This window comes from Gorilla gorilla, chromosome 5 (genome assembly GCF_029281585.2).
Source record: "Gorilla gorilla gorilla isolate KB3781 chromosome 5, NHGRI_mGorGor1-v2.1_pri, whole genome shotgun sequence".
Classification (NCBI taxonomy): domain Eukaryota; kingdom Metazoa; phylum Chordata; class Mammalia; order Primates; family Hominidae; genus Gorilla; species Gorilla gorilla.
Window position 1 is genome coordinate 111,064,035 of NC_073229.2, and position 144,179 is coordinate 111,208,213.

The window sequence follows — 144,179 nt, forward strand, 5'->3', positions numbered from 1 at the left end:
ATGTGGTACAGTCTCAGGTGGTTTAGCAAACAACCTTCCACATCAGTGCAGTTATCTCAGCCTTTAAACCATCAGCTCTGGATTATAAATTTGATCTGCCAGTTTATGAACTTGAGTCAAAGACAAGGAACATTATGCCTTGCTTTGAAAGGGGATTAGAAGCAAAAATGAACTCAAGTGTTAAAAAAAGTACTAAAAAATAATGAAACAAAAAATATATTATCAGTACCTCTCTAAGCAACAGAATATACTAACATGAATACAACAGCAATATTACTATTTGCTAGGATTTCTCTCTCTCTCTCTCTCTCTCTCTCATTCTCTCTGTTTATCTCTTACCTTTCTTTTCTTTGGTACACTATATCCTTTTAAACTATGTTTGCCCAAAGGCAAAGATAGTTTTTGCTGGTATTTTTCTACCTCTGAAGAGAAAACAAGGGTGAGTGTCATTTGAAGATGGACAGTATCTTATTTGTTCTGTTGGAACTCCTGCACACTGCAGAGACTTGGTAAAAGCTTAAAAATAAGGAGGAAACCTTTCAGTGGTACCATCAAGATCAATGTCCAAGGTTATACTAAGAACAAGAATTTTAACTCCACAATTCCTGCATTTGTATTCTCAAAGATATAGAAAAACCCTTCTGAACTCAGGCACTTAACCAACCTGGTCCTAGCTTATAAAGAAGATGATAATTCTGATTATCGTTTTTCCTCCTTTTTCCTACTCCTAAAAAAAAAAGCATAGCCCTCAAGCAGAAATTAACTGGACATTTTCTTTTTTAGTTTAAAGATTTATTTGACTAATAATGTTGTCTAAATTATGGGACCGTTTTCTTAGCAGGTTACCATGCTGTGTTAACAAGGAGACAAAGACGATTGTCTGGTGCAGAACCCTAGGAGCTCTTCCTGGGTTGCCAAGTGTTATTGATTGAATTGTGTCCCCTACAAAGATATGTTAAAGTCACAGTGTCTAGCGCCTGTGAGTGTGATCTCATTCAGAAATAAGTTATTTGCTCAAATTAAGATGAGGTCATTAGAGTGGTCCCTAATCCAATATGACTAGTGATCCTACAAGATGAGAAAAATGCCGTGTGAAGACAGAGATACATAGGGAGAATGTCATGTGACAACAGAGGCAGAGATTGGAATGACACAGCTGCAAATCAAAGAATGTCAAGGATTGTTGGCCACCCTACAAGCTAGGAAAAGGCAAGGAAGCTTCTGCCCACAGTCTCGGAGGAAGCATCATATGAAAATGCCTTGATTTGAACTTCTGGGCTTCAGAACTGTGAGAGAATGAATTTCTGTTGTTTTAAGCCACCCATTGTGTTGCTTTGTTATAGCACCCTGGGAAACTAATACAGTCAGCAATGAGCTAGTTGAAACCAATAGCTTTCCCTTTTTCCAGTCAGAGGAACTGCACCAGAACTTGACTTGTCATGGGACAGATACCCCTCAATAGTCTCTAGGTTCTGGACCGCTGACAATTCCCAACATGCCTTGAACAGCCATTTTTCTCCTATTTTACCAGGCATCTCATACTCTGTCCCCATTAAAATGTAGAGCAATGGGAAGTGGAGATCCCCTGCAGAAGCACAGGCCAAGCACAGAATACTAGAAAAATAAGAGGAGTGTCAAAACTGCTGACTTGCCACTCATTAGTGCCACCTGCCCCGAGTGACACACTGGAACTTGCCCCATGCCCTTTGCAGCACATATAATGCACTCGATAAAATCTGACATTCCATTTACATATTAAATGACATTTGGAGTATGCATAGAGCTCGTATGCTAGAGTCATGATGCCTGGCTTTGAAAGCTGTCTCCTGCACTTACTAGCAATATGACCTTGAGCAATGTATTACCCTTTTTGGCCTTGGTTTCCTTATCATAAAATGAAGTTAATAAAAGATAACAAGAATTTCCTCTGGGTGTCCTTGGAAAAGTTAAATGAAAAAAAAAAATCCATGTGAAGTGGTGCACACGCTTAGAATACAAGTTCTATATAAGTTGCTTTGGTTGGTACTTCTTTTGCCTGCTGTAAGCCTAAAGTAACAGAAAATTTATTTCTCATGACTGATGAGGCATTACCAGTCTCCTAGAGTGCCAGGCCTCTATCTTCTTACAACTATCACACTGACAAATTTCACTGGCTCATCATTTTCTCTTTCATGAAGTCATTCTTGGGTTTCACGTCCTTAAAGACAGCTATGATTCCTGTTTCGATTATTACTTTCCCTAAATCAATAAGCAAAACAACTACTTAAATTTTTGTACTTAAGAACAGAACTGTCTGAAGGCCTCCAGGCCCTATCAGATGCATACAAATGGTGATTGATGAACGTCAGGTATGACCATCACAGTCATTCTGTTGCTTTCTTACTGAACTGAGAACAACTAGCCACCATACCCCAAGAGAATTTTAAATTGTCTTTAAGTTTTTTCAGATGCATAATTTGCACTCATCTAGCCATCAAAATGTCTATAATGTAGCAAAAGCTAATGTTTGAACAAGAAAATATTGTGATATTAAATTCATTTTGATCCCTCACTTATTGAGAATAACCACTCTAACAGCATTGAGTTATTTGCAGAGAAAAGGGTTGCACATAACAGCCTAAACCTTTCTTTCTATCTCATTATTAAGATGCAAAACGCCCCCCTCCACACACACACACACACACACACACACACACGCACACACGCACGCACAAAAATATAAGGGAGTTTTTTTTTAATACAAATGCAAGAATTCCAACATCAATCATGAAAGCCTTTGGGATCCATTTTTAGGTCACAACATATAGTTAAATTTTAGTCAATATTTTAAACCAAGCATAACATAATATGTCATTATAAAATCCATTTCAACAAATCATGCTTTCTTTACATAATTAACTTAAAGAATTAAGTGGTGACTCACTAGCTAAAAGAAAACAAATCACAACTTGTCCTTATAATGTAAACCTATGTTACGCATTTAATAGCGAAAGAGAGTGGAGGTCTCATTCAATAACCTAAATAAATACATACATGCTAATAAACAGTAAATAAATAAAGCAAAAGAAGTCCAGAAGAACAGTCCTTTACTTTTGTGTTCCCACTCGAGGCCCCAGGGAGTATTTGGGAGGCATGCCTCCAAATTACTCAACTTCTCCATTGGAAGCTTCTCCATAGACCTGGTAGGAAGAGGGAGCTTTCAGTTTAGAGCCTCTAAGCCACTTCAAATAGCCAACTTCTTCTCCTCAGTAAGACAACCCATCTGTTTTTGAACTTCTCATTCTTTTCCTCTCCTTTAAATCTCAAAGTCCATTTACCCCCTTTTGCTTACCAACTGTACCAGGTCAAGCCTATTTATACTCTTCTTAGTTTTCAAAGCAGTTTTGCCCATCTCTTTTCTCTTCTGCATCTCCAGATATGAGAGAGGTGGGGTGGGATAGGGTGGGAAGAGCTCCATTTAGGGTCTGGCCCAGACTGGGTTATCTATGAGATAAGATGAACCTTCAAACTGCTCAAGCAGACCTTCTCTTGACATATCCCGTTTATAATTATGCTTCAAAACAAAAGGAAGCCTCTGTCTCTTTTTTTAGCACCTTTTAAATTGCTTTTAAAAGGCCTCATTAGTTACCCATAATTTGGTATATTTTAAGCTCCTGAAATTGGGTGAGGCACGAGAAGGAGGAACCCAACCCTATGACATGTATATTATGGATATTATTAAAAAGAAATTCATAAAATAATTTTTAATTATATGCTAATTTTAAAACATTTTACTTGAATTACAAAATGACAACTTTAATTACTAAACAAATTATAAAAGTATATAGGTCTGTGAAACTGTCCAAGAGTCTAAAGGCAGTCGATCTACTCCATTATTCTAGACTACTAGGACTTCTCTGATATGTCCTGCTCAACAATTGATTGTATCACTTTGACACTTTTAAAAGACCACTGATTCTTGATGTCATTGATTTTTAAATTTTCCCTTTGAAAACTTTAAAACAATACTAAGAAAAGAACAAAGTAATGAAGAAAACAGTAACGAAAAAAAGCTAGAAAACACTCTATGTGTATGTGTATGTGTGTGTCTTATTGTTATTGTTGTCGACAATCTCATTTGTTGACAGCAAGATTGGCTTTGGAGACCACCATTATAGACTGAATTGTGCACGCCCCCCACCCCAAAATTCATGTGGTGAAGCCCTAAGCTCCATGTGACTATATTGGAGATAAGGCCTTTAAGGAGGTGACTAAGGTTAAATGAGGCCATAAAAGTGGATCCCTGTTCCAATAAAACTAGCATCCTTATAACAGAGGAAGAGATACCAGTGAGCTCACTCTCTGCCATGTGAGGACACAGTGAAATGGCAGCTATCTAAAAGCTAGGAAGAGAAGCCCTCACCAGAAACTAAAGCCTGCTGGAACCTTAATCTTGGACTTCCCAGCCTCCAGAATTGTGAGAAAATAAATTTCTTTTGTTGAAGCCACTCATTCAATGATATTTTGCTATTGCAGCCCGAGCACATTAACACAACCACTGAATGTTTGACAGAGTAAAGGAAGGGCTGCATAATATGAACGGTTTGAGAAAACCTGTCCTAAGACAAAATCACCATTTTGAAAACACATTGCATGTGAGTCTTCAGCAATCTCTTGATTTTCTTTTTAACAGATTAAGGAATTATTTGGGCGAGCTTCAAAAAATACAAATTCCTGGGCCACAGTCTCAGGAATTTTGATTCAGTAAGTTTAGGGTGGGCTCTGATTCTGTTTTGTCTCATTTCATTGTTTCATATTCCCCAGATGATTCTGATGCCTAGCCAGGTTTAGAAACCACTGCTCCAGGGTATCCAGAAATAATAGAGGGTAGTGAATGAAATCCCCTCCTCAAGTGTTTTCTCCTCCTCCTCCCAAAGCTGCCTGTTCCCTATCCACCCTTTTTCTTACCAGTAAAATAAATTTAAAGTAGTCAGGCTGTTGAATTGAAATCAGTGTGTGGAAATTTTCTGTTGAAGAACAAGAAACTCCCCCCCACCACCCTCCAGTCAATCAGGTGATATGCACGAGAGCAAGACAAAACCCTTGGTAAGTCACTGCATCCATTCAGTTATAGATCTTCAGGTATTTGTATTCAAACTTTCTTTCTGGATTAATCTATTTACTTTTTTTTCACCTTCACATTTGAAACCCATAGTTTTCATGAGTAACCCAAGTCTCTGAATAGGCCTTTCCTTCATAACAAAAGAATATGGGAAGGTCACAGCAATCCCATTACTGGGTATATACCCAAAGGATTATAAATCATTCTACTATAAAGACACATGTACGTGTATGTTTATTGCAGCACTATTTACAATAGCAAAGACTTGGAACCAACCCAAATGCCCATCAATGATAGACTGGATAAAGAAAATGTGGCCATAGAATACTACGTAGCCATAAAAAAGAATAAGATCATGTCCTTTGCAGGGACGTGGATGAAGCTGTAAGCCATCATCCTCAGCAAACTAACACAGGAACAGAAAACCAAACACTGCACGTTCTCACTCATAATTGAGAGTTGAACAATGAGAACACATGGACACAGGCAAGGGAACATCACACACTGGGGCCTGTCGGGGGTGGGGGCAAGGAGGGGAGAGCATTAGGACAAATACCTAATCCATGCAGGGCTTAAAACCTAGATGATGGGTTGATGGGTGCAGCAAACCACCATGGCACATGTATACCTACGTAACAAACCTGTGCATTCTGCATATGTATCCTGGAACTTAAAGTATAATTTTTTAAAAATATTTTTAAAATGGAATATGGGAAGGTCAAAACCAAACCTTGAATTTATGTCTCTGGAGCCTGGGATGTCAAGCAATCGGCTGAAGCTGGGGTGTATGTGGAGCCCGGAGTTTGGGGAGAGGCAGCTCTGCAGCCTTTGTTCCCTACCAGCAGTCTCTCCCAATCCTGGGTGGTGTCCACACCTCCCTCCATATGCAACACAGCCCTGAGGCTTAAACCATATCCCAAGGCTGGGACCATTTCAGCTATAACACCAGGGACCCTTCTTCACAAGGTGAGGAGAGAGGAAGGAGTCATTAATTCAAAGAGAAAGGTAAAATACTGCAGGATTCCACAAACAGCACTGCAATTATGATCACTGAAGTTCATAGAGCTAAAATTTTGAGAGAAGCTCTCATGGGAAACTCACTTGATCCATTTTCCTTCCAGAGACTCACTTGAGGAAGTACTTGTTGATAATAGTTTTCAAAAGCTGAAACAGCTAAATTTAAAAACCTCTTTTTTTTTTTTTTCCAATGCCAAGCCTTTTTGGAAAGATTGTGGCCAATTCCCTCTGTACGGACACAGAATCTATGTGGAATTCTCATACTGGCCCAGTCACCTGTGAATCCAAGGATTTCTTGCAACAGAAGAAAGTTTGGGCCCTGTCACACATGCATTTTTTGCACACCAAGCTCAGAAAAAGCAAGTATATGTCTTTCATGCTTCTTCCCATTTCAGTGCCCTCCCCTCAATACAGGCTCATCCCTTTTCTCTCTCCCAGGATCCTACATATTCCCATTATATCTGGTATAAATCTTTGTACAAGGTTTTGCATAAATCTTTAAGAAGCAAGCTAATGACAAAAGTACTAACTTTGGAGACAACAGAACTGGATTCTAATCCAGGCCCTATTAATGACCAGGCATGTGACTCTGGACCATGCTTTTCTCAGTCCATATCTGTTCATAAAGAAGTACACTGTACATTAACCCTCATCTGTACATAAAAAAGCTCTCATCCTTCATCTATACATAAAGAAGTACATTGTACACTAATGTCTATGGTGTCTAATTTCTCTAAAATTTTCTGGGATCTGATGAATAAATTTAGAAATTTCATTTAGGGAGGGAGCCAAGATGGCCGAATAGGAAGAGCTCCGGTCTACAGCTCCCAGCGGGAGCGACACAGAAGACGGGTGATTTCTGCATTTCCATCTGAGGTACCAGGTTCATCTCACTAGGGAGTGCCAGACAGTGGGCGCAGAACAGTGGGTGCAGTGCACCATACACAAGCCAAAGCAGGGCAAGGCATTGCCTCACGCGGGAACTGCAAGGGGTCAGGGAGTTCCCTTTCCTAGTCAAAGAAAGGGGTGACAGACGGCACCTGGAAAATTGGGTCACTCCCACCCCAATACTGTGCTTTTCCGACGGGCTTAAAAAATGGTGCACCACGAGATTATATCCCGCACCTGGCTTGGAGGGTCCTACGCCCATGGAGTCTCACTGATTGCTAGCACAGCAGTCTGAGATCAAACTGCAAGGTGGCAGTGAGGCTGGGGGAGGGGCGCCCGCCATTGCCCAGGCTTGCTTAGGTTAACAACCCAGCCGGGAAGCTCTAACTGGGTGGAGCCCACCACAGCTCAAGGAGGCCTGCCTGCCTCTGTAGGGTCCACCTCCGGGGGCAGGGCGCAGACAAACAAAAAGACAGCAGTAACCTCTGCAGACTTAAATGTCCCTGTCTGACAGCTTTGAAGAGAGCAGTGCTTCTCCCAGCACACAGCTGGAGATCTGAGAACGGGCAGACTGCATCCTCAAGTGGGTCCCTGACCCCTGACCCCCGAGCAGCCTAACTGGGAGGCACCCCCCAGTAGGGGCAGACTGATACCTCACACGGCCGGGTACTCCTCTGAGACAAAACTTCCAGAGGAACGATCAGACAGCAGCATTCGTGGTTCACAAAAATCCACTGTTCTGCAGCCACCGCTGCTGGTACCCAGGCAAGCAGGGCCTGGAGTGGACCTCTAGCAATCTCCAACAGACCTGCAGCTGAGGGTCCTGTCTGTTAGAAGGAAAGCTAACAAACAGAAACGACATCCACACCAAGAACCCATCTGTACATCACCATCATCAAAGACCAAAAGTAGATAAAACCACAAAGATGGGGAAAAAACAGAACAGAAAAACTGGAAACTCTAAAAAGCAGAGCGCCTCTCCTCCTCCAAAAGAACGCAGCACCTCACCAGCAACGGAACAAAGCTGGACAGAGAATGACTCTGACGAGTTGAGAGAAGAAGTCTTCAGAAGATGAAACTACTCCGAGCTACAGGAGGAAATTCAAACCAAAGGCAAAGAAGTTGAAAACTTTGAAAAAAATTTAGACGAAGGTATAACTAGAATAACCAATACAGAGAAGTGCTTAAAGGAGCAGATGGAGCTGAAAGCCAAGGCTCGAAAGCTACGTGAAGAATGCAGAAGACTCAGGAGCTGATGCGATCAACTGGAAGAAAGGGTATCAGTGATGAAAGATGAAATGAATGAAATGAAGCAAGAAGGGAAGTTTAGAGAAAAAAGAATAAAAAGAAACGAACAAAGCCTCCAAGAAATATGGGACTATGTGAAAAGACCAAATCTAAGTCTGATTGGCGTACCTGAAAGTGACGGGGAGAATGGAACCAAGTTGGAAAACACTCTGCAGGATATTATCCAGGAGAACTACACCAATCTAGCAAGGCAGGCCAACACTCAGATTCAGGAAATACAGAGAACATCACAAAGATACTCCTCAAGAAGAGCAACTCCAAGACACATAATTGTCAGATTCACCAAAGTTGAAATGAAGGAAAAAATGTTAAGGGCAGCCAGAGAGAAAGGTCGGGTTACCCACAAAGGGAAGCGCATCAGACTAACAGTGGATCTCTTGGCAGAAACTCTACAAGCCAGAAGAGAGTGGGGGCCAATATTCAACGTTCTTAAAGAAAAGAATTCTCAACCCAGAATTTCGTATCCAGCCAAACTAAGCTTCATAAGTGAAGGACAAATAAAATATTTTACAGACAAGCAAATGCTGAGAGATTTTGTCACCACCAGGACTGCCCTAAAAGAGCTCCTGAAGGAAGCACTAAACATGGAAAGGAACAACTGGTACCAGCCACTGCAAAATCATGTCAAATTGTAAAGACCATCAAGGCTAGGAAGAAACTGCATCAACTAATGAGCAAAATCACCAGCTAACATCATAATGACAGGATCAAATTCACACATAACAATATTAACTTTAAATGTAAATGGACTAAATTCTCCAATTAAAAGACACAGACTGGCAAATTGGATAAAGAGTCAAGACCCATCAGTGTGCTGTATTCAGGAAACCCATCTTACCTGCAGAGACAAACATAGGCTCAAAATAAAAGGATGGAGGAACATCTACCAAGCAAATGGAAAACAAAAAAGGGAGGGGTTGCAATCCTAGTCTCAGATAAAACAGACTTTAAACCAACAAAGATCAAAAGAGACAAAGAAGGCCATTACATAATGGTAAAGGGATCAATTCTACAACAAGAGCTAACTATCCTAAATATATATGCACCCAATACAGGAGCACCCAGATTCATTAACCAAGTCCTGAGTGACCTACAAAGAGACTTAGATTCCCACACCATAATAATGGGAGACTTTAACACCCCACTGTCAACATTAGACAGATCAATGAGACAGAAAGTTAACAAGGATACCCAAGAATTGAACTCAGCTCTGCACCAAGCGGACCTAATAGACATCTACAGAACTCTCCATCCCAAATCAACAGAATATACATTTTTTTCAGCACCATACCACACCTATTCCAAAATTGACCACATAGTTGGAAGTAAAGCTCTCCTCAGCAAATGTAAAAGATCAGAAATTATAACAAACTGTCTCTCAGACCACAGTGCAATCAAACTAGAACTCAGGATTAAGAAACTCACTCAAGGCCGGGCGCGGTGGCTCACGCCTGTAATCCCAGCACTTTGGGAGGCCGAGGCGGGTGGATCACGAGGTCAGGAGATCGAGACCATCCTGGCTAACACGGTGAAACCCCGTCTCTACTAAAAATACTAAAAATTAGCCGGGCGTGGTGGCGGGCGCCTGTAGTCCCAGCTACTCGGGGGGCTGAGGCAGGAGAATGGCGTGAACCCAGGAGGCGGAGCTTGCAGTGAGCCGAGATCGCACCACTGCACTCCAGCCTGGGCGACAGAGCGAGACTCCGTCTCAAAAAAAAAAAAAAAGAAACTCACTCAAAACCACTCAACTACGTGGAAACTGAACAACCTGCTCCTGAATAACTACTGGGTACATAACGAAATGAAGGCAGAAATAAAGATGTTCTTTGAAACCAACGAGAACAAAGACACAACATACCAGAATCTCTGGGACACATTCAAAGCAGTGTGTAGAGGGAAATTTATAGCACTAAATGCCCACAAGAGAAAGCAGGAGACATCCAAAATTGACACCCTAACATCACAATTAAAAGAACTAGAAAAGCAAGAGCAAACACATTCAAAAGCTAGCAGAAGGCAAGAAATAACTAAAATCAGAGCAGAACTGAAGGAAATAGAGACACAAAAAACCCTTCAAAACATTAATGAATCCAGGAGCTGGCTTTTTGAAAGGATCAACAAAATTGACAGACCGCTAGCAAGACTAATAAAGAAGAAAACAGAAAAGAAGCAAATAGACACAATAAAAAATGATAAAGGGGATATCACCACCAATCCCACAGAAATACAAACTACCATCAGAGAATACCACAAACACCTCTACTCAAATAAACTAGAAAATCTAGAGGAAATGGATAAATTCCTCGACACATACACCCTCCCAAGACTAAACCAGGAAGAAGTTGAATCCCTGAATACCAATAACAGGCTCTGAAATTGTGGCAATAATCAATAGCTTACTAACCAAAAAGAGTCCAGGACCAGATGGATTCACAGCCAAATTCTACCAGAGGTACAAGGAGGAACTGGTACCATTCCTTCTGAAACTATTCCAATCAACAGAAAAAGAGTAAATCCTCCCTAACTCATTTTATGAGGCCACCATCATCCTGATACCAAAGCCGGGCAGAGACACAACCAAAAAAGAGAATTTTAGACCAATATCCTTGATGAACATTGATGCAAAAATCCTCAATAAAATACTGGCAAACCAAATCCAGCAGCACATCAAAAAGTTTATCCACCATGATCACGTGGGCTTCAGCCCTGGGATGCAAGGCTGGTTCAATATACACAAATCAATAAATGTAATCCAGCATATAAACAGAACCAAAGACAAAACCACATGATTATCTCAATAGATGCAGAGAAGGCCTTTGACAAAATTCAACAACGCTTCATGCTAAAAACTCTCAATAAATTAGGTATTCATGGGACGTATTTCAAAATAATAAGAGCTATCTATGACAAACCCACAGCCAATATCATACTGAATGGGCAAAAACTGGAAGCATTCCCTTTGAAGACTGGCACAAGACAGGGATGCCCTCTCTCACCACTCCTATTCAACATAGTGTTGGAAGTTCTGGTCAGGGCAATTAGGCAGGAGAAAGAAATAAAGGGTATTCAATTAGGAAAAGAGGAAGTCAAATTGTCCCTCTTTACAGATGACATGATTGTATATCTAGAAAACCCCATTGTCTCAGCCCAAAATCTCAAGCTGATAAGCAACTTCAGCAAAGTCTCAGGATACAAAATCAATGTACAAAAATCACAAGCATTCTTATACACCAATAACAGACAAACAGAGAGCCAAATCATGAGTGAACTCCCATTCACAATTGCTTCAAAGAGAATAAAATACCTAGGAATCCAACTTACAAGGGACGGGAAGGACCTCTTCAAGGAGAACTACAAACCACTGCTCAAGGAAATAAAAGAGGATACAAACAAATGGAAGAACATTCCATGCTCATGGGTAGGAAGAATCAATATCATGAAAATGGCCATACTGCCCAAGGTAATTTATAGATTCAATGCCATCCCCATCAAGCTACCAATGACTTTCTTCACAGAATTGGAAAAGACTACTTTAAAGTTCATATGGAACCAAAAAAGAGCCCACATCGCCAAGTCTATCCTAAGCCAAAAGAACAAAGCTGGAGGCATCACGCTACCTGACTTCAAACTATACTACAAGGCTACAGTAACCAAATCAGCATGGTACTGGTACCAAAACAGAGATATAGATCAATGGAACAGAACAGAGCCCTCAGAAATAACGCCGCATACCTACAACTATCTGATCTTTGACAAACCTGAGAAAAACAACCAATGGGGAAAAGATTCCCTATTTAATAAATGGTGCTGGGAAAACTGGCTAGCCATATGTAGAAAGCTGAAACTGGATCCCTTCCTTACACCTTATAAAAAATTAATTCAAGATGGATTAAAGACTTAAACGTTAGACCTAAAACCATAAAAACCCTAGAAGAAAACCTAGGCATTACCATTCAGGACACAGGCATGGGCAAGGACTTCACATCTAAAACACCAAAAGCAATGGCAACAAAAGACAAAATTGACAAATGGGATCTAATTAAACTAAAGAGCTTCTGTACAGCAAAAGAAACTACCATCAGAGTGAACAGGCAACCTACAACATGGGAGAAAATTTTTGCAACCTACTCATCTGACAAAGGGCTAATATCCAGAATCTACAATCAATTCAAACAAATTTACAAGAAAAAAACAAACAACCCCATCAAAAAGTGGGCGAAGGACATGAACAGACACTTCTCAAAAGAAGACATTTATGCAGCCAAAAAACACATGAAAAAATGCTCATCATCACTGGCCATCAGAGAAATGCAAATCAAAACCACAATGAGATACCATCTCACACCAGTTAGAATGGCAATCATTAAAATGTCAGGAAACAACAGGTGCTGGAGAGGATGTGGAGAAATAGGAACACTTTGACACTGTTGGTGGGACTGTAAACTAGTTCAAACTTTGTGGAAGTCAGTGTGGCGATTCCTCAGGGATCTAGAACTAGAAATACCATTTGACCCAGCCATCCCATTACTGGGTATATACCCAAAGGACTATGAATCATGCTGCTATAAAGACACATGCACACGTATGTTTATTGCAGCACTATTCACAATAGCAAAGACTTGGAACCAACCCAAATGTCCAACAATGGTAGACTGGATTAAGAAAATGTGGCACATATACACCATGGAATACTATGCAGCCATAAAAAATGATGAGTTCATGTCCTTTGTAGGGACATGGATGAAATTGGAAAGCATCATTCTCAGTAAACTATCACAAGAACAAAAAACCAAACACCGCATATTCTCACTCATAGGTGGGAATTGAACAATGAGAACACATGGACACAGGAGGGGGAACATCACACTCTGGGGACTGTTGTAGGGTAGAGGGAGTGGGGAAGGATAGCTTTAGGAGATATACCTAATGCTACATGACGAGTTAATGGGTGCAGCATACCAGCATGGCACATGTATACATATGTAACTAACCTGCACATTGTGCACATGTACCCTAAAACTTAAAGTATAATAATAAAATAAAAATAAAAATAAATAAAATAAAAATAAAAAAATAAAATAAAATAAATTAAAAATAAATAAATTTCATTTACTTATGTATGAAGAGAAAAAGAAAATAAAACCACTTAAAAGGGCTTGAACATGTCATCTTCTAACTTCTCTAGGCCTCGATGCTGGTTCCAGATTGCCTGGTTTCAAACCCCAGTTTGCCACATACTGGCTGCAGATTTGGGAAAGTTACTTAACCTCTTCATAACAGCCTACCAATATAAAAGATGATGACAATAATAGCCTTTTCCCCACAAGGATGATGCAGGGACTAAATGAGCCAATACATAAAACATGTTTATAGCAGTGCTGCAAATAGAAAGAGTTCAATAAATGCCAGCCTCTATTATCATCCTATTGTCATAACGTGAGAATAACAACCTGTCTTCACTTCTTCCCATGGTTCCTGAGGATCAACTAATATAATGAATGTCAAAGTGATATGTAAATTACAAAGTACTATTTAAAGGTAAAGAATTATACAAATGTTCACAAGCAGATGAATGATTTTAAAAAGTAAGGCATATCCATAAATGGAAAACATTTTGGCAATTGAAAAAAAGGAACTACTGATACATGGTTCATATGGATGAATCCAAAGACATTTCACTGAGTAGAAGAAGCTAGACGCAAAGACTGAATATTTATATGAAATGCCTAGGAAAGGCAAATTTATAAAACAGAAAACAGGTGGGGCGCGGTGGCTCACACCTATAATCCCAGCACTATGGGAAGCCAAGACGGGCGGATCACCTGAGGTCGGGAGTCTGAGACCAGCCTGACCAACACAGAGAAACCCCATCTCTACTAAAAACACAAAATTAGCCGAGCGTGGTGGTACATGCCTGTAATCCCAGCTACTCGGGAGGCTGAGACAGGAGAATCGCTTGAACCCGGGAGGCAGAGGTTGTGGTGAGTTGAGATCGCGCCATTACACTCCAGCCTGGGCAACAAGAGCAAAACTCTGTCTCAAAATAAACAGACAAACAAACAAATAAATAAATAAATAAAACATGCCAGTGGTTGCCTAGGATGGTTTTGGGAGTAGAGATTCACCAAAAATGGGCATGAGGAAAGAGAGTGATAGAGACATTCTACAACTAGACTGCGGTGATGGCTGCACAATTCTAGAAATGTACTAAAATCATTGAATTGTACACGCACAGTGAGTGAATTTTATGTTATATAAATTATCCCTCAATAAGTTATTAAAATAAGCAAATAACTATAAAGTAACAGTGTTATCATCACCTGATATGTTATTTCATAAACAGTATTTTTTTTAGAAAATGATTTGGAATTGCCAGATTTTATGAAGATAGGGAAAGTGCTTTGAAAATTCTAAGTTTCTATACAAACTAACAATATTATTAATAAAAACAAATAATAAACCCATTTTAAAGAACTCTGTGATTTGTCTACCCCACATGTACTCACCCTGCCAAATACTCCCAGGTCAGGAAGCTGCTCCTTTAGTGACCCTGAGTTCTTCCTTCCTCCCACACGCAGTCCACTCACTCCCATAACCCAGCTTTCCCTGGAGCTCTATTAGCCCATCCTGGAACACACTGCAATGGGATGGAAAAGAACAGGCCTTAGTACAGACACAGGTTCAAGCCTCAGCTAAGCCACATTCTACCTGTGTGACATCAGGCGAAGTATTTACACCTGCACTCCTCCTTTCCTCTGTCTGTAAAATGGAAATGATAATGTCCATCTCCTAAACTTGTTTTGATTGTGATGATTAAATATAACATATGTAAAGTACCTAGTATTTGCTCAACATGTTTTTTTCTCCTGTAGGAAAAAAAAACTCTACCATGTTTTGTTAATTCTTCAATATTTATTGTGTACCAAATGTGTTGGGGAAGTTTAAAAGAAACTAAGGTTTAAATAATTCTCCAGCAGAAGCCAAGTCTGACAGATAGCAGATGTTTTTCTGGGGCTTTGGTAAGAAAGTGCACTGCACATGGTCATTACAGCTGCTAAATGACAAAGCCTAAAGAGCCAGGCCAGTGGGAGCAGTGTCTTGGCAATACCGAAGTCTCCTTTTTCGTACAAGAGGGAAAACTTCCAAGGCCAAGAAAAAGAGTGGAGCATCTTTTTCCCTCATACAGGTCAGTTAGAAAAAGCCACAAGGGATTAAAGATCAAAGGAACATTTTTCTTTCTCTGAGTTGTGAATAGCTTTGGGTGAGTAATAAATTGAAAAGATTTAAGGGCAAACAAGGTCCAAAAAGAAAAATTAAAAATATGTTAAAGAACAACAAAACTCAGAGAGATGAATAAAAGAATATCCTGGGGATAAGCATGCTGATATGCAGCTTGAGGAGCTAGACCACAAAATGCACATAAAGGCCAATTCCTAGGGACCCCCCCGCCAAAAAAAGTTATCTCTAGCTCCAGCTGCTGACCAGATACCATGCTGGGTGGCCTGCAGCATCCTCAAATTTAACAGGTTCAAAATTTAACTCTAGTACTTCTTCTATCTAGTTGTCTAAATCAGAAATTATACTTAACCTTTTTCATGATCTCTGCTACCATTACTTTAATGCAGCTCTCCATTACTTCATGAATAAAAGAATGAACAAAAGAATAGCTAAAGAATAATACTTGAAAGCCCATTTTTTGGCAGGTGGTTAATTTTATTTTTTAATCAACAAATAATACTTGTACATATTTATGGGGTACATAATGATGTTTTGATACAAACAATGCATAGTGGTCATATCAGGGTAATTAGTATATCCATCATCTCAAACATTTATCATTTCTTTGTGGTTGGAAATATTCAGTATCCTCTTTCTAGCTATTTAAAATGATATAATATATTATTGTTACCTCTACTCAAAGGCCAATTTTTTAAAAAATGATTTTAAAATATGGTTGGAAAATTCTCATTCAATAAGTATTTATTGAGCACCTCCTGTATACCAAGCACACTGCCAAACAGTAAAGTGTATAATATAGTGCAGCCTATTGTAGCATATGAATGGAGGGAAAAGTTAGAGGTGACAATGAATAGGTATTTTAGGGCTGAAAGTAATCAGAGAAGAGAAATCTCCAGAATAAGAATCAAGAAAAGGGAAGTGATGTGGCTAGCAGAAGAGAAACAGCATTTTCTACTTTGCCATCCTAGAGAGACAAGGGAAACAAATACAAGCTACACTGGAGCTTTGGAGGAAGAACTTGAGACTAGTATAAAATAACAAAGTATTCTTGTGTGTTTTGCCTTGAGATTATGATGAATGTGATTAAAATTCTATAATTCTGGATGCTAAAGGAGAAAGAATTACTGATCCAAATGTCCTTAAATACCAAGCCTAGTGCTTAAAAGTTCTTCCTTATCAAAATATTGGAGAATATACACCCAAATGTTTCTCTATTGTTGTCCTGAATTATTTACATTTAACTATTTCACCCTTTGGATTTTGTTGTAATTTACATATGATGTGAGGATTTTGAATTGTTTTCTTTTTTGTTAATTTCTTTTCTTTATTATTAAAGTTCTAGGGTACATGTGTACAACGTGCAGGTTTGTTACATAGGTATACATGTGCCATGGTGGTTTGCTGCACCCATCAACCCGTCATCTACATTAGGTATTTCTCCTAATGCTATCCCTCCCCTAGCCCCCCATCCCCCAACAAACCCCAGTGTGTGATGTTCCCCTCCCTGTGTCCATGTGTTCTCGTTGTTCAACTCCCACTCATGAGTGAGAACATGCAGTGTTTGGTCTTCTCTTCCTGTGTGTGTTTGCTGAGAATGATGGTTTCCAGCTTAATCCATGTCCCTGCAAAGGACATGAACTCATCCTTTTTTATGGCTGCATAGTATTCCATGGTGTATATGTGCCACATTTTCTTTATCCAGTCTATCATTGATGAGCATTTGGGTTGGTTCCAAGTCTTTGCTATTGTGAACAGTGCCACACAATTTACTATTCTTTTCACTGCTTTGTGTTACCTTACTATCCTGGGTTAAGTTTGTTTATATTCAAGACCTCTCTTTGTGCCATCTTTTCTATTCTTTTTAGACGTCTTTTTATGGTAATTTTTTTTTTTTTGAGATGGAGTCCCTCTCTGTCGCCCAGGCTGGGGTGCAGTGGTGCGATCTCGGCTCACCACAACCTCTGCCTTCCAGGTTCAAGTGATTCTCATGCCTCAGCCTCCCAAGTGGCTGAGACTATAGGTGCACACCACCATGCCTGGCTCATTTTTGTATTTTTTTTTTCTTTTAATAGAGATGGGGTTTCACCATGTTGGCCAGGCTGCTCTCAAACTCCTGACCTCAAGTGATCTGCCTACCTCAGCCTCCCAAAGTGCTGGGATTGCAGGTGTGAGCCACCAAATTCAGCCAGTATTCCCTTTTAAAAATTACTTTATTCTTATAATAGATTATACTACTTCACCTAAGATAATTGTCCTCCAGTTAATTCCTTTTTCAAAGTTTTCTTTACATTTCTACTACATTTATAATGTCAGATAAACATTAGAACCTTCTGTCCAATTCTCTCCATTAAAAAAAAAAAGGAAGAAGAATGCTTCAGTCTTCTTATCCAGGCACTTACCTCCATTTACTCAAGTTTGCTTTTTACTCATTATTAGTATTGGCTGGGTCTGCTGAATTTTTGACATTAGAGGTTCTAGGTATAAGCAGCAATACCTAAATTAAACTCAAAGAAAGAAAAGTCAGGAAAGGCAATTGAAACATAATGGTACAAGAGATAGAAATACCAGCAGAGGTGCATTCTAGAAGCCAAAGGTAGAGAAAGTTTAAGAAAGACTTGCGGTAAGCAATGCTAAAACTGATGAAGGGGACAATAACTGAAAATCAACCTCTGAATTTGGGAGTTATTATACAAAGTCACTGATGATTTTCCCAAGAAAAATTTGGTAGCATGACTAAGTCAGAAGCTATATTCAGTTTATTGAGGAATGAGTGAGAGGTGAGGAAGAAGAAATGCTGACCAAGAATTCTTTTTCTTTTCATGACATTAAATGGTAATGGTAAATAGAGGCAAAGATAATATAGATGAGAGAGAGATTCAAGGAAAAGCGGGGAGTAGAGAGGGGTACAGGGAATATTTAGGCTAGAAAAGCTCTATATGCAGGCTGGAAGAAAAGAGCCAGAAACCAGAGGCACAGACTTTAAAAATAATCTGAGAAATGAATCTACTTCTTACACAGTAAATAAAAAGGAAAAGATCATAGTAATAGCTAACACCCATTACTTACTGTGTGCCAGCCACTGTGCCATGAACTTTAATGCCCTGTCTCATGTGAGAAACCCTCGTACAAGACTTATCATCCCCATTCTAGAGATGTTGCAAACTGAGACAAATGTACAATAAGTTGGCCTAAGGTCACTCTGCTGTAAGTAGTGGAGCTGGTATCTGAACCCTGAAGTTTCACTCTAGAGTCAGAATGCTTGATGAACAGCCTACATATTGTCAAGCAGAACAGTGAAAGCAGGGCGCTGCCCTAACATCGACGAATCACCTCCCAAATCACCAAAGGCCACCTATGAACACATAACAAGGACTGCCAGCTTTGACTAGGACTCAAGAGTGGCAGAAAGAAAGGAGTTCTCCATTACGAGAATGCCTATGCATGAATAGATGTGTCACTTTCAAAAGCAGCCACCCTGTCCTTCACACCAGTTACCAAACCTTGATCTGCACACTGCTTGTTTTTTGTGTCTTCATGGTTTCCACTTGTAAGTTATTTATTTAATAATACATGAACTTGGGTACAAAAAAACAGAAAGAGTGAATAAGACCTACTATTTGATAGAACAACAGGGTTACTATAGTCAATAATACTTAATTGTACATTTTTAAATAAAGAGTATAATTTAATTGTTTGTAATTCAAAGGATAAATGCTTGAGGGGATGGATACCCCATTCTCCATGATTTGCTTATTTCATATGGCATGCTTGTAGTACTCATGTACTCCAAAAATATATATACCTCCTATATACCCACAAAAATGAAAAATTCGTAAAAATGAAAAATAAAAAAGAACACAGGGGCAAAGAGACATAACTGTTTAGCCCACATGGTCATAACACAGGGCTTCTGGCCTGTCCATTTGAGAAAAGGGTTAGGCTGGTGAGTCCTCAGATGCACATGCATGGCACATAGTGATAGCTCCCTGGAGCAAAGAGAAGCATGCACTGGAGGGCAGGAAGACAGAAAAATTAGCCCTACACCAAGAGGGCCTACTCAGACTCTACACATCTTTCCAAAGCCCCAATTCCTCCATAGAGGCTTCTCTGCTCCTTCAGCTCTTTCATGTAGTCATTCATGTAAATGCCTTCTCCTACCTTGGGTTTTTAGTTCCTTTAGAGAAGGGACCAAGTCCTATATCTCTTTCAAACTTCCAGGTTGGAGGTGTTCAAGAAATAGTTATTGAAAATGTATCAACTATTTCTACTCATGAGTAAATGAGCTGCTTCTCATGATTACTTTTGATGAAAAAAATTGTGTTGATCATGAACCACTGTCAAGACCACTAGAGCTTGAGGTTTTATTCTACCAAGTCTGCCTTAATTATTTCCTCCTGGGAACAAATATTAGCACATGCCAACAGGGAGTACGAGCCAGTTTTCAGCCAGAGAGTAGAGCTTTTTCTCAGTGCAAGGCCACCTTGCCAACTGTTCCCTGAACAGTTTAGATCTAGATGATGTATTCTAATCAATTAAGCTATATTCTAGTTGATTAAGCTAATCAACCTAAATTCATTATTTTGCTCCCTGTATCGTGAGGTTGGTGAACACAGTTAGCCAATAGTATCAACAAATAAAACATTTTATAGTGAAAATGCCTTCATTCAAAAGCATTGCTGGAGATCGTTGTCAATTTAATAATTTATTCACAAAATATTGTGACTCCCAGGCCCATCTTTACAGAAGCCCTCCCTGGAATCCTTCCCAGTGGAGGAAACCTGCTTTTTATTCAGTTGACATCAGGCTTAGCCATATGATTTGGGTTAGCCAATGGAATGTAAGCATAAGTGATATATCTTATAATTCAGCTGAAGCTTTAAGAACCATTGTGATGTTCCCCCGTTACTCTTCCCTCTACCATAAAAATGGCCTGGCTTCATCAGTCTGGATCCCCAAATGGAGCTGCAGACAATCCACAGCTAATACTTTTATTAGCAAGCCACTAACTTCTATCATAGAAAGCCACTGAGATTTGGGGGTTATGCTTGGTTACTATAGCATAACTTCCTGAAAGCTGACAAATGTTGAAACCTACCTATAAACATTTCATTCTCTCCCTCTAGCCTCTGTCACACCACAGACATAAAATGCAATTTGAAGCTCAGTCTTTGAAATCAACAGTAAAATGAGAGAACCATGTCACAGGGTTGTTGAAATTGTTTAGTGGAATAGTGTATGGAGAGCACCTAGGATGGTGTGAGCTCAGAAATGTGAGCTCCCTCGCCACCATAATGCCTTCCCTTCATGTTTCATTCCCACTTCCGTGGTGGAGGTAGGAAATGACAGACAATGTCAACCAGAATCTTGATTCTTCTCTGTAATCGTGTGATGAACAAGTTATAAACAGCTCCTGCCTCACAAAACTTGTAGTCTTACTTCTAGCAGAAAAATGTACCATGTGCATGCTTGCTTCCTCATCTATTAATGTGAAGTTCCAGCATCCAAGTGAAAAATTAACAAATGTAATTAGGATTGTCTTGGAGATAGAGGGAATCCATTGTTCATGCTTTTTCCCTCTCCCAACCACTATCAACCACCCCACCGTCTATACACATCACCACTGCCAGTACCACTTCCAGAAATTACTCCCTGGTCCTAAAACCTGGATTAGATTGCCCTCCTCTGTGCTCCCATAACATCCTGTACTTACCCCTTCTCCAAACTGTTACTCTGGAATGGATTTACTAGTTTGGGAATTAGTCTTCCCACTGAAAGAATAAACTGTTTCTTCGTTATTTTAGTCCTAGAAGTTGCCTCATGCCTCAAACATGGTAGATATTTACCAACATTTTTTGAATTAATGAATGAGTGGATTTGATAAGTTAATTTCTTCATAATGACTTTTGAGTTCCCGCTGCAAGTTGATGACTTTTTTATGCCAGATGCCCAGGGCTCCAGGCAATCCTTATAGTTTTTTTTAACTGACAAGGAATTCTCTATTATGAAATGGGGATGTGATTTACATATACCTGCAATCTTAAAGCACTCATAGAGGCCACTGGAAACTCAAATGGGTAATACAAATTGAATTAGCAGCTCTTGATTAAGAGAGCATTGATTTTATTAAAACTGGTGGAATATATGCTAGAAATTAATTAATAGCTTGAAAATAATCAGACACTTCATAAAGCTGAACATCTGCCAAAAAGCGGGTATTCTGAGGTATGTTCAGGATAGTTTCCAAGTGTATAATATTTGTTTCCATAGTTCCTTATGTTGTAATAACCAAAAAATAGGTAAATCAATTTTAAATAAAGCAATTTAACAAACTCATATTTCCTTTATATTTTGGAGGAACTCCAAACTTGCAAGAGTAGAACAATGTCCTTACTTACTCTCTTGGGATATCTAAAATATCTTCAGTCCTATAAGATTCTTTTTTAAAATGAGGAATGATTCTTGTTCTGCTTATTTTTACATAACACCTTTATCATCAAACAAACTTCAAGATGTGTCATCTTTAGTAGGAAAACATATTTCCACCTCATCCTCCTGTTAGACTTCAGTCTACTTTAAGCCTATTCTCAGTTTAATGGGATTAACAGAAGCAAATCACAATTTAAGACTATAGTTTACCAACCTTCCTTTCTCTTATTCAGTGAAATTCCCCTGATAATCCATCGGTCAACCCCTGCTGGCCTTGAGAGGCGCTCCAGAAGGCAGGAGAAGGGCACACAGGCTCGCTTTTTGAACTGAAGAAGGGTTTCATTTGGTTTAGAATTGTCAAACTTCAAAAAATAAATAAATAACTTAAAGTGTTTTTCAAATCAGCCATAAGGCTACAAACCAGAAAGAAAAGTGTGAGGCAGGTGTTTAGGGAAGCTACCCAAGTTGCCTACATGGTTTCCAAGGTCCTTTCAACTCTAAGGTTTGTGTATCAGGCTGTCTACAGATCATACTGTCTCCATAAGATTGTCTAGTTCATTTTATGGCTAGTTTGAACAATCTGATTTTCTTTTTTACAATGGCAGGGGCTCAATCCATGTTAGGCTTCAATGTTGAGTCACCCAAGTTCTCCACAGAGAATAACCAACCAGCCGTAAGGAAGCTTCTTTTAGCAATGCCAGGATTCTGCAAAGTCCCTCCCAGCTTAACTTTTCTGACCTTGCGGCAGCAGAACAACAAAAAGAACAGCCCCTGGCACCCTCAGAACAGCACAAAGCCCTCTGACAACCTGAGATGGCGCCCAGGTAGACTTCCCTCAAAAAAAAAAAAAAAAAAATGGCAAGGCTGCTTCAGCAGGTCTTTCAGCCCCAACCACTCCACCCTCCGTCTCCTTTTCTTCACTGCTTTCCCCACCTCTCTTCCCCCCTTCCACTTTGACCCACCCCAATTTTCGTCCACTTCTCCCTCACCCCTTCCTTGTAATCTCTCTCCTTGAGGCATCCTGTGGATGTTGACTGTAATCTCCCCTGGAGGAGGGCTAAGAAATGCACCTCCAGAGGGTCTGTTTGCCGTTGGAACCGCGTAGAGAAAGCGTGCAAACCCGTCAACTGCTCCCGCCGTTCCTCTCCCTCCTCAACCCAGGCTCGCTACAGAAGGGGGGAGTAGGGTCTGCCCCCTTGTTGTATCTATTTTCCCCTTCTCCGCCAGGGCTGTGGCCGGCAAGGGGCTCAGGAGGTGAGTCCCTTGCCCACACCTCCAACCCCGCTGGCCCGGTTTATAACATGGACAGCCCTGCCCTCTAGTGTCTGCAACCGGGAGCCCTAAGACGCCATCAGCTCCAGAATTTCTCTTTTATAACCTAAGCAAGACCTGGAGTACCTCGGAGCTGCGACCTCCAGTTCACAATACCACCTGCCTCACACCCGGGCTCATCTTTTCATCCCACACCCACCACCCCCCTCTCCGTTCACGGTGTCCCGGGAGGCTGCGACCTGCGTAGATGATTTAGCAGACTGCCCCTGCCCATGCTCCTGCTCCTGCTCCTCCTCCTCCTCCTCCTCTTCCCCGCTCTCTCCCTCTCGCCTCCTCTTACAGTCCAGGCGCCCAGACTCGGCGAAGCTCAGCGCCTGCCACCAGCGGTGCCTCGGGCTGCCCGGCGCGCCGCGCTCCCAGGTTCTGTCTCGCCGCACCCCGGCGGGCACTGGCGCGGGCAAGGACGCTGGCGGGGAGAACGCCCTGGGCTCAACGTACTCCAGAATCGAATGTTGAGAGAAGCAGTGCTCTGATCCAGCTCAGGAGAAAAAGGAGCGGGTTCCGAGACTTCTGGAGCCAGCTGGACGTGCCGGTTTGCCCAGTGCGGCGCGGCTGCACGCACCGTCCGCAAGGTGAGGGGCGCACACCTTCCGGGACGACCTTGGCTTCCCTTCTTACCCCCACCCACTCCAGGTATTCCAGCTCTGGCTTGGGGATGTTTGCCAGCTTTGAGGCGCAAAGGCGGCGGGAGTTGGGATGCGGGGTGTCGGAGGGAGACTGAGGGTCGCCCGGGCACCGTGCCTGCACCCTGGATTATAGTACAGAGAGCATTTCTTGTTCAAACAATTCCTCAAATGTGTGAACCTGAGAATCAACATTGTGTATAACTGTGGTTTGAGCATTTCATCCTGCTTCTTTGCAAAAGGATTAGAGACAGCTTAAAGATTAAATAGGGATGGAACGGGTGCTGGGGGGGGCCGGGGAAAACTTGAGTAGAAATCACAGGGAGGTGGTATGTTCCAGGGACCCCGGAAGAACTGTGTGATTTCAAAGCCAGCTGATTAAAAAACCTTTGATTAGAAAGGACTGCACTGTTGCTCCAGCCCTCAGAAAATAATACTGTGCTCAGTCCTGATAAACAAAATACCCAGGTGTGGAGGTAATGAGGCAGGCTCATTTTTTTAAAAATACAAAATAAATCTTGGAAGTAAGAGTTAAGATGAGAAGTTTGGTCTTAAGCCATCTCCACCCAATACTGCAAGGTGAGAGGCTGACCCCCTACCTAACGAAAAGGAAAGGAAATTGAGTCTAAAGGGAAGTGATTCCAGCTCCTATCACAGGATCATAGTGGTTTTGCATCTATATGTATATTTCTGCCTGTGCCCAGTTTTGGAAGAAAGGACCTTGTATTCAACCCAACGCTGCTTGTCCTTGAGTTAGAAGGATAAGGCAGATGGTGTCAGCATCCCAAGGTGTTTCTTCCTAACCTTTCTTATCATCCTTCCTTGCCTCCTGCACCAAATCTCTTGGGGAGGGAGCAGCCCAGGAGGAAATAATAGATCGTCAAATGGGTTGGGGGAGCAGTGTTTTTTCCAAAATAATTTAGGCTCATTTCATCATTCTTATGTTTTCCCTCAAAGCTCTAAGCAGTACATCGTCCTAAGCTGAATTTAACATTGCTCCAGAATATATATTTATCATAGTTGTACATTCAGACACAATATGCATAACCTTAAACAGCCAGGATGCACTTGTGAATCAGGGGCTTCCCTTACTTAATCTTGCGCAAGAGAGGCAAAGCAGGCACGTGGGTCTGATTCCCTGTGCGGTCTCCTTCATGAGGAGCATATGTGAAATACCTTTGAAATACAGAGAAGATTGAGACAGCTTTTCTCTTTCTGGTACAGTTGCTTTCCTGCTGGATTAAATGAGATGACCCTGTCTTCAACAAATAAATGAATGGAGGCATTTGAGGCCCATTTAACAAATGCACAAAATATGCCTGCCTCTGTTTTTCCTCCCTTCAGAGCTTTAGCCTCCAGTCCACGGAGTTGTGATGATGAAGCCGACCTCCTAAGTGGGACTCAGCTCAGTTTCTGTATCATATTTAAAACAGAGTATGTTGCTTATTTCTAAAATTGCATAGCACCTCACCACTAGCTATTCTGCTGCATAGAGGTATTTCATCACTAAGAGAGCTATATAGAGAAACTCACTCAAATCCTGATTCATCATTGTTGATAGAACTTAACTATTGTGTCATCATCACCTGACATGGGCTGCAGAAGCTCCAAGGATTGCCATAGATCTCAATTGAGACTTCTAGTAACAGAGCTAGAAAGGAGCCTTTTAAAGTGTAGCCATGTCTCTGGTCATTAGGTATATGCATGTTCAAATATTCCTTTAGGTGCTTGTTTTCGCTTTCATAACAATTTCCAGGGATGAAAACTTAGCAGATTATTTTTATAATGAAGAGTATTCAAATTAACAATGTGTATCCACCAGCTAACAAGTTTTAAATTCCACAGAAATCAACATCACAAACATAGTAAGATCAAGTTTTCTTTCTTTCCTCTTCTGCCATAATGACTTCATTCAAGGCCTAGTCCCAGACCAAGTGCATGGAAACGATGGCTCATGTCTCTCAACATTTGCCCAAGGGAATGGTGCCTACCTTGCAACTCAGCGTGATGTCACCTTTATTAGCCATTCTGGTATCTATACAAAATATTTGCTCCCCATTTCTTCTTATCGATGGCTGGTCAGCAACAATCATGTAAATAAGTTTCCATTCTTTTGAGGAAGATAACAAAGTCAGGGTTTCTCAGAAGTGGTGCCTAGGAAGAGACAAAATCCAGGACACACCTCTAGTTCAGGTAACACTGCAATACATTTCAATTTCCTGCTGCGTGATGGGGTTATTATTGAAGAGGGAAGTAAGGTATATCATTCACAGCACATTGTCCCCACCTGGCTCAAGCACCACCCATTCCCCAGGTGGGCTCAATATGCTACCCCCCACCACCACCAAGATACCAAGGCTGCAAATGAAAAGTAGATCTCAGCCAGGCATGATGGCTCACACCTGTAATTCCAACACTTTAGGAGGCCAAGGCAGGGGGATCACATGAGCCCATGAGTTCGAGACCAGCCTGAGCAAAATAATGAGAACTCATCTCTACAAAAAAATTTAAAATGAGCCAAGTATAGTGGTGTGTACCTGTAGTCCCAGGCTACTTGGGAGGTTGAAGTGAGAGGATCGCTTGAGCCCAGAAAGCCAAAGTTGCAGTGAGCCAAGTTCGTGCCACTGCACTACAGCCTAGGTGACAGAGCAAGGCCTTGTCTCAAAAAAAGAAAAGAAAGAAAAAGAAAGTAGGTCTCTTTGCAGAAAGCCTCAGGCCCTGAACTTTTGTGTCATCTTCTCATTACTCAAGTCTAATTCCCTACATCTCACTTTTACACACAGATCATTTTTTTCATGTTTGTTTTGATTGCCCACCCTGGAATTCTATTTCTACACTACCCTTTAAAAGTGAAAGATCAAATCTAACACTCTAATGTGGGAAAGCATTCCCTCTATTTCTACAAGCTTATTTACACAAAAAAATAAGCTTGAGACTGATCAAAAGCTGAATTTCTACCAAATAGGAACTTACTTTTTATGCCATAAATTATCAAGGCCATCTCAAGGCAGAGGTGAGTTTAGCATCTCATGCTTTATGCTCCTTTCTTCTGCACCTACCAGATTTTTATTATGTGTGAAATTATATGAACATAAACCCCAGGGAAACATTGAAGATGAGTGTGCCGTCATAAGTGACGAGGGGACAGATGAACAGGGAAGAGAAATGGGGCAGCAGCACTTTAGAGTGACTTACTTCTCTCTTGTTTTCTCCTCCCTGAATCATTTTCTAGAACCAGTATTGCGGCCCCTAAAATTTGGGGCTTAGGTCAGTCAACTTACCAAAGTTCATCTTCCTGGTGATGAAAGGACTTTCATCAAAATCCCAGCTACTTTTTATTCGTTCCCACATTTTGTGGATTAAGAAACTGAGAACCAGAATTTATAGAGATCACTCAATCAACTGGCATATTCCCGGATCACAACAAATTGATAAAATTCTTGAGAACCCTCTTTCTAATACAGATTGACTATAATTTTGTCTTTCATTTTTAGTTCTCTTATTTTGTCTCATCCACTGTGGATTATCTGGTTTACTGCAGTCCTTACCTGAATAGATGTCAGTGTTTTGATCCCATTGTTGTATTCCCCTAAAACACGTCAAATGAAAAACTGGACACTTTAATAGGTTTATTGTTAGCACTCTCTCATGCTGATCAATTCTCAACACATGCAGTTGTAGGATTAGGAAGACAAAATCCTTTAGAAGAAGCTATGAAACCTAATCCTTCTGCATCTGGATCATTTTAAACTACAAGTTGTAAGAGGAATGAGCATCTCTGGATTCTAGTTATCAGTGCAGACCAGATGGAAGGTCTTTATGAAATCTGGTATGAGAAGGAAAGCATTTTATAGCAAGAAGAAAATATTTTGAGAAATAGCTACCAGCAGCAGCAGCTAGCAGTTCTAAAACTCTCAGATCCTCCTAATGACCCCATTAGGGAGGGAGGAAGGGAGCAAGGAAGGAAGGAATGAAGGAAGGAAAGAAGAAAGGAAGGAAGGAAGGAAGGAAGGGAAGGAGGGAGGGAGGGAAGTGTTATAAATATTGGTCAGGGAAAAGTTTTATTATTAATGACAGATTAAATAATTAGCTACTAGGAAAATTCAAGGGGATACATAAAAATGCCATTAGAAAGAATGAGAGAACTCAGTAAGGCAGCTAGCTACAATAGCTTGCCTGGTTAGCGACAATATAATCATAGGGATTTATATTACGCTTGTACACTGTTGGGCAGAAAACATGCCTGAGAGGTATAAAAGATGCTGTTAGCATCCAAGAAAAATGGGAAAGGAAAGCCCACCTCATCTGAGGAAGATGGAGGAAGAACCTACAGAAAAGGATTCCACATTCCAAACTCATCCCTCTGAATTCAGTAATATTTATCCTTATATGATTTCTGACAGTGTAGCTTGTCATTGTAATTAATTCTTTCCTGTAAGTAAACAAGAATTGTATACTTACGTAAGTACCTTACATTTTAAACTTTATTACATTGTCCTAATTTTAATGTTGAACTCTGCCCTAGTCAAGGAAGTATTTGTTACCTAACACAAGAATTTGATATACAGTAATCCATAAACACTATCCTACCATATAGTTCATCATAATTTAACATTCAAAGAAAGAAGCATGATTTCCTCTTTTATTATGCTTTCATTTGAGCCATTTTAACTTTCTTACCATTCTTTCCTTCTGAACCTAATTCAATTCCTTACACAATGCTCTAAAAAATCAAGGATTAAATATGTAACTTAATTTATAATTAGCAAATACATCATTTACAAGATACATTCATATTGGCAAGCATATTTTATTTCATAGATTGTAAACTGGTAAAACAATGTAATCTCCTCACCCTCTCTGCAATACAGTAAGCCTGTTTCTAAGACCATCAAGGTTTTACTTTATGTCCGAGGCATTGGAGAACCAGACTGTACTGACCCCAGGGTTTGGTGACTTATATATAAATGAAGCATCTTACCAAGAAGGGATGAAAAATGACTTTAGAGGAAGCAAAACTCTCAAAGCTCACAAGACTTGATTACTTTCAGCTTGGTGACAGAGGCAATGCTCTTGTGATGCAGATGGAGTAATTTCTCCAGCACAAAAGATGTCCAGCCTGGTCCCATTGGCTTTGAGATAATCTCTCACATTGCATTAAGTGTACTGAGTACCCTTTCTCAGACTTATGTACCATTAGCATGCATTTCATTAACAGTTAATGATTACATAGTATTGTTACTATTACCACATACTCCTGTTATATTAAAATACGTGAAATTTGTAGCTGTGTTTTGCCTGTTTAGTAAAATGAGTCTGAATCTAAGGGTGAGAGGGTCTACACACAGCCAAGAGGATGGGGTATTAACCCAGGCCTGTGTGAAGATATTTGCATCTCATGGAATGCTCTCCAGAGAACAAATTGACCTACCCTGTGGATGTCAGCTAAGCTCCCGCCAGCTTCCTCAGGGCTTGCTGAATGTACAGTGAGTGCCACAGTGCCAGTGTGGCGGTGAAGCACAGGCCCAACTCTACGGACCTGGGGTCAGAAGGCCTGGGTTAATACCCCATTCTCTTGGCTGTATGAGCTGCATGGTCTGTCATCATTACAATGGGGACAATAATACATGCCCTGTCTACCTCAGCCTCCTTTCAGGGAAGTTTCTCAAAACAGAGTATGCTATTGTGATTCATTGTCACCTGTGATGTCAAACTGCACTTTGTGTTATACTCCTAGGGGGTAACACAGCATGGGGCTCAAGCCCAAGCTCTCGAGTCCAGAAAGCCAGGTTCATATCCCAGCTCTGCCATTCATTAACTGCTTTCACATCTCTAAACCTCAGTTTCCTCATTTGTTGGGGCTCACATAACAGTACTATGTCATAGGGCTATTATGAGGATTAAATATGTGTATTCATTATTGCTAAATAATAAATTACCCCAAAACCTAATGGCTTAAAGCAACAGATTTTTATTATCTCTATTATCATAGCTCTATGGGTTGGGAATCTGGGTATGGCTTAGCTAGGTCCTCTGGCTCAGGTCTGTCACTCACAGGCTGCAAAGTTTCAGCCGAGACTGCAGACATCTCAAGGCTCAACTGGGGAAAGATACGCTTCCAGGCTCACTCATGTGGCTGTTGACAAGCCTCAGGTCCCAGCTGGCTGCTGGCTGGAGACGTTCTTTTGCTACCACATGGACCTCTCTATAGGGCTGCTAACAAAACAGAGTGCTTCATGCAGATGTTGCAGCTTGCTGTCCTTGGAGCAAGGGCTAAGATTGAAAGATAGCAAAATAGAAGCCAAGGTCTTTTTGTAACCTGGTATCAGAAGTGATATCCCATGGCTTCTGCTGTGTTCCTCATTAGAGACAAGTCACTAGTTTCAGCCTAATTCAAGGGGAAGGGATTACACAGTGGGAGGAATACCTACAGGAACCAAATCATTGAGAGCCACCTGAGATACTGCCTGCCACAATATAAGACATCAGAAGCTGTTTGATAAAGACTCAATTCAGTATCACCTCATAGTTTTATCTCATAGTAATGTTCTCAGACTGAAATTAGATAATCTGTCAAAGAATTTGTAAAATATAAAGCTCTATACAATATCAAGATTTTATTAGTTTTATTAATGCTGAGAATCCAGTTCCACTTTATAGATGGTGATATAAGAACAGCAAATCAATGATTAAGAGATGCGAATTTTACACCTTGCTGTGTGTGTGACCTTGGAAAAGCCATTTATTTGTTTCATACCTTAGTTCTCTCATAAAAGTGATGATAATAACAGACTTACCAGGATAAAATAAGATAATAGACAGCCATGCAGCACATTGACAATATTTTGGTCACCCACAAACCACATATATGACAGTGGTCCCACAAATTATAGTGGAGCTGAAAAATTCCTACAGCCTAGTGACATCATCGCTATTGCAATGTTGTTGTAGCACAATGTATCGCTCATGTGCTTGTGATGAGGCTGGTGTAAACAAACCTGTGCTGCCAGTTGTATAAAAGTATAGCACATACAATTATGTATAGTATATAATACTTGCTAATGATAATAAACAACTGTTACTGGTTTATACATTTACTGTACTATACTTTTTATCATTATTTTGGGGTGTGTTCCTACTTAATTAAAAAAAAAAGTAAAAAGAAGTTTAACTGTAAAACAGCCTCAGGCAGGTCCTTCAGAAGGTATCCCAGAAAGCAGCATTGTTATTACAGGAGATGACAGCTCCATGCATGTTATTGCCCCGAAGGACCTTCCAATGGGACAGGATGTGTAAATAGATACAGTGATATTGATAATCCTGAGCCTGTGTAGGCTGAGGCTAATGTGTCTGTATCTTAGTTTTGTTCGTTTGTTTGTTTGTTTGTTTGTTTGTTTGAGACGGAGTCTCAGTCGCCCAGGCTGGAGTGCAGCAGCACAATCTCGCCTCATTGCAACATCCGCCTCCCAGGTTCAAGCGATTCTCCCACCTCAGCTTCCTAGTAGCTGGGATTACAGGCACTCGCCACCATGCCCAGCTAATTTTTTGAATTTTTAGTAGAGACGGGATTTCACCATATTGGCCATGCTGGTCTTGAACCCCTGACCTCAAATGATTCGCCCGCCTCAGCCTCCCAAAGTGCTGGGATTACAGGCGTGAGTATCTTAGTTTTTAACAAAAAAGTTTGAAAAGGAAAGAAAAAATTTAAAGTTTTAAAAATAGAAAAAAGTTTATAAAATAATGTTATAAATAATGAGAATATTTTTGTATAGCTATACAATGTGTTTTAAGCTAAGTGCTATTACAAAAAGAGTCAAAAAGGTTTTTTTAATTTAAAAGTTTGGGGGTTTTTTTGTTTTGTTTTTGTTTTTGTTTTTGTTTTTTTGAGATGATGTTTCTTTCTTGCCTCGCAGACTGGAGTGCAGTGGCGTGGTGATCCCAGTTCACTGCAACGTCCGCCTCCCCAGTTTCAAGCAATTCTCCTGCCTCAGCCTCCCAAGTAACTGGGATCACAGGCATATGCCACCATGCCCAGCTAAATTTTGTATTTTTAGTAGAGATGGAGATTCACTATGTTGGCCAGGCTGGTCTCAATCTCCTGACCTCAGGTGGTTTACCTGCCTCGGCCTCCCAAAGTGCTGGAATTACAGGCATGAGCCACCACACCCGGCCTAATTAAAAAGTTTATAAAGTAAAAAAGTTATAGTAAGATAAGGTTAACTTATTATTGGAGAGAGAAAAAATGGTTTTTACAAATTAGGTATAGCTTAAGTGTACAGTGTTTTTAAAGTCTACAGTAGTGTACAGTAATGTACTAGGCCTTCGTATTCGCTCAACACTGACTCACTGACTCACCCAGAGCAGCTTCTAATCCTGCAAACTCCATTCATGATAAGTTCCCTACACAAGTATCCCATTTTTTATCTTTATACCATATTTTCACTGTACCCTTTCTACGTTTAGATACACAAATACTATTGTGTTACATTTGCCTACAGTATTCAATACAGTAACATGCTGTCTGGCTTTGTAGCCTAGAAGCAATAGGCTATGCCACATAGCCTAGGTGTGCAGTAGGCTACACCATCTAGGTTTGTGGAAGTACACATCTTGATGTTCACACAATGATGAAATGGCCTAACAATGCATTTCTCAGAATGTATGATGCATGGCTATATACAAAATTATGCTGAAATCTAAAAAAATGAGATGATGGTCATAATGACAATGACGAAGATGACTATATGTTTCAGCTTCTACTCCATGGTCCTTTGAGGACAACTGAAGTAACTAGATATGATTTTTATCAGTTATGTTTTAAGTGTATGTATCAAATCCAGCTACCCCAAGTTTTACAATAACTTTATATGGTTTAATCTTATCTTGCTGAACACATTAGATATGCTGCCCTGAAAAGTGGCTTGCAAACAGAATTTTTAGAAACTGAACCATAATTAAAATGCACAGAGGCCGGGCACGGTGGCTCACACCTGTAATCCCAGTACTTTGGGAAGCCGAGACAGGCGGATCACCTGAGGTCAGGAGTTTGAGATCAGCCTGACCAACATGAAGAAACCCTGTCTCTACTAAAAATACAAAATTAGCCATGCGTGGTGGCACATGCCTGTAATCCCAGCTACTCAGGAGGCTGAGGCAGGAGAATCTCTTGAACCCAGGAGGCGGAGGTTGTGGTGAGCCGAGATCGCGCCATTGCACTCCAGCCTGGGCAACAGGAGTGAAACTCTGTCTCAAAAAAAAAATGCACAGAGAAGGTTTCCATGTATCTAGTGGAATTGTACAATGCTTATGTGATCTTGTGATATCATTAATATTTTGTAATATAAATAATTATCCTCATCTTATTATTTTAATTTTCTGGCATTGTAGCAAGTGCCCTTGAATTGGGCACACCTGTATAAATATTTATAGTTACTTAAGAACTCACAAAACAACCTTTTGAAGTAGGCAAATAAAACCAACTCTTGGTTATCTCAAAGAGTTCTTTTTGTTTGATTCTTGTGTTATCTACATTTCTTCTCTCACTGTAAATTGGCATAAATTTGGCAGATACAAAACAAGTAAAGTTCAAACTCCTCCACTCAACCACTTTAAGGGATTTTTTTCCTGCTTATAAGTATATCACATGTTCATTGTCGAAAATTTGGAAATGCAGAAAAGCATAAAAAATGTAGTTAAAGTTACTCTTATTGCCACCACCAAGAGGCAGCCACTATTGATACTTTGATGAATTTCTGCCTTAGTGCTTTCCCTCTCTATAGGGAGAAAAGAGTGGTTTCTTTTTCAATGAAATCAGGAGTATGTTATATACTTTTCTTGTGTTCTGCTTTTTCTAATTAACATTATTTTTAAATGATATTTCCATTTATTGATTCAACAACATAAATTAGTAAATATTGACTATATCCAAAGTGGAATTTGGATGAACTGTAAGAAATATAGTTAATAATTGAATTCAGATTTTTTAAATCAATTCCAACAATTGTGAAGTAGTTTCTTTTCCTTTTTTTTTAAATTTTACTTTAAGTTTGGTGATACATGTGCAGAACGTGCAGGTTTGTTACATAGGTGTACATGTGCCACAGTGGTTCGCTGCACCTATCAACCTGTCATCTAGGTTTTAAGCCCTGCATGCGTTAGGTGTTTGTCCTAATGCTCACCCTCCCTTTACCCTCCACCCCGCGACAGGCCCCAGTGTGTGATGTTCCCCTCCTTGTGTTCATGTGTTCTCATTGTTCAACTCCCACTTATGAGTGAGAACACGTGGTGTTTGGTTTTCTGTTCCTGTGTTAGTTTGCCGAGAATGATGGCTTCCAGCTTCATCCATGTCCCTGCAAAGGACATGAACTCATTCTTTTTTTATGGCTGCAAACATTATCTACTTAATAAGTTTCACATATAATTATTATTTGAAAACATCATTTCTAATAAGTATATAATATTGTTGTATGGATATACTATATCTTATTTAACCAGTCATTACTATTGGACTTCTAGGTGGTTGTCAGTTTTTATACTGTAAAATTATAGCATGAAAAGAAAATTTTTACATAAGTCTTTGTCATTCATTATTCTAGTTATCTTAGTAAAAGTAGCAAAGGAGTCCTTGAAGTCACTAGGGGGAAATGAGGTTTGGTAATCCAAGTATAAATATATACACCACAGTCTTCTCTTCCCTCTTCCCTACCACTTCCTCTCACCTCCCGCTGGCAGAAATTTGCAGGCTTTTAATGCTGGAAATTGCTGAAGTAACAATCTAATTGGGGTGGCCATCTGTCGTTTTTGGCCCATATGGTTCAGGTCACACTGAATGCACCCTTGGCTCCAAGAGTGACATGGGACCCAGGCCCATCCAAACATCTTGTTCTCCAGGGCACTGTGATTGGTTCAGGGATAGGCCGTGATCCAAGCAGACCAATTGGAATCAATGAGGCTCAGTTGAGAGGTGTTCAGGTGCCATCACCTACATTGGATTTGGAGATTTAAGGATACATGCCAGGAACTGCAGGGACCCAACATAAGGGGAGTGCCTCCTGAGGATAAAACTTTACATGGAGGAAGGAAGAGCCAAGAGATGGAGAAAGATTCTTGGGTATATTATTTAAGTTTCTGGATCCACCTGTGCCTGATCTACACTTGACACTGAAGTTTCATGAGCAAGTAAAGTCTCCTTCTCACTTATGCCAATTTAAGAAGATTTCTGTCATTTGTCTTTTAAAAAGTCTTTAATAATCCAGAGATTTTTACCCTCTCAATTGATGAAAATGAGTTGTAGTTAAGACAGATTCTGGAACTGAATCCTAGTTCCATCACTGACAGTGTAACGAGGGAAGGTTACATGACCTTTCCCCAGTCAGCTTCCCTACCTATAAAATGAAAATAATGCTAATACTTATCACCTCAGAGAGGTTTTTGTAGGGTTAAGTAAGTTAATATGTGAAAAAGTGCTTAAAACAGTACCTGGTATATTTTAATTACTACGTAAGTGTGTCCCTGCTGCTGCTGCTGTTGTTATTTTGAAGGCAGAAAGAAAATGCAGGAGAGTAAATGACCTATTTCACTCATGCAGAGATTTAGCAGCCAAGCTAAAATTCAAATTTAGGTCTTCTCTTTTCTCTACTTGTTTTTCTTTCTCAAGAGCTAAGCCTATCGTCATCTTTATGATGTATTTGAGTATTAAGCTTTCAGAAGTTTCCATCCACATATTTGAACATTTCTATCAAAAGTTTTTGAGGTAGACCAGGAGGCCAGAAAATAGATTTAAGTTACTAGCAATAACCAGATGCTACTGTAGGATTATAGGTTATCATAACTTGTAACTAAAAATTATGATTTTTATTATAATAAGTTTAATTACATTTATTTAATTTTAATTAAAATTAAAATACATTTTATTATTATAATTTCTACTTTAACAAGTAACTATACCTTTCACTGTGTTTTATTTAGCACCTTTCACAGTGTTGTTGTCTTTTTTAATATACCTTCCTATTAAACCAGTTGCTCTTTGCAGAATGCTTGAATCATTTGGCTCTTGGTTAGTAGGCTCCTGTTACCTAACCAAGCACTGAGTGAACGTATTTACTGGGGAGGCAGCTGGTCTCTCCAAAATGTAAATCAGATTTCATCATGTCTGGCTTGGAGAGAACGTGGCATATGGCAAATGAAGACACAGCTGCATAGTGAAATTTTCCATCACAAATTAGTCTAATACCTGAATGCAGAGTGAATAAAACATTTTCTAAACAAGAATATTATGTTCAAATTCATAATCATTGTTAAATATTAAGAGTCAGGTTATTTCCCTTGAATTATACAAAATTTCACTATTCTTGAAAAAGTACATGTTATCTTATATTTAATGTCATACTATTCACATCCAGGCTGCCTTTCAACTTCTATTATTTAAAAATATTTTCAGATATCTACATTGCCTGTTATTAAAATGCAAACTGTTCTTTGAGTAGAGAACTTTTGTGTAAGGCCTCACAAAGTTCTGATAGAGATGAAGTGCACGGAAGGAATGACAGTGTGGTGGGAAGGTCCATGGCCTTAGGGGAATGGGTGGGAACCTAAGCTTTGGAGCAGTTAGGTTGGAATTCAGACAAAGCCCTGCCACTTCTAGGCTGCAAAAGTATTGAACAAGGTACTTAACTACCCTCTGCCTCAGTTTCCTTATCTGTGATAAGAATAATATCATGTAATGATAATACAAACATCATAGGATTGTCAGAATCAAGATGAGAAAATGTATGCAATATTCTTAGCATAGTACCTGCCACATAATAAGCACTGAAAAATAATGACCTGCTTCATCACTGGCTCTAAAGTTGTGTCCAATTGGTTTCATAACCCTAAAAAGGCTATCAAATCTTCCTGGGCCTCAGTTTTGTCATTAGATGAGTAAATTGGACCAAATTCTATAAAAAATGCCTTTGGGGGTTAAAATGCTACGACAATGCCCATACACATTGGGGTAAACCAAAAATCTATAACAGGGGCAAACTTGGGAAGATTTTTTCAAATCTGTTTTTCTACACTGAAATTGAGCTGCATCCATTCTCCAAAGGTGATCATCTTCTCTAATAATAAAGCAAGGTTTGTCTATTTTTAACTTTTTATTGATCCAGTGCTCAGATTTTTCAGCACCATTTGGGGAGGAGTGTTCAATGGCTCATTGCAGAACCTTCCTTGTCATGATGATTTTGATAATATTATTGACATTCTTTCAGATTCCATAGTGAGTCTTTGTCATGATCAAAGGGCTCATGATGCTGATAACACAAACAAAAGTAACCAGTTCAAGAATTAATTTGGTTAATGAGGATCACTAATACGGATAATTTCTTCCTAACTGTTTTGGCGGGATGCATTATTTGGTTGAGTGTATTATCTTGTCTACACTGATCAAGCTAGCTTGAAACTCTTCTTATCAGCCTTTAACTACGTACTTTACCAACACAGCCTTTGCAATACTTGTTTTCTTTTCATGAAGAGCTTTTAAATTTTTTGCCTAGATTCCAAAGTAAGAAATCAATTTAAATGGCATAACTTTCAAACTAGACTTCTGAAAGACTTTATGCATCATCAGTAAATCTAAATTGATATTTTTCTTTAAAAGATGCAACTTTTCTATTTCCTATGTAAATAACTGTGACTCTATTGATTTATAAACTCCAAGAACAATTACCACTAGGGAAAAAGACAGGATAAAGGAGCATTTGTTGTCAAGCAGATATAATATTTTGAACTGATGATAATGTTTCCCTTACAAAACATGCTTGTATTAACTGATATTTATACTCATTTTTGAAAACTGAATTACAGATTTATGAAGGATATATTCAAAACTTAATTCACTAAAAGAAAAAAAAGATATGTCTATTGAAATATCCCCTAAGAAGCAGAAAAATATTTTTGTTCTAGTAGTATAAATAGAATAATGCAAATAAGAATGTCACCTGAATTTTAAGTAACACACAGTATATTTGGACCCCAGATTGACAATTGGCAACAGTACCAGAAAATAAACTAGAAGCTAGATGCAGCCAGGCCTTGGCAAATATCTTTTTATACTGTTGTTAAGAAACTCATAATAACTGCTTCCTCACTGATGTGAACTTTCCTTAGTTGACACTCTCTTGATTACAAGTACACGATGCCTACTTTAAATTATCCTTAATCATGAAGGGAATTTGTTAGAAGATGCCAGGATATTTGGTGAAACTCAAGAGCTAGAGTTAGCTACTAGGAAATTATCAGGAATCTAGAACCTTATTTTTCTCTTCCCTTTTTTCTCTCCAAGACTGGCTTTGAATATTTCTACATACATGTAGCTAAATGTGGGTGTCCCATAGCTCCTTAGTTTAGATTTCGAGATTCAAACAACTCACAGAGAAAACCAACAAGCATCTCTCACTCACAGTTCAAATTCCTAGAAAAAAAGGGAGTTTGGCCCAGCTATAGTTAGCTGTCTATCCCTAGCCCATCAACAATGGTGCAAACATAGGTGCTGGGAATCTAGTCTTAGCAGGAGGGGAACAGTATGCAGAAAAAGGGGGATCTGCGTTGTACAGACACCCCAAAAAAGTTGTCTTTTCTTCCTTTTGGCTTACACATACACACACACAGACACACAGACACACACACACATACACACACCCCTACCATTCTTCCCATTTATTAAAAGGTCTCCCTGCCATATATGACTTAACCATCTTACACTGAACTACACTCTCATTCACCCCCTTCCTAAAGGGGATAATCCAATCAATCATATCTAGCAACTGAATCCTAAAATGTCATCAATGGGCCCCTCTTCTCAAAGTGAATGATCCCCAGAATAGTCCATGTTTTCTGTAGATTAGGCTTCATTTTGTTCAGAAAAATAGCTTTCTCTTTTTATTCTGCAACATAATGATTGAATGGTAAAATTAGAAAGTTATCAGTAAAACCACAAACATTCCCACTCAAAAAATGATTACAAGAAGCAAAAATCTTCACAGCAACATCATACATTGGTTAGCAGACCAGAGAATATATTGCATCCTGCAAGACAAGGATTGCAAGAAAGGTGAAGAGTAGGATAAATAGGTTTTATGGGCTTCCATTATTGTTGGGATGGGTTCCTTCCTAAATCAAGTACTTCACTACAATATAATGCAAATAAAGTGAACCTCTCTGCATGCTGCCTTGACTGACTCAGCCAACCAGTTTCATATTCTTTACATAGCTTTGTTAACTGTAGCTCTCTCTATTGATGCAATTTCTCTCTTAGTCAAGATCCTTTTGGTTGTGAGTAAAAACATACACAGATACAAAACCACAGACTTAAAGGAAAAAATATGTTGGGAGGAGTTTACTGGAAGGGTTCCAGGATACATTAATTCATAACAAATGACCCCAAAACTTAATGGCATAAAATGGCACTCTTTATTTAAGTCAATTTTGGAGATTATCTGGGTAGTTTTCTCCTTATTTAAGTCAATTTTGGAGATTGTCTGGGTAGTTTTCTCTGCTGAGATTTTTCCTGCCTCTGCATGAGCTGGCAGGTCAGTTACAAGCCAGATGATCTACTGTGTTCTCACATTTCTAAGGGTCGGCAGGCTGTCAGCTAGTGCAAAGGAATCAGTGGTTAGAAGGGACTAGGCCATGTGGCTCTCAACATCCGGGATGCTACACTAGGCATCTTCACAGGGTTCCTAAAAGTACAGTGAAGAAAGCAGCAAAGTCCTTGAGACTCAAACTCAAAACTCACATGATTCCATTTCTGTCACATTCTATTAGTCAAAATAATTCATAAGGTCAGCCCAGACTCAAGGAACAGGAAACAGATTGTATTAGTCCGTTCTCACATTGCTATAAAGAACTACCTGAGACTGGGTAATATATAAAGAAAAGATGCTTGATTGACTCACAGTTCCATAGTCTGTACAGAAAGATTGGCTGGGGAGTCCTCAGGAAACTTACAATTATAGCAGAAGCAAAGGGGAAACAGGCACATCTTACATGGCTGGAGAAAAAGCAAGAAAGTGAAGGGGGAGGTGCTGCACACTTAAACAATCAGATCTCGTGAGAACTCACTCACTACCATGAGAACAGCAGAGGGAAATCCACCCCCATGATTCAATTACCTCCAACAAAGCCCCTCCTCCAACACTGGGAATTACAATTCAATATGAGATTTGGGTGGGGACACAAATACAAACCATATCATAGATTCACCTCTTGATGGCAGGAGCTGTAGTAGGGACATTTTTGCAGTCTACAACAAGGGATATTATGAAGAAGTCAAAGATAATTTGTATAGCCAGACACCACAAGGGGCTAGAACTGTGAACTGTAAAGCTGGCAGAGCCTGAGATATTTCCATTTTTATTCAGGCTGTCTGTCTGCCTCTCATCATATGGCCTCTTACTCTGCTTCTCTCACTAAGACATCTTACTTTATTCAATTACTTTATTCAACTTACTTTATTCAAGGTATGTATATAAGACCCTAGAGGCCTGCCCCACAAATCCCCAGTGTGCATGTCTTCAGTTCAAGTGATCTGCTCAGACAGCTGAATAGTATCTCTTAGCACCAATTTCAATTCCCAAAACAGAGGATTTGATTGTCCCGGATTTGGGGCAGTGATTCATCCCAATTCATCCACTATTTCTGGATGGGGAGCCACAGAATAGATACGTGGTTACTGTGAGGCCCCTCTGCAGAAGTGAGTGGTGTGGGACCCTTCTCAGAGGATGAGAGACTCAGGAGATGCTTTCTATCACAGTATGTAATGGCAAAGCCCGTATGCCCTGAAAAATTCAACTCTCCAAATGAAGTCAGTATTCTGTTACCAAGTCAGTGCCAGGAAAATGCAAGAAAAATTGAAAACAAGCTTGTCATTTTCTTCTATTTTTTTCTGAGTCTGAAGTGCCCGTAGATACTCTTAATTCTTCTAGAAAGCTTGAAAGCAATATTTAATGGAAGTCAAATTTGGTCTGCAGCAGATTTCTTTCTCATTTGATTTTCTCCCTCTTATCTTGGAAACAACCTCTAATGAGAGAAATATTCCAGAGCACCATCTCAAGATGTATCTGGGAAAGGAACCCATTGTACACCAGAGCAAATCGACCCTCTGCTCCCTGACAATATGCTTGGTTTTCAACAGCTTCCCTGATCCCAGTTCTTATGACTTTACCACGCTTTTCTACACTTCCCAGAGGTTCAGCAAGGCTTCCATCTCCCTGCCAGTCTTGTCAGGGCAATCTCTTCACTGGCACCATGGCTTATTTTCTACAGAACCACTGAAAGCAGACATGGTTCCCGTGCAGATTATCTTCCCATTTGCACTTACCAATCATGTGAACTCAGGCAGGTCCACCTCCCTGTCAGCTTGTCTCCTGCAAAATTTAGACTTCATGTATTTTCTCTCACTGCTATTCTGTATGTTTGTTATCAGATCAAATGAGACGTCTGCATGCGGTAGCACCTTAAAAACGTTAGAATGCTCTGTACGTGTAGAGAAATGGAACTTCTCTCACAGATACTTGATAGTGAGATAAAGTGGCATGGGTCATTTCATGTCCAGTGTCATCATACAGGTGTAAAATCCCACCTTGGAAATGTAGGTGACCACATGTAGAATTTTACCTCTGCCTGCTCATGAGACCCTGTGCAGAGGACTCAGCTAAGTCATGCTCAGTCTTCTGATCCACAGAAGCTGTGAGATAATAAATTTATGTTGTTTAAAGCTGCTAAATTTGTGGTAATTTGTTACACAGCAATAGACAACTAATACAGTGTTCAATCTCAAATGTAAAATAACATTTTACATAACAGAATGCTATGTGTAGGCTTGAGTGAGTGAGAGAGAGAGAGTGTGTGTGTGTGTGTATGTATGTGTGTTCCAAAGGAAACATATTTTAAAATGAAATACACTTTAACATATGGTTTTCAAAAAGCTGAGAAACTGATGATAAATTTACACTTGTTGCTGCAACATCTCAATATTGTAAACCAAAAATAAAATTCTAAGACCCCCCCAACCAATTGACTGAAACCCCCTCTCAGTCAAGGGCATTCCAAAGTAAACCTGAAAAACTAGTTCAGGCCATGATGGGAATGGGGGATTAGACACACCTCATTATACCCTTCTCTCTTTGGAATCGGGGCACAATGGACGAGCATTAACACTACAACAGAGATCTCAAGACTGACCGAAGAGATTCTTTGTGGCAATAAGGTATATCACAAAATCATAGATAGCAGGCCCTAAAAGAAATAGAAAGTATTTTACCCTGAAATATATTTCTTGGATGTATTTTAAAATGGCCCTGCAAAGCTGTCTCTTGTGGGAGAAATCTACATTCTATAAAGAATCCTCTTCCCTTTCCAGGTCTTTTTCTGATCCCAGAAAGACTAACTAAAAGTCTGGAACCTTTAAAAGTCTGATAAGAAATATTTACCATCTAATCTCTCTGAAGCCTGCTACTTGGAGGATTCATCTGCATAATAAGAACCCTGGTCTCCACAACCCCTTATCTTCATTCAGACATTCCTTTCTATATTGATTCCAGTTCTTTAGATAATAACTTAACACTTTCAACCAATTGCCAATCAGAAAATCTTTAAATCCACCTATAACTGGAAGCTGCCCTGCCACCATCACTGCTTTGAGTTGTTCTGCCTTTCTGGACCAAACCAATGTACACCTTATATGTATCAGTTGATGTCTGCTTGTAACTTCTGACCCCCTAAAATGTATAAGACCAAGCTGTAACCCAACCGTCTGGGTACATGTTCTCAGACCCTCCTGAAGCTGTGTCATTTGCATGCCCTTATTCTTGACAAAATAAACTTCTAAATTGATTGAGAAAAAAAATTTAAAAAAATAAAAACATGATTTTCTTGGTCAGAGCTGGGATACTACTTGCTTGCCATATGATCTTGCACACATTATTTATGGAGTTTTTTATGTTTCACTTTCTGTTTTTTAAATAAGAACAACTCCACCAACTTCAGAGTCTTATGAGAATAAAATGATAAAAGGTATGTGAATATGCTTAGCATACTATTTGGTGATGCTAGAAGACTATAAGGTTAGGTTTTGTTTATTTGTTTGTTTGCTCCTTTCTTGGTGTTCACTGGGTTCAATGGCTAAGTTCTATTACATGTTAACCTTGTCGTTTAGTATAGAAAACAATGTGAGATTTAGCATGATTATTGAAACAGCAAATCTTCAGAAATCCAACAAGCCTACGGCACTCAAACAGCTTAGTAAAACCTACCCAACAAAATTTAAGAAGTCTTGGAAGCAGATGGTTTGGGGCATCTAGGCTCCAGCCCAGGGGCATTTTTGCTGGCATTTGTGAGACTTTTCAAAAACAATAAGCAGTCAACATTGTTCAAGGCTCATTTTTTCCCTGCCTTCTGAGGTGACTACTTGAGCAACATCTTTCAGATAATTCTAATCTAAGAAGAATTTTTTATTTTAACCTTTTAAAAAGGCAATAAAATAAGACATCTATTTTTTCTCCAAATAGCTATGTATGATAACCTCTATTTATTAGGACATTTGAAAGTTTCTTACCATATATTCTGGCCAAGGCCATCTTTTTTTTATGAAACATTGTTAGAATTAAATCCCAGAATTTCAGATGAGCTTTCCCTTACACTGTCATATTTCACCTTTCCTCTTAAGGGACTGTCCATGAATACCTGAGCCCCAACATCTCAGTCACTTGGCACTGGAGAAAAATCATAGTGCCACCCACCTATCTTCTGAATCAATGTAACTGAATGTTTAATATTTTCCATTTGTTTTACAATTTCTTACAAAATAAATTATTTTCCTGTTGAGGAAAAGAAAGATTTTTATGCATTTGCATGAAAAGGTTTCAAAGATATTGTTAAATGGAAAAAAAGGGCACAGTAAAGTAAAAAATAGCTTGCATATCGAGATCTCATGTGCATGGAAATGCATGGGCAAAAGCCTACAGGAGCACAATGGTGGATGCTGGTGACCTATGGAAGGTGAGTGGAGTGTGAGCAGAGAGGGGGCCTGTCACCTTTAGTCATATATACTTCCATAATAGTACAATTTTTTAAACTCAGGCTATATCCCCACACTATTTAATTTTTAAAGTTGTTTTTAACTGGGAGTGGGCAGGAGGCATGCATTCCTTGACCAATAGAGGCATTTTTTTTTTTTTTTGAGACAGAGTCTCGCTCTGTCGCCCAGGCTGGAGTGCAGTGGCATGATCTCGGCTCACTGCCAGCTCCGCCTCCTGGGTTGACACCATTCTCCTGCCTCAGCCTCCCAAGTAACTGGGACTACAGGTGCCCGCCACCATGCCCAGCTAATTTTTTGTATTTTTAGTAGAGACGAGGTTTCACTGTGTTAGCCAGGATGGTCTCGATATCCTGACCTCGTGATCTGCCCACCTTGGCCTCAATAGAGGCATTTTTAATTTACGAGCCCATGGGAGAAGCCCATGTGCCTATACTCAAATGCCAGCTCCTCACAATGACCCCAAACATTCTGTCTAAAGTGCCCTCTCATCTTCCAGTCTGTTCCTGTTTCTGTTTTTTCCCTCATGATACTTGCTACAATCCAAAATTAATAAGTATCTGTTGGCCTCTGTTTTCTCCCAGCTAGAATACAGGCATTATGAGGGCAGGAGTCTCATCAATCTTGTTCAGTTTTCATCTCCAGCGTCTAGAGGAGAATCGAGCATTGAGTAGATGCTCAACAAATATTTGAATAAATATAAGAATGAATGAGACAAATGCCCTTGTGCCATTATTGTCTGCTATAAAACTCTGAAGGAGCAGGGGCTGCAAGCAAAAATGGCAGTGGGCCCAAGTTTTACATCTGCTTCCAAAGTACTCTTTCTTATTTGTTAGAGAAGACATTTGTTTCAAGAGATCTAAGAGAAAATTTGCCTGGTGGAAGATCCTAGCAGCCCCAGACTCTGAACAGGAAGTGTCTACCAACCAGATATTGGCCCAGCTCCCACACAGCATAAGACAATGTATTAATCAGGGCTCTCCAGAGAAACAGAACCAATTGCACGTGTGTGTGTGTGTGTGTGTGTACAGAAAGAGAGAGATTGATGTTAAGAAATTGGCTCACACAGTTGTGGAGCCTGGCAAGTTCAAAATCTGCAGAGTAGGCAGGTAGGCTGGAGACCCAGGGAAGAGCTGATTTTGCAACTCAAGTCTGAAGACAGTCTAGAGGCAGAATTCCCTCTTCCTTGGGGAAACTCAGTCTTTTTTCTCTTGAGGCCTTCAACTGATTGGATGAGGCCTACCACATTGTGGAGGATAATCTGCTTTACCCGAAGTCTACTTTGAATTTAAATGTTAATCTCATCTTAAAAAAAGAAAAAAAGAAGAAGAAAAAACACTCAGCTGAGCACTGTGACTCACACCTGTAGTTGCAGCACTCTGGGAGGCCAAGGCAGGTGGATCACCTGAGCTCAGAGTTCGAGACCAGCCTGGGCAACATGATGAAACCCTGTCTCTACAAAAAAAAAAGCAAACGTTAGCCAGGCGCCATGGCACCTGTATGTAATCCCCAGCTATTCAGGAGGCAGAGGCATGAGAAATGCTTGAACCCAGATGGTCAAGGCTACAGTGAGTGGAGATCCTGCCACTGCACTCCAGCAACTAGTGTTTTGACTAATCTGGGTACCATTGCCTAGCCAGGTTGAAACACAAAATTCATCATCATGGGCAGGATGACGGAATCTCAGCTGGAGCCTTAGCTCTGTAGGTAACACGGAGAGTATCCTGTGGTGAAAAAATTAGAAACAGACATTGTGTGAGAAAGAAGGGGCAAGTTTTGTGTAACATCCTGACAAATTTTGAATCTCTGTTAATCCTCTTTTATGCAAGTATCAGAAGATCACTTCATGTTCAGCCATAGGAGCCCTTTCCTCACAGCCCCATATCAGCCAAGCGCATATAGATAAAGCTGCAGGCAAAGATAAGGCATCTCTGAATCCCCAGCTGTGTCTGTATGGACACTCTTCCTTAGTGCCACTATATTCCTCATACTAGTAAGGAAGTCAGCCAATTCTACTCAATGTACAAGTACGTACATTGAAATGCAGACTATCTAAATAAGCAAACTGAAGAGGCACACTGGGAAAGTTATCCAGATCATTCAGGATAAAATTCAGCAGGTGTCTTGGTCTGTTTTGTGCTGCTTTAACAGAATAGTGAAGACTGGATGATTTATAAAGAATAGAAATGTATGTCTCACAGTTCTAGAAGCTGGGTAACCAAGATCAAGGTGCCAGCATGTAGTGACTAGTGAGGGCCTTCTTGCTGCACCATCCCAAGGCAAAAAGTGGAAGGACAGAAGGGGGATGAATGCTGTGTCCTCACTTGGCGGAAGTGCAGAAAAGAGCAAACCCACCCCCATAAACCTTTTTATACTGACATTAATCCATTCATAAAAGCAGACCCCTCCTGACCTAAACACCTCTCCAAGGCCCTACCACCCAACACTGTTGCATTGGGGATTAAATTTCCAACATATGAATTTTGGGGACACATTCAAACTAGGCAAGTTTGAAAAGCTTATATTTGGGGTTTACATTATTCCAGCTGGTGAACTTCACCAGTTAGACTCCATTTATGACACAACTCAGGTGAATGTTCTGTTATCCCGGTTGTTCAATCAAAATCCATTGAGCTGTAGTGGGTGGCGGAAGTGAATCAGGAGCAACCACTTCAGGAAAGTAAGGTTAAATGAAAGAAAGGCTGAGCTAGGCACGGAGAACCTGAATTCTAGATTTTAACACCTCTCTTGATCGTTTGGGACAAGTCACTTAACCCTAAGCCTCAGTTTCCTCTCTGATTCTCCTTTAGCCCTATAGTTTCATGGGATATCTAATCTCAGACACTCTGCTGGCCATGTGGCCTCAGATCCCTCTCCTAATGCCTAATATGTGTTAGCACCCTTGTGCTTTCAAATATCTGCCACTACTGCTGGTTTTATTTCTACCACTTAAAGAATGGAAAATCCATATTTAAAAAAAATAAATTTCCCCCACAATAGTGTGTCTGAATACAGATTCTGAATTGCTTTACACATATACTGTATGTTTATCTAATTATAAGTAGAAAATAATATTGTGCCAGTGATAAAAATGAAGCTAGGAACTATCAAGAGAGCCTGGTCCTATTTCCAAATACAATTATATGCTTTAGTATTTTGGTTTCAAATCAGCTTCCAATATTTGGGGAGTCAGTTTTTCTTTTTTGATATTTTTTCTGCTCAACTGATTCAGAAAATCTCTTGTTGCTATGGAAGTCAAATGGGATTTTTCATCTGTTTTAAAATCATCTCCTCATGCCTTTACAATTAAAAGTCATAGCTAATTATAATGCTTACCTACAGAATGTGGATCCCATATTAAACAAAAGAAAATATATGTTCATAATGTCAGGTTCGTAAGAAAAAGAATTTTTTTAATTTAATTATTTTACCAGACTTTAAGTCTTTCCCATTCTTACACATCCCATTTGAATGACACTAAAATGTATAAAATCAATTATATGAGTTTAATTTGCCCAAGCTTGGTATAAAATTTTATTATTCCCTTCCTGAGTATCCGGTTATTCTAATTAATTTTCTCCTCCTTATCAGCGGATTTAATGATTCACTTCCATGCCCCTCTTTTGCCAAGTGCGTCAGCATGTATTGTTAGCCAGAGGTGTCTCCACGGCTATTAAGAAGCTCTGACTCGGTGAAGAAACAGAAGCAGTGTGCTGAGCAGGAGAAGAGGGATGAGGTCGTGCCTTTGAGCACCGACTATAACCTTTATGTTGCTCTTGGTTTTTGTAATGCACACATATGCACATGCAAATATACGTGTGCACACAAAAATGCATGCCTAGCTATATGAATTCTCATGTCAGAAATGAGTGGCGAGTGAAGATCAGAACAGATTTCACATTTTTAACCTAGTCTAAATTCAGCTCCTTTGCAGAACTTCATCTGAGTAATCCCTTTTAAATCTGAGCCCTCCAGTTACTCCAGATTTTCTTAGCACTTAGTTACTTACGTGCATGCCTCTGCTGTCATAGCAAAGTCACAGGCTGACATCCACAGCAGGGAAGATAAGTAACAAATGCATGAACTTGTGGCACAAGATCAAGCACTGGGTGTACAGGCTCATGACTGGCATTGAGGAACATGGTAAAAAAGGAAGGGAAATAAAGCAAGTAAGATTTTTGTTTGAACATTAAGGAGAATTTTTTGGTTAGGTACAGTGGAACAGTTTATAAAATGTGGTTGTATGATCCCCAATCCTGGAGCACATAAAGAAGAAAATAAAAAAACATTTTCCTGGAGTTGCTTGGGTCAGAAATGTCAGAGATGCAGTGCAAATCATCTTATCAGCTATTTGAGAATCGTCAGATGTAGACATGAAGAGATTAACATAATTATTCATTCTATAAATACAGTCATACACCACATAATAATGTTTTGGTCAACAACAGACCGCATATACGATGGTGGTCCCATAAGATGGAGCTGGAAAATTCCTATTACCCAGTGCCATCCTAACATCATGGCACAATGCATTACTCATGTGTTTGTGGTGATTTGGTGTAAACCTACTGGGCTGCCAGTCATATGAAAGCATATCACAGGCTGGGTGCTGTGGCTCACACCTGTAGTCCCAACACTTTGGGAGGCTGAGGTGGGCAGATCACTTGAGGCCAGGAGTCTGAGACCAACCTGCCCAACATGGTGAAATCCTGTCCCTACTAAAAATACAAAAGTTAGCCGGGTATAGTGGTGCATGCCTATAGTCCCAGCTTCTCAGGAGGCTGAGGTGGGAGAATCACTTGAACCTGGAAGGCAGAGATTGCAGTGAACCAAGATCGTGCCACTGCACTCCAGCCTGGGTGACAGAGCGAGACCCTGTCTCCAAAAATAAGATAAAAAATAAAATAAAAATAAAAGCATACCACATACAATTATGTATAGTACATAATACGTGATCTCTGTTACTGGTTTATGTATTTACTATGCTATACTTTTATTGTTATTTTAGTGTGCTCCTTCTACTCATTAAAAAAATGTTAACTGGCAAACAGCGTTAGGCAGGTCCTTCGAGAGGTATTCCAGAAGAAGGCATTACTATTATAGGAGTTGACAGCACCATGCATGTTACTGCCCCAAAGACCTTCCTGTGGGACAAGATGTGGAGGTAGAAGACAGTGATATTGATCATTCTGACCTTGTGTAGTCCAAGGCTAATGTGTATATTTTTGTCTTAATTTTTAACAGAAAAATTTAAAAAATAAAAAAAATTATTTAGGAAAAAGCTTATAAAATAAGGATATAAAAAAAGAAAATATTTTTGTACAGCTGTACAATGTACACCACTGCACCTGGCTAACTTTTGTATTTTTAGTAGGGACAGGATTTCACCATGTTGGTGTTTTTTTATCAAGAAGTTAAAAAAATTTAAATACTTATAAAGTAAAAATGTTACAATAAGCTAAGTTTAATTTATAATTGAAGAAAAGAAAATATTGTTTATAAATTTAATGTAGCCTTAGTGTACAGTGTTTAGAAAGTCTACAGTAGTGTACAGTAATGTTCTAGGCCTTCATACTCACCCACCACTCACTCGCTGACTTACCCAGAGTAACTTTCAGTCCCACAAGCTCCATTCATGGTAAATGCCCTATACAGATGTACCATTTTTTTATCTTGCATACTGTATTTTTACTGTACTTTTTTATGTTTAAATACACAAATATCATTGTGTTACAATTGCCTACATTATTTGGTACAGTAACATGCTATACAGGTTTGTAGCATAGGAGCAATAGGCTATATCACATGGTCTGGGTGTGTAGTAGGCTATACCATCTAGATCTATAAGTACACTGTGATGTTCACACAGGGACAAAATTGCCTAACGACACATTTCTTAGAATATGTCCCTGATGTTAAGCCATGCAGGACTAATTAAGCACCTATTATATGCCCAACTCTCTGTTAGGCCCTGGAGACACAATAAACAGACTCTATTTTCAAAGCCCCCATGGTCTTAGGGGTAGGACAAACAGACAAGCAAAAATTACTCTACAGTTCAGGACATCATTCTAGAAAACCCTAGAAGAGAAGTTGCACTGGGTGCCATGGAGAAGAAGAGAGGCACCTTCCCTGGAGCAACGGTATGCTAGGGAAGTCTTCCTGACAATATCCAGTCCTCTAGTTTGAAAAACAAAATCATCATGTGACTGTGAAGAAAGCTCATATAGCCATTTGCATGACTGAAAAAATATGCATTGGAATCATATCTGGGGGCATGGGGCAGATTGCACTACTAACACATAAGACAAGTCAGGAATATTTACAATTATCCTTAAAAATCCTACATATTGCTCATAAAGTACTAAGTGCATGAATATGTGCATAGTTTTATGTTGTGGCTATATTTAGTAAGTAATATATATGCCTAAATATGCCATCCATGCAATAAATGTAAGAATCACACTCTGTGGCAAGATGCTCTCAGTGTGAGACACAAGGAAAATGTGATAGCAGGTGATATACTCATTTAGTGATATAGCAGAACTGTCTGCAGTACTTAAATTCTTTCTCTCTTTCTCTACCTTTATATTTTCTTTCAAGCATGGGTAGTTACATTTGTCTAAGTCAAACCTCTCTTTATAACAGTAAAGTTGTAAACTTCTTGCAACAGAAATAAGTTACAGTTTGAACAACGTTTTTGAAAATTTTTTAAATCATCTTAAAATAATGATCCAAAGTACTGAAGAACTCAATGAAAGAGTAATTACAAATTGCTAATGTTTATTAATTCTTAAGGTTCCTTATATTTTAATGCCTTGCAATAATGAATTATTTCAATCATAGGAATTATAACTTGCACATAAAATTATAGTCAATAATTTTAAATTAATAAATGAAACAACATAGTACTAGTAAAAGAAGAAAAAGGAACATATTTAGAGATATATTCTTCAAATTTATTGAACTTCATTCACCCACAGATTTTGTTGTTCAAGCTGTTGCTTCAGAACCAAATCCGCTCAATGAATATCACCTTCTGCCTCGTTTGCCTCGTCTTTATAGGTCAAATTCCCTATCACTGCCTCCACTCCATGCCATATGTGGGCTTCCAGACCAAATCTGACTTGAGGGACTCAGCATCCCGGGGCTTTCCACCTCCTTCACTGAAGCCACCTGAGGGGCTCCTCCGTCCGTCCTGGGTGTGCTCACTGCTCCTTTGACAGAGCAAGCCATTGACTTGAAGCAGTTCTCAGAGTCTCACCATCTCTGCAGGAGTGTTCCTACCTGATAATGAGGCTCTCACTCCTGGCATGGAATCTATCCCACTCCCCCAACTTTCTATGAGTTCCAGTTCAGAGGTTCTCAATGATTCTCAACTGAAAACACTAGAACTTCTTAGTACAGTGGTTCTCAAATTTGGTTTCACATTTTATTCATCTGGGAAGTTCTGTATTTTTTTTTAATACCGGTGCCTAGCCATCACCCATATAAATTCTGATTTAATCGTTCTGGAATAGGTTTGAGTCATCAACAGTTTGTAGAAATTTCCCAGGTGGTTCTAATGTGCAGTCAGGGCTGAAGACCACTATCTTTGCAGGCTTCTTGCAGGCCTCACCTTCCCAGTCAATGCCAAGAGCCAAACCAGTCCATCCAGGGGTCTACATACACACACGCAGACACACACACCAAACTTGCTATAAGTAAATAGCTCAAGGAATGATAGCAAATAGATGGTCTTCCTTATTCTAAGTGAAGTAACTCAGGAATGTAAAACCAAACACTGTACATCCTCACTCATAAGTGGAAGCTAAGCTATGAGGATGCAAAGGCATAAGAATGATACAATGGACTCTGGGGACTTGGGGGAAAGGGTAGGAGGGGGCTGAGGGATAAAAGACTGCAAATTGGTTATAGTGTATACTTCTCAGGTGATGGATGCACCAAAATGTCAGAAATCACTACTAAAGAACTTATTCATGTAACCAAACACCACCTGTTCCCCAAAAACCTATGGAAATAAAAAATAAATAGGAATTCTCTAACACCCACACAAAAAAAATAGATGGTCTTCCCCTGTATCTAAGTTGTTCTAGTTGATCCAGTCTTTCTTGGAGGGTGGTATAAAATGAAAGGATGGGTGGTTTCAAATTTTTCAGACTCTGAAAAAAAAATGAATACAGGATCTGGGTGGGAAATAATATTACCAAGAAGAGGGAAGAAGGAAAACAGCTGAAAATAAAAGTCAGGTTAAGTGATTGAGTCCAAGGTAAAATGTTATAACATAAGAAGAAAAAGAAAAGTAAGAAGGAAATAATTGAGATATTTTAGGAAAGTTAATGTTATTTAAATGAACAGACTTAGAAATAAGGAAACTCTCCATCCAGTTATTAGCATCATCCAATGACTGAGGCCCTGTGGATAATGCAAAGTATACAGGTCCTGAGCTAAAGTGGACAGATGGAATCTCATCTCTACCTCTTTCCAGCTCTGGAATCTTGGGCAATTGTGGGAGACTTTCCAAGATTCCCACAGCAAGATCTTTTCTCACACATTATCTTCTTACAATATGAGATTTAATCTCCTCCTGTTTTGAGGTAGGATCTGTCCTTCCCATCCCTTGAGTCTAGGAGGTAAGTACAGGGGTGTGTAAGACGGTGTGGGAGCTGAGAAGGAACTTGCTGACATGTGTTTGTTGGGGACTGATTCAGAAAAGAGGTGATGCTCAGTCTGAGCATGGAATGCTGAGATGGAGTTTGCCAGGCAGAGAAAGGGTATTTCAAGTAAGGATAACCAACATATCTGAAGGCTTGAAGATACAAATGTGTGTTTTCATTACACCAGGGCTTCTGAAACTCAGCTGCATGGACATATTCTTAAAAGATTTAAAGAATTTTTATTATTTTAAAGGGTTAATATTTTATTCAAGTTTATTGAACAGATATAATTCTTCATAACCAGAGACAATACAAGGCACATAAAATGCACATATTTTCTAGAGAAACATAGAGCTTCTGAATTGGAGGGGACCTCGGGATCTTTTATCTCAGCCCCCATGTACCCATGTGCCATGGCTGAGTGATATAATATAATAAGCAGAAAGATTGTGAAACCAGACACATAGCTAAAGAGCAAGTGCAATTAAAGGTTAAAATTAGATTATTATTCCTTTTGATGCCCTCCCCCCATGGCATATCACAAAACATAAAAGCAAAGGCAAGGGAAAAAAACAGCAACTGGGAAGACTATACCCTCTAGCCAACCTATCACAATTATAATGTGGTATTTGAAAGAAGAAAAGACATTTCAAAAGGGCACCATTATTAATGCCACCAAGAAGGGATTGGAAAGTTGCAGTTTAAATCATTGATTTTGTGCCAGTTCTCTTGTTTATATAAATATCAATTCTCACTGTGAATTATTGCACCTTTATTTAGTTAGGAATACATTTTAAAAATGCCTTGCTAAAAGATGTGATTCAATGGAGAGAAAGTATTATCAGGTAGTGCAATGATCCATAAATAGCTATTATTATTATTATTTAACATTCGTTAAACACCCACAGTGAGCTAAGCACTGTACCAAACTTTGGGAGGATGTGTTCCTTACTCTGACAAGGACAGATTAAATACGCGGAAGAGAGGAAAGCTTAGGATCAGGGAAATTTATTTTTCTACTCCAATATTTCCATGTCAAATTTCCACTTGTCAAATTAACAAAATTCAAGATATTATAATACTATTAATAATAGTTATTTCTTGTGTTCAGTGTTTTTTACATTACAAAGTGTTTTATAAACCTATCTCATTATATAACTTGGCATATAGTCTCTGGAAGATGTGAGAATAAGAGAGGTAATTTTATTTCAAGAGAAGCATCAGCTGATTTGTTGGAGCATGAAAGGGCGGTCATACTGAAGGAGAGGGGAGAGTTTTTTTGGATAGGTAGTATATGCAAAAAAGAATTGTTCCTCTCACCTGGCTTTCAGCTATCAGTTTCCCTCCCTGAAAGCAGTCACTGTAATCACGTTTTTGCATATCAATCCAGAGATAATAAATGAGTATACTAACATACAGTTTACACATGTGGTATCACACTATGTTCACTGTTCTGCACCCTATTTTCTCTTACATTTTGGAGGTTATTTCATGCTACATTATTATTTTTAATGGTTGCATCCTATTCCATATATAAGTGTACCACAATTTATTTAACTGGTCTGTTATTAAAGCATATTTATAGGAATTTTGTCGCAATTTTTGTTTCTGAAAAATTCTGCTATTACAAACAATAATTAAATAAGTAGCGTTGTAGAAACACCTCTGCAAGTATATATGTAAGATAATTTCCTATAAGTGGAATTGCTGAGCCAAAGTGTATGTGCGTTGGTAATTTGGTAGTTGCTGCTAAATTCCCTCTGGAAAATGTATACTGGCTGCAATTCCTAGCAGCAATGTATGAGTGCCTGTTTCCCCACACTGTCACCAACACAATGTGTTATCAAAATTTGAGATATTTCATAATCTGATGAGTGAATAGCAGAATCTCATGGTAGTTTCATTTGCATTCCTTCTAAGTATAAGATTGCTTAAGCATTAGTTCATAGTTTAACAAAAACATTAGTGGTTCCTTTTCTGTGAACTCTATTTATATTTTCAGTTCTTTTATAGGTGGGTGTTCTTTTTTGAATTGGTTTTTGGCAACTCCTTTAATATTGATGAAATTAGTCCTTAGTACATAATCTGAATTGCAAATATTTTTCCTAGTGTGGCATTCGTTTTCATTAATGGTATTTTTACATTACAGAATTATCTAGTTTTAATAACTTAGTGTATTAATCAATCTTTTGTGGCCTCTAAGTTTTGTTTCATATTCATAAATATCTCTATTAACACAAGATTGTTTTTTAAAAAGAAACTTCCTAGTTTTCACTTATGATTTTTTATGTAAATTGTTAATACCTTTGGTATTTATTTTATTATGAGGTAGGGATCTAACTTTATTTTTTTAATAGATGACTATTAAGTGGTCCCAACTCTATTCATGAATAATTCAACTTTCTTCCATGAGTTTGAAATACTTCTGTCATATACTAAATTCCCTTGTAGGGGAAGTGCTTTGTAAATGCCATCATTATTCAGTTTAGAAATGCAGACATTCCCCTAGGTTAATTCACTAGAGTTGATGGTTGATAATAACCTACTGAATCCAAGCAGATGTGTGGGGCAAGAAACACAGAAAAAGCAATATGCAGGAAGCAGGAGGGGTGCCTAGTTGGAATTAAGAGAGCAAATAGGAACAGAGGAAAAATAAGATTAAAATGTCAGAGAAAAAGTAGGGACAACTCCAAAACAAATACTTTAATGATATAAAAGGTAATGAGAGGACATCTACTCCAACTGCCCTCCTGATAAAGTTCAAGCTGCATCACATGAACTCCAGGACTTTTCTGGTCTGGTCTCTACCTACCTCTCTAGCCCAGTGTAGATTTCTCACTAATTATCTTTCAGATTTCAGCTTGAACATTATTTTCCGCCATGTACTTCCAAGACTTGGCAAAGAATGAATCAAGTGTTCCTTTTTTGGTCCCTGCAGCATTCTGTGCATTGTATTGTCTGGTCTCTTTCACCTCTGTTGTGGACATTTTTCTTCACTCCCAGCTTTTAGTCATCTCTGTCAGTTACTAAGTTTCTCTCTGGATGACTTCTTCTCTTACACTAAGCCCACGTGCTTCTGATGGCACTGACTTGACCCCATCCCTGAGGTCCCACACGTGACCTAGGCAAAGCTGCTTGATACGAGTCACTCTCCACACCCCAGCCACACCCCAGTGAGTGGTTCAGGGATTGGCATGTGCCCAAGGAGAGCTAATGTGACACAGTGAAACTTGGCCTGGGGAGCCTGAGTGAAAACTCAAACCAGAAGTCATCTTACAACAACAGGGGTCTGCAGAGTGGACCAAAAATGAAGTAGAACCAAGAAATGGAGGGACAGGGAAAACCATCTGAAGCCCTGGATCAAACTGGAAACCAATCTCATCCCTGGATTATTTCATTACTAATAAATTCCTTGGTTTTCCTCACATTGTTTTAAGCTAAATTTTCTGTCACTTCTAGAAAATGACTGCAACTTCTTAACAGCTCCTGAAGGTTGTTTCTTAAGGGAAGAAACTGTGTCTTAATGCTATTGTATTCCCAGGGCTCCATTCCTGGAGCACAGCAGCATTCAATAAATATACAGGGAAGAAAAAGGAATAAATAATACGACAAAGTTCTTTTAAGTCCTAAAGTAACAACTGCTTCCAGGTATGGATATTCTACTTACGGAAGATCACTGAGTTGACTGATGGCAGAATCTGGATTCAAATCTAGGCTGACCCGGGCCCAAATCCTTGGTTTGCTCACCTGTAAAATGGGAACGCTTTGTGGTTTGATATTAAAATGGTGATGATACCCTCTTTTATTGCTGGAACCAAGGAGTGTGCCAAAGAGAGGAAGGTTCCTGCTTTGCCAAAAACCCTCAAGAAAAGGCAAAGAAGTTTTGCAGAGCTGAAGATCAAGCACCTCAGAAAGAAGTTTGCCCAAAAGATGCTTGTAAAGGCAAGGAGAAAGCTTATCTGTGAAAAACTGAAGCACTATCACAAGAAATATAGGCAGATGGACAGAATGGAGATTCGAATGGCCAGAATGGCAAGAAAAGCTGGCAACCTCTATATACCTGCAGAATCCAAACTGGCATTTGTCATCAGGATCAGAAGTTCCAATGGTGTGCACCCAAAGGTGTTCTGAAAGGTATTATTGCAGCTTCTTCACCTTTGTCAGATCTTCAGTGGAACCTTTGTGAAGCTCAACAAGCCTTCAGTTAACATACTGAGGCTTGTAGAATCACATATTGCATGAGGGTACCCAAACCTGAAGTCAGTAAATGAACTAATCTACAACAGTGGTTATGGCAAAGTCAATAAATTAATCGCCTTGACAGATAACACTTTGCTCAATCTCTTGGCAAATATGGCATCATCTGCTTGGAGGATCTGATTCATGAGATCTATACTGTTGGAAAACACTTCAAAGAAGCAAATAACTTCCTGTGGCCCTCCAAATTATCCTCTCCATGAGGAGGAATGAAGAAAAGACCACTCATTTTGTAGAAGGTGGAGATGCTGGCAACAGAGAAGACCAGATCAACAGGCCTATTATGGGAATGAACTAAGGTGTCTACCATGATTATTTTTGTAATCTAATCCATTAGTAAACAGTAACTGTTTTCAAATTGAAAAAAGTAAAATGATAATAATATAACAGCACATATCAAATACTTATTCTCTGTTAGAACTGATTATTTCACACCTTTTCTCCTGTAGCCTCACTGTTCTTCAGAAACTTTATGGATTATAGAAACCATGAACTCTCTAAACTCTAAAAGAAAGGCATCATGGATATGAGCAATTACTCTGATTTCCGCAAATAAAATGGTTTCATTTAGCTTCCAATTGCCTCTGCTAATGAGAGAACGTAAAATTGTGGATAATCAAAAGTCATTGATATGTGTTTGGAGACCTTGTTGTATGATGAGTTCAGCAGTAAATTTTCCTTGCTAATTTCATTTTGCCTCCAGTGGCAAAAAAAAAAAAAATGAGTTTGGATTGTCTGAGCATATGTTAACTGGGTGACGAAAAAGATAATTATTGTGCTGGACATGAACAGAAATCATTTTATTTTTTAATTTTATTTTATTTTAGATTCAGAGGGGATGTGCAGGTTTTGACATGGGAATATTGCATGATGCTGAGATTTAGACTCTAGAGATCCCATCGCCCAAGTAGCGAACACAGGCAGTCTTTTGGAATCCCCAGTGTCTATTATTTCCATCTTTGTATCCATGTATACCCAATGTTTAGCTCCCACTTATAAGTAAGAACATACAGTATCTGGTTTTCTAGAAACCATTTTTAAATGTCCTTAAAATTTACTTAGTGTAATCTACAAGGCAGATAACCCACAAGCAGATAATTGAGGGGTGAATGTCAACCGAATATAAGAAAATTTTTGTTCTATTGCGTTATTATGATTTTAAACAGAGCATTATAATTTTTTATTTTGCAATAATTAAAAGCAATCTTACCTACTTTAGTTGGTGGAATTTTCATTAAGTGTAAAATTTTATATCACTTGAATATTCTCATGTTTCAATTGCCATCTTAAAATAGCACAAATAATGGCTGAAACATTATTCATTCTATTCATAAGTTAATGCTGCTTAAATTCTGTCAGTAAAATGTATTAAAAATTCTTTATGCATTTTTTCATCCCTTACATTCTTAGCTATGCAGGGGTTAAAGGTCATGCAGAATACTTCAAGGTATTGTTTGGGTATTTTCAGGGGAAAAAAAAAGGTTGCCTAAACTGAGTGAAGTAACCAACTTTTACAAGGATCTTCTCATCTCATTACAACTGGTGGTTGTACACATTGAAATATTGTTGTATGGGGCAGTTTTCCAAGTTGTATGAAAAGCCTTGAAATATTTAACATTTTGCTCTATTACAATTTGAGAAATTATATTAAAAAATAAAGAAACAAAACGATATATGTCATTGCAGCACTATTTATTACGGGTGGAAAAATTCTAAATTTCTAATAATAATGGCATATCTGTGACTTTAAAAATAATATTTCAAAGATTATTTCATAGCCAAACAAGCTAATTATAATATAATTGTTTTTAAGTCTTAAAAAAGGCAGCGAATTATCCCAGATATCTATATGAGTGTGTATGCGAGTTGGGGGAACTCTGGAAGAAAATCTGCCAGTGATTACTGGGGTTATGGCATATAGATGATTTTTACTTCTCATTTTCAACCTGCTAAATCATAATGAGTTTCTGTAATAAATCTGTATAACTTTTATCAGAATAAATTCTGTTTTCATAACTAGATCCTAGTTCCCAGAGCAGGCAGATTAGGTAAACAGCCCTCTTTACAAGATGGTTTCTAAAAAGAGGCTTGAACACAGAAGCACGTTCTACCACTGCTGTTTCTAGTTAGCTAGTTCTTTATTATAGTTGTATTTCACAGCTTAGTCTATAATATAGAAATTCTCTAGCAAGGTTGGATACCTCCTTACTATTTAGTAGGAGGATTTACTTTCCTAGGGGGTAAAAACTGTATCTTCATTCTACCTTCCACCTTCTCCTTTTAAATCCTTGGCTTTTAACTCCACTGTAGGTTCTATGCTCCTTGTCTGGAAGCTGGAAGACCTATTAGGAGCCTGTTGCAATAGTCTGAGCAAGAAATAATGAGCCAGAACAAAGGCAGTGGCTGTGTGTGTGTGTGTGTGTGTGTGTGTGTGTGTGTGTGTCTGTGTGTCTGTGTGTGTAGCTGAGTGGGAAATTCAGTAAGTCTGAGGCTGACAGGGAACGCAGGAGAGGGGATCTCTCCCCACTGCTGTGCTGATTACAGCTATATCCCGCTCCATAACCTTGCAGCCACCAACTCTCATAAAATCTACCAATCAGACCTAAACGAGATAGAGCACTGTAACCACAAATGTCCTGGCCATCAGCATAGAGACTTTCCAAAAGACCCTCCCCAAATACATATGTTCTGTAGGGTCTTAGCTCACCCTAACTTAACCTTTGCTTCATTTTAATAGTAAAAATCACAGCCCAGGGAGGAGATTTAAGATGCTAATGAGACATAGGACATATAAAGAAGCATGACAAGAGACTGCACAGGTGCAGCCAACAGACCACTGCAAACATGCAATAATGTTACCCTTTGGAAGAGAGCTTAGAAAGAATACAAGTTCAAGCTAACCCACTTTCAGGCAGCCAACAGCAATCTCTTTCTGCTGTAGTTTCCCTTTCTGCTCCAGGTGAAAGCTGCAATAAACTGCCTTGCTGAAGCCCATCTTATACTCTCCATCAGTTTCTATTTTCTGAGGGTAGAGAACCGACTGGCCAGTCACAAGTCCACACGGCCCATGTGTATTCTCTGCCTAGAATAAATCTCCTTCACCTCTGGTTGACCAGATCCTTCTATCCTTCAAGTTCCCATTCAAACATCTCCTTCCCCATAAAACCCTTCTATACCCACAGCTGGAAGTAATTTTCCCTCCTTTGATTTTTATGTTTTTACCTTTTTCATGTATGTATATATTTTTTTATTTTGAAACAATCAAAATTGCAATACAGAGAACTTTTTTAAACCACTTGAGAGTAAATTGCCAGCCTAATGCTCCAAAACAGCTGAATACTTTTGTGTGTATTTCCTGCAAAGAAATGAGACATTCTTTACATAACTACAGTACAAACTTCAAAATCAGAAAATTAATATTGAAATATTAATGCCGTCTGTTCCTCAGTCCAGTAATGTTCTTTATAGCAAAAGGATCCTGTTCAGAATCAAGTGTTGCATTTAATTATCATCTCTTTAATCTCATTCAATCTGAAATGGGGTCTCAGTCTTAAATTTCATGACCTTGACAATTTAGAAAATACAGACTAAGAGAGTACTCATCAATTTGGGTTTTCTAGTGTCTCCTCATGACTAGATCCAGTTTACGCACCTTCAGTAGAAATATCACAGAAGTGATGATTTGTTCTCATTAAATGGTGCATGATTGCAATTTGTTCTATTATTAGTTATGCTCACTTTGATTGCTTGATTAAGATGATTTCTTCCAGTCTTCTCAACTTTGAAGTTATTCTTTTCCCCTGTGTAATTAATGATATTTTGTAGAGATATATTTTGAAACTTTTAACTTATTCATTCACTTATCTTTTGTCAGTATGGACTCACTGTTTATTTTATTCTATAAGCTCTAATCCATTACTATCATTATTTAGTTTGAACCTGAAATTGACAAGATTTGGCCAGCAGAAACCCCTTCAAAGTGGTTCCTGTGTACTTTGATACATCCTCACCATTCTTTGAGCATTTCTTTGCTTTATGTTACAAGATGTTCCAAGATCATTCGCATTTTCTCTTCCCCCAACCTGGACTCATCCATAGTTCTACCAGGACTCCTGGTTCCCTGAAGAATGGTATTTAGAAACCAAGGTCTGAGTCCTAGGAGTTTTTATTGCATTTGGGGTGGTATTGCTCTGAAGACTGCTCAGTGGACAGAGCTTAAAATCATGGGAACGTGTGTAAGTGCACACATGTATAAATCCACACGTTTACATCAATAGTTATTATCTACCTGTAGATACTGAAAATCATGAGTTCACACTTAAAGGTTCCAACTCCATTGAGTTTATTCCAGCTTTCTCCCTTTCCATATATGCAATTCCTATTTCCAATAGTGAAAAACCTGGCTCCCATTATCCTTAACATAGTTACTTACTTAAACACTTCCATATATGTCTCCCATCTTTGGAACTATCAACTTCTCACATAAATATCCTCCTTATTCCACTCAGGTCATGATTGCACATGGACATCCTCTCCTGTATGTTCAGTTTCTGAAACCCATGTTCAAGTCACTCTCCCCTACTGCTCCATCTATATATTCTCCTAAGCCTGTGCATTCCCTGAAAATTCCATGCCAGGCCACCCACCCCCTGTGATATACTTGTCACCCTGCTTGGGCTCTGTTACCCCACTTTGGACTATCCTATATGTGTACCCTCCTCACTCTACCAGGATGCCCGTACATGGACATCCTCTCACTCTGATTACAAATAATAAAATTTTTTAGTTAAAGAAAAAAGAGATACTGGTAGGATTTTTAGTCTAGGAACATCCTAATACCTTAAGGTCCTTGGCCAAACCTTAATTTATTAGCATACGTGAAACACACTCATGGAAAAGTGATTCCTTTCCTTCTTTTCTGCCTGTGAGACCAGACCAGTCATCAATATAATCATTGTTTAAGGGAAAAAGTGTATTAGTTTTTTTATTAAATCTCACTTTCTCTCTTTCTCTCTCTCTCTGAGACACACACACACACACACACACACACTCTCTCTCTCTCTCTCTCTCTCTCTCTCCCATTCCTTTACCATGAAAGCTTATTTCACTGTTGCTCAATCCTCTGTGGATCAAAATCGGCAAAGGATACTAAAAGTACTAACATTTTTCATGGAAAACACCGCCTATTGTATTCTGTTGCTGGAAAGATTCTTCCACAAGGCTGATGACAGAAACAAAGGAAATACAAGGAAGAGGTTATGGAAAACAGGAGGGAGAGGGATGAGTAAATAAGAAAAAGAAAAGGTGGGAATGAGGAAAGTAGCAAGAAGGGAAATGGAAAGAGGTGATCTGGGAGAGAAAAACCACAGGTGGGATGCTAAATGGGAGAAATGTGAAAAGAAAGTAGTGGGAGTGGCATTCAGGAGAGTCTGACTTAGCCACCAAATCCCATGGCAAAGAGTGCCAACTTTATTATCAGCCCCAAAGCAGTGCTACTGTCAAAATAAAAAATAAAGTTACCTACTCCAAAATCACTGACATGTCTAAGCAAGTAATGGAGAAACTGTTAGTTCATACACTTTTTGAGAACCAAACTTCTGAATTTTTGTCTATATACTTGCTTCCTGACATCTTTAAAGAATTGCTGTTTGGAGCATCAGTTTTGGACACCACACATCAACATCTCCAAGACGGTGAAAGAGTTCTTGGTTGATCAAAACTTTGTTGAAGAAAAATATTGATATATGTATAAATGGAACGCCTGCACCATTAGCATCACATCTGATTTTGATGCTTTTATAAAGAAAGAAACTACACATTTCATCACGTCAATGTGTCTGACTCAATCCCCTACCAACGATCCAGAAAAATGTCTTGTCTAATGCTAGGATCTTGTCAAATCCAGGTTATGAAATCATTGCCTTTTTATCACTTTGAATTCAAAAACATACTTTAATATGAAGTTATTCTCTTCGTATTCTTCATTATAGACCTAAGTTTGCTGGATTTCCAAAAAGTAGTTTTTGAAACACAATAAAACTTAAGGGAAAATTTTGCTCCTTTTACAGAAAAAGAATATCCATTCTTAGAACAATTTTTTTAAGATGCTTTATTAACTACCTTTATTGTGACACTTTTTAATACTGTATGAAAACCTCGGTATGGTGCCAATTTCTTTTTTTCCCTCTTAACTTTTATTATAGATGTGGGGTATACATCTGCAGGTTTGTTACATGGGTATGTTACACTCAGGGAGTAAGCTTAGTACCCAATAGGTAGTTTTTCAGCCCATGCCCCCTTCCCCCTCTCCCTCCTCTGGTAGTTCACAGTGTCTGTTGTTCCCATGTTTGTGTCCGTGGGTACTCAGTGTTTAGCTTCCACTTATAAGTGAGAACATATGGATTTGGTTTTATGTTCCTGCATTAATTTGCTTAGGATTTAGGCCCCCAGCTCCATCCATGTTGCTACAAAGGACATTATTTCATTCTTTTTATGGTTGCATAGTATTCCCTGTATATGTAACACATTTTCTTTACCCAATCCACAATTGATGGGCACCTAAGGATGATTCCATGTCTTTGTTATTGTGAATAGCGAGGAAATGAACATATGAGTGCATGCATCTTTTTGGTATAATGATCTATTTTCCTTTGGTTTTATACCTAATAATGGGATTGCTGGGTCTAATGGTAGCTCTAAGTTCTTTGAGAAATCTCCAAACTGCCTTCCACAGTGGCTGAACTAATTTACATTCCCACCAACAGTGTGTAAGTGTTCCCTTTTCTCCACAGCCTCACCAGCATATGTTGTTTTTTGACTTTTTAATATAATAGCCATTCTGAATGAATGGCTGAAATGGTGTCTCAGAATGGTGAGATGGTATCATACTGTGATTATCATTTCGATTTGCATTTCTCTGATGATTAGTGATGTGGAGCATTTTTCCCTATGTTTGTTGGCTGCTTGTATCACTCCCTTTAAGAAGTGTCTGTTAATATCCTTTGCCCATTTTTTAATGGGGTTATTTGTTTTTTGCTTCTTAATTTGCTTAAATTCCTTTATCAGATGCGTAATTTACAAATATTTTTTCCCATTCTGTAGGTTGACTGTTTACTCTGTTGATAGTGTCTTTTACTCACAGAACAATTTGATGAAGATTTATTCCATGATTAGTTTAATTAACAGATCTTTTTTGCTGAAGTAAATCATTCTATATGCTTCCTACAGATGTTATTATAGACACTACTGAAAATATCAGTAGGGCACATTAGTTACTTTCCCAACATTCATTTCACTTTATTCCTTCCTAATGAAATCCTGATTTTAGTTTGTACATTATTTCCCCCACTCACCAAATGACTGAGGAAAACAAATCTCATTGCCAAATTGTCCCTCCTTAGTTGAAACCAGTCAGCACATGACACTGTTCTGGCTACTGTTGTAGGTAGAGGAGAAATTACATGGCCTGCATTGGTCCAATCATAGTTAGGGGAAGAACTCTCTTTTACAATGTTAAGAACATACGTTACATCGGATTCTCCTGGTAGGTGATTTGAAACCACAGGAGAACCAGTCTGAATTCCAGGCGGTCTAATGGAGCAGAAATATGGAAAGAATTTATGTCTTGATAACATTATGGATCACTGAGTCACCACCCTGACCAAAGCTGACTCTACTTCTGGACTCTCTGTTATGTGAGATAATAAATTTCTTTACTGTATAATTTGTCATTGACTTGGGCTTTTGTACTTGCAGCCAGAAATATCCTAATTGATCAAATCAAGTCCAGCCTCCTGTCTGAAAACTGAAATTGCAAGCAGACATGCACGCCAACTTTGAGGTGCTGGTGAAAGTGTTTCTGCAGGTTAGGCCTTCACAGCTTCCCTGCAGAAAGAAATCTGAAAATAACTGAAAACACTGAATAGTTCCCATGCAGGTTTCTTCTGCTCAGATAATTTTAAAGCTTAAACATGACCTCATAATCCTTTCCTTCCTGGCATAGAGAGAATTGGTAATGCCAGCTTTGCAAGGTAACCTCATTGATTTGAAGAAAAAGGAAATGATGCTACACAAATTAAACCCAAGAGAGTCTTGGAGAATTCTGATGTTCTTTGACAGCAATGTACCTTTGAGTCACAGGTTTTAGTACCAGCTGCCATCAAAATAAAAATGTCAAAATCAATTGAGTGTCCAAGATAATTTTCACATTGCTATGTCAGTCTCTTTTTCAAGTTTAACATCAGATGGCTTAATTTGTACAGAGTTAATGTTTACTCTTAGGATTTTATTTTGATTTTTTTGCACAGTTTAGATTCATCTTGATTATTTCCTGAAAATCACCACTAAATTTACATGGCTTTTTCCATGAAGAAAATATTCTTTGAACAAAATCAACTTCCAGTTCAATAGGAGAAACCATAATCATATGCAAATTTGTTATGTATGTGTATATACTTTTCTGAAAAGGGGAATTATATTTTCATCTGATTCACAAAGGAGTCCATGACACAAAAACTATTTCTGAAGGCCAAATAGTAACTATAGATGGTCAGAGAAATTACCATGAAAGAGGAAAAGAGAAGAAATGAAATAAGACGTATTTTTTAAGTTTTGGCCTGGTTGAGAGGACAGATATAAGGTGACTGCCTCTTGGATATGGCAAAGTGGTGGTATATATATTTGAGTCTATTACAGTATAGTTGGGAAACATAACAAGTAAATAAGAAGTCCCTGGAGACTTTAAGACATGTAATGACAATATATTGCTGTGTGGGTACAAATTAGGTGCATGCCTGGATCAATCAAAGTACTTGTAGGAAACTTAAGACACAATCCAAAAAAAAGGTAATTGAAGAGATTTTAATGAAAGTACTATTTACAAAAGAGTAAAAGATGGGATTAAGGGAAGCCACAGGGATGGTGAAAGAGCCTAGGATTGACAACAGGAGAAGCCATTACCGCTTCTATGCTGAAGCTAGCCTATTGAGAGTTATGGTGGTAGAAGGATGCCTGACAGGAGCTCTGATCATAGGTGGAAGGTTACAGAAACGGTCCACCTGCAGCACCACAGGAAAGGAGCCCCGGAAATAAATACTCCATTCTCACTTTCTCCCCATCATCTGACCTCCTGCCAAAGCCTCTCACTGACCAAATCCAAACAAGAGCTGAGGGGGTGGAAGCTGGATTATCTTATCTGACAAGATCAGTCCTTTAGAATCAAAACAGGGTCGGCCAGGCGCGGTGGCTCACGCCTGTAATCCCAGCACTTTGGGAGGCCGAGGCGGGCAGATCATGAGGTCATGAGATCGAGACCATCCTGGCTAACAGGGTGAAACCCTGTCTCTACTAAAAATAGAAAAAAGCAGCCGGGCGTGGTGGCGGGCGCATGTAGTCCCAGCTACTCGGGAGGCTGAGGCAGGAGAATGGTGTGAACCCGGGAGGCGGAGCTTGCAGTGAGCCAAGATCTAGCCACTGCACTCCAGCCTGGGCAACAGAGCGAGACTCTGTCTCAAAAAAAAAAAAAAAGAAAAAAAGGGAAGAATCAAAACAGGGTCATGGATGAAGAGGGACGTGACAAGGCAAACAGGCACCACCCAACTCAGACATGGCCCATATAACAGTACAGGAGGGACTCTCAATAAGAAATAGAGATATTTAGTTCCACAGTAGCTCTGATACACATTTTTGGCAAAGATGTATATTTCAGAATCCTTTCCATTTAGTTAATGCTAGTTTTTAGTCATCATACTCTATGTTGACAACTTTATGGATATAAACAAATACTTATTTTATAATCATTAACTTTCTGATAGTAAAGCTAATTTTTCCCCTCAGGCAAAAATATTCTTCTAGTTTCATAGCTTTGGCAGTACTTTATTCCTCTTAAAGAGTAAAGTGTTTATGTAAACTGGAAACAATTGTTTTGATTCCATCTCCAAATTATACTAATTCCCATGAGATTCACAGTTCCCTTTTGAGTTGTTATGAACCTAAACTGTGTCCAGGAGTATGTGTGGGTGGGTGTGTATAATGTACTGAACTGATCAATTGACAGTCCGTGTGTACATGCACCTGGAAGGCCACCACTAGCTCATCATGTCTGTGTCTTTTCAGGGATGGATTGCATAGGTTGTCTGGTGCAGTGGAAAGAGTTCTGAAGACACTGGTCATGATCTGCCTTTTCACTAAGCAGCTGTAGGTCTTTTGGCAAGTCCCTCACCCCTCCAACTACTCTTCAAAGGAGTAATGGGTTGAGGCAACAGAGGCTCAGATATCCACCGACTTTAAGTTCTGTGGTTCCCATGCCTGTGCCTGATCAGCATAGCTAATGGGAACATCCACTTTGCTGCTTACTGACTGCTCTGGTTTGAAAAGAGCTTTGTTTTAAACTTATCTAGAGTGCTAACTACTCTACTTTAAATTAAATATTAGATAAGGAAAGCAACAGATGACATTAAAATACAACAAATCCTCAGTGACTTTCTGTGGGTCTAAGAGTTACAGCCTCACATGAACCTTAGGATTTCCGTGAATTGCATAAATTATGCTTACCATTTCGCAGGTAAATATTTACATGTCCAAGTAATGACTCCACAAAGCTGTGAGAAAGGAAGAAGATAATTCATGCCCTAGAATAGATCTGTACATTGTAATTCAGCTCCACTGGAGAAACTCTATTTACTATCATCTTCAATGTCCTGGAATGGAGGAAGGAGCTATGGAGCCACTGCTGAGGCCAAGGTATTCCATGCCAGCAGTCACATGGGTATTTGTACAACATTCTTGCATCATACAAATAAATAATTAGCTACGTATTTAATACCTACTGCACACTGTGTATTACATATATTGTTTAATTCTCATAACTGTCCTTTGATATTATCTCCAATTTACTGGTCTCAAAGAAATCAAGTAAATTAACCAAAGACACTACCTAGGAAGGGAAAGAGTCAGGATTTCAACCTAAGATTCTAAAGCTGATGCCTGTATCCTTGTTACCCTAGTGTGTCCAGCAACTCTGGCCAGACATATTCACTATCTCTCAAACATTTCCACTGGTTTTTCACAGAAAATGAAGCTGTTCACTTAACTTTGATTTCTCCCTTGAGTGATGTATCTGAACCCTTAGCCCTCCACATGTGCCTCTAGCAATATCTACTATTCCCTGGAGAATAAGAACCAGGTGGGCTGGGCCTGGCCTCAATTGCCAGTATTCTCCAGCTCCATAGCAGGGCAAGCAACACATCAATGTGACCTGTCTTTAGGCACCAGAAGTTCAATCTCTTGTCTTTCTTCTTAATTATAGACCATATTTTCCTGTAGGTATCTACCTCCTCTTCCCTTCCACTATAATTACCCAATTATCTAAACACCCTACTCCCTACTTCAACTGTCTCTAGAGAACATTCACCTTCTAAATGTGCTTTAGATAATTTTATACCTTTACTGGGCTTTGAGAATTTTTTTAAGGGGAGGCACTGCCCTAACCCACTCTCCTTTTGTCTTAGGTTGGGTTTCTTGGAAATAGATTCTAAGATGGAGAATTGTGTGCAGAATTTTGGTTGTGATGTGCTCTCAGGCGATACACCGGCAAGGAAGTGACAGAAGAATGCCTGAGGAGGAGTGAGAATCCAGGAATGGGTCAGCCCTGAAGAGGGGTCTGGGGCAGGCACTGTGGTGTGCACTGTACCTGCTCAGATTGGTGGGCCTGACTTGTGTCTTCAGCTTAATTACCTATTCCTCTTCCAGACAAAAGATCTTTAAGGTCCTAAACACCAGTCTGGAATCTGACTATGCAAAAATGAAAAGATCCTGAGCTCCCTCTCCAGGGGAACTAAGTGAAACAAAGAACGATTATAAAGTAGGAAAGTTCTAAAAATAGTAAGATGAGACTGGGTAATTTGAATGAAAGCCAGTCAAGTCTATGTGGAATATAGCATCTTACTGATTCATTATCAGCCCATATAATTTAATTACATTCTACTTACCATGCAATTTTCACATCCTAAACCATCCAGCATGAAGTCTATGTTATCTGATTAAAGAAAGAGGAAAGGGAGAGAAGGGAGTGAGAGAAAAAGAGAGCTCCTGAAGCCATGCAAAAGAGGAGCTTCCTTAAGGATGGCAGAATGCATTGCAAATTCAGAAACATATTTAACATATAAAATAAATAATGTAAATTTATCTCTTATTTTCTATAAATAAGCCAGGTTTGATTATCTTAAGCTATTAATACATATATTCTTCTCTTTGTCTTTCTTAACTTGAGCCATTTACAATTTGTAACACAGAGAATCATTTTTCAGATCTAACTTAACATGTAACTCTTCATTGTTTCAGCTGAAATTAGCAAATCCCAGAAAGAAAATTATTCCCTAAGAAATCATTTCTTCAAAGTGATTATTTAAGAGTTGCTAAGTTAGAAACATACATATCACTATCACTATCTTCTGATCATGGTATCACTATCTTCTGATCAAAATTTAAAGATATTCATTTGAAGAACATTTATACCTCAAGTTCTAGGAAAAGGAGGTTTTAGTGACTGAAAGATGTTGAGGAAAATGTGAAGCTCTTAATTAAAATTATTGAGTCACGTGAATATACTGAATAAAATGGTGGTTCCCAGAAGCTGGGACAAGTAATGAGAAAGGGGAGATGACGAGGGATTGGTTAATGGGTACAAAAATACAGTTAGTAGAAATAACTTCTAGAGCTTGATACCGCAATAGGGTGACTATAGTTAATAATTTTTATTGTATGTTTCAAAATAGCTAGAAGAGAAGATTTGGAATGTTTCCAACACAAACAAATTATAAATGTTGAAGGTGATGGATATCCCAATTACCCAGATTTGATCATTATACATCATATGCATGTACCAAAACATCACATGTACCCCATAAATATGTACAACTTATTCAGATCTTTTTTTCTATTTATAACTGATTGAATAAACCTATTCATTTTACTAAACAATTAGTTTTCAAAAATAACCAATATATAAAACTCAGGAAGGTCAAAGATCATATCCTGAATTACAAAAATAATATTTTAAAATATATATACTCCTAGAATTATTTGACTTTCAATTATCTAATACTCTTTGTGATCAATCCCCCTGATTAAATTCAAATTTATGTTAACCTATATTTACATTTATTTTTGGAGGTACTCTAGAAAAGTTTTCCAAACTGCATCCTAGTTGCTGTGGCCTTTGGTTTGATGGCTTTCACTTTTGAGTTCAAACCTCATTTCCCAAATACATTCTACAACTAGGCATATTTATTTAGAACTCAAAAGGCCACCATCTTCAGACTTAAGAAACAAAAGCAGCAGTGATTTCATTATATTTCATATATTTCATTATATTTTACCTGTGTGTAAAATATAATACTGTCTTCTTGGGTGAAGGGTCATATAATTCTACTCTCATGTGGATGTTTTCCACAAAATGAATACATAGATTTAAACTGATCAATCCACATTCTTTCAATTGACCTCTCTTAAAAACCAAAGCACAGCCATTTGAACTTCAGTGCTTAGAGCAACTCTTTCTGGCCTGTGTAAGGAATTTACCCGTGACTTGGGTTTTAATACTGTACTCTAACCAGCAGCAAGAGAGAGCCACCAACAAGAAAAAACAGGGATGCTGATTTTAAGAACTTAATTACAAGAATTTATCAGTTAGAATAACCCTAAGTACTGTAACAAATAAACCCTGAAATGTCAGAGGCTTGACAGAGCAGAAGGTTATTTCTTACTCAGATAATGGCCCAACTCTGGAACTCCTAAGTGGGAGGTAGCTTTTCTCTACATGGTGATTTGGGACACAGACTCCTTGCCTCTTGTGGTCCCACCATTCAGGGTCTCATAATCTTCTGCATTTTGCTGGTGGAAGAAGAAAGCATGGAGAAACATCCTGTTTCTTAAAAACTGGGGCCCAGAGGTAACACACATCACTTTTGCTCACATTTCATTGATGTGAAATAATCATAAAATCAAACTAAGATGCAAGGTGGTGGGAGGGGGAGTGTGTAGAAAATATGCTTAAACCTAAACTATGGGACAGGGAGCACAAGTTTTGGTGTACAACTATTCATCACAACCACAAACACCATCAAGCAAGAATTTATCAACACCTATTTTATTCTGGATGCTGTGGTAATAATCAAAGACAGCATAGGCCAAGTGACAATAAAGAACTATAATGTATTCACTCTGTCATTCAGCAAATGCTTACTAAACATCTACCAGCTGGCACTTGCTGGGCTGTAAACTAAGGAAATGAAGAAGGTGCTCTCAATCCCATATAGGAGACAGGCCTGAGCAGTGCTGGGTTACCTCAAAGCAAATCAAGTACATTTTTAGGATTCCAATGTAGGAGCGCCAAAACTAGAGACAGAAAAAAGAAGAAAGTTTTTGAAACAATTTGATCCCTGATGTGTCCTTAAATAGCATTAAAATGTTCATCAAAATAAAGGTAAGAACTTTGTAGGATTTCTTTATACTTGTGATTAACATTTTTTAATTATGTGTATAGGGAACATCAAAATATTTTTATAATATCCTAGCCCTTTAAGGTATCAACTTGGTCCAGATATTTAATTAAGTGTAAGGAATGTCCCAAAAGCCCTCACAAATGGGATGGAATTTGAGTGCCTTAGAAAAAAAGCAAGGCTCAGATAAGCAGAAGATATGAGGGAAGGTATTCCAAATCAAAGGAACTAGAATAGTGCTAGTCAGCAGAGACAGCATCAGGACAACCATTATGGCTGTGAAAGATAAATTAACTGGGTGATGGGTCCTCTTAACAGCCCAGCTTCACTCAGATCTGCCTTCCCTGTTGAATGTGAGCACCTCAAGGGCAAGGACCATGGCCATCCTTTAGCCCCAATTAACAGTATCTACCCAGGTTTGGAGAACTGAATAAAATTCAATGTGTGCATCAACTTGCTTCTTTTAAACGCTGCAGGATACATTGCAACAAGGTGAAATTTTTAAAGCATATCTTGACTCTGGAAACCATATGTTGTCAGGTCAAGATGGTAAGAGCATGCAGTGCTCTTATCTGTCTCATATTTGAATGCTTCTGACTTTTATCACAGATTAAATTTACTGGAATTCATTTATTTCTATACATTTCTCCTTCTGTCATCCCCTCTTACTTTGTGTAGTAAATATGAGATATTTTTCTCCACAGACTCTTCACCTCAGAAAACTGTCATTATCTATTCTGTCAGTCCTAAACATCTGGAGAATTGGCAAAACTATTAGTTCAAAATTTATGATGGCGTTCTTCACATTTTACAGAACAAATTCTGGTAATGTTTACTATTTCCAATATCTGGAGGACTGTTATTTACTATATATGCTTTTTTTCACAGGAGAAAAGTTTATATCACTACCTTGCTGTGCTTCTTAGAAACATTTTTAAAGTATTATATAGGGTCACAATTCTATCAGTGTTTTTGTAAGAGCTTGAATTCATACTCATGGTGTTTGAAAGAATTTGTTTTTCTCTAGGCAGAGCTAAGATTGAAATTAGATTGCACAAAGATGACAGTTTTCAAGACATTTGAAGGTAGTCTTTTTAAATTCTAGGAAAATAAAATATCTTAGTTCTGACATTCAGATATCAATGTAGGCTAGTTGCTAGTGAGTGAGCACTAATCAGTCGTAACTTTCTTCTGCTGAATCTGAACACCACCTCCAAATACTCAGCCCAGCACTCCATCAGTAAGCACCCATGAGTTGAAGTTTATATGAGGTGAGACTATTCACATTTCCCATTATATCTGAAGTACCTCACTTGTAGCAGTTAAGAAAAATAAATATAATCCTATAATATTTACAGAGATATTAGTACCCTATCAAATTCTGCTTAGTGCTACTAATCCCCATAGACCCTTTCAACATTTTGTTAAGAAATAATGAAATTTGATTAACCGTATTCTAGAAGGGATTGTAGTTAATGAGAGCTTAGCAACTAAGAAAGTTTACGGGGGGTAAGAAGAAACATAGCAAAGTCCCCTTGGCCTCTTTCATAACCATACTATTGAGGAAGGAAAAAGAAAAGGAGGCAAAAATTGACAAAGTAAATATTGGAAACTTGGAAGTCAGAAAATATGTTTATACAAAGGGAAAGCAAAACACATTTACTGTTGAGGCAAGACAACCAAATACAAAGTAAATAAACACATATAGAACAAATATGGCAAATATATAGAATGCATGCTCCCCAACCCCTTCCCACAGCCATGGCAAATACCAATTACCAATTCACAGCAATTCTCATGCTGAGCCCATGTGCAATCTTAGCCCAACACAGTGTCAGTATAATCACTGAAACATGAGATGAGATAAGGCTTAGTTGTCATTCCCAGTCTTGCATCTGTTGCTAAAGCTTTCTTAGGTTTTTTACTACACTGTATATAAAAAGCTAGGGCTCTCCAAGGCACACGAGTCTTAAAACTTGCCACAAGTTAGCAGTGAGGCAGATAAGCTGATCTCATCCAACCTCCCTTCAATAGCAGAGGAAAAAGAAAACTAACTTATATTTCTCTAATGCTCCGTAATGTATAAGGAGCTTTATCAGCACTACCCAACAGAATTTTGAGCAATAATAGAAACATATATATATATATGTTCAATCCAATATGGCAGCCACTAATCACATGTGCCTATTGAGCATTTGAAAATTAGCACTAGTATAACTGAGGAACTGATTTTTACTGTAATTAAGTTTAACTGGCCATGTGTCTTAGTCATTTTGTGCTGCTACAACAAAATAGCAAGATGGGTAATTTATAAAGAACAGAAATTTATTTTCTCATAGTTCTGGAGCCTGAGAATTCCAAAATCAAGACATTGGCAGGTTTGGTTGTCTGGTGAGAGCTACATCCTCCACAGGGTAAGAATACAGTGTCCTCACATGGCAGAAGGCAGAGAGGCAAGCTCACCAAATGTGTGAAAACTCTTTTATAAGGGTCTTAATCTCATTCATGAAGGAGGAGCCTTCACGGCCCTATCACCTCTTAAAGGCTCCACCTTTTAGTACTAACACATTGGCAACACCTGACTTTCGGAGAGGACATAGTTAAACCATAGCACTATATATGGCTGCTATATTGAATAGCACAGGTATCCATATTATCTAATTTGATCTTCACAATAACTTTGTCAAGTAGGTCATCTCCATTAAAAAGAGAAGGTAAAGAGACACAGAAATATTGACTTGCCAACATTACAAAGCTAGAGAGTGACCAAATGTATACTTGAATCTCATTCTTTCAGAATCTAAGTTATCAGACCCTTCTTTGGTACCACATCAAACTTAAGGTAGGTATGGATCAAAAGAAGACCATGCCCTGAAACTAGTGGTTCTATGCAGCCCACTATGAGTTTACCACGGGAAGTACACTGCAAAGAACTAACTCTGAAAATCTGAGATTTTACCCTATTTGTAAGCTAACAAATTAGCATGCCAATTTCATGAAAGCCAGCAGAACACAGAAGACTCCTGGATCAGAGTGAAAGGACTTTATTACTCACAGTAATAGCAGTAGACAGGGTATGAACATTTTCTTACAGCAACTTCCCAAGCCCAAATTCCCACAGAATGATGGATGCAGAGGGCCGGATGACTCTTGTGCATGCAGTGGGTTGCATTACAGTTTGCAAACTTACCTTAGAAAACCTAAATCATTTATAGTAGGCAGAAAGCATGCCTACTCCTTATTCCAAAGTGGAGTATTATCTTTATCATAATAAACAGTAAGCATGACTCCCTTTCTCTATATCTATCCTCCAAGGATGCTGTCTATACAAGCATCCTTGAAATGATAACCTGAAATGAAGGAAGTCCCAAAACATGCATAAATGTGAGAAACCACACACCACTTCTTCTCCTGTTTGGTGAAAAACTATTTTCTCCTGTTTTTTCACCAAAGAGTAGAAAATAAGCCAAGAAAACAGAAAGATGACTAAATATCAACATAAGAGCCAAGTTGAGGTGTAAGTGTGTATGTTTGATAGAAAGACTACGTGTTCAAAGTTAAAACCAGGAATTAATGTTAAGCCAGGAAATTAAAGTGAAAGTAAATTTGGGAAATAATAGTGCCATATAAGTGTGATGAATCATCGACATTTTTATTGGGCATTAACAACATGTTTTTAAATATAATTTCCCCCAAACTAGAGGCTACTTCTTTCTTGGAACTGAATGATAAATACATGCACATACCCCTTACCCAAGGCAGCCATCTGTTCTAAGGGATCCTCCAGGTTACTGTCCCTACCCCGACACCACACTGCCTCCCAGATGTCCTTCTCCCAGAAGCCAGCCCCAGATCTTCTCTCCCCAAGCAGCTCTCCTTTTTGCCTGTCTTCCTGAGTACCAGTCCCTAAATCACCAAATTCTACCTTGAACATATTGAATGAAAGTGTGCAGTGCCTTATGCCCTGATGAGAAGTGGTCTTGGAAGATGTTTTCTGCACCAACTTAAGAAGCTATCACAAAATCATGAGAAAAAAATGATGAGCTATTTATACTTTGCAGACATAGGTGGTTGTTGGAAGAAAAGAGTGCCTTAGGAATCAAATAACTGGTATTGGAGGATTCCTGTGACTTTGTAAAATTCAATTAAATATCCAGGGGAAAATAATAGACAACATTGTCACCTGAGGATACATTATTGGTCCTTGTTGAAAAAGCAATAGTTTCTAACCAGTTCCTTCCTAACCTATTTGCCATTAATTTCTGGAAGTTACAAACTGTAATAACAATTACCATAACACTGACTGTAGCATAAAAACCATAGGATGTTAGCCCCAAAAGATGGTCAGAAATAATGAGGTCCTAATTTTACAGATAGGGAAACAGAGACCTGAAGCAAGGAGTGTCTTTTTCAGAGTTACACAACCAATCATTAATGTATCTGAGACACATTTGCAGGAGGATTCTGTTCTTCACTCCTCCATTTTTATACAACATACTATCTCTTGCTTTTCAACCTACAGTAAGTTGAGCCAAAAAAAAAAAGATACATACAAACCTCCTTTTTGAACATGCCCTTTGAGGTGGCTGGAACAGTATCAAGTGGTCTGAGATAGCAATGCACTAGGTGGAAGCTTAGATAGATGGCACTAAGTAGAAGCCTAGTAGGAAACCTCAGCCCTGCAGGCAGCTTCCATGTGTATTCCCTTGGGTCTGCCACAAAAGCATGCTGCACTACAAAAGATTCAAAAGGCAAATGTGTGCACAGCACAGGAGGGAGCCCAGTTCTTCTCTGAGGAGTTTCCTACTTCAGTGGTGTTATTAAGCTGGGTCAAAAGAAAGTCATTTCATTTTTTTAAAATTTGCTAATACAACCTCAAGCACCAGCTAGCTTAAATGATAGGCATTTCAAAAAGTTCATTTTTATTATTCTCAGCTGAAAAGTAAATAACACCCTACAGGTGTCCTTCATATAAAAATGATGTATTTGCCTTCAATAGACACTCTGTATTGACTAAAACCTTATCTGTATTTCACAAGACAGATCATTTTTCCCCATCACCTTTCAAAGAGGTGTTGTTGCCAGCTATACAGGACAAACGAAAACAGTCTAATAAAAGAAATGGTTCAGCAGGAACTAACTGAAAGAGTTCCCAGTGACCAAAACTCGAACAACTTGAGCAATAAAATAAATAACCTAGTATTGGATTATAACCCAAACAATAAAATAAATAGCCATGAGTTCATACTTATATAAATAAACATAAATAGGCATCAATAGTGTATTTATAAAATAATTTCCCCAGAACTAAAAGCTACTGCCCCCTTGGGACTGAATCATAAATATATGCACAGTAAATATCAATATAAATAAATGACTGAACAAATAAAGTAGGGGAGAAGAGATAAATCTTCCTTTCAGAATTCCATATAATGTATGTTCATATTCTCCCTCTCCAAAAGGCAGAGCTTAATTCCTCAGTTTTGGAGGTAGACTAGACTTAGTGATTCACTTCTTAAAAAATAGAGCAGGGAAAGGGAAAAATAGTAACTTTATAGTGGAGAATCATGGCAAATGCTACCTTAACCAAATGATGACAGTTAACACCACCAGTAATGTCAGGTGAATATCATGTTCTCTAATATGATCTAATGAGAAGGGCTTGACTTCTGAGATACTCTTCACCAAAACTTATAACCCCAGTCTAAACATGAGGGAAAACATCAGATAAACTGAGATCAGGGGGACATTTTTTTCTACAGAATACCTGGCCAGTATTCCTTAAGACAGTCAGTCATGAGAAACAAGCAAAGATTAGAAACTCACAGACCAGAAGAGACTGGGGAGATAAGAAAAATTAAATACAATGTGGTTTCCTGAATTGGAACAGAAAGAAGACATTAACGCAAAAACTATTAAATCCAAATAAAGTCTGAAGTTTAGTTAATAGTAATGAGCCAATGTCTTTTTCTTAATTTTGATAAATGTACCATGGTAATACAAGAAGTTAACAATGGGTAAAACTGAATGAGGGGTATATATGAACTCTCTGTACTATCTTTACAGCTCTTCTATAAATATAAAATTCTACCAAAATAAGAAGTTTATTTCTTAAAATAGATGGTGCAAATGTATCTTATTGCATGCTCTTCCCTGGAGCATGGTAGAGTTTTATAGTGAATGCATTGCCAAATCCAAGGAAGACAGAAGACTTGAGAAAACTAAATACTTTCAGCAGCCAGGGGTGGAGTGGTGACAACAGGCTGTAGAATAAAAGGAAAAGTGATGTTTGTTCAGTGAAGAACAAACTAAGTCTTATTTGTGTAGTGGTCTCAGAAGCAGAATATGTTCTAAACAAAAAATTAAGGAAGGTAAAAGCTCAAACCAACAAGTAAACCAGATTTCACAGAAACACAAATGTGTAGCAGCTGTCCAATAATGATTATGTGTAATAGCAGAATAGACTCCAGTTGCAAACATATGTTTTATACAAACTCTTCAAATTGGACAAATTTCTCTAAATTTTCCTTGTAAGTTGTGCAGGATATTACATCTGACTTTCATATTATCATCTCAAAAGTGGTGAAACCATTTTGCCAATCACTTGCATCACCTTTCTGCCACCCTGCCCTCTAAATTACTTCCTTTTCCCACTCAGGCCATCCTCTACTTTCAATTCCGAAGGTTTCAGTTCCTACCCAAACTGTCCCCCTCTACCCATCCCACTTACAACCCTTAGTCTCATTAGAAAAATCTCAACCACCCGCTTGCCTTTAACACCTTTTTCTGGATTTGCCTTCTAAACAATAATCCCTTCAAAATGACTTTGTGAATGAATGCAACTGATTTAAGGGGTAAAGAGAAATGTATCTGCTTTCTACAAAAGCTTTATGTAGATAGGGAAAATTACTTGTATAACTTGCCCTTTTTCTCCTCATCTTTCTGTAGAAACATAGAGTTGTGTTTCCAAAAATTCCAAGGAAGGCCTGGGCATAGCTTGTAATACATGTGGTATGGAGGTTATTAAAAACAGTTTTTCAATTCAAGTTCTCAAGCCTACTATGAATGTTTACCAAAGAACGATGTGAACTGGACTGACAAATGCATTATACTTTGGTCAATATATATTAGGTTCACATTTTGTTTTATCACCTTGATGGCTGAAGAATAAATTTAAAAGGGATGGACTAAACATTCAAAGACGCAAACACGAGTAAATACTTCAGAGTTCAATATGTAGATAACAAATCCATCAGCATATAAACATGTTCAGCAAACAACAGACTGAACAAATGTTTATTGAGTATCTCTTAGGTGTCAGGAAACGTGCAAGCACTTTGGCAAATGCTGTCCCATTTAATTCTCTCTATAAATGTGTAAGGTAGGTATAATTATCCTCATTTTTTAAATTGTAAAACCAAGCTTCCAAAGATTAAGTAACTTACCCAAGGAGAATTGATGTGTTACTTAAGTAATATTAGTTCCAAAATATCAGTGGTTTAACACAATAAAATATTGAAATGTTTCTCACTCATATCACCATTCAATGCAAGTCAGTGGTGGGTGTGGCTAAGAATATTCTATCCCACTCGTCCATTCAGGGACCCAAAATACTTTCATCCCATGTCTCTGCCCTCCCCTAGGTCCCCAGAGACCTCTCCATCCAATAGCTAGATGGAGATTAAGAGCACATTAAAGGTTTTTTTGTGCAAGACCTGGAAGTAGCACATACCACTTATGCTCAAAGTTCATTCTCCAAAAGAAGAACCAGAAAAGGAACAGCCAAGCAAGAAGAAAACTTTTAGACAATGGGTAAAACTGGGTGACAGTATATAAGAACTCCCTGTACTATCTTTACACTTCTCTATAAATATAAAATTTTACCAAAATAAAAAGTTTATTTAAAAAAAAAAGATGGTATAAATGTATCTCATTGCAAGCTCCTGCCTGGAGAATGGTGGGGTTTTATAACCAATGCATTGTGAAATCCAAGGAGGACAGTTAAAGAAACCTTGGGAAAACGAAATGCCTTCAGCAGCCAGGTGTGGAGTGGTGACAACAGGCTGCAGAATGAAAGGAAAAACGATGTTTGCTCTTCACAGAGCAAGTGAACTATTATTTGTGTAGGAGTCTGAGAAGCAGAATATGTTCTAAATTTTACTAACTGTAGCCACTATATTTCTACCAAGCACTACCAAAAAAAAAAAAAAAAAAAAAAAAGTGACTCTATCTCCTCCCCTGCCAGAAAAGGCCAAATTTGCTTTCCTTCTACCACTGCCTGGCAGCAATCATCCAGCGCTCCTCTTCTCTCCCTGGAGCAACGTCAGAGGAAGACTGCTACAACAGAAGATTCAAAGAAGATCCAGAGTCTCATAATATAATACCGAAAATGTCCAGGTTGTAATAAAAAGTCAGTCATCGTATCAAAGACCAGGAAAATTTAACTTAAATGAGAAAAAAAAATCTGCAGATGAAAAGGATTTTTGAAGCCCATAGCAAAAACACCTCAGTGAAGAATTATGAGCACACTTGAAACAAATAAAATAATAGAAAGTCTTGTCAAAGAAATAGAAGACATAAAGAAGAACCACGTTGACATTTTACAATGAAAAAAATACAATAACTGAAATTAAAGAGCTCAGTGTATGGACTCAAGAGCAGCATGGAAAACAGAGGAAAAGATCAGTGAACTTAAAGATAGAAAAATGGAAATTACCTAATCTAATGACAGAAATAAAATAAACAGAAGAAAATCAACAGAGTATTGGGGACTTGTGAGATGTAACAGAAGATCTAACATTCATGTCAGTGGAGTCTCATAAGGGAGAAAGAAGACGGGGCTGAAAAAGTATTTTTTAAAATAATGGCTAAAAATGTCCCATTTTGGCAAAAGATAGAGAAAAAGATTCAAAGAGTTGAGCAAACCACAAATATAATAAGTCAAAAAAATCACACCAGACATATCACAGTTAAATTTCTGAAAATTAAAGACAAACAAAAAATCTTGCAGCTGTGAAAGAGAAATGACACCATACCTATCAGGAGAAAAAAAAAATTGAATGACTAGGTTTTTCAGCAGAAACCATGGAGACCAGAAAAACCTGGCACAACATTTTTCAAGTGCTCACAGAAAAGAACTGTCAACCCAGAATTCTACATGCAAAGAAAATATACTTCACTAATGAAGGATTCAATACAGTCTTAGGTGAAGGGAAACTAAGGGAATTTGCCTGAAGATCTACACTAAAAGAATAGCTAAAGAAAGTTCTCTAGACAGAAATGATAAGGAGAAATCTTAGACCATCAGGAAAAAAGGAAAAAAACAGAAAGAGCGAAAATATGAATCAATGAAATATGCTTTCATTTTCCTCTTGTTTTCTAAATTATGTTTGATAGTTAAAGCAAAATTATAACAGTCTGATGTGGTTCTCAGTGGATGTAGAGGAAATATTTAAGATAATTTTATTATAAATGGAAAGAGAGTAAAATTATATAAAGGAAGTAAGGTTTCTGTACTGCACTTGAACTGGAAACTGGTAACACCAACAGATGGGATAAGTTGTGTATATATCATATAATATCTAGAGCAACTACTAAAAGAGCTCTACAAAGAGGTAAATCCAAAAACACTAAAAGTAAATTATGATGAATTCCCTTAAAAATGTCCCCAAGTAACCCACAGGAGCTGAGAGAAATAAACAGAAAAACATAAACAGTGAAAACAAATGAAAACCAAAAAATAAAATTGCATACTTAAGGATTAACATATCAATAATTACATTGAATTTTAAAAGGTCTACATACCGACCCGGAGCCATGGCTCACACCTATAATCCCAGCACTTTGGGAGGCCGAGGCAGGAGGATCACTTGAGCTCAAGACTTTGAGACTAGTCTGGGCAACATAGCAAGACCTCATCTCTATAATATAATAAATAAATAAATAAATAAATAAATAAATAAATAAATAAAGGTCTACATACGAATGAAAGACAAAGATTGGAAGAGTAGATTAAGAAAACATGACCCGGCCAGACACAGTGGCTCAAGCCTGTAATCCCAGCACTTTGGGAGGTCGAGATGGGCGGATCACCTGAGGTCAGGAGTTCAAGACCAGCCTGGCCAATATGGTGAAACCCCATCTTTACTAAAAATACAAAAATTAGCCAGGCGTGGTGACAGGCACCTGTAATCCCAGCTACTCGGAAGGCTGAGGCAGAAGAAACGCTTGAACCTGGGAGGCAGAGGTTGCAGTGAGCCAAGATCATACCACTGCACTCCAGCCTGGATGACAGAGTGAGACTCCGTCTCAAAAAAAAAAAAAAGAAAAGAAAAGAAAAAAAAAAAAGAAAACATGACCCAACTATATGCTGTCTGCAAAAAACTCCAAATGTAACTAGGTAGGTTGAAAGTAAAAGAGTAGAAAAAGATATGCCATGAAAAGATTAATCAAAGGCAGTAGGAGTGTCTATATCAGATAAAATGGACTTCAGAGTAAAGAAAATTACCACAGAAAGAGAATGACATTACATAATGATAAAAAGCTCACTCCACGAAGAAGACATAGCAATTCTAAATGTTCATAAACAAAATAGCACCTGCAAAATACGTGAAACAAAATTTAACAGAACTGGAAAGAGAAACTGGCAAATCCACAACTAGAACTGGAGACTTCCATACCCCACTCAAAAACTAACAGAACAAAATGACAGAAAATCAACAGGAGTATAAAGGAAACCAAAAATACCATCAACCAACAAGATCTAATCAATATTTATAAAACACTTCAAACAACAACAGCAGAATAATCATTCTTTTCAAGGCCCCATGATAAACCTTATCTTGGACCATAAAATAGACCTCAGAAAACTCAGAAGAACTAAATTAACACAAAGTATGTCCTCTGACCACAATGGAACCCAACTAGAAATCAACAACAGAAGTATAACAGGAAAATCTCTAAACAGAAACTAAACAACACACTTCTAAATAATTAATATGCCAAAGAAGCAACTCAGGAGAAATCTTTAAATACTTTAAATTTTTATAGAGAAAATCAATGAAAGGTTGTTTTTTTAAAAGATCAATAAAATTGACAAACCTTATAACTGACATAGAAAAATAAAAGATTATGGTATTTTGTTATCAAATTATTGATATCAGTAATATCAGTAAAATGTTATCAAATTATTGATATCAGTAATGAATCAGGGAATATCATTACAGGCCTGCAAATATGAAAGAGATAAGAGAATACTAAGGACAATTCTATACATGTAAATATAACAACGTAAATGAAATTGATCAATACCTCAAAAAGCGTGAACTATTACAATTCACCCAAACAGTTTAAATAGGCCTATAACTACTAAGAAAATTGTATTAATAATCTTAAAACTCCTGAAAAAGTAATCTCCAGGCCTAGATTGTTTCTCTAGAGAATTCTATCAAAAGATTAAAGAATTAACACCAATTACACAATCTCTTGCAGAAAATAGAAAAGGAACACTTTCCAACTCATTTTATGAAGCCGGTATACCAAGCAAAGATAGTAAAAAAAAAGTTAGAGATCAATATCCTCCATGAATATAGACATACAAGTCCTTGACAAAATATTATCAAAAGAATTCAGCAATATATAAAAAGAATTATACGGCACAAACAAGCGAGATTTATTCTAGAAATGCAAGGCTGTATAATCCACCAGATTAACAAGCTATAGGAGAAAAATCACATGATGATATCAATCAACACAGAAAAATTATTTGACAAATTTTAACATTCATTCATTATAAAAAAAGATTCTCATAAAAGTAGTAGTAGAGGAATACTTCCTTAACTTGATAAAGAACATTTACATGAAACCTAAAGTTAACATGATTCTTAATAGAGAATAACTAAATGCTTTCTCTCTAAGATAGGGAATAAGATAAAAATGTCTGCTCTTACTACTGATATTCAACATAGTACTGGTAGATCTAACCACTAAAATAAGATGAGAATAAAAAAGAAAAGACATACATATGAGAAAGAAGAAATAAAAATGTTCCTATTTCAAATGACATAATCATTTATGAAGAAAATTTCAAATAATCTACAAAACAACTCATATCTAATAAGTTAGTTCAGCAAGGTAGCATAATACAAGATCAATACCCAAAATAAAAAATATTTTTATATCCTAAAAATATACATGTGAAAACCGAAATTTCAAACACAATGCCATTTGCAATTATTCCAAAATAAAATAAAATACTTAGGTGTAAATCTAACATAACATATGCAGGACTTGTATGCTAAAAATTACAAAATGCTAATGAAATGAATCAAAAAAGGCTTGGACAAATAGAAAATAAGTTAAAAGATGGTAGACTTAAACCAAAGCATACCAATAATTACACTAAGTGTAAATAATGTAAACATCCCAATTAACAAGCAGAGGATGTCAGACTGGATAAAAATGCGAGATTCAATTACAGGCTATCTATAAGAAACCTACTTAATATAAAGATATAGATAGGTTAGAAATAAAAGGATTAAAAAAGGCATGTCATGCAAACATTAATCAAAAGAAAGTTGGAATGGCTATATTAATATTATACAAACTAAACATCAGAACAGAGAATATTATCAGGGATAAATGGAGATTTACATAATGTTATAAGAACTATTCATCAAAAAAAAATCTTAAATGTGTATGTATATATCTAATGACAGAACTTCAAAATACATGACTCAAAAATTGACAGAACTAAAGGGAGAAATTGACATACCCACAATTATAGTTGGAAATTTTAACACAATTTCCTCAATAATTGACAGAACAAGCTGACAAAACACTGATAGATGTATATAAGATTTGAACAAAACTATCAAGCAAATTATCTTATAGAACATTGTGTGGAACAATCACAGAATACACATTATTTTGAAACATAAGTATAATATCACCAAGATAGACTACAAGCTGAGCCATAAAATAAGTCTCAGCAAACTTCAAAAGATTAAAATCATGCAGAATATATTCTATGAGCCTGAGTACAATAGAACTAAAAATAAGTTTTGAAAGAATCTACAAAATCTCTAAAAATTTTAAGTTAATAAATGCCCTCCTAAATATTGTGTAAGTCAAATAAGGAATCATGAAATTAGAAAATATTTCTTACTAACAATGAAAATACAACATACTGAAATTTGTAGGATATAGCTAAAATAATGCTTAGAGCAAATGGATAATTCTAGGTGCTTATATTGTTACTGACAAAATGTTTTAAACTAATTATCTTAGCTTTTACATTAAGAGACCAGGAAAAGGGTGGTGAATTAAACCAAACTAAGTAAAAGGAAGGAAATAATAAATATAAAGACTGAAAGGAATAAAATAATAGGTAATAATAGAAGAAATTAAGTCATTCGAAAGCTGGTTCTTTAAAAAGATCAATAAAATTGAAAAATTATTACTTAGACTGATCAAGAAAAAAGAGGAAAAAACTGAAATTACCAAGATTAAGAATGAAAGAAGGAATATTACTATAGATATTATAGGCTAAAAGGATATGAAAGGAATATTGTTTTGGGGGGGTTGTTTTTTTGTTTTGTTTTCACTTATTTGTTTATTTTCAAACAGAGTCTCGCCCTGTCACCCAGGCGGGAGTGTAGTGGCGTGATCTCAGCTCACTACAACCTCTGCCTCTTGGGTTCAAACGATTCTCATACCTCTGCCTCCCGAGTAGCTGGGATTACAGGAACAGGCAACAACGCCAGGCTATTTTTTTTATTTTTAAGTAGAAACGGGGATTCGCCATGTTGGTCAGGCTAGTCTCCAATTCCTGGCTTCAAGTGATCTGCCCACCTCGGCCTCCCAAAGTGCTGGTATTACAGGCATGAGCCACCATGCCGGGCCAGTTTTGGGGTTTTTTTGTTTTGTTTTTCAAAAATAAGTTTTAAGATATACCAAATAAACTATACAGATATCCTCTAACAATACAAAAAAATTAAAAATGAGGTTAAAGTATATAGCAAAAGCCAAATATGACAATACACATGAATAATTTATAAAACAAGCCTTTCAATCCTAAATACCTAAAATGGGGAGACCTCACTGAGGGCTAACATACATAAAATGAGGACTAATAGCAAGGAACAATCCTAAACATTTTCCCATGTGACTGACTAAGCCACAAAAAGCACCTTAGAAAAACTATTAGAGTCATTTTTTTCTACTCAGTTACCACCATCTTTTCCTTTTCACCTTTTCCCTGATTTTCTCTACCAATGGTTTTTCTTTGGTTTGATCAGTTGAACCCAAAAGATTTGGAACCTAAAATGAGTATCAACTCTTATTGGAACAGCGCTTGGGAAATGCAATCCTAGAAAAGGCAAATTTTTACCTGAGGTAGCTTGAGAAAGTTCAGCATCCATTCTCAGTGTGAGAGCGTCTCCCATGTTAATCACTAGGTTAATAGCTGCGCTTGGCTAGATTACATGACCCTGCATGATACCGGAGTGCTCCCTGGTGAGGTGCTACTATCTACACAAACACTTGCCCATTAAGCTTTCAATAAATACAAAGCACCATTTTAAACCATTTCACTAGAATAAATTTTTAAAATATATCATTTCTTCTGGCCTAACTTGCTTCTTCAGATGGGCTGGGGTGCTGCTCATGACACGGAAGACATAACAGCTAATGTGTGGCTATTTCAAGCTCTTTAGACTTCAGCACTTCCCACTTATCAAGCCTCAGCACTTTTTTGCAGCAATAATGGTATTTTCCATTAACATTCCCTCTGTCATGGGACCAACACTCCCAGGAACTGGAATGATGTAACTGGCTTTTTTCCTGACTCCTTAAAATTCCACATCTCCAACCAACTTGGGTTTGCCAGTTATGGGACCTTGACCTCTCTTTTTTCCCAGATCAATGACTGCTGAAAAAGGGGTCAATTCAGCTAGAAGATAAAACAATTGTAATATAAAATTATTTTTAAAAAGAACTTCCAAAACCTAGAGTAATATATCAATATTCAAGTACAAGAAGATGATTAAACACCAAGCAGGTTTAACCCAAATAAGACCACCTCAAAACATTTAATAATCAAACTCCCAAAGGATAAACATTTTTGAAAGGACTCTAAAAGCAGGAAGAGAAAAGAAACAACAAACAATGGAGCTCCAATATCTCCAGCAGCAGACTTTTCAGTGGAAACCTTAGAGGCCAGGAGAGAGTGGCATGACATATGTAAAATGCTGAAAGAAAATAACTTTTATCCTAAAATAGTATATCTAGCAAAAATATCCTTCAAACATGAAAGAGAAATAAAGACTTTCTCAGACAAACAATAGCTGAGGGATTTCATCAACACCAGACCTGTCCTGCAAGAAATGCAAAGGAAGTTCTTCAATCTGAAAGGGGAACATTAATGAGCAATAATAAATCATCTGAATGTACAAAACGCACTGGAAATAGTAAGTACACAAACAAACACAATATTATAACACTGTAATTGTGGTGTGTAAACTATTCATATCTTGAGTAGAAAGATTAAGAGATAATCTATTGGAAATAATAACTACAACAACTTTGCAAAACAGACAGTTAATAAGCTATGAATAGAAACAACAAAAAGTTTAAAAGTAGGGGGATAAAGCTAACGTGTAGCATTTTTATTAGTTTTCTCTTTGCTTATTAGTATATTATTTATGAAATTAGTCTGTTTTAAGTTATCATCAGCTTAAAATAATGGGCTGTAAGGGATTATTTGCCAGCCTCATGGTGACCAAAAATCAAAAAATATATAACAAAGACACAAAAAAGAAAACACATAAAATTAAAACATACCACCTGAGGAAATCACGTTTGCCAAAAGGAAGACAGAAAGAAAAGAAGGAAGGAAAAGACCAGAAAGCAACCCGAAACAAATCAAAAAATGGCAAGAGTTAAGTCCTTACTTACGGATAGTAACACTAAATGTAAATGGACTAAACTCTCTACTCAAAAGACATAGAGTAGGTGAACGGATTTAAAAAACAAGACCCAACAATCTGGTGCCTACAAGAAACACACTTTGTTACTGAAACACCAGGGCTTCTGTCTAGGTCCTGCTGCTTGCCCCACAGAAAGTCAATCACTGAGACCATGAGTATTGCCAAGGAAGAAGATTTTAATTGGATGCTGCAGCCAAGGAGATGAGAGCTCAGTCTCAAATCCATCTCTCTGACTGACTGAAACTGGGGGTTTATATAGCAAGGAAGAAATGTAACAATGTGTAAGAAAGCAGGAATTAGAGAGGGGCAAGGAAGCAATCATGACAAATGAAGCATCTGGCATCTTATTGTCTGGATGTAGTGATCTGGTGAGTTTCAGTTCTTTAATACTTTTTGTGAGAGGCCTAAAGGTCATTTCCTGAGGAAGGAACTCAGACAAAAATAAATACAAGTTTCAAGCTTTAAGACCAGAAAGATCAATTTTTATGTTTATCAAAAAAGAACTATCTATGAGACTATTGGGTCAGTTTCAACTTCATCTATAAGGACGCACACACACTGACAATAAAGGGATGGGAAAAGATATTCAATGCCAATGGAAACCAAAAAAGATGAGGAGTCACTATAGTTATATCAGACAAAATAGATTTCAAAACAGAAACTATAAGAAGAGACAAAGAAGGTCATTATATAATGATTAAAGGGGTCAATTCAGCAAGAGGATATAACAGTTGTAAATATATACGCACCCAACACTGGAGTGTGTTCGGAATTTATTCCTTCCGGTAGGTTCTTGGTCTCCCTGACTTCAGGAATGAAACCACGGACCTTCTCAGTGAGTGTTACAGCTCTTAAAGATGGTGTGTCCGGAGTTTGTTACTTCAGATGTTCAGATGTGTCTGGAGTTTCTTACTTCTGGTGGGTTCGTGGTCTTGCTGACTTCAGGAGCGAAGCCACGGACTTGGTGGCAAGTGTTACAGCTCTTAAAGGTGGTGTGGACCCAAAGAGTGAGCAGCAGCAAGATTTATTGTGAAGAGCAAAACAACAAAGTGTCCACAGCATGGAAGGGGACCCGAGGAGGTTGCCACTGCTGGCTCGGGTGGCCAGCTTTTATTCCCTTATTTGTCCGCACCCACATCCTGCTGACGATTGGTCCATTTTACAGGGTGCTGATTGGTGTGTTTACAATCCTTTAGCTAGACACAGAGTGCTGATTGGTGCATTTTTAGAGAGTGCTGATTGGTGTGTTTACAATCCTTTAGCTAGACACAAAGTGCTGATTGGTGTGTTTATAATCCTCTAGCTAGGCAGAAAAGTTCTCCAAGTACCCACCTGACCCAGAAGCCCAGCTGGCTTCACCTCTCAGGAGCACACAGATATATAAAACAAATATTATTACAGCTAAGGAGAGAGATAGACCTCAATACAGTAATAGCTGGAGACTTCAACACCCCACTTTCAGCATTGGACAGATCATCCAGACAGAAAATCAACAAAGAAACATCAGATTTAATCTGCACTATAGACCAAATGGACCTAATAGATATTTACAGCACATTTCCTCCAATGGCTGCAGAATACGTATTCTTCTCTTCAGCACATGGATCATTCTCAAGGATAGACCATATGTTAGACAACAAAAAAGCCTTAAAACATTCAAAAAAATTGAAATGATATCAAATATCTTCTCTGGCTAAAATGGAATAAAACCACAAATCAATAACAAAAGGAATTCTAAAGACCATACAAACACATGGAAATTAAACATGTTTCTGAATGACCAGTGGGCCAATGAAGGGCCTAAGAAGGAAATTGAGGCCAGGCACAGTGGCTCAAGCCTGTAATTCCAGCACTTTGGGAGGCCAAGGCTGGTGGATCACCTGAGGTCAGGAGTTCAAGACCAGACTGGCCAACATGGCAAAACCCCATCTGTACTTAAAAATAAAAAAATTAGCTGGGCATGGTAGCATGCACCTGTAGCCCCAGCTACTTGAGAGGCTAAGGCAGGAGAATTGCTTGAACCGGGGATGCAGAGGTTGCAGTGAGCTGAGATTGCACCATTGCACTCCAGCCTGGGCAACACAGAGAGACTCCATCTCAAAAAAGAAAAAAGAAACAAAAAAGAAAGAAATTGAAAAGTTTCTTGAACAAATGAAAATAGAGACACAACATATCAAAACCTATGGGATACAGCAAAAGTTTACAGGAATAAGTGCCTACAAGAAAAAAGTAGAAAAACCTCAAATAAACAACCTAATAATATGTCTTATACAACTAGAAAAGCAAAAGCAAACCAAACTCAAAATTATTAGAAAAAAAGGAAATAATAAAGATCAGAGCAGAAATAAGTGAAATTGAAACAAAAAATACAAAAAAAAAAGAAACAAACAGTTGGTTTTTTAAAAAGATTAACAAAATAGACAAACTATTAGTCAAACTAAGAAAAGGGAGAGAAGATCCAAATAACATCAGAGATGAAAAAGGAGACATTACAACTGATGTCAGAGAAATTCAAAAGATCATTAGAGGCTACTGTGTGCAATTATATGCCAATAAACTGGAAAACCTAGAAGAAATTGATAAATCCTTAACCACATACAACCTACCAAGATTGAACCAAGCATAAATCCAAAACCTGATCAGACTAATAACAAGTAATGAGATAAAACCTGTAATAAAAATTCTCCCAGCAAAGGAAAATCCAGGATGTAATGACTTCACTGCTCGATTTTACCAAACATTTAAAGAAGAACTAATACCAATTCTAGTTAAACTATACCAAAATATAGAGGAGGAGGAAATACTTCCACATTTATTCTATGAAGCCAGTATTACCCCCCAGACAAAGATATCAAAAATAGAAGACTACAGACCAATATCCCTAATGAACATTGATGGAAAAGTCCTCAGCAAAATACTAGCAAGCCACATTCAAGAACACAATAAAGATTACTCATCATGACTAAGTGGGATTTATCCCTGGGATGCTAGAATGGCTCAACATTATGCAAATCAATGAATAGGGTACATTATGTCAACAGAATAAAGGACAAAAACCATACGGTCACTTCAGTTGATGCTGAAAAGCATTTGATAAAATTCAACATCCCTTCATGATTGATAACCCTAAAAAAATGGGTATAGAAGTACATACCTCAACACAATAAAAGCCACATGACAGACCCACAGCTACTATCATAATGAGTGGGGAAAAACTGAAAGTCTTTCCTCTAAGATCTTGAACCCAACAAGGATGCCCACTTTCACCAATGTTATTCAACATAGTACTGGAAGTCCTAGCTAGAGCAATCAGACAAAAGAAAGAAAGAAAGGGCACTCAAATCAGAAAAGAAGTCACATTATCCTTGTTTATAGATAATATGATCTTATATTTGGAATAACCTGAAGACTGCACCAAAAAACTATTAGAACTGATACACAAATATAATCAAGTCAAGGATACAAAATCAACAAATAAAAATCAGTAGCATTTCTATATGCCATCAGTGAACAATAAAAAAAAGACATTAAGAAAGTAATTCTATTAACAATTGCTACAAATAAAATAAAATACCTAGGAATAAACTTAACCAAAGAAATAAAAGATCTCTACAGTGAAAACTATAAAACATGATGCAAGACATTGAAGAGGACACAAAAAAGTGAAAAGATATTCCATGTTTATGGATTGGAAGAATAAATATTGTTAAAATATCCATACTACACAAAGCAATCTACAGCTATAAGGCAATCCCTATCAAAATACCAATGACATTGTGCACAGAAATGGAAAAAATAATCTTAAAATTTACATGGAACCACAAAAGACCTAGAGTAGTCAAAGCCATTCTGAGCAATAAGAACAAAACTGGACGAATAACATTACTTAACTTCAAGTTATATTACAGAACTATAGTAACCAAAACAGCATGGTGCTGGCATAAAAACAGACACATAGACCAATGAAACAAAATAGAAAACCCAGAAATAAATCCGTATGTCTACCATGAACTTATTTTTGACAAAGGTGCTGAGAACATACATGAGGAAAGAACAATATCTTCAATAAATGCTGCCGGGAGAACTGGCAGCATTCCATATGCAGAAGAATGAAATAGACCCCTATGTATCACCATATACAAAAGTCAAATGAAAGTGGATTAAAGACTTAAATCTAAGACCTCAAACTATGAAACTACGACAAGAAAACATTGGGGAAACTCTCCAAGACATTAGTCTGGACAAAGATTTCTTGAGAAATACTCCACAAGCACAGGCAACCAAAAGTGAACAAATTGGATCTTGTCACATTAAAAACCTTCTTCACAGCAAAGGAAACAATCAACAAAGTGAAGAGATAACCCACAGAATGGGTGAAAATATTTGCAAACTACTCATCTGACAATAGAATAATAACCAGAATATATAAGGAGCTCAAACAATGCTATTGGAAAATAATCTAATAATCTGATTTTAAAATAGGCAAAAGATTTGAATACACATTTCTCAAAAGAAGACATTAAAATGGTATATGAAAAGGTCTTCAACATCACTGATCATCAGATAAGTGCAAATCAAAACTACAATGAGATATCATCTTACCCAAGTTAAAATGGCATTTATCCAAAAGATAGGCAATAACAAATGCTGGTGAAGAATTGGAGAAAATGGAATCCTTGTACACTGTTGGTGGGAATGTAATTTAGTACAACCACTATGGAGAACAGTTTGGAGGTTCCTCAGAAAACTGAAAATAGAACTATTATATGATTCAGCAATCCCTCTGCTAAGTATATACTCAAAGGAAAGAAAATCAATATATTGAAGAGACATCTGCACTCCCATGTTTATTGCAGCACAATTATAGCTAAGATTTGGAAGCAACCTAAGTGTTCATCAACAAATGAATTGATAAGGAAAATGTGGTAGCAAAGAGATACCATCTCACACCAGTCAGAACAGTGATTATTAAAAAGTCAAGAAACAACAGATGCTGGCGAGGATGTGGAGAAATAGGAATGCTTTTACACTGTTAGTGGGAATGTAAATTACTTTAACATTGTGGAATATGGTGTGGCAATTCCTCAAAGATCAAGAAGCAGAAATACCACTTGACCCAGCAATCCCATTACTGGGTATATACCCAAAGCAATCTAAATTATCCTATTATAAAGATACATGCATGTGTATGCTCACTGCAGCACTATTCACAACAGCAAAAACATGAAATCAACCCAAATCCCCATCAATGATACACTGGTAAAGAAAACATGGTACATATAACCATGGAATACTATGCAGCCATAAAAAAGGAATGAGATCATGTCCTTTGCAGGGACATGGATGGAGCTGGAAGCCATTATCCTCAGCAAATGAACCCAGGAACAGAAAACCAAACACCACATGCTCTCACTTATAAGTGGTAGCTGAACAATAGAACACATGGGCACAGGGAGAGTAACAACACACACTGGGGCCTGTGGGGGGAGTGGAAGGAGGCAGGAAGAGCATTAGAAAAAAATAGCTAATGCATGCGGAGCTTAATAACTAGGTGATGGCTTGATAGGTGCAGCAAATCACCATGGCACACGTTTACCTATGTAACAAACCTGCACATCCTGCACATGTACCCTGGAACTTAAAATAAAAATAAAAATTAAAAGAAAATGTAGTGCATATGTACAATCAAGTACCGTTCAACCATAAAAAAGAATGAGATCCTGTCATTTTCAACAACATGAATGGAACTGGAGATCATTATGTTAACTGAAATAAGCCAGGCACAGAAAGACAAACTTCACACAGTCTCACTTATTTGTAGGAGCTAAAATTTAAAACAATGAATTCATGGAGGTAGAGAGTAGAACGATGGCTACCAGAGGCTGGGAAGGGTAGTTGCAGGGGGTGGAGAGAATGGGGATGGTTAATGGGTACAAAAGTATAGTTAGATAGAAAAAATAAGATCTTGCATTTGATATCACAACAGGGTGACTATAGTCAAAAATAATTTATTCTAAATTTTAAAATAACAGAGTACAATTGGACTTTTTGTAACACAAAGAAAGAATAAATGCTGAGGTATTAAATACTCCAATTACCTTGATGTGATGATTACTTGTTGTATGCCTGTATCAAAATATCTCATATACCACCTAAATATATACATCTACTATGTACCCACAAAAAATTTAAAAATTTTTTAAAAATTAAACTCTTCTGGCTGGGCATGGTGGCTCACACTTGTTATCCCAGCACTGTGGGAGGCCGAGGTGGTGGATCACTTGAGCTCAAGAGTTCAAAACCAGCCTGGGCAACACGGTGAAACCCTGTCTCTACGATAAATACAAAAATTAGCCAAAGGGGTGGCACATGTCTGTGGTCCCAGCTGCTCAAAAGGCTGAGGCAGAAGGATCGCTTGACACTGGAAGGCGGAGGTTGCAGTGAGCCAAGATCAGGCCACTACACTCCAGCCTGTGTGAAAGAGTGAGATTCTGTCTCAAAAAAAAAATTAAACTCTTCTACTTGTCAAAAAGCAACATTAAAAAATACAAAGGCAAACCACAGAATGGAAGAAATGTTCACAAAACATTGTGACAACAAAAGACTCGTATCCAGAGTATATAAACATCTCCTAAAACTCTATGCACTGTTTTGAGATTATAAAATGGTAATGTTTTCTTGTTATTATCAATATAATAACCTTGTAATAATCACATGTCAAAATTCCAATCACAATTTAAATAAATAAAAAAAGAAAAAGAGAATAAAGAATCCCATGCTGCCGTATCTCCTCTACATCCTCCCACTGCTTCTACTGAAGATCTAATTGGGAAACAGAGTATCCACCCTTCCTTTTCCCTGGAGAGGCAAAGAAAAGTATTTCCAAAGACTGAGAAAGTAAATTTAACAAACAGAAAGATAAAATTACTAATATGAGGGCAAGGTGCCATTCCTGAAATAATAAAAAAAAAAAGAAGAAATTGGTACATGGTACATACTGAAGACTTCTTTAAATAATTGGAAGTAATTTGGGCAAAATGAGAACAATCAAAGAAGAGACGAAAGAATATTTATGGTGAATTAACAGTTATTGAAAACCAATAGATTAGCTAAATTGGTGAAATTAAAAATGAACTGAGCATGCCATATACATCAATGTCCAAAAGCAGCCATTCTCTTTGGGGAAAGGTGAGTGTTGGCTCTTCCTAGAGACAAGAGGTCCTTCATAATTAGGTTCACAGGCACTAATTTTAGAGTATAAAATGCAGCTTGCTGATTAACACATGAAACAGAATTCCAGGCTGAATTATTATTTACATTTAAGAGCACCTTTTTAAACCTCTTAAATTAAAACAAATGTATAGTTTATTAAAATATTATAAGATGATCACCCCTGCAAACCACTACCCAGATCAAGAAGTATAACTTGACAAAACACAGAAGCTGTGTCTCAATCACAATCGTGTCTCCTCCTCTAAAAATAACCATTCTCCTTATGTTTAAGCTTCCTCGAAAGTTACATCACTCAAATACATACCCCGATAATGATAGTTTTGGTTTGCTTGTTTTTATTTTTATGTGTCTTTTGAGTCCCTTTTAGTCTATATGCCACACTTCTTATCGCCCTCCTTGTCTGCAATTTATTTAAGAAATTGGGTGATTTAACCCATGAATTTTTTTACAGTTTGGATTCCAATGATTGCATAATCATAAGGTAGTTTAACATGTTTCTTGATTCTCTGTGGTTTCTTTAAAGTAGTTATTGGTCTAAGATGCTTAAACTTTTAATACATTGACTTTAGACAGCTTCAACTCCATTTGCAATAGCTACTATGTGACCTCTGATTTTTTGGTAGGCAAGAGGTAAAGCAATTGCAGCCCAGAACATCATGTGGAGCCAGGAAATGCTGCTAGGAGAGAGGGTGGCTAAGCTGACAGAACTGAGGGCAGTTTTCCTGGATCAGTTTAGAGGCCATGTGCAAAACAGAAACCTTGCAGCAGGAGGGAATGACTTATCAAAGGGAAGTGGTATCTGGAAGTGTCTAGGAATGGACAGAAGTCAGTACGTAACACAGGTTGACTGGGAAAATGCTGGGAAGTAAATAGGGAAAGGCAAGTATACCCTGGGTTCCTTCAAAGCAGTTCAGGAAAATATTCTCTAAATGATGGTGATTACATGCAAAGTAAATGAGTTGATCAGGAATGCTCCAGGTCCACCAGCATGTTAAACTTTTAATGGTTGAGACGTTATATAACATTTTCTGGTAATTCAAAGTCTTAGCAAAACTTTGTGGTAAGGATATTTGTCCCATATTTCAGATAACTCTATGAATGCTAGGAAAGGGGAATATGTCAACAAGAAATGTTACGTGTATGGCTGGATGCTATTTTCTATTTTTTCCCTTTCCCTCAGTCAAGCATGTGGCCTGGTTTATGCTTCCTTACCTCACAGATATTTCAGAAAGCGGAAGTATCAGACAGTAATCCCTATTTATGTTCTCAAAAGCCAAGCCCATAGGAGATTTATTAATAAAAGATTTGTAAATAAGTAAAAAAGGAAAAGAGAGCTTTTAATAGGTGGATGAAAGGGTTAGAAAAAAAAGTGAAGGAAGGAAGGAATTTCTCCAATGGTCTACATACCTTTCCCCCCCAAAATGGAGGAACAGAAAAGATCCTGGGGGTCTAAGACTTGGGCCAGAAGTTCTGGAAGTGCCTTGGAGAGTCTATAATATTTTAAAGAGGGATACATGCAGGGTGTGGCTAGGGACTTAGGGGCTAGGCATGGGGTTCCCAACCTTAGGACATTCCCTAAGCGTGTTACGGAAGCAGTCTGGATCTGAAAGAACTGTAGGAGTGGGGGACAGTAAATATCTTACCAGGGACTTTCTCTGTGCATGCAACACCTGAAACCCCTCTCCCCAACCAAACCTCAATGCCTTGGCCCTGAATAATCCTCCAGAGACTTGGGGGTGTGGTTGGGGTTAGAGAAAGTCTCAAGCATGAGAAGTGAGAAGCTTAGAAGCAGCAATTAGGTTGACACTTGTTCTCACTTATAACTGGGAGCTAAATATTGAATAACACATGAACACAAAGAAGAGAGCAATAGATACCAGAGCCTACATGAGGGTAGAGGGTGAGTGGAGGGTGAGATTTGAAAAACCACCTTTTGGGTACTATGCTTATTACCTAGGTGGTGAAATAAGCTGTACACCAAACCCTGCAACACACAGTTTACCCAGGAAACAAATCTGCACTTGTACCCTCAAAACCTAAAATAAAAGTTGGAAAGAAAAAAAAGAAAGAACAAAATTAAGTTGACTTGTTTTTAATAGGCTTTTATTACACATCAGAGTTTGTGGGATGAAATCTGTCTCCATTACCCAGTGCAAAAATCACTGGGAAAATTCATATAACAAATGACCGCAAACACTTACATAGTACTTACTATGTATTAGGCGTTGTTCTCAGCTTCTACGTGTATTAACACATTTGATCTTCACACTACTTACTTTGGAGAAAGATGTCATTATTCCTGATTTAAAGAGGAGGAAATTGAAGTAGGCTAACGTTAAAGAACATGCTTAGGATTACACTGCAGCTGACAAGTGGCAGAGTCAGCATTCAGAGTCCATGTGGGTAGTCACCACTCCAAGCTTCCTCTCCAAAACCGCTGACTCAGGCACACTTTTTAGGTTAAAGTAAATCAGGACTTATGAAGTGAAATGTCAGTTTTCTAATGGAGGAACCAGATCCAAAATATAAAACCCTCTTTAAGATAATTTTTAAGATGAGCAGGTGCCAGCTGACTCCTCCTTCTTGATAATGCTTAGGTGCTTTGGAAACTCTTCCTGGATGAGAAAGAGATTCTTGTCCCTCTTCATCTGCTGCAAAGGACAAAGCCCCTGAAGAATAATATGCCAAAGTCGGCCTTAACATCTATCATCCCTATAACCTCATCTCCCTGGTGCTCTGACCTTCACTGGGATGGTATAAAGCAGAGGCTCTAGAGTATCCCTGGAAATGAGGAGCAGCGTACATTAACCAGTTTGGTTTAGAGTAATTCTCTCCTATTTGTAATTTTTATGAAAAACAATTTAAATATGGCCTTGGACTCATATTTTTTATGTCACAATAAAGTGGAAATTTAAAGTTACAAATCCCCAAAAAGGTCCTCCATCAACTCCTCATAGGATGTATCCATTTTTAGCTCTGATTATTGCAGTTAACTTTCCAAAGTGCTGGGATTACAGATGTGAGCCACCACGCCAGCATATTTACTGTGAAAGTTTAAAATCTGATTTGAAAGCTGCTTATTATAAGCAATATAATTTTTTCTTTAATGGCCCCAGAATGTTTAATGTTACATAATATGAATATATATTTTCAAATGTAAAAAAAGCCTTTTTATATATAAACATGTATAAAAGAATAAATATAAATAAGAAATTAATTGGGGTGGCAAAGTACATTTAAAATTTTGTGATGTTTTTGTCAAAAACGATTTGAACAAATTTACAGGAAAAAAACAAACAACCCCATCAAAAAGTAGGCGAAGGATATGAACAGCCACTTCTCAAAAGAAAACATTTATGCAACCAACAAATATATGAAAAAAAGCTCATCATCACTGTCATTAGAGAAATGCAAATCAAAACCACAATGAGATACCATTTCACGCCAGTTAGAATGGTGATCATTAAAAAGCCATCATTCTGAGCAAACTATCGCAAGGATAGAAAACCAGACACCACATGGTCTCACTCATAGGTGGGAACTGAACAATGAGAACACTTGGACACAGGGCAGGGAACATCACACACCAGGGCCTGTCGTGGGGTCGGGGGACGGGGGAGTGATAGCATTAGGAGAAATACCTAATGTAAATGACGAGTTAAAGGATGCAGCAAACCAACACAGCACATGTATACATATGTAACAAACCTGCACGTTGTGCACCTGTACCCTAGAACTTAAAGTATAATAATAATAATAATAATAATAAGTCAGGAAGCAACAGATGCTGGAAAGGATGTGAAGAAATAGGAATGCTTTTACACTGTTGGTGGGAGTGTAAATTAGATCAACCATTGTGGAAGACAGTATGGCGATTCCTCAAGGATCTAGAACCAGAAATAACATTTGACTCAGCAATCCTATTACTGGGTATATACCCAAAGGATTTTAAATTATTCTACTCTAAAGACACATGAACACGTATGCTTATTACAGCACTATTCACAATAGCAAAGACTTGGAACCAATCCAAATGCCCATCAGTGATAGACTGGATAAAGAAAATGTGGCACATCTTTATACATCATGGAATACTATGCAGCCATAAAAAAGGATGAGTTCATGTCCTTTGCAGGGACATGGATGAGTTGGAAACCATATTCTCAACAAACTAACACAGGAACAGAAACCCAAACACCACATGTTCTCACTCACGAGTGGGAGTTGAACAATGAGAACACATGGGCACAGGGCCGGGAACATGACACACCAGGGCCTGTTGCGGGGTGGAGGGCTAGGGGAGGAATGGCATTAGGAGAAGTACCTAATGTAGATGATTGGTTGTTGGGTGCAGCAAACCACCATGGCACGTGTATACCTGTGTAGCAAACCTGCAAGTTCTGCACATGTATCTCAGAACTTAAAGTATAATTTAAAAAAAAAAACAGTTTGAAAACTTCCCTGAAGTAAAAAAAGTATCCTTTGAGGAACAATGTAAAGATGAGCTCAAGTTCCACAGGAAAGAGAAAATTAAAATTTATAAAGAATTTATAAATATCAAACTATTTTCATGTTTTCCAGGAAAAGTGTGGCTTTCTCATTCATTAACCAATAGCATAATATTTTCCAGGAACCTTCACTCAGAAGAAATGCTGTGGCCCTTTCCTTTACCAACAGAAAATGGAACACAAAAGACCACATAGCTGAACAAATTATAGCCTCCTTACAAGTGAGAAACCTTCGAGGCTACGTAGTTTTCAGCCAAAGGAAAATAACCAACAGCTTCTCCACAGTGTAGACTGAAACAAGGGAAACATGAACATCACAAACTGTACCACAGAAGCCAGCATGGCTATAAGACCCAAGACCATCACTGAGAAGATGCTCATTTGCATGACTCTGGTGGTCATCACCACCCTCACCACGTTACTGAACTTGGCTGTGATCATGGCTATTGGCACCACTAAGAAGCTCCACCAGCCTGCCAACTACCTAATCTGTTCTCTGGCCGTGACGGACCTCCTGGTGGCAGTGCTCGTCATGCCCCTGAGCATCATCTACATTGTCATGGATCGCTGGAAGCTTGGGTACTTCCTCTGTGAGGTGTGGCTGAGTGTGGACATGACCTGCTGCACCTGCTCCATCCTCCACCTCTGTGTCATTGCCCTGGACAGGTACTGGGCCATCACCAATGCTATTGAATACGCCAGGAAGAGGACGGCCAAGAGGGCCGCGCTGATGATCCTCACCGTCTGGACCATCTCCATTTTCATCTCCATGCCCCCTCTGTTCTGGAGGAGCCACCGCCGCCTAAGCCCTCCCCCTAGTCAGTGCACCATCCAGCACGACCATGTTATCTACACCATTTACTCCACGCTGGGTGCGTTTTATATCCCCTTGACTTTGATACTGATTCTCTATTACCGGATTTACCACGCGGCCAAGAGCCTTTACCAGAAAAGGGGATCAAGTCGGCACTTAAGCAACAGAAGCACAGATAGCCAGAATTCTTTTGCAAGTTGTAAACTTACACAGACTTTCTGTGTGTCTGACTTCTCCACCTCAGACCCTACCACAGAGTTTGAAAAGTTCCATGCCTCCATCAGGATCCCCCCCTTCGACAATGATCTAGATCACCCAGGAGAACGTCAGCAGATCTCTAGCACCAGGGAACGGAAGGCAGCACGCATCCTGGGACTGATTCTGGGTGCATTCATTTTATCCTGGCTGCCATTTTTCATCAAAGAGTTGATTGTGGGTTTGAGCATCTACACCGTGTCCTCGGAAGTGGCCGACTTTCTGACGTGGCTCGGTTATGTGAATTCTCTGATCAACCCTCTGCTCTATACGAGTTTTAATGAAGACTTTAAGCTGGCTTTTAAAAAGCTCATTAGATGCCGAGAGCATACTTAGACTGTAAAAAGCTAAAAGGCACGACTTTTTCCAGAGCCTCATGAGTGGATGGGGGTAAGGGGTGCAACTTATTAATTCTTGAACATACTTGGTTCAGGAGAGTTTGTAAGTATGTGTGGTCTTGTTTTCTTGTTTGTTTGTTTTGTTCTGTTTTGTTTGAGGATTGTTATTTGGTGTGCTGTTTTCTACCTCTGGTCTTATCTGTGATACATAATTTCAAATAAACATTATCATACAAAAACAGAAATTTTGTAGAAGTAATAAGATGAAATACTAAATACCTTTTATGGGTTTTTTTTAGCCATTTCAGTTACCCTGCAATTAAAGAATGCCAAAAATATCTCTATTTGCAGAATTTCTTATTACTTATAAATTAAATACCTGATAATGCCCTCCATGGCATTAAATCTGAGATTATGGCTCTATCTGCGTACATATTCCAGTGGGAATTGCATGACTACGTAAAGAATTAAAAGAAAGTGATGTGCTGTCATCTACTGCTTGCAGACCTGAGCTAAAGTCGTTTGCTGTAGCACTGTGACTACATAGCCTATTCATTTCAGGTAAAAATAGTACAGCTGGCTTGTCCTTTTTAGTTCATGATTAAATAAACTTCCTCTTTTTCTAAAATGGAAATACCTGGAATAAATGCACTGGCACTTTTCTATGTCTTTTACTATGAATATAAAACATAAAGCAAATAAGAAGTCATCTAAATCTACTTTGGTCAGTGTGTTGCAATATTACCTGACAGACACATTGGGCCTCCTCCAATTCTAAAATCTATCCCAGCTAAGCCACCCATATACACTTTCACTGTAGCAGGACAAAGGTGGGAGTACATGTCAAATTTGGGAAACTTTTTAAGAAGCTTAATGAGGTGCAGTGATCAAATGACAGAATATATTATCTGAAGAACTTCATTGGAGACTATTACTCATTAAATTACCAGTTGCAGCCGGGCGTGGTGGCTCACGCCTGTAATCCCAGCACTTCGGGAGGCCAAGGCAGGTGCATCACCTGAGGTCAGGAGTTCGAGACCAAGCTGGCCAACATGGTGAAGCCCCATTTCTGCTAAAAATGCAAAAATTAGCCAGGCATGGTGGCACGTGCCTGTAATCCCAGCTACTCAGGAGGCTGAGGCAGGAGAATGACTTGAACCTGGGAGGCAGAGGTTGCACTGAGAAGAGATCATGCCACTGCACTCCAGCCTAGGCAACAGAGTGAGACCCTGTCTCAAAAAAAAAAAAACTTACCAGTTGTGCTCTTGGGGAAAAAAAGTAAAAGTTGAAAATCTGTGTTTACACCAAAGGCCACTCATCAGGATATGAGAATGAAATTGCGTCTCCCAGAATCCCCGTGGCTTCTGTGCCAGACTGTACCCTGGGGCCAGGAGGCTGCAGGTGGGACCTGAGGCCCTGGGTGTGGCCTGAGAAGGAGTGATTGCTCTAGTCACATGGAGGAGTACACCATTACAAAATCAAGAGTGATGGCAGGAGGACTGAAAGTTTGTACATTCTTGCATACTCCTAAGTAGGTGACCGTTCTCCACCTCTGCTCCTAGTCTGTCATCCACAGCCTCTCCCCATCTTTTCACTCTTCTTTGTAGTGAGAAGACATTGATTTGCCTCCTTTCCACCTCCGTGTTTCTAGTCCTTCAATCTATCCCCTCTCAACGTTTCTAGAATCTTGTTTCTTACACCCAACCTCCCTCTGCAACTTCCTTTCTCCCTCCCCATCCCAACACTTTTCCTCCTCATTCCTCTTTAATCTCACCTATTACTTTGCTCAAGTCCCTTGGACACAAAAATCAACTTCCTCTGGCCCTACTTCCCCATCAAGCTCCTACTTCATCTCTCCCTTAACTCTCTCACCTGGGTTTCTCCAATCATTAATCCACTCATTCTGCCTCCACTTTTCATCTTCCACTGACTTTTCTATCCTTTTCCATCTGAGTATGCCCTAGTTCTCCCCAAACTTATCTCCCAAAGGTCATTGGAGACTTGCCCATAGCCCTTCTCTGCATCTCTACCTGTCATTTTCTCATGAGTTACAACAGCTAACCATCCCTTTCATGTTTAAGCCCATACCTTCCAGGATATTTTGCTCTCCTGGTTCTCCAACTACCTCCTCATCTATTCTTTGTCTCCTTTCCTTCCTCCTGAGGTTTTGTCCTCAGCAATCACCTCCTGTATCTCCATATTCCATCCCAACTTCGGCCATTTCAACAATTAGTTTCATGCCTGTGGCTCCTAAATTTGTGACTTGAGTCCTGATCTTTCTCTTTCTCAAACTGCAGACCCATGAGTTACATCTAGTGAGCCTCTCCCTATGAATATTTCTTTAGTACCTCAAACACAGCCTTTCTATACTGAACTCAAGATAATTTTCCCACACTCAAGCCTTCTCCTCTTTCTGCCTTCTCAGTCTCAGATAACAGAATTACCATGCTTTTTATCATTCCTATTAGATGAATGTAATTCTCTCTCTTTGCCTCAGGTCTCCAACATCCAGATAGTCCTGAAGTCTTGTCCATTTACCTCACAGAAACATGTGTTTATGCCACTTGCTCTCCAATAAGTTGGTCCTCTCCCCTAGATCAAATGTTATTTGATCCACCTGCCTCTGGATTCTCCCACCTGCAACTCGGCCCCCACACATCTCCCAGTGTGAGTTTCTCACTGAGGCATCTCCAGACTAGCAGCATTAGCAGCACCTGAGAATTTGTTAGAAATGCAAAGTCAAGGGCCCCATTCAAGACCTACTGAATCAAAAACTAAGAGTGGAGCCCATTAATCTCTGTTTTAAGAAGCCATCCAGGAGATTCTGATACAAGCTAAAGTTTGAGTCACTATTTTAGAGCATACAGTAGATTTTTAATTGCATTGTTCAAAATCCTTTACTCTTTCCCTATCAATATAAAATAAATTAATAGTCCATAGTATAGCATTCAAGGCCTCTTACTTTGTGGCCCCAAACTATCTTTGCAGAGTTATATCTCACCACTTCTTTTCACCTACTTCATGCTCCAGAAAAATGTGAGTATTACCTGTGCTTTCTAAACTCCCCTAACATTTGATCCCATTGCTTTAGAAACCTGGCCTCCATGGCTTCACATCTTTCTTCCACCAATTCTTCATATGCAGCTCAAATGCAGTCTCTTCTAAAAAGTCTTCCTGAGATACTTCTTCCTTCCCTGTCCCTATGGAAGTCCTCTCTCCCAGCTCTATGCTCCCATATAACTTCACTTGTATCTCTAATACTATATGCATCCTATCTTCTAGTGCATTTGTTTGTGTATCTGTGCTGTCTTCCCTAGTAGATTGTGAGCTCCTTGAGGGCAGGGACTGTATCTGTTTCCTCTCTGTATCTCTAGGGACTCATACCATGTTTTACACACAGTCGGCACTCAATGTCTGTTAATGTGAATGGAATTAAGTCCCTGGAGGAGAAAATATAAATGTGTCATCTTTTCTCAGTGAGAAAACAAAACTTCCAAAGTCCATGATGCAATACTGACCTTTTTTTTTTTTCCAAATCTTACCCTGACATTCCAGGTTTGTTTTGAAAAATTCTGGGAAAAACTTATATATGGAAAGAAAATAAATTTCTCATTGAATATAAGTGAATATTCTTTATTAATTAGGATTCCAGATAAGCTGTTCTCAAAAGAGGAAAAGGAAAAAGGAGAGATTCGATACAAGGGGACAAAGAATAATCTCTGCCACAAGGGGATATTGGTTTCTGTACGAGCAACTCAAATACTACTGGGAAAGTCACATGGCTGCCCAGCTAAGGGTGATCTATGTACAAGGATGTTGGCATCTAAATTACAGGTGATTTTACCAAGATTGTGCCTATGCTCAAAATTCAGTATTTATTATGACTACAATATCTAGAAAGTATATGAGCCACTCACACTGCTTTCCCATCATCCTCTAGATGTTATCTTTGAAAATTCTTGGCAATTATAAGAGTTTTAAAGTTTTAAGAGTCTAAGTAAATAAAAAGCAAAAAGCAGATACATAATAATTTTTACTTGCTTATTTTCATTAACTCATTTCCTAATTACTAGGTAAATCCTAATTAAATACATTTATCTCACAGCTGCCTCTGCCCTTAGCAAAGAAGTTGCATATATTTCCTGGTATAAACCAAACCTGTTGAAAAATAATCTATTGTTTGCTTTGCTTATTGAGCCAATAGTGCCAGCTGCCACTGACTACTATTGTCCCCTTTAAACTAAAACTTGAATGAAGTAATAGTACCTTTTAATAAGATCAGTGTTTCTCATGCAAACATTAGTATGCTAAAAGTAAACCCTAGGGATGGCATTTTGATTGCCTCCATTAGAAATTAGGACTTCTTAGCTTTCTATTCTTGGTGAAAGAATTCTTGAGTATAAGCCACTCCCTGGTAGAGCTGACAGGTCCTTTAGTTACAACAGGTGGCAGTAAGAACCCCCATCAGCATTGCTACCATGGTCTGCTTTGGGTAACACTACAGGCCTCCTATACTTTTGGACTTCAGTTTTCAAACTCTGATAATTACGTATGAGGTAAGTTCCTAAACAAGTTCCAGCAATTGCACTGGCTTCCAGCACAACGCATTTTAGCTTCAACCATCACACTTGTCTTGGTCTACTAATGTGTGTGTGTTGCCTTTGCTTAGTTTTTAAGGTCTTCTACACACAACTTTTAACTCCATTATGCACAGCATTTGCAAAAGCAGTGATAGCATTCAAAAAATTAGTGAAAAGAAGCATATGACTATGACAAGAATACAAATAAAGATAATTTTTTAAGTAAAAGTGCTGAGAAAATGACAACCATCGTATATGAGAATGGGATCAAATCTTGCTCAGTTTTCAAGGACTGCCACACATAACAGGTGAAGACCTCTGTGCCTAAAGTATGGACTATAATTAAGGAGAAAAGAAGGAAAAGTGGTTAGAGATATAAAAGTGTCTAAGCACCACACAGTAGTTTTAAAGGGAGTTTGGGAATGTGTGTAGACATATCAGTTGTCTCCATAGAGAATAGTAATGGCATTTTTGTGGTAGCATTCAGTAAGTCTAAACCCTGCAGTAGATAAATCAGTCCCACTCAATAAAGGATTGTCCCACCCAAAATACCAATATCACCACCTGCTGAGAAATTCAGGAGTATCAGCATCAATATGGGATGCTCAGAAGTCTAAGGTTAATTTAGAAGTTGACTAGGAGTTGTTTGAGAACTTAAAGGTGAAGTATGGTGAACGTTGCTTACAAAATTTCATTAAGAGCAATGAAATGTTTCAAAGTTTCAAAGCCAATTTGAATTTACTCAACATTAAAGTGAGGGTCAAGCCAGCAAATGAAAACACCACAATGATTAAAGAGTTTCCCATGACACTGGCAGAAGTAACTAAGAAAGGGGACCAATAAAATGCCTATCAGCAAGGAGGAGTGTGTGCATAGTATTAATGCTTCAGAGGATTGACTCACATCCTTATTTGATGGAAAACCTTACAAAGACTATAAGTATAGTCTCTCCTAAGCCACCTCAGATTTAGAATTAAAAAGGATTGATGGACAACCTTCAGACCTTAACTAGTTTATACATTGGAGAGCTTCTCTTAAATTGGAGAGAAAGCAAGAATGTTATCCCCTTCACATGTCCTCAAGTAATGGTGTTGAGGTGGAATCTCAGGCACTGGTCCATAAGAGAAGGAGACATTTCAAATGGTAGGAAGGAGAAACTGGATATTCTTGGGACCCTAAAATTATCCAAGGACATTCAACCCTAAAATTATGCAAGGACATAGGGAATAATTTTAGGGTTTCAAGAATATCCAATGTACCCGTAGAGGGATCCTCTAGGACCACACCCTAGAGAATATACAGTGGTTTTCAGCCTTACCACAAAAACGGTTTTAAATTATTTTCTTCAGAATAAACAGGGATCACTCTGAGGGGAAATTCCTTCAGTAAAGTCATCTTTTGGCTGCCTCGAAGCACCTAGCACAGAGCATGGTGGCATATAATTTATATAATATATCTATTGGATGAACTTAATTGGAACGGATACACTGATTATAGATTTCAAGAAGTTTAGAAGGAGGCTAGGCTCAGTGGCTCATGCCTATAATCCCAGCACTTTGGGAGGCCAAGGCGGGCAGATCACCTGAAGACAAGAGTTCAAGACCAGCTTGGCGAACATGGGGAAACCTCATCTCTACTAAAAATACAAAAATTAGCCAGTTGTGGTGGTGCACACCTGTAATCCCAGCTATGCATGGGAGGCTGAGGCAGGAGAACCACTTGAACCTGAGAGTCAGAGGTTGCAGTGATCCGAGATTGCACCACTGCACTCTAGTCTGGGTGAAGGAGTGAGACTCTGCCAAAGAAAAAAAAAGGGAAGCAAGGAAGGAAGGAAGGCAGGGAGGGACGGAGGGGAGGGAAGGGGAGGGGAGGGGGGAGGAAGGAAGGAAAGAAGAAAGGAAGTGGGGGAGGGAGGGGGAGGGAGGAAGGAAGGAAGAAAGGAAGGAAGGAAGTGGGGGAGAGAGGGGGAGGGAGGAAGGAAGGAAGGAAATAAATAAATTTAGAAGGAGAACTATGTAATGGGTAAGGAGGGCACCTTCTCATATGGAAGTGGAATTGTCAAATACCTACAATTTTTTAAAGGAAAGGGAGTATCCAGGACAATGATAATGATATGAAAGAAACAGCAAAGGGAGGGGCTGAGAGATGGCATCAGCAGAATTTTAGGTAATCGAAACACACTGAGCACCTGCTGTAAGTTTAAGTACATTGTGAAATTTTGTAATTGAAAAAGAAAAATAGGAATAAAAGCAATAATATGAAGCAAGAGAGAACACAGCAACGGAAAGAGCAGAGGTTAGAATATATTAATAATATCAATTGTCGTTTGTTGTTAAAAATGTTAATTTAGCCTATGCTATGACTTTAGCATCATACTAGGCGCTGGGATCTCTGTAAGGAGAAAAAAAAAGTGGGAGTGGGGCAGCAGATGATCCAAGTGGGAAACCATGAGACCCAGATCTTAAGAACAGATTTGTAGAAAGCTGATTATATTTATTTTCTGTATAAAATGGTATTTTAGAGAGAATTATAAGGGGGTGGGAGGGAAAGGAGGCATCGGAGAACATTTTGCACATACGAACCTTGGGGAAAATGAAAATGATACTGGAAACTCTGGAGAATAGAGAAGGGATGGTTGTTCAAAGAAAATATATAAAGAATATCTATAAGCAGGAATACATATTCCTGTATTTTTAGATACAAGAAATAAGGTCATATGGGCTATCATATTTTTCCAACTTGTCTAGTATCCAACAATCATACATCAAGTAAAGACTCAAGAAAGCTAATACATGAAGACATCCAAAAGAAAGATGTTGGAAACAGATTACTGAGAAAAATTTAGACTTGTATGCAGTCTAATAATAAGCAGACCAGTAACCTCAAGTGTTTCCAGTTCATAAACACTCAATAAGAGATTGGCAAATGAATAAATCAGTTGCTCAGTTAAGAAATCAAGCCTGAGCTGGAAGTTGGATAACAAAGGAGAACAATTTGGCAATCTAGCAAAAGTATTTAGGTAAGTTAGTAAGAAAGATGCTAATAAAATGTGCATTCAGAGGTATGAATTAGTCATATGAAAAAGCTGAGGCTGCAAGCTGAACATTTAGCCATGCTTTCTTCTTGTACTTTGGAGGGTGGGAGAAGTGTTTTATAGAGAACAATAATAATACTCAAAATGTAAATTGTTTTGACAAATACTATAAAAATGTTGAGGCAGCATGCAGGTTTTTACCCGATAGCTTTACCTGATTACTTCTCATTTATCACTTTTTTACTAATAAAAACTAAGACCTGACTTCCCATTCGAATCACACACACACACACACACACAGAACCAAAAACAGTGTCCTCAACCTCAGTAAGGAAAGCAAAGATCAGTTTGATACAGGCAAGTGTCATCGGCTAAATGGTTAGGAGAGTGCAATTAGGAACGTAATATCAAAGCATAATATCAGATGTACTACATACATATTATTCTATGTATGATTGCTGGATGCTATACAAACTGTAATAGGAGAATATGAGATATCAGCCTCAATAATCATGCTGAAGATAAATCATAATCAGAGTCTCCAAAATGTTTTCTATATTGAAAAGATCTTGCCATAGAATGCCTGCCCTGCCCACAAACTTCTTCTAAATGGATGATCAGGTACAGCTTCCATGAGAAAAGCAACCTTAGGTGGTTTCTTAAGCACAAAGCACCATGTAGCACTATGTGACACCTCCTACCCCCACCCTTATTCTCTGTCTGCAGATGATTTTTTGGGGAGAGTTGAGCACCTGGCCCAAGGATGGCCATGTTCTATGACTTGGTCTGATACAAAAGGCTTCCCCCAAACACAAGGTGATTTATTGAGATGGTGACATTCTTATTCTCTCAAGAATTTGAACTAAAAATATACAAAGGACATACCACTGTCAATGGATCAGAAGGAGAAAGATAAGCAAACAGAGGCTGAATAAAACCCCAGCTTACTCACATTCGATGCACAGGACAAGAATGAACTCAGTTAATTCCTGCTGCTGAGAAACTAACAATTTCACTTATCCCCTAGAGATGCCTCTTCCAACACCAAACAGCCTTCCAGGTCCCAAACTATTCCCAGATCCTTAAGGTTTAGCTGTAAGAGTAGTCCAGAGATTCCTTTTACTCTTATTGCAAGTTACCATTACAATAAACCAGAACAAAAAGTGCAACTGGGCCAGATTCAAGTCATGATTTTCATTTCTATTGACATTTCCATTGCAGAAATGTACAGAGTTTCTGTTACTCCCTGATACACTTCAGTTCCCTCCATGAAATTAAATTCCTCCATTTACTTTTTACTACCTGTATTTCAATTCTATTTATTATTATTTGTTGTTGCTGCTTTCCTTTTTTTGTTATTTTTGCTTCGGTTCCTAGGATGAAGTGATGTAAGGAACAACTGACTTTTCTTAAGTTTTGGCCTTGAGCGTGAGAAAGAGCAGTGAAGGAAGGATGGGAGGGGTAGTGGGCCGAGAGATGAAAGTACTTACAGGATCTGAACAAGGTTTGTGGACCAGGCTTCACTAGCCCCATTAGCATCCTCTCTGGGTTTTTCAAGGGATTTGGAGAGCACAGTCATGATATTAACCACCACCATGTGCTCAGCCAGGCTTAGCCCAGTCACAGCCATCCTAGGGGACAGAATCACCTCCTCTTATCTTATAAATAGATGTTATATGCTATAGATCTATATGTTACAGATCTGAATATACTCCAGCAAATAAAGTGGACATATTTCTAGTTAGGGAAGTCTTTTCTGAAAAGAAATAACCAAGAAAAATTACTAAAATCCAGTGGGGGGGAGGAGAGGATTCAGTCTACTAGAGAATAATTTGAAGATAAATTTCAATCAACAAACATTTGTTAACTCTGTGTGTAAAGCTTTGCAACACATTGTGTTGTCAATAGGCACAGCCCCAGCCCTTAAGGAACATATGGTCTATTGGAAGAGAAAGCCGAGTAAATAAGTGATTGCAATAGAGTGTGACACATTTTATAATAGAGATATGTACAATGCATTACGTGAGCACAGAAGCCTAAATAAAAATTTCTGTGAGACATAGGAAAAAGGAGCCTGGAATAATCACATTTTAAGCTGGAACATGATATGAGTTTGCTAGGCTGACAATTTATTCGGATAAACAGCATGAACAAAGGCATGTAGATGCTGAGATATAAATGGTGTTCAGGGAATGAAAAGTGGCCTGTGGTGGCCAGAGTATGGGGTAAAAAGAGGAATGGCAGGAGAAGAGGCTGGCAGGGAGGAGTGTCCATGAAGGGCCTCAAATGCCTTGCTAAGGACAATAGATTTATCCTGCAGACAGCAGAAAGTCACCCAAGGTTTTTTAACCAAAGGAGAACAAGATGAGGCCTGCAGTTTTGAAAGCATTCTTGAATGAAAGACAGAAGATGGAAGAATGAAGACCAGGTAAACAGGTGTTGGAAAAGCCAATGAAAAATAAGGGGGAGTCTATCTTAAAGAAGAAGAAGAAAGTGAGGGGAGGGGGAAGGTGGGGAGATGCTAGAGAGATTTCAGAAATAAAATTGAAGGATGAAAGACAAGTAGATTTAACTAGAAGATAAACTCTTTAAATTGAAAGAGAGCAAAGTTTCAGATTGCAAAAAGGACTATGTAGTAATTTCAGAAGCAGAACATAAATCTCACAATTTGATAATATAGAAGAATAGAGCAAGTCACTATTGCCAAACAGATGAATTCTTTTTCTACTTTGCAGATTGTCCATCCTTGCTTAATCATAGTCAACTGGGCAGAAAATCTTTCTGTGAAATAACAATATAATCAGAGGTGTTAATTACATACCTCATTTTCTCCACTGTTAGCACTACTCTTTCATTGAGTCTTTCTAAACACATTGGTTACTTAACAACATGGTTAAGCAAACATCCCTCACACCAGCAGATATCCATTCATGTATCATTCGACAAGCATTTACTGAGCACCTACTATGTGCCAGGAATTATGCTAGGTCTCAGATATCTAGTGGTGAACTAGACAATCGAGATTCCTTCCCTGACTGAGATTTCACTGTAATGAAAGTGAGAAGCAATTTAAGTAGCATTTTCAATACAGTGCGTTAAAGTGCAGTAAAGGGAAGTATTTCCTTTATGGTCTAGAGCAGTACCTGAGAGAGTGCATTTCTAAAAATCCCCAAGTAATGTTGATGTTTCTAGTCTAGGGACCACACGTTGAACGGCATAGATTCCCATATCCTAGTGTTACTCATTCTCACTCAAAGTCACTTGAAGAGAAATTGGCAGGAGAATGAAATCTGCATTTCCTGCATATCATGATTTCAGCAATAGCAATTAAGAACAGAGAAAGAATGAACAAGCAAATACAGGCATACTTGCAGGACTCTGATGGAACTACAGCAGAAAATCCAACTGACCTTTGAGCAAGTTGGTTCAGAAAGACAGTGATGAGTGTCCACACTTGGGACCTCAAGCAGACGTGTAGAACCAGAGCCATGAAGGTAGAAAACAAGGTCCAGGACAGAGTTCTCATTGCATCACTCATTTTGCCCACAGCCCAGTGCAGAGGGATTAGCATTTAATACCTGACCCAAAATTAAGTTATAATAATACTGTTTAAATAATTTGCTATGTGCATTTATGCTTCAAATTAAATATTTTATAAATGTCTTTCATCCTATGGGTTCATATATTTTCAACTAATTATTTTGTTGTCCTAACAAAGTTTCTGGATCTTAAACATCCTTTTCAGGTAAGATTAAAGAGAGTACCTGAGCTAGGAGAATTTAGCTGACTGGGATCCTGAGACCATCTACCTTGTCTTTTAAAGCAATTAAAAGGCCAAGAGAAGCAGAAAGGAAATGGGAAAGAGAGGAATCTGCTTCTGTTTATTTAGTTAGCCTCTGTCACACCTGAATTATAGGATACTGCAAATCCAGAGTCCTAACAGCTGCAACAGCAAGACACAAAAACATAAAACAAGCAATAAAGAAACATCAATAAAAGACCCTTTCCCAACAAAATGTTCTTTACTTTGCATTTAATACAATATAATCTAAAATGTGTGCTTAAATTTCAGGATGTGGGTCTATACCATTAACACAAGATATTTAAATGTGCACCTAAGTCAGCATCTGAAAAATGGCTCACCTAGCTTCCAGAGTTCCACCTGACTATGTTCTGTGAGCTTTACACCTTGTTGCCCTTCAGGAAGCTAGAATTTTCAGGTCTGTGTGTCCTGATAAAAGCCTCAATACAGAGAGTCATCCCAGGTGAGGAGGCACATCACACCTCCTCATTTTGAGGATGGGCCCTACACTATCAAGAAAAGCCAGGAATCATAGTTTTGCTTTCCTTGGCTCTTGTTATATTGACAATCAAAACTACCTTACAGGGTATTTCTGAAGTTCAACCCTTAGCACTGTTATACTCTTTGGGCCTTTCCTACACTTGTTCTTGCTTGCATTCAGCCAGGACTGGATGCCAGTAAAGGAATTAAATAAGTGAAATTTGTTTTCTGTGCTCTTTACTCTTCTGATAACCATCAGACACCAGGGTCCTCATGTTGCTCCCAGCTGCCCACAGACCTCTGTAGCACCCACCCTGGACCAATAGCCCGTGCTCAGAAAACATTTTCTTCCTTTGGAAACAGCTCCGACAACAGCTTAGGAAATTTCCCCCCATCCCCATTTCATATGGCTCCAAGGAGGCTTTCCATCACAGAATGCCACTCCCAGCAAGGAGTGGGCACGTGACCAAGGTCTGGTCAATCCGGGTCCTTTCCTGGGATTATGGATGGTGCCTAAGAATTATTAAAATGGGAGCCCAGAGCTGCCAGTGGCCATATTCTCTATTTGAAGGCACCAAAGCTAACGAGACCAACACAGAGACAGAAGATAAAACCAGAGTTGGAGATACAGAGGAAGCCATAACATTTTTGCTAATGAGAAATCAGAACAGTTAATTCCACCACTAACTCTTATGATTCTTGAAAATATATGCACTAATAATCATAGTTTACTAGGTTACTTCTCTCAAGTAATATATTTGAAATTAACTTGAGACACTCTGGTAGACTGAAAAGAATACTGAATATGCTGTAAGACAACCTATGTTTAAATTTCAATTCCAAAATTATTAGCTGAATGGTATCAGGAAAGTTTCTTCGTCTATAAAATATGGGTAAAAATACTTCCCAGATTGTTGTGAGAGTTAAATTATATAATACTCGAAAAGTGCTTTCGTTAACTATAAAGCCAGAGAGCAAAATAGAAAGACAGAAAAAGAGATTGAAGGGGATGGGAATTAAAGTCAGAAAATCTTTAAAATTGCCTAAGATAATGCAATGATATTAAAAGGATTCTAATTTGATAAATAATGCTAAGAAGTCAGACATTTGATGTCTATCCGGAAACTGCCCAGCACTTTTAATCCAAGTTCTGATTTGATCTCAGAGCCCTCCGGTGTTTGATACACGATGCACCTAAATCCTCCTGTTTTCAATGCTCTTCCCAGAAAAACAAATAACAAAATTATTGTCATATTATACTGAAACTAGACCTTGGAGAGCGTATATTCAATTCCCACATTTATGAGATGAGGAAGGGGCTATATATACAAACAGTATTTCAGAAGCCGAAATCATACTATTTATTTTGAAATTTCACCCTTTATATTTTTCCTGAGTGTCAAAATTCAGCAATTACCATTTTGATATAAATAAGATCCACTCTTATTTAAAATGTATAATTAAGGTGTATCTATACTGATCGGGACCAAATTATCACTCAGTAATGTAAACATGATGCTTTAAATATACATTTACATCTTGGAATTATTTTAGAACAGATGCTTTGGCAATTAAAATGCAAGTATTTTTTAATCAAAGCCTGTACTTATGACAATTCCTTGATGCCCCCTACTGGCCATAACATTATCATCCAGTGTACATATGAATTCTTTCTGCATGACCTTCTAATCTGCTTCATAATATGCCTGAACACCGGGAAGGCTGACTTGGGGAATAAAATAAGTAAATAAAGGGCTACACAAAATACAAAAATGCATCAAAAACATTAAGCCAATAATATAAACCCAAAACAAATCATTACTGGGTAAATTTTCAAATCATTACTGGGTAAACCAGTTTCACTTAATATTTAATTTACAAAACATAATAATCATGAAGTGAATTTTGTTCATATTTTTAAATTTTCCGATTGCATCAGACTCTATAAGAATGGTCTATTGAGAAGTGCAGGCAACATAAAAATATGAGTAAATGCCCTAACCAGTCAGATAACTTTAAGACCCAAGTGAACTTAACTAAAATACATTCCTAGTTCCCATACAATTTTATACACACACGTACTCATGCACACACACTGAACACCCTGCATGGCATAAATATCATACTTTTGACCCAAAGAAAAATCATGACCCCTACAATAAACCAAATTATGGTTAGCCTAATGCTATAACCAATTAAATCCCTGATAGCCCTCCATGACCGACTCCCACCACCACCAACACATCATCTCTGGAGCCCCTGGGTTTCCCAGCCTCTCATAGACAAGTTTATCAAAACATTCCCCATATGAAGACCCACCAGGCCCTACTTCCCAAACAACCACTTTTGAGACCCACCATCTACTCATGTTGAACACCCTAAAGGGCGTTCCTGAGCCATCTTTGCTGCCAGTCAGATCTGAGACCTTATGCTCCCTGTATCACACCTCTTTCTGTCCCCGAGGACCCTGGCTCCTAGTCCCAGAGTTCTCTTTTGATTTCTGCACCCCCCACCCTTTTTCTACCTGTCCCTCACATCCCAGCCCAATGGCTGTATTCATTTCTAGGGCTACCGTAACAAAATGCCATGGTCTGGTGGCTTAAATGATGGAAATTGTATTTTCTCACAATCCTGGAGGCCAGAAGTTCAAGATCAGGATGTCAGCAGGTTTGGTTCTCCCAAGGCCTCTCTCCTTGGCTTACAGATGGCTTCTGTCTCACTGCATCTTCATATGGTCTTTCCTCTGTGCACACACAACTCTGGTGTCTCCCTGTGTGTCCAAATTTCCTCTTCCTGTAGGGACACCAGTCAGATCAGATAGGACCCACCCTACCAGCCTCATTTAACTTAATCACCTCTTTAAGGGCCTTTTCTCCAAATTCAGTCACTTTCTGAGGTGTGAGGCCTTATGGTTTTAACACATGAATTTGGAGATGCAGGGGCCACAATGTAGCTCATGATACCAATAGACACCTAATAACAGGCCTCATGGTGTAGAACCTCGTGTCCATGTGGTAAGTGTGGAGCCCCTTCCCCACTGCCCTGCCCATAGATTGAGTGCCTCCTATCTGGGATGAAAGCTGAGGTTGGTTGGTTGGTTGGTTGGTTGGTTGGTTGGTTGGTTGGTTGGTTGGTGGGTCGGTCGGTCAGTTGGTTGGTTGGTTGGTTTTAGAGACAGGAGTCTCGCTCTGTCACCCATGCTGGAGTGCAGTGGCATGATCATAGCTTACTGTAGTCTCAAACACCTGGACTCAGGTGATCCTCCCACCTCAGCCCCCTGAGTAGCTGGGACTACAGGCACACGCCACCTCGCCTGGCTAATTTTTTTTCTCTAGAGACAGGGTCTCACTATATTGCTCAGACTGGTCCAAATTCCTGGCATCAAACGATCCTCCTATCTTAGGCTCCCAAGGTGCTAGAATTACAGGCATGAGCCACCACGCCTGGCTGAAAGCTGACGTTCTGATTGTTGCTTGGCTCTATTCAAAGTTTCTCCTTCCCCGAATGCAGAATCTTTTCAGCCTGGAAAATGTCCCCACAGTTAATGTAGACCATTAAATATATCCATTCCTCTGGTCTACTGGATGTGTCTCAGGCTGAATCACAGGTTCATCTACCTCACCTACACCATGTTGACAAAATATTACCACTAATTATAATAACGGTGTTAAAACCTTTATTGAGTTCTAACCACGTCCCAGACACTTTGACAAGCACTTCTCATGCATAATCGTCACTACAATCCTGTAGATTTGATGCATAATAGATGATCAATAATTATATGAAGAAATTAATGAATGAATGCTATCACTGTGCTTATTTTATGGTTGAGGATATATAGACTCATAGAAACTAAGTAGCTTGCTCATGGTCCTGTAGCCAGTAAATGGCAGAGCTGGTTCTCTCTACCATGCCTCATGCACTGCCATGCCTTGCGCACATCCCCAGATTTGCAGAAGCCAAGCCATCTAGTGCCTTGTCTCCTTAGGACTCAGTCTTGAATATTAGCTCATGCTTCAAAGATACGGGACAAGTAAAAATTGTTCTATGACATTCAAAATCAAAACTCAAGTGATAGACAGGCACACTTACATAGACAGGGTAAGAGATATATTTAAGATTGAAAGCATTTTATTGCTTTGGCAGTTGTAAAACATAGCTCTAAACTATATGATACTACTCCCATCTTGAGGTGAGAGCTATGTCTCTTTTCTTTGAATCTACATGAGTTTATGATTGACTAGACCAATAAAATAAAACAAAATTATACTTTGACATCTGAGGCTAGGTCAGAAAAGACCATCAGTTTTCCATCTGGTCTTTGAATGCTTGCTCTGGAAGAAGCCACCACCATGTAAGTTGACCTACCCTGAGACCACCATCCTGGAGAGCCCAGGTGTAAATGCTCTGATTGACAGTTCCAAGTGAGTTACCAGCTGACAGCCAGCATCTACTTCCATGGGAATAAGCCATCTTGTAAGCCAAAGTGAGCCTTCGGAGGACTGCAGACCTAACTGACATCTGATAGCAAATGTGTGAGGCATCCTAAGCAAAAACTGCCTACCCAAACCCTTCTTGATTGCTAACAATTTTGTGGGCAAATAAATGGTGGTTGTGAGCCAGTACATTCTGGAGTAATTTCTTATGCAGCAATAGTAATCAGAGTATTCCCCCACCAAATATTTATTTTTCTTGTTACCCTAAGCTCCTGAACAGTATCCTAAACACTGGAGAACCCTAACAATCATATCCAACTGTGCTTTGGATGTTTGTTAGATAAGTTTCCAACAAAGGCACATCGAAAACAAAAAATTCGTGAAACTGAAACAGAAGTACATAGACACATTTCTGAAAATTTAGGTTGATTGATTTTTACTTTTTAAAAAGCAATAAATAAAATATTGTTGTTTGGAATGAACACACGGAAAGCGTAAATGGACTCAGGGCAAATGCACTCCAGAAAAACATGGAAGAGAGCCCTTATCCTCAGACCATTCTCATTTTTCGGACTATATGGATGATTTAAAGATGTCTTGATCGGCCGTCTCTGTATTTCCCTGAGGCCAAATTCTGCTGTGGAGAATTCCCCTGAGGTACCTAGTCCCCTACACTTTAAATAGAGTACCCACCCAGGTATCCCAAAGCTCCTGTCCCTACTAGGGTGCTACCCACAAGGAGGACACAAGACTCTAACACTCATGAAAACAATCATCTCTATACCCTCCATCTCAGGAAATTCAATGCCTAAAGGTTAGAATACATGCCACTTCTCCTCAAGGCAAAAGTCTCCACCCGTCATCCAGAAAAATCTGTCCTCATTGACTTGAAAGTCCTCAGCCTTCGAAACTAAAAACCTCTCTCAGATTGTGCTTTCCAGGTATTAGTGTTTTTGGAAATTTCTTCATTAATCTCTGGCCCACACAGACAGATGCATATACACAACCCATAATTGTTATTGTTTACTTTTTCCTGATAGTATAGAAATTCCAAAGTTTAAAAATACAACTAGTCACCAGTAACAGTGAGCACACTCAGTGCTCAGATCTTGGTTCCTAACACCATCCTCCAATAAAAGGAACTGGGGTGCCTCTAAGAAATGGCTGGTTCTAGGGCTGGGGCAGGGAATATATAAAAAGAGTCTGAAGCATCTTGTAGTTCCAGAAAACAAAATGTGCCAAAAAAACACAATGATAGGTGTATGTCAATGGGATACTGGAGCGGCCAATGGCCAAACCTAGACCAGTTTAAGCAACAAAGAAAATAACATAGTTTTGGATTATAGCCAAAGTATAAAATAACTATCATGAGTCCATAATTATATAAATAAATGATTAAATAAATAAATGGGGTTAATAGAAAAATCTCCCATCAAGTTCTCCAAATAATGTAGATACTGCCCCTTCAAGAAGGCTCCCGCTTCTTTAGTGTGGGCTATGAAAAATGACTTTCTTCCAAAAAGTACAGTACAGAAAGGGAGGAAATTTTGGCTTTTGTTGCCATTGCTTTTGGTGTTTTAGACATGAAGTCCTTGCCCATGCCTATGTCCTGAACGGTATTGCCTATGTTTTCTTCTAGGGTTTTTATGGTTTTAGGTCTAACATTTAAGTCTTTAAACCATCTTGAACTAAATTTTGTATAAGGTGTAAGGAAGGGATCCAGTTTCAGCTTTCTACCTATGGCTAGCCAGTTTTCCCAGCACCATTTATTAAATAGGGAGTCCTTTCTCCATTTCTTGTTTTTGTCAGGTTTGTCAAAGATCAGATGGTTATAGATGTGTGGTATTATTTCTCAGGGCTCTGTTCTGTTCCATTGTTTTGGTACCAGTACAATGCTGTTTTGGTTACTGTGGCCTTGTAGTATAGTTTGAAGTCGGGTAGCATGATGCCTCCAACTTTGTTCTTTTTGGCTTAGGATTGTCTTGGCAATGTGGGCTCTTTTTTGGTTCCATATGAACTTTAGAGTAGTTTTTTCCAATTCTGTGAAGAAAGTCATTGGTAGCTTGATGGGGATGGCATTGAATCTATAAATTACCTTGGGCAGTATGGTCATTTTCACGATATTGATTCTTCCTACCCATGAGCATGGAATGTTCTTCCATTTGTTTGTCTCCTCTTTTATTTCATTGAGCAATGGTTTGTAGTTCTCCTTGAAGAGCTCCTTCACATCCCTTGTAAGTTGGATTCCTAGGTATTTTATTCTCTTTGAAGCAATTGTGAATGGGAGTTCACTCATGATTTGGCTCTCTGTTTGTTTGTTATTGGTGTATAAGAATGCTTGTGATTTTTGTACATTGATTTTGTATCCTGAGACTTTGCTGAAGTTGCTTAACAGCTTAAGGAGATTTTGGGCTGAGATGAAGGGGTTTTCTAGATATACAATCATGTCATCTGCAAACAAGGACAATTTGACTTCTTTTCCTAATTGAATACCCTTTCTTTCCTTCTCCTGCCTGATTGCCCTGGCCAGAACTTCCAACACTATGTTGAATAGGAGTAGTGAGAGAGGGCATCCCTGTCTTGTGCCAGTTTTCAAAGGGAATGTTTCCAGTTTTTGCCAATTCAGTATGATATTGGCTGTGGGTTTGTCATAGATAGCTCTTATTATTTTGAGATATGTCCCATCAATACCTAATTTATTGAGAGTTTTTAGCATGAAGCATTGTTGAATTTTGTCCAAGGCCTTTTCTGCATCTATTGAGATAATCATACGGTTTTTGTCATTGGTTCTGTTTATATGCTGGATTACATTTATTGATTTGCATATGTTGAACCAGCCTTGCATTCCAGGGATGAAGCCCACTTGATCATGGTGGATAAGCTTTTTGATGTGCTGCTGGATTTGGTTTGCCAGTATCTCATTGAGGATTTTTGCATCAATGTTCATCAGGGATATTGGTCTAAAATTATCTTTTTTTGTGTCTCTGCCAGGCTTTGGCATCAGGATGATGCTGGCCTCATAAAATGAGTTAGGGAGGATTCCCTCTTTTTCTATTGATTGGAATAGTTTCAGAAAAAATGGTACCAGCTCCTCCTTGTACCTCTGGTAGAATTCAGCTGTGAATCCATCTGGTCCTGGACTTTTTTTGGTTGGTAAGCAATTAATTATTGCCTCAATTTCAGAGCCTGTTATTGGTCTATTCAGAGATTCAACTTCTTCCTGATTTAGTCTTGGGAGGGTGTATGTTTCGAGGAATTTATCCATTTCTTCTAGAATTTCTGGTTTAGTCTTGGGAGAGTGTATGTTTCGAGGAATTTATCCATTTCTTCTAGAATTTCTGGTTTAGTCTTGGGAGGGTGTATGTGTCGAGGAATTTATCCATTTCTTCTAGACTTTCTGGTTTATTTGCATAGAGGTGTTTGCAGTATTCTCTGATGGTAGTTTGTATTTCTGTGGGATTGGTGGTGATATCCCCTTTATCATTTTTTATTGCATCTATTTGATTCTTCTCTCTTTTCTTCTTTATTTGTCGTGCTAGCAGTCTATCAATTTTGTTGATCTTTTCAAAAAAACACCTCCTGGATTCACTGATTTTTTGAAGGGTTTTTTGTGTCTCTATTTCCTTCAGTTCTGCTCTGATCTTAGTTATTTATTGCCTTCTGCTAGCTTTTGAATGTGTTTGCTCTTGCTTCTCTAGTTCTTTTAATTGTGATGTTAGGGTGTCAATTTTAGATCTTGCCTGCTTTCTCTTGTGGGCATTTAGTGCTATAAATTTCCCTGCACACACTGCTTTGAATGTGTCCCAGAGATTCTGGTATGTTGTGTCTTTGTTCTTGTTGGTTTCAAAGAACATCTTTATTTCTGCCTTCATTTCGTTATGTACCCAGTAGTCATTCAGGAGCAGGTTGTTCAGTTTCCATGTAGTTGAGTGGCTTTGAGTGAGTTTCTTAATCCTGAGTTCTAGTTTGAATGCACTGTGGTCTGAGAGACAGTTTGTTATAATTTCTGTCCTTTTACATTTGCTGAGGAGAGCTTTACTTCCAACCATGTGGTCAATTTTGGAATAAGTGTGATGTGGTGCTGAGAAGAATGTATATTCTGTTGATTTGGGGTGGAGAGTTCTGTAGATGTCTATTAGGTCTGCTTGGTGCAGAGCTGAGTTCAATTTCTGGATATCCTTGTTAACTTTCTGTCTTATTGATCTGTCTAATGTTGACAGTGGGGTGTTAAAGTCTCCCATTATTATTGTGTGGGAGTCTAAATCTCCTTGTAGATCTCTAAGGACTTGCTTTATGAATCTGGGTGCTCCTGTATTGGGTGCATATATGTTTAAGATAGTTAGCTCTTCTTGTTGAATTGATCCCTTTACCATTTTATGTAATGGCTTTGTCTCTTTTGATCTTTGTTGTTTTAAAGTCTGTTTTATCAGAGACTAGGATTGCAACCCCTGCCTTTTTTTGTTTTCCATTTGCTTGGTAGATCTTCCTCCATCCCTTTATTTTGAGCCTATGTGTGTGTCTGCACATGAGATGGGTCTCCTGAATACAGCACACTGATGGGTCTTGACTCTTTATCCAATTTGCCAGTCTGTGTCTTTTAATTGGAGCATTTAGCCCATTTACATTTAAAGTTAATATTGTTATGTGTGAATTTGATCCTGTCGTTATGATGTTAGCTGGTTATTTTGCCCGTTAGTTGATGCAGTTTCTTCCTAGCCTTGATGGTCTTTACAATTTGGCATGTCTTTGCAGTGGCTGGTACTAGTTGTTCCTTTCCATGTTTAGTGCTTCCTTCAGGAGCTCTTGTAGAGCAGGCCTGGTGGTGACAAATCTCTCCACATTTGTTTGTCTGTAAAGGATTTTATTTCTACTTCACTTATGAAGCTTAGTTTGGCTGGATATGAAATACTGGGTTGAAAATTCTTTTCTTTAAGAATGTTAAATATTGGCCCCCACTCTCTTCTGGCTTGTAGAGTTTCTGCTGAGAGATCAGGTGTTAGTCTGATGGGCTTCCCTTTGTGGGTAACCCAATCTTTCTCTCTGGCTGCCCTTAACATTTTTTCCTTCATTTCAACTTTAGTGAATCTGACAATTATGTGTCTTGGAGTTGCTCTTCTTGAGGAGTATCATTGTGGCATTCTCTGTATTTCCTGAATTTGAATATTGGCCTGCTTTGCTAGGTTGGGAAAGTTCTCCTGGATAATATCCTGCAGAGTGTTTTCCAACTTGGTTCCATTCTCCCCGTCACTTTCAGTTACTCCAATCAGATGTAGATTTGGTCTTTTCACATAGTTCCATATTTCTTGGAGGCTTTGTTCATTTCTTTTTACTCTTTTTTCTCTAAACTTCTCTTCTCGCTTCATTTCATTCATTTGATCTTCAATCACTGATACCCTTTCTTCCAGTTGGTCGAATTGGCTACTTAAGCTTGTGCATTTGTCACATAGTTCTCGTGCCACGGTTTTCAGCTCCATCAGGTCATTTAAGGCCTTCTCTATGCTGTTTATTCTAGTTAGCCACTTGTCTAATCTTTTTTCAATGTTGTTAGCTTCTTTGCATTGGGTTCAAACTTCCTCCTTTAGCTCGGAGTAGTTTGATCATCTGAAGCCTTCTTCTCTCAACTCATCAAAGTCATTCTCCATCCAGCTTCGTTCCATTGCTGGTGAGGAGCTGTGTTCCTTTGGAGAGGGATAGGTGCTCTGATTTTTAGAATTTTCAGCTTTTCTGCTCTGTTTTTTCCCCATCTTTGTGGTTTTATCTACGTTTGGTCTTTGATGATGGTGACGTACAGATGGAGTTTCGGTGTGGATGTCCTTTCTGTTTGTTAGTTGTCCTTCTAAAAGTCAGGACTCTCAGCTGCAGGTCTGTTAGAGTTTGCTGGAGGTCCACTCCAGACCCTGTTTGCCTGGATATCAGCAGCAGAGGCTGCAGAACAGCGAATATTGCTGAACAGCAAATGTTGCTGCCTGATCGTTCCTCTGGAAGCTTCGTCTCAGAGGGGTACCCAGCCATGTGAGGTGTCAGTCTGCCCCTACTGGGACGTGCCTCCCAGTTAAGGTACTCAGGGGTCAGGGACCCACTTGAGGAGGCAGTCTGTCCCTTCTCAGATCTCAAACACCCTGCTGGGAGAACCACTACTCTCTTCAAAGCTGTCAGACAGGGACATTTAAGTCTGCAGAGGTTTCTGCTACCTTTTGTTCAGCTATGCCCTGCCCCAGAGGTGGAGTCTTCAAAGGTATGCAGGCCTCCTTGAGCTGCAGTGGGCTCCACCCAGTTCAAGCTTCCCGGTTGCTTTGTTTACCTACTCAAGCCTCAGCAATGGCGGGCACCCCTCCCCCAGCCTCACTGCAGCCTTGCAGTTCGATCTCAGACTGCTGGGCTAGCAATGAGCGAGGATCCATGGGCGTGGGACCCCCTGAGTCAGGCATGGGATAAAATCTCCTGGTGTGCCGTTTGCTAAGACCATTGTAAAAGGGCAGTATTAGGGTGGGAGCGACCCAATTTTCCAGGTGCCATCTGTCACTGCTTCCCTTGGCTAGGAAAGGGAATTCCCTCACCCCTTGTGCTTCCCAGGTGAGGCGATGCCTCGCCCTTCTTCGGGTCACGCTCAATGCGCTGCACCCACTGTCCTGCCACCACTGTCCAATGAGCCCCAGTGAGATGAACCCGGTACCTCAGTTGGAAATGCAGAAATCATCTGTCTTCTGCATTGCTCATGCTGGGAGCTGTAGACTGGAGCTGTTCCTATTTGGCCATCTTGGAACTGCCCCCCAAATGCTGTACTATTGATGTGAACACTTTGCTAAGTTATACTCTCTAATATGTTTCCTGTAGATTGTCGTTTCATATGCATACCCTATAAAGAGCTCATATAATAAAATAGATGCCTAAGATAGCATTCAGTGTATTTATTATCTGTACTTAACTGTCTGTAGTATCTCACATTGCAATGCTCACAATTATAAAACATATTTTCCTGTTATGCTTTTCTACCTTGATTGTAAGTTATTGATGACATATTTACATTTCATTTTTATTAATTCTATGAGATTTCTTTCCTCTTCACAATTCCAATTATTCTTCTTACAACTGAATATTAAATGGGACATTTCCTAATCTAATCTAGTTTCAGCAGAAACTAACAGATAATGGGTATCTCTACATTTTAGAGAGGTGCCAAATACAGGACTGGCTAAAAAGCATCCAAAAAATCAAGATTATAACCCTTAGCACATCACCAGGATATAGGAGAGAAAGCTAAGAAATGACTTAAAGTTATTGGTGAGTCCTTCAAACAGAATTGTCAGAGTGTCAGGCATTCCAACCCCAAACTCCACTCTGATTAGATAAGCACCTTCCCCTACCACTAGCTCAAGGACAGGGCTTTCAGAGGAATGCTCAGAGAGAAAGGTGGTGTTTTCTAGGAGGATAAAAGGTGAACAATGAGGAAGGGAACCCCCAACTGAACATGTACTGAGCTGCAGGCTTATGTTACTCTGTCATGGCACAGCCATGAGAGAAAGTTTAACCTGCATCCTCCAGAATTGGAGAGTAGGTACTGGGGACTACCTTTTATATAGAAATTCTTAAAATGAGAAGCTGCCTGGAATGGCTTTAGGAGCCAGGAGATAAACCTGGGATGTGAGAAAGCTGCACTTGCACCCATCAGAGGAAGAATGTTTCCAAAGGCCTGGGGTGAGTATGGCAGCAGGTAGTCAGGCTTGAGTGACCTCTAAGGGCCCTTACCCCAGAGGACTCCCTGAAGAGATACAGTGAGCCCAGCAGAAAGAGACTGCATAGTGTAGACTAGAAGGGACATCAGAAGGCTTTGGTAAGGGAAACGAAGCTGGTGTTCTTTAAAAGTCCATAAAATGCTCCATGAGAGAAAGAAACAGCATTTGGGCATGAGCCACACAGAGAGCACCAATTCCAGATTACAAGCCCACCAGCCAATGCAGAATCACTTCTGCTAGCCATGACCAGAACTGATGTTGAAACTACAGCAATTATCCTACTAAAAGATATTTTTAACCTGAAAAAAAACATCTTAATGGGTTCTGTTTGAATTGATAGATTTTTTTCTATGACAACAAGGTTAGAAACAGGTAGCATTTTGGAAGAAAGGGAGGGAGGAAGGAAGGGAATATTATTGTTATTATTGCACATCCTGTGGCAAAAAATAGTGTCTGGCAGACCAGCTTTAATTTTAGAGTCACATTAATTGATATTTAAGAGAATGCAAAACCTAAAAGAGTCCTAGAAAACCTAAGTCAAAATCATATTGATTCTGCCTGGAAACCAACTATTATATAAATACACATTGCAACACAGGATTATTCAGGAGAAAGAGCTTGTTGGCATAGCGTTAAATAATGCTCAGCAACCAAATGACAATCTACTCACTACACAAATACATGTGTCAGTCCCTGCTATTGTGAAGAGTTTGGTCACTCACAAACTTCAATTAGAGTTCATGAATCGATGCTCTGTATTAAGAAACACGACTACTCTTATCAGCACAACAGTGTAGATTTCTTTAGGAAATTGTCTCCCAAATTTCTCATCCATGACCACAATTTATAATAGTCCTTGCCAACGTATTGCCAAGAAACTCTTCCCTAAAATTTGAGAACGGCATGTACACCATGATGACAAAAGTCAAGATCTGAGACCTCACACTTTTAAAAGTAATTTTATTATAAATTTTAAAGTTATTATTAAAATTTTATCAGAGATTCTGAAGTAATTTTCTTAGCAATTTTATTAGAAAACCCTAGATACTTCCCATGCGTAGAACTTAGTTATAGACAACAAGGCAAATTAGGCAGCTCTAAGCCACAGCCCAAATGACCTAATGTCTTTCATTTTGAAGGTTACTACCTGAATGAGTCTGCTCAGGTTGCCATTGCAAAATACCACAGACAGCCTGGATTAAACTACAGAAATTTATTTTCTCATAGTTTGGAGGCTAGAAGTTCAAGATCAAGGTAGTGGCAAATTCTGTTTCTGGTGAGGTCTCTCTTTCTGGCTTGTAGACAGCCACCTCCCAAGTCCTCACACAACCTTTCCTTTGTGTTTGGGTGGAGGGGGAGAGAGCTTTCTGGTGTCTCCTTCCCTTGTTAAAAGGACATCCCTCCTATTGGATTAGAGCCTCATGCTCATAACCTCATTTAACCTTAACTACCCCCCTAAAATCCCCATCTCCTAAATGCAGTCACATTGGGGCTTAGGGCTTCGACATATGATTTGAAAGGATCATATTTTAGTCCATAATACTAACTTTTATAGAATAACAGAACCCTGATTAGTGTAAGAATGGCCAGAATAAAAATACAGAGTTTAATTCTCTTCTCTAGCTCTAAGTTCTTCTAAGTTCTCTGAGTTCTAAGACACCTTTCTTCAAAATAATGTGTCATTTATTCAGATGCCATTAATTTGATATTGGTGTTATCCCAAATGGAGAATCTGAAACTTCCATCTGTACCATATACCCAAAAGGAATAATTGCAAGCATTACCATGAGTGCAGCAGAATTTGAGTACCAAAAGGAAATAAATTTTGGCTAGGTATGGTGGCTTATGTCTACAGAGATTACAATCCCAGCACTTTTGGAGGCTGAGGTGGTCGGATTACCTGAGGTCAGGAGTTCAAGACCAACCTGGCCAACATGGTCAAACTTCATCTCTACTAAAAATACAAACAAAAAAAATTAGCTGAGCATGGTGGCAGCCACCTGTAATCCCAGCTACTCGGGAGGCTGAGGCAGGAGAATCGCTTGAATCCAGGAGGCGGGGATTGCAGTGAGCCGAGATTGCACGATTGCACTACAGCCTGGGCCACAAGAGCGAGACTCTGTCTCAAAAAGAAAGAAAGAAAAGAAAGAAACAAACAAAGAAACAAAGAAAGAAAGAAAGAAAGAAAGAAAGAAAGAAAGAAAGAAAGAAAGAAAGAAAGAAAGAAAGAAAGAGAAAGAGAGAGAAAGAAAGAAAGAGAGAAAGAGAAAGAAAGAAAAATAAATCAGCTGCCACCACTGGTATATAAGTAATGAGCTGGTTTCCAATTATTCTGATCTGGCCATAAGAGCAGGTTGGCAGGCTCTTCCTTCAGGCACCATTCATCCTTAACCAAATAACTAAAAAAAGAGTGTTCAGTCCTCAAATCTTAAAAAAAAAAAAATTCTTTTTTAACATTTCTGGGTCCCTGATGTGCACAAGTCAAACCCAAGTCTCTTTATAGAAATAAAAGAGTAGAACAGAGGCTACTAGAGGTTGGGAAGGGTAGGGGGTAGGGAGGGATAAGAAAAGATTTGTTAAAGGATACAAAATGACAGCTAGATAGGACCAATAAGTTTTAGTTTTCTGTAGCACTGTAGGATAACTTAACAATAATGTGTTGTGTATGTTCTAAGATCTAGAAGAGAGGATATTGAATGTTTCTAACACAAAGACTGATAAATGTTTGAAATGGATATGCTAATTATCTTGATTTCATCATTATACATTGTATCAAAATGTCACCATGTACCCCATAAATATATACAATTGTTACATGTCAATAAAAATAAATAAATAAATGTTTAAAAAAAAAAAAAACAAGATCTTCATTTGGATAGCCAAGGCCCTCCTTAATCCATCTTTATTTAAGAACTTGGCACCGGTTCCCATTACTCCCAAGTATGACCCCCTGGTCACTCTTCTTTTGGCTCTGTGCATCCCATGAAAGTGTGATTTCTGGATTGCTCCTTTTGTTCTTGGTACCTCAGGACCTTGCACTTTGGAATGAATTTTAACAAAGCAGAATCTAGAAACTAGAGACTCTTCTGTCCTTAAGACTCTATCTATGATTTAGAGTCTCAATTCCTTAGTGACTTCCATTTCAAGAGTTCCCACTTCCTGTTTTACCTCATGTCCCACCTCCTTGAAGAACTCCTATTTCTTAGCCATTTTTGTGGAATTAACTCTTCTTTCACTTCAAGATCCATGCTACCCACTCTAGCTATGCAGTACAGCTCTTATTTCTAGTACTTTTTCATAAGCAGGTCTTAAAATGAAGTATAAATTCCTACAACGGAGGCACTATTGACTTTTAAACATCAAAAGAGCTCAACATTTTGTGGAATCATAATTCAATAAATATTTTTCTCATCAAAGTGACTTGAATTCAATTCAAATCAACCTTCCCAAATAATGTTCTCCTTCAAATCAACCTTCTCAAATAATATTAATTACTGAAGCTGGTCTGCATCTGGAAAATTATTTAAGCTTGACATCACAGTCAATTCTGGAGCAACAAGTACGTGACAGTGATAGCAACAGGAGGCAGAGAAATTTTAGGCAGACAGGGGCGGGTCCCTGACAAAACCCCACCTTCAAACCAAAAAGCCTAAAACCCACAGCCCAAAGTGAGAACTTCTATGCCTGTTTTCTTGCTCAAATGTTGCCTTTTCCTAAAGTACTCATGGCCCACCCTGCCCCCTATCCTGTGCCTATAAAGACCCCAGACTCAGTCAGAGAGAAGGGGTGAAGCAGCTGGACACTGGAAAGAAGTGATTTGACTTCAGAGGAATGGCTTGACAGCTTGACTTTGGAGAAGAGTCTGGCTGGAGACAGCCAGACTTGAGAGGAAGGTTACCTGCCCATCCCATCCCCTTTCCAGCTCCCTTTCCCATTGAGAGCCACTTTCAGCATTCAATAAAATCCTCCACATTTACCATCCTTCAACTCGTTTGTGTGACCTCATTTTTCCTGGACAGTAGACAAGAACCCAGGAGCCATGACTGTGGATACCCAAAAAAAAAAAGAGGTTGTCACACTGGCCCTTTACCCTAACTAGTGGAGGACAACTGCCCCATGTGACAAGGCAAAGGGCCCACTGAGCTGTTAACACTTAAGCCGTCCATGAATGGCAGAGCTGAAACAGCACTGTAACATGCCCTCTGGGGCTTCAGGGATCACAGGCACCCCCACCTGGATGCTGCCATGGGGCCTGCACAGAGTTTGCACCTGCTGCCACCCAAAAGTGGTTGGCTGGTTCCCACACTCGCTCACTACAGTTCCTGCACTCGTTTGCTCACACACTCCCTCCCACTAGGAGTAGACAGGGGCGGGCTGAGTAAATGAGGCATCCCTGTCCCGAGTCCCACAAAGGGGTCAAGAAAATATCCTGCATCTATCACAAGAAAGAAACATAAAAGGAGTCTGAAAATTAGCAATTTCCTTAAAAGACATAGAAAGAATCACTAAGCAGTAGTCTAAGAGAGAGTCCTTAGAAAAGTTTTAACATAGAACAGAAAGTTCTTACTTGAAATATTAAGTAGGAAAACAATTTGACTTTAGTTTATATACAGTGGTGCTAATTATTTAGACAAGAACAAAATTAGGTGATTTTCTTAAAACTAAATATTATTGTATCTTGAATTTTCTGAAATACCAAAGCTAAGCTTTAGTAGAACAGACTGAGTAGGATAGGGAGGTGGGGTGATCGTATTTTTTTTACAGATGAATCCTATCACTTCTGTCCTCACTCTAATATTAGGCAGTGATGAAAAATTGCCTCTTTCAGCTCTGTGAATCAACAGTTCTCAACCTTTTAGAATGCAGTATCTTATTCCAACTTGCCTTTACAACTACCATTCCACTAAAAGTCATCCATGATATAATTATATACATATTAACACATATTAGCTAAAAATACATAATTTTACTAAAACTATAGACACATAAGGATTGGGTGGATTTCACTGAATTTTCTAAGGTAACCATGTTAGAACCTAAGCAAAGGTTCTCAGGACTTTCTAATGTGGACCACAGAAACTTTAAGCACAGAGGGCTCATGATTCCCTCTGAAATCCATAAAGCCTGATAATCCAAATAGCATTACCAAAAGTTTTTATATAAAGTGTTAATTTTAGCTGAACATACCTGTTATTTGCCACTAAGCTTATCTTTGAAACATCTCTAATATTTAAAAAAACAGTAACATCTTTTGGGTTGTGTCAAAATTATACGACCAGGATTCCCCCACTTAATTCAATAGTTGGTCTTAATAAACCATATGCAGTAAGCTGAAAAAATAGTCACACATGCTTCCTCTCCCTGTATCCATCATCCTCCTCGTCATGTAAGTTTCAATGCCTTCAAACTTGACTCTCAGCTTGGTCATGTGACATATTTTAACCAATGGGATGCTAGCAAACACTATGCAGGCAGAGACTTCAAAAGTACTTTTGTATTGGGACGTCCCTTCTTGCTATTGTTAGGACCCCTGCCACCAGCACTACTATGTGAAGAAGCCCAACTAGCCTAAGGGATATGAAAGACATGTGGTCAGCCCTGCCACCCAAACTTAGAGCTAACCAACCCCTGGAAGCAGAGCTGACAGGTGCCAGCTGAAACCAGAAGAATCACCCAGCATGCATCTCAGTCCAAACTGCTGATGTAAAGAATTGTGAGCTAAATAAATGGCTGTTGTTTAAAACTACTACATTTTGGGGTAGTTTCTTATTCAATAAAAGCTAAATGACATGCCGTGTGAATCCAAATAATAGCCTATCATTCCCCTAGTCCCTTGACTTTAATTCCTAGGATCCCTTGTTTAAATTGGTCATTTATAGAGCTTACATTTTTTCTAAGTACAGGAGGATTATGGGATGGCAATCCGGAAATCAATTCCAAAATTTGAGATTGTCTCATAAAATGGGAGCATGGGAATGTAATTAGTTTTCACCAGCTGGGTTTTACTAGTTTTCTGCTGTCCTAGCTCTATAATGTATTTCAAATGGCTGCAATACAGGCACCAAAGTCCAGCATCTCTTACTTCCAAAGTTACTTGAAATCTAGCGAAACAATGAAAGATTTCCAAACAGAACAAGAAGTTTTCTTTGGTTTTTTAAATACACCAAACATGCAGCATGCTATAGCCACAAAAAGAGTATTCAAATCTCAATCCATCTCAACAGAAATATGTTGGACAGTTATTTGGGTTAATCATGAACTCAAGTCCCCAAATATCTCTAGTTCTTGCATAAGAGATTCCAAAATTGAACCAAGGAGGAACCATAAAACTAAGTGTAACACATGCAAAATAAATCATTCATTTATGTCATTGATGAAAATTATATTTTAATGCTATTACAGTATAATTATTATGGCATTTATTTTTTGTCTCCTATCAAACAATATAATATTTTTGAATTTTGCATATTTGGTCAGTTTTGCTTAGCTTTAAGGACATTTAAATACATTTCTCCAAAAATTTCGAACAGGTGAAATCCACCTTTATATCAAAACTTATACTGAAATATTTTTCTCATCAGCCAATGAGGATGCAAAAACTGACAACTTAAGTAGAGATTAATCTCAAACAAATAATGCTAGAGAAAATCCTTGTAGCATTTTCAGAATTAAATCTTTTGCCATTTTTATGCTTGGAGGAAATTGAAAGATAAAAGAGCTTTGGTAGTCTCAGTGGAGTCTTAGGTGAGATACTGGACATCTCTGAAGAATGCATTTCCACCAGAGCTTCAGAAACTGCTCATGTAATGCCAAAATGATCTCAAGTAAGAAAAGCCACCTTTAAAATGCAGATGTCTGGTAGACAGGCCGGTTAGATGTGGTAGATTTCTGACTATAAGCCAGCTATTTATTTGGATTCTGTGAAACCTAGAAATTTCATAAAATAACAACAGAATTCACATTCTCAAGATGAACAAACCAGACTAGAAGACCCTTAACTTTGTAGCTGTAACTCATATTTAGCTAGTTTATTTGGTCCATAAAGAGAAACCAGGAACAGTTGACTGGCACCACAAATAAACCCATGCAATATATTAGATCTGACCCCTAGAGATATTTTCCTATGTGCCCTTAGTCACTAAGCTTTGACACTCTTAATCAATGGAACCATATGTCATCTGGGCTTTTTGCGTATGAAAAGTACCCAGGAACAAACAGGAGAAACAATGTTGTTTCTAGGAGCAAGTGAGAGATTATTGATCATGATACATAAGAGTTCACTCAGCTGCTTTTCTGTAGATGAGTGAGTGGGAGAAAAGTAAAACAGGTTGGTGAAACAGAGCTCACATAAAGAAGTGGATATCCTCCACTCTTTTGGCATACCCAGCTTATGACTATAAATTTGTGCCACAGAGCTTTCCACCCTGCAACCATACAAAACCATCTGTACTCACCTGGTAACTGCTCAGAATAACTTAATTCTCCTGGTTTTAAAGCTAATGTAATGTGAAACACAAAAAGAAAACAGGGACTTGAAAGAAATTGCAGTGAGGCGGAATTTTTGCCAATCCTGGACTTGGCATTCTAGCAAGCTTATTCTAATGAGACAAAAATCCTATCTACAGAACATTTTCCAGGATAATTTTTAATATGCCATTATTTTTAATAATCATAGCTTATAACTTCATTAACTAAAGAAACCTAAATTTTATCTACTCATGGAGGGAGGCGATTGGACCATTGGGGCAGTTTCCCCAGTGCTGTTCTCATGATAGTGAGTTTTCATGAGATCTGATGATTTTATAAGTGTTTGGAAGTTTCTCCTTTGCACTTCTGTCTCCTGTTGCCATGTGAAGAAGGTGCCTGCTTCCCTTTCTGCCATGATTGCAAGTTTCCTGAGACCTCCCTAGCCATGCAGAACTGTGAGTCAATTAAATCTCTTTCCTTTATGAATTACTCAGTCTCAGGGAAGTTCTTTATAACAATGTGAAAATGGACTAATACAGAATTGCATTAAATTCATTTATTAGTTTTGTGAGAATTGACATTTTATAATATTGTCCTTCAATTCAATAAGAAAATATTAATTTCCATCTGTTTGCATCTTATTTAACTCCCTAATCTCTAACCTCTGTCAATAAAATAAAACCTTTAAAATATTTTTAAAGGTTTTTCCTTTCTCTCCCCCTCCTCTATGACATCCCCAATTCTAGGTGATATCTTGAAAAAAATGAATTTTTCTAAAATATTAAAGTATTTTTTAATTTTTAGAGCATTATCAGCACTTACCTTACCATAATCATTTAGTCACTTACCAAACATTTACTGAGAGTCTACCACATGCTCTGCATAGTTTGAGGCATGAGGGAAAAATCTCTGCTTTTATAGAGTTTATGTTCTAGTATGGGGAGACAGATGCTAGACAAAATAAATGAGTAAATTACATACTATGTTAGAAAGTGATAAATGGAATAGAGAAAACCAAAGCATAGAAATAGGATGGAATGCTACAGCCTTGAGCATTGACTGAAGTGTGCATTAAAATGTTAAATAGGTAATCTTGGAAGGCCTGAAGGAGAATGTAGTGTTAGAGAAAAGACTTGAAAGAGATAATGGAGAGAGCCATATAGATGGCTAACGAAGAGCAATCCAGGCAGAGGAACAACAAGTAAGAAGGCACTGAGGTGGGATCATGCCCAACCTATTCAGAAACAAGAAGAAGAAGTGTGAAGTGTGATTGACATGGAATAGAGGGGCAGCATCAGGGGATGTCAGAACAGTTAGAATAGTGAGAGATGAGGTTTTAGGGATTATGGGAATCAGATCAAATAGGGCCTTGCTGCCTAATATAAGGACTTCAACTTCACTCTAAGGGAAATGGGGAAGCCATTGGACAGTTCTTAGAAAGAGAACCATGATCTGACTTAATGTTTAACAGAATGATCAGTCTGATTGCTGTGTTAAGAGTACAGTGTAGGGAGACAAGATGAGTTAGGAAGCTATTGCAATAATCTAGACAAGAGATAATAGTCATATGGTCCAGGAGACTAGTGGTGAAAAGTGGTCAATAAAGAACATATTTTTCAAGACAGTAGAGCCAATGAGGTTTAGTGAGGGATTAGATGTGGGGTGTGTGAAGAAAAAAGAGGTCAAGAATAACCCTAAGGATTAGGGTTTTAAATCTTCGATATTGAAATATACCTTTATAAGTCCATTTAATAGATTACTGGTTTAATAGAAATTTATTTTTAAAGGCAAGATAATATCAATAATAAGGACTCAGATGATGGTCCACTATGTTCAAGATCAAAAGAATCAGATCTTCAAATGACATATAAAGCCCAAACATTTTTTATATTTTTGTATTAAATTCAGTATTATGAATTTTTAGCAAAATATTATGTCACATTAGTCTTAACCTTGGTTTTATAGATGTAAATATTTAAATATCCTAAATAATGTAGGTCAATACAAAGGGCCCTAGAAATTTGCCCTTAAAAGAGGTCCATATTTTACTGCAGTCTGAGAAACACTGGATAATGTCTAGAATGTTTTCCAGCTGTACATTTTTATGTCTCTGATCTTTTTTTCATCACCATGTGCCCCATTGCCAGCCAGGCATCTTTCACAAGCATATGAATGGTGATCATAGGCAAAAAATGAGAATGCTGTTCAATCACGGAAAAGCTGTCATCACAACCGAGATGCTAACACACAGCAATTGATGCTGAGACACTCAGGTCATTTTCAGATAGAAAAGACAGCATGCATATACTGTGTGAAATCTAATTCATCTACTTCATGCACAATGTATTATCCTAAAAGAACTATTTTATAAGTAAAAATGAACAAAGTGAGTTTTCCTAAAATGGACTGAATGGAAAGTTAATGAATGCTATCTGTTCATGATACAAGGCTGCTTATCAAAGACCCACCACTGGAAAGAAATGTCCAGATCTATCTTATCAAAAATTTTCAGTAAGCCCAAGAAAAGTGGCAGGCAGCCTTCTGGCCTTGCTGGACATGATTGTTCATGCTGGTTCTATTTTCTTGGTATTTCAAGCTATTTTCATAGCTAGCAGTCAGTCTTAATGTAATTCACGTTTCCAATGCTTCTAGCCTTGATCTCTTTGAAGGTCTTTGAAGACAGTTGGAATTTTTACTCAGAGATATCAGAATATTGCATATGTTTCAATATATAACTATCTTTTGAGTTTTTTAATTTATGATTCCTATCAATGCTAATAAATTTATCAAGGTTTTACTAGTTTAAAAAAACTTGCATCAATTCTTCTGTTTAGGTGAAGTGAAAACATTGTGCAGAGAAAACTGCAGTTACTACCAACAGCAAGCTGGGGTGAATCAGCTTGTTTACAACTTCTAAATTTTTTAAACCGAAAGAAACGACAGAACAAAAGTTTTGTGAACTTCTGGGGTTGGGTTTGTCAGTCTGGCTGTATGCTGAGGGTAAGAAGCACTAAACACAAAAACAAAATGAAAAGGAACTATTTTAGTTTTAGTTTCCTCTTCAGCAAACTGGGGTTTTCTATTTTCTCCACAGGGATTTTCAGAGAATTATAATGCATGGCATAGATGAAACACCTGCCACAAACTAAGCACTCAATGTAAGTTTTTCTCTATTTTCCTTTTTTTCTTTTACTTTTTTCTTCTTTTTCTGAGACAGGGTCTCACTCTGTCACCTAGGCTGAAGTGTAGTGGCACAATTATAGCTCACTGCAGCCTTGACCCCCTAGATCCAAGTGATTCTCCCAGCTCAGCCTCCCAAGTAGCTGGGACTATAGGCACTCACCATCACCCCCAGCTAATTTTTTTTTTTTTTTTGTAGAGGCAGTCTCACTATGTTGCCCTCACTGGTCTTGAACTCCTGGTCTCAAGCAATCCTCCCACCTTGGCATCCCAAAGTGCTAGGATTACAGGCATGTCCCACTGCACCCAGCCTATTTTTCAATACTGTTGTTACCATAATAATTATTATACTTATTATTAACCCAGTACCTGGCTCTGAGTAGTTTTCAAATAAAATTTAACTCCCATACCCTTGTACTCAGGGTATAGGAATCATCCTTTTGAATTTTAGCACATGGCACTCAGTAGATTCAAAAGCGAGGTAGGGCATTTCCAACCCTCCCTGCACCCCCTACTGCTGCCCCTGGCCCACTCAGTGCAAGTTAGACTCATACTGTCCAGAAACAGTGGTTCCCCTTAAAGTCCTTGAAGACTTTGTCTCTTCCCCTCTGCCCATTCTCCTCCCTGCATAATGATTAATACAATTAACCTTTGCATTACCTTTTACAGCTATAAAAGTGTATTCAGCTACATCATTGCATTTAATTCTTATAATATCTTCACCATTTTTATCTCCAGTTCATGGATGAGAAAACTAAGGCTCAAAGAAATTAATGACTTAATAACAATAATAACAATAGTAGGTAACATTTATTTTATACTCACTTTGCTCCAGGGACTGTTCTAAGTACTTTACATACATTATTACACATTTAATCCTCAAAACAAGTCTAGTAATGTGGTCCTCAAGATGTTGCATCCTGCCCTCTCACAGAGACAGCCTGTGAAATCCTTGGTACGATGAATACGATGATTTTCTTATTGAAGTAATTTTAAAAAGAGAGAATAACCTTGTTTCATATATGAACACTGCCCTAGCCCCTTCCCCCTGGTCCCTGTCTCATCTCCTCAAAATTCAATAACTGAAGAATTAACATATGGCACAGTAAGAGGCCTCTGGGAGACACCACTGATGGGCTGGTGTCTGTGCCCTTGCCATGTTCAATATGTTTTCTACTAACTCTGACTAAAAAGACTCACTGAATAGGCCCCAGACTGATGTTCACTAGTGTCCTTTACTTAAAATGTGTCTTTTGGGTTTATCTCAGCAAAATGTAATTTATATGTGGTTTACATGCAGTGTGTTGGTATTTGCCCAACCTCCTTGGGATTGCATCAGGAACATACTAGGTGGCTATAAATGGCAGAACCCAGCAGTCCATGTTTGGCACCTTGACTTTTGGCAGAGTACCATACTGTCTTCCTCAGTCATCATGGCCATTTAGAAGAGAATCAATACTCAAATCCTAACCCTGTCCTCCTCCCTATATCCCAGGGGTTTCCAAACCTGGCTCATTAAATATATAATTGCCCAAACCCTACTCCACTAGGGGAAGAAATTAAGACTACCTAAATTTGGAATCCCAGAAATGTATCTTCAAGTGTCATGATGACAGGGTAACATAGAAAACAAAGAGGCATTTAAACTCCCTAAGCCCAAGCACAACAGCTTCTAAAACCTGGGCAAAACAATTAGTTCTGCCTCTAGTTAGACTGAATGTAAAAGAGAAATGTCTTAGTCTGTTTTGTGCCACTGCAACATAATACCACAGACTGGGTAATTTATAATAAACAGAAATGTATTGGCTTATGGTTCAGGAGTCTGGGAAGTCCAAGGTCAAGGAGCTGCATCTGGCAAGGGTGTTCTTGCTGTGTCATCCATTGCAGAAGGGCAAAAAAGGACAAGAGTGAGAAAGAGAAAACGGGGCCAAACTCATCTTTTTATAAGGATCCCACTCCTATAATAATAAACCCACTTCCACGAAAATGGCATTATCCCCTCCAGAGCCCTCACGGCCTAATCACCTCCCATTAGGCTCCACCTCCCAACACTGCTGCATAGGAAATTAAGTTTCCAATACTTGCTTTTGGGGAGACACATTCAAACCATAGGAAGGGATGATTATACTTTTTGGTTAGAAATTCTGCCACATAAATGTTTTAGAAACATTTGCAGAATGAGAAACATTCTAAATGATTTATGGGGCAAAGTTGTCATCTCATCAAGCACACATTCCTGTCTCAGAGTTTTTGTTTTTACTGTTCTCTCTACATGGAATATTTTTCTCCATACAGATGTTCATTTTCGTCATGTCTTTGCTCAAACATCATATTGCCAGTCCCTGTGTAAAACACAAATCTATTCCTATACCCTCCCGTGACCCTCTCTCCTGCTTGTTTTTCTCCATAGCCCTCATCTCCATCTGCCACAGTATATATTTACTTGTTTTTCACAAAATGCATATACAAATTATATAAATATATATAATATATATGTAATAAATTATATATAATAAATATATAATATAATTAGTATGTATTATATATACTAAATATATAACTAACATACATGCTAACTAAAATATAAGGTATAACAGGGCAGGAAATTGGTATGCTTTGTTCATTGCTGAAATCCCAGTCCCTAGAAAAGTGTCTGGTACACAGTATGTATCAGTAAATATATGTTAAATATTCTCTATTGAACAAGAAAACACCAGTAGAGAAACTAGCTTTGTTTATGACAACTCTAGAATTCAGACCCAAAAATTCAGAAGATGAGAATGAATCTTGCATGTGGAGCAAGAAGGAAAGATGAGTGGCACCCTGGATATGCACTGGGAATCTAAAGGTGAATTCATGTTGAGAAATTTGGTCTGAGACAAGTGCTGATACAGGGAAGGAATGAGCATGCTCAGAAACGGGAAATGAAGTCAGCAGAGGCAACAGGTCCCACTGAGAAGTTCTCTCAATGGATGTAGTTTCTTATGATGCTCTGTGTGCAAGGAGAAGGAAGAATTGAGGTAAAGTCCTTAAAAAGCAAAGAGAAATAGAGAAAAAAACAGGAAGCCAAACTCTGTAGTCTAGGTTATCACTTACAAACTTCTATTGCTGACTGATTAAGAAAGGAAAGGAATTGTTTTTTCTTTTTTTTTTTTTTTTTTTTTTTTTTAGATAGATTCTTGCTCTTGTTGAACAGGCTGGAGTGCAGCGGCTCACTGCAACCTCCACTTTCCGGGTTCAAGCGATTCTCCTGCCTCATCCTTCCTAGGAGCTGGGATTACAGGCACCAGCGAGTACACCCAGCTAATTTTTGTATTTTTAGTAGAGACAGGGTTTCACCATGTTGGCCAGTCTGGTCTCAAACTCCTGACCTCAGGTGATCCACCTGCCTTGACCTCCCAAAGTGCTGGGATTACAGGCATGAGCCACCATGCCCAGCCAGGAAATTTTTTTTTTTTTAAGAGATGGAGTCTCGCTCTTTTGCCCAGGCAGGACTGCAGTGGCGCTATCTCGGCTCACTGCAAGCTCTGCCTCCCGGGTTCATGCCATTCTCCTGCCTCAGCCTCCTGAGTAGCTGGGACTACAGGCGCCCGCCACTGCGCCCAGCTAATTTTTTGTATTTTTAGTAGAGATGGGGTTTCACCATGTTAGCCAAGATGGTCTCGATCTCCTGACCTCATGATCCACCTGCCTCGGCCTCCCAAAGTGCTGGGATTATAGGCGTGAGCCAGCACGCCCGGCCCCAGCCAGGAATTTTTATATAAAAGGATCGGGGGTAGTTCAAAGAATCATAGGAGGGCTGGAGAATCAGGTTCCAAGTTAAGTGTTCAGAAATAACACCCTAAACTTCTCTAACAAAGACGCAGGATTTGGAAAATACTAGAACCATGTCTCCAAAAGCCAATGGGAATATGCATTTTTTAACACAGACCCAGGATGTATTTTTTGACCCAGAAGGTCAAGACTTGGTTAATCTTCACTAACAAGGATGGTTGTTCAGGTAGCTAATCATGCCTGAGTACAGCACAGGAAGCCTGGTTTAGGGACTGAGCTACTGGACAGGAATCATGGCTGCTAATTGGTAAGGGAAAGCAGGGAAAGTGGAAAACAGAAAGGAATGACTGACATGGGGCACAGGGCCTATAGTCCTACATGAGGCTTGTATTGTCTTAAATTAGATTCAAAACTCACAAGAACCCCTGCTGCTTAAAAGAGAAGTGAAGGAAAAGACACAGGAACAGAAGGAGTTCCTGCGTCTCTTACTAGGAGGCAAGGAGGCTATGTTTTCCATGGGATTGGTCCCAAAAGGGTCCCGACCAGAATGTTTCCAGGCATGCCAGCATCCTCCTTCCTATCACACAGCAGAGGGGCTGATGGGTTCAGCCCATAATTACAAGTTTCCAGAAGGGACTAAGAATGGATACTAGAACTGAAAACGGCAATTCAGAACAGAATAATATATCACATACTCCAAACATAGCTAAGAATGAGGAAATAAACAAAATTGACTGAAAAGCCGATATAGATTATCTGTTACAGTCTACTACAGTTTATGTACTTGCTCGGAGAAGAGACTCAGGTTCTTTGCTGTGTCCACTTAGCTTTTTTATGCGAAACTCTACCTAGTGTAAAACCTACATTCCAAGACCTCAACAGGTTAAAAGCAGGAGAAAGGCCAACACAAAACTTCACAAGGAATAGCAGACAGCAGTTTGATATCATGGGATGAAACAGACCATCAAAAATTGAAAGCCTACTACACACTCAATAGCTTCTGTGACATCATTAAATCTGAATAAATTATTATGAAAGAATTTCTCTATTTATTCACTCATTTATATATTTATGAATAATTATTCAACATCTAGGATGTGTAAGGAAGTAGACTGGTTGTTGAGATACAACTGTGAATAAGACAAAGTTCCTGTTCATAAGAAAGGCTTAATCTAAATGAGGTTACAGATTATTTTAATACAATACACTTGGTTACTATAGAATGATAGAGTAAGACAGAGAATGCTACAGTGCCACAGAGAAAGGGAATAAAACCCACTAGAGGAAGCTCAGGAGAGGCTTTTAGAGAAACTAGGATCCACACCAGAGCCTGAGGGATAATTAGGAATTAGCAGGGGGGGAGGGAGGAGGCAGGGGAGGCCGGAGAGGTCGGGGGAGGGGGGAGGCTGAGGGAGGCAGGGGGGAGGAGGGGAGGGGGGAGGAGGGGAGGGGGGAGGAGGGGAGGGGGGAGGAGGGGAGGGGGGAGGAGGGGAGGGGGGAGGAGGGGAGGGGGGAGGAGGGGAGGGGGGAGGGGGAGGGGGAGGTGGGGGAGGTGGGGGAGGGGGGAGAAGGGGAGGTGGGGGGAGGGGAGGCAGGGGAGGCGGGGGGGAGGGGAAGCGGGGGAGGCTCGAACATGGGGCAGCTGCAGGTCCTGAGCCCTGCCCCGTGGGGAGGCAGCTGAGGCCCCACGAGAATTCGAGCACACCCTCCACAGCTGCTGGTCTGGGTGCTAAGCCCCTCACTGCCCAGGGCTGGCCACGGTGGCCAGCCGCTCCAAGTGCAAGGCGCACCAATCCCATGCCCACCTGGAACTGGCGCTGGACTGCGAGCACTGTGCGCAGCCCTGGTTGCTGCCCGTGCCTCTCCCTCCACACCTCCCTGCAAGCAAAGGGAGCCGGCTCCGGCCTCGGCCAGCCCAGAGAGGGGCTCCCACAGTGCAGCGGTAGGCTGAAGGGCTCCTCAAGCACAGCCAGAGTGGGCACTGAGGCCAAGGAGGCACCAAGAGCCAGCGAGGTCTGCGAGGGCTGCCAGCATGCTGTCACCTCTCAATAGCACAAGAGGCTACATTTTCCATTCCAACCAAAAGTTGCTTTCAGTGAAGAAAGAAGGCAATGGTGTTCTAAGAAACATCACTGATCAAGAATATCTATGATATCCTTTCTGAAAACAATGACTTAGAGAAAAAGCGGGGCAGGGGAGGAGTAACTCATAATTCTTTCTCATTTCAATTCTTCCTTAACTCATCACTAAATAAAAGGTAGGAGTGTTGGTAGAACATGCATGTGTTAAAAACTGGAAAAAGGCTGGGTGCAGTGGCTCACATCTGTAATCCCAGCACTTTGGGAGGCCGAGGTGGGCAGATCACCTGAAGTCAGGAGTTCAGGACCAGCCTGGCCAACATGACGAAACCCCATCTCTACTAAAACTATAAAAATTAGCCAGGCATGGTGGCACGCACCTGTAGTCCCAGCTACTTGGGAGGCTGAGGCAGGAGAATTGCTTGAACCCAGGAGGCACAGAATGCAGTGAGCCGAGATCTGACCTGTGCACTCCAGCCTGGGTGTCAGAGCGAGACTCCGTCTCAAAAAAAAAATTAATAAATATCTGGAGAAAAAAAACAGTTGAGGCAGTTGAGGTAGTTGCATGAAGCGTTTCCACTCCATTGAAGAGAACCAAAGACATATACATACATGTACGAGCTACAAAATACAAATTGGGTAATTTCGGTGATTCAAAATAGGAGATAAGTGTTCTTATACTAGAAACAATATGAGGATGAATGGTAAAATTCATGAAAAGAATTAAATTTTTAATTTTTCTGTACTTAGAATAACATTAAGTAGCAAATAAAAACCACTGGAGAGAGAGACTACTTAAGAAAGGAAAAGGCTTTATATGTTTTCCCTGCTGTTTGGAAAGGGGGCCCCGCATTTTTATTTTGTACTGAGTCCTGAAGATTAAGTAGCTGGCCTTGTGATGGCATAAGTTAGCTAGTGTGACATGGAAGTTCAGAATTAGAGGAAGCTACTATGTATTGTATCTGTGGAAGGTGAGAAGGAGGAGGGAGAGACTGGAGGCAGGAAAGACCATCTGGCAATGTGGTTGCATGGGGAGAAGAGAGGCTTTGTATATCATTGAGAAAATATCTATTTTCAGGATCAAATTACAGAGAAAAACTAATGAGATTCTAGAAGAGTTAAATTCCTGCCAAAAGCCACTCCTGATGCTACAACTTCATGCTAGAACATTAGACCACACCCAAGGATAAAGGGGGTTGTGGAAGAAAAACAACCCAACAGATTCACACTATAGAAAGATTACTTCATGTGGAGAACAGATTGAAGCATGAGAACTATTGGGATCCTGGTAAACAGCCTTTCCAGTAAACCCCAAAACAAAGCAAAACTTCTAATTTGTAGCATTTGCTAATTTCAGGTGTGAATACCAATGCCAATGGCCAATTTCAAGCTACTAATAGTAATGACCAGCTGGCAAAATTCCTGAGTATTTAACAATGGCTCTCCTCAACCTGCAGGAGCCAGCTCCTGCTTCCCACTGCAATAAATGATTACGTAGTTGATCATATCCTTGTATGAAAAATAGGGAGGCCCAGCACAGTGGCTCACACCTGTAATCCCAGCACTTTGGGAGGCCAAGGTGGGCGGATCACTTGAGCCCAGGAGTTTGAGATCAGCCTGGGCAACATGATTCAACCTCATTTCTCAAAAATGTTAGTGGGTAGCTGGGACTGAGGCAAGAGGATCACTTGAGCTGAGGAGTTCAAGGTTGCAGTGAGCCATTGATTGTGCCACTGCACTCCGCCTGGGGCAACAGAGTAAGGCTCTGTCTCAAAAAAAAAAAAAGGAAGATATATTTTATAATTTATACATATTTCCATCAAAATAAATATTTCTTAGATAGTTAATTCTCTCAAATCTGAACACTTTTGTTATTTATGCTGATTTATTCCTCCGTATTTTCAAGAGGAAACACACAGTGGAGAAAAATATTTTAAGAGCTAATGGCTGAGAAGTTTATTTTGGGTTTTCTGCAGGCTTTTTTTTTTTTTTTTTGAGAGAGGGTCTTGCTCTGTTGCCCAGGCTGGAGTGCAGTGGTGCAATCCTGGCTAAGTGCAGCCTCAACCTCCCAGGCTCAAGCCATCCTCCCACTGCAGCTTTCCTGCGTAGCGGAACTATAGGCATGCATCACCATACTGGCTAATTTTTTAAAATTTTTTATAGAGACAGGATCTCACTATGTTACCCAGGCTGGTCTCAAAGTCCTGGATTCAAGTGATCCTCCCATCTCGGCCTCTCAAAGTGGTAGGATTACGGGCATGAGCCACTACACCTGACGTGAGAAATTTTCAGAACTGATGGAATGCAACAACCTTTAGACTTAAGAAACCAACAAATCCCAAGAATTAAAAAAAAAAAAAACCCTACACCAGACATACCATACTGAAACTACAAAGCTTAAAAGCCTAAGGAAAGCAACAAGATGGAAAGCTGACCTCAACTTTGGAACAATGGAAGCCAAAACCCAGTGAAATGATATCTTTAAATGTGTGGAGGGAAAATGACTACTGACCTCTAATTCTATATCCCATCGAAAGGAAGGACGGAAGGAAGGAAGGGAGGGAGGGAGGGAGGGAGGGGAGTATATGAGTCCGTTTTCATACTACTGTAAAGAACTGCCTGAGACTGGGTAATTTATAAAGGAAAGAAGTTTAATTGACTCACAGTTTTGCATGGCTGGGGAGGCCTCAGGAAACTTACAATCATGATGGAAGGCAAAGGGGAAGCAAGGCACCATCTTCACAAGGTGGCAGGAAGGAGAATGAACGCGAGAAGAACAACCAAACACTTATAAAACCATCAGATCTTGTGACTCACTTACTATCATGATAACAGCACGGGGGAAAATATCCCCATGATTCAATTACCTCGACCTGGTCTCTCCCTTGGCATGTGGGGATTATGAGGATTACAATTCAAGATGAGACTTTGGGTGGGAACACAGCCAAACCATATCATAGAGTGAAAAGGGAGATGGAGGGCAGAAGGAGGAAAAGACTTTCAGAAATAAGAGCAAAATAAGACATTTTAGACAAACAAAAACAGAGAAACAACTACTGAC

General features: G+C 38.8%; 1 protein-coding gene and 1 pseudogene across 1 annotated transcript; both read left to right on the top strand.

Annotated features, from left to right (window-relative positions):
• Positions 1-22,881: 22,881 nt before the first annotated feature.
• HTR1E (5-hydroxytryptamine receptor 1E) lies at positions 22,882-104,262 on the top strand. The gene is made up of 2 exons (XM_004044371.5): positions 22,882-23,883; positions 99,270-104,262. Exon 2 carries the CDS (start codon positions 99,455-99,457, stop codon positions 100,550-100,552), a length of 1,098 nt encoding a protein of 365 aa, XP_004044419.1. The 5' UTR covers positions 22,882-23,883; positions 99,270-99,454; the 3' UTR covers positions 100,553-104,262.
• On the top strand, positions 56,475-57,441 carry LOC115934987 (large ribosomal subunit protein uL30-like; annotated as a pseudogene).
• Positions 104,263-144,179: the final 39,917 nt, after the last annotated feature.

Coding starts and splice junctions, on each gene's coding strand:
- HTR1E (XM_004044371.5), top strand. CDS start 99,455: ATGAACATCACAAACTGTACCACAGAAGCCAGCATGGCTATAAGACCC.